The sequence below is a fragment of the Labrus bergylta genome, chromosome 4 (genome assembly GCF_963930695.1).
Source record: "Labrus bergylta chromosome 4, fLabBer1.1, whole genome shotgun sequence".
Taxonomy (NCBI): Eukaryota; Metazoa; Chordata; class Actinopteri; order Labriformes; family Labridae; genus Labrus; species Labrus bergylta.
The window spans coordinates 29119580-29261760 of NC_089198.1; the positions used below are offsets into that span (position 1 = coordinate 29119580).

The 142181-nt window shown below is 39.1% G+C and overlaps 7 protein-coding genes, 1 long non-coding RNA gene and 1 other non-coding gene across 21 annotated transcripts; 5 read left to right on the plus strand and 4 right to left on the minus strand.

Annotated features, from left to right (window-relative positions):
- The first annotated feature begins 29915 nt into the window (after nucleotides 1–29915).
- klf2b (Kruppel like factor 2b) lies at nucleotides 29916–32392 on the plus strand. The gene is made up of 3 exons (XM_020661246.3): nucleotides 29916–30240; nucleotides 30517–31426; nucleotides 31560–32392. The coding sequence occupies exons 1-3, from the start codon at nucleotides 30169–30171 to the stop codon at nucleotides 31733–31735; spliced, it is 1158 nt and encodes a 385-aa protein (XP_020516902.1). The 5' UTR covers nucleotides 29916–30168; the 3' UTR covers nucleotides 31736–32392.
- A 1108-nt stretch (nucleotides 32393–33500) lies between these two features.
- On the minus strand, nucleotides 33501–52282 carry LOC110006065 (epidermal growth factor receptor substrate 15-like 1). Of its 6 annotated transcripts, none has more exons than XM_020661419.3 (24): nucleotides 52189–52282; nucleotides 51807–51848; nucleotides 51579–51668; nucleotides 51444–51491; nucleotides 51250–51345; nucleotides 51056–51121; nucleotides 50827–50952; nucleotides 50679–50738; nucleotides 50293–50559; nucleotides 48213–48370; nucleotides 47189–47354; nucleotides 46899–46961; nucleotides 44996–45081; nucleotides 44244–44316; nucleotides 43913–44074; nucleotides 43207–43404; nucleotides 41856–42020; nucleotides 41264–41375; nucleotides 40860–40996; nucleotides 40513–40573; nucleotides 38428–38513; nucleotides 38095–38158; nucleotides 35352–35368; nucleotides 33501–34881 (listed from the first exon to the last, which is right to left on the minus strand). In XM_020661419.3, exons 1-24 carry the CDS (start codon nucleotides 52213–52215, stop codon nucleotides 34735–34737), a joined length of 2517 nt encoding a protein of 838 aa, XP_020517075.2. In that variant the 5' UTR covers nucleotides 52216–52282; the 3' UTR covers nucleotides 33501–34734. The 6 variants fall into 6 exon arrangements, 5 of the variants coding, with proteins under 5 accessions (XP_020517075.2, XP_065810397.1, XP_065810395.1 ...); XM_065954325.1 differs by lacking the exon at nucleotides 35352–35368 and adding an exon at nucleotides 36041–36174; XM_065954323.1 differs by lacking the exon at nucleotides 35352–35368 and adding an exon at nucleotides 36041–36177.
- Nucleotides 52283–54170: 1888 nt separating this feature from the next.
- Nucleotides 54171–58129, minus strand: calr3b (calreticulin 3b). Its single transcript, XM_020629707.3, has 9 exons — nucleotides 57969–58129; nucleotides 57390–57491; nucleotides 56768–56971; nucleotides 56574–56668; nucleotides 56261–56470; nucleotides 55731–55844; nucleotides 55477–55620; nucleotides 55295–55387; nucleotides 54171–55164 (listed from the first exon to the last, which is right to left on the minus strand). Exons 1-9 carry the CDS (start codon nucleotides 58054–58056, stop codon nucleotides 54961–54963), a joined length of 1254 nt encoding a protein of 417 aa, XP_020485363.1. The 5' UTR covers nucleotides 58057–58129; the 3' UTR covers nucleotides 54171–54960.
- Nucleotides 58130–60410: 2281 nt separating this feature from the next.
- LOC109979212 (dynein axonemal heavy chain 8) lies at nucleotides 60411–93188 on the plus strand. The gene is made up of 89 exons (XM_065954438.1): nucleotides 60411–60437; nucleotides 60803–60887; nucleotides 61381–61532; nucleotides 61899–62082; nucleotides 62256–62419; nucleotides 62699–62875; nucleotides 63151–63264; nucleotides 64238–64345; nucleotides 64435–64536; nucleotides 64628–64774; nucleotides 64867–65046; nucleotides 65154–65230; nucleotides 65342–65441; nucleotides 65538–65657; nucleotides 65751–65886; nucleotides 65987–66174; nucleotides 66849–66968; nucleotides 67173–67305; nucleotides 67423–67493; nucleotides 67622–67725; nucleotides 67798–67882; nucleotides 68017–68140; nucleotides 69020–69186; nucleotides 69272–69398; nucleotides 70380–70615; nucleotides 71014–71118; nucleotides 71246–71359; nucleotides 71453–71515; nucleotides 71781–71881; nucleotides 71980–72117; nucleotides 72323–72563; nucleotides 72672–72871; nucleotides 73148–73301; nucleotides 74005–74168; nucleotides 74537–74639; nucleotides 74937–75041; nucleotides 75318–75479; nucleotides 75966–76190; nucleotides 76308–76480; nucleotides 76581–76759; nucleotides 76838–77025; nucleotides 77114–77200; nucleotides 77294–77401; nucleotides 77483–77617; nucleotides 78123–78284; nucleotides 78375–78621; nucleotides 78832–79073; nucleotides 79180–79320; nucleotides 79415–79646; nucleotides 79862–80004; nucleotides 80107–80241; nucleotides 80324–80446; nucleotides 80561–80774; nucleotides 80863–80972; nucleotides 81060–81223; nucleotides 81304–81490; nucleotides 81581–81703; nucleotides 81791–81921; nucleotides 82456–82609; nucleotides 82720–82884; nucleotides 83032–83258; nucleotides 83386–83504; nucleotides 83595–83698; nucleotides 83878–84054; nucleotides 84175–84342; nucleotides 84504–84719; nucleotides 85003–85140; nucleotides 85233–85360; nucleotides 85588–85759; nucleotides 85863–86018; nucleotides 86107–86262; nucleotides 86347–86529; nucleotides 86819–86924; nucleotides 87016–87268; nucleotides 87554–87744; nucleotides 87836–87957; nucleotides 88042–88157; nucleotides 89704–89906; nucleotides 90002–90075; nucleotides 90182–90334; nucleotides 90480–90635; nucleotides 90995–91111; nucleotides 91207–91308; nucleotides 91410–91570; nucleotides 91680–91836; nucleotides 91917–92069; nucleotides 92191–92380; nucleotides 92634–92755; nucleotides 92901–93188. Exons 1-89 carry the CDS (start codon nucleotides 60411–60413, stop codon nucleotides 93186–93188), a joined length of 13254 nt encoding a protein of 4417 aa, XP_065810510.1.
- Nucleotides 93189–96991: 3803 nt separating this feature from the next.
- On the minus strand, nucleotides 96992–102728 carry rx2 (retinal homeobox gene 2). Its single transcript, XM_020630438.3, has 4 exons — nucleotides 102476–102728; nucleotides 101544–102028; nucleotides 98277–98533; nucleotides 96992–98009 (listed from the first exon to the last, which is right to left on the minus strand). Exons 2-4 carry the CDS (start codon nucleotides 101824–101826, stop codon nucleotides 97572–97574), a joined length of 978 nt encoding a protein of 325 aa, XP_020486094.1. The 5' UTR covers nucleotides 101827–102028; nucleotides 102476–102728; the 3' UTR covers nucleotides 96992–97571.
- Nucleotides 102729–115917: 13189 nt separating this feature from the next.
- Nucleotides 115918–129939, plus strand: atcayb (ATCAY kinesin light chain interacting caytaxin b). Of its 4 annotated transcripts, XM_065954328.1 has the most exons (15): nucleotides 115918–116177; nucleotides 116512–116730; nucleotides 119279–119385; nucleotides 120588–120640; nucleotides 120714–120941; nucleotides 122094–122252; nucleotides 124005–124107; nucleotides 125030–125161; nucleotides 125295–125381; nucleotides 125649–125747; nucleotides 126406–126441; nucleotides 126554–126601; nucleotides 126958–127004; nucleotides 128264–128296; nucleotides 129230–129939. In XM_065954328.1, exons 3-13 carry the CDS (start codon nucleotides 119309–119311, stop codon nucleotides 126995–126997), a joined length of 1062 nt encoding a protein of 353 aa, XP_065810400.1. In that variant the 5' UTR covers nucleotides 115918–116177; nucleotides 116512–116730; nucleotides 119279–119308; the 3' UTR covers nucleotides 126998–127004; nucleotides 128264–128296; nucleotides 129230–129939. The 4 variants fall into 4 exon arrangements, with proteins under 4 accessions (XP_065810400.1, XP_020516301.1, XP_020516189.1 ...); XM_020660645.3 differs by lacking the exon at nucleotides 128264–128296 and having other exon boundaries at nucleotides 115921–116177; nucleotides 116512–116726; XM_020660533.3 differs by lacking the exon at nucleotides 128264–128296 and having other exon boundaries at nucleotides 115923–116177.
- LOC110005525 (uncharacterized) lies at nucleotides 117869–142125 on the minus strand. 3 transcript variants are annotated; one of them, XR_010666368.1, is made up of 6 exons: nucleotides 141659–141791; nucleotides 141215–141415; nucleotides 130071–130126; nucleotides 125332–125459; nucleotides 122082–122230; nucleotides 117869–120928 (listed from the first exon to the last, which is right to left on the minus strand). It is a non-coding gene; the product is annotated as an uncharacterized lncRNA (long non-coding RNA). The 3 variants fall into 3 exon arrangements; XR_002279139.3 differs by lacking the exon at nucleotides 130071–130126; XR_010666367.1 differs by lacking the exon at nucleotides 130071–130126 and having other exon boundaries at nucleotides 122082–125459; nucleotides 141659–142125.
- Nucleotides 122774–122845, plus strand: trnap-ugg (transfer RNA proline (anticodon UGG)). Its single transcript has one exon. It is a non-coding gene; the product is annotated as a tRNA-Pro (tRNA).
- LOC110005297 (nicotinamide riboside kinase 2) lies at nucleotides 132687–135422 on the plus strand. Of its 3 annotated transcripts, none has more exons than XM_020660698.3 (8): nucleotides 132687–132866; nucleotides 132970–133060; nucleotides 133953–134001; nucleotides 134241–134415; nucleotides 134506–134577; nucleotides 134669–134775; nucleotides 134931–135016; nucleotides 135112–135422. In XM_020660698.3, exons 1-7 carry the CDS (start codon nucleotides 132841–132843, stop codon nucleotides 135014–135016), a joined length of 606 nt encoding a protein of 201 aa, XP_020516354.1. In that variant the 5' UTR covers nucleotides 132687–132840; the 3' UTR covers nucleotides 135112–135422. The 3 variants fall into 3 exon arrangements, with proteins under 3 accessions (XP_020516354.1, XP_020516413.1, XP_020516468.1); XM_020660757.3 differs by having other exon boundaries at nucleotides 135115–135422; XM_020660812.3 differs by lacking the exon at nucleotides 133953–134001 and having other exon boundaries at nucleotides 132802–132866.
- Nucleotides 142126–142181: the final 56 nt, after the last annotated feature.

The window sequence follows — 142181 nt, forward strand, 5'->3', positions numbered from 1 at the left end:
GCGATTTCCACTTGCAGGACATCCTGCAAAACCCTTCCCCTCACACTATTACTGCTTTCAAGCATGCACACAATTCCCAAAGTCTACAGGGTGAGCTTCATGTGTAAACGCAAACAGCCGAATCTTTCACTTTCCAGAGTTTCTCCTGCCAGCACCCTTGTATTTCTTCCACAGAAAATCAGAGTGAGCTGATGTTAGAACGCAGCTTGATATTGTTAGGAGAGGTCAAATCGGTCAAGTGGGAAGGGATGGGGTCGTTTATTCCCTGTGATCAGTGCACGACCATAGACTGTTTGCAATACTAGGCTAGAATCTCTGTGAACATTTGTGAATACAGTTTATGATTTGGCTCGGCTGTCAGCTCAAAGCACACTTGGGAGTTTTAAAAAAAGCGTCTGTGGTGCTGACTTTGTAAAGAGAAAGATCTCTTACACACGTTTCACAACGTAGACATTTTTATGTAAAATGAAATAATCAGCTGAAATCCACTGAGCGCAGGTTCATTTGTGCCATGAACAAAAGTTAGACTTTAAATAACTGACTTTTCATGTCAAAACATGCAGCTGTAAGGATTCCCTCAAAGTCATGTATGTCTGAGCTTCTGTGAGTAATTCACACATGAATCTATAGCTGTTACTATAAAAACAGGTGGAAGGTGTGTGTGAGGATGAAACTTGAGCAGACAAGTGAACACAATGTAGTAATAGTTTTATAAGCCTGTTCAACACAAAACACACCTACACACGGACTGCAAAACATGTCTGAGGTTGATTTATAGCTATTACCCAAACACAGGTCTGAAACCTCTCCATCCTCTAACACCGTATGTACACAACGTATAGTTTTAACATTAGTCACGGTGAAACATCTAATGTGCGGTGATCAAGTTCAGCTCCTTGACACTGATGAATTAGCTCCACCTTATCAATAGAAATACAGATAAGTCCAAATTTAAAAACAAATTGCTGCAAAGCTAATGTCCACGCCCAGTGCTTTGCAAACACTTCTTCTGACATCCTTTGAACTCTGAGTTTACCTCGAGCGATAGCAGGGGATTTTTATCAGCTGCAAGGAAGAGGGGAGAAAAGTTTGCTGATTTCTGTTTAATGCAGGAGAGCCAAGTTGATAAGGATCATGTTACATTTCAGTTGTTCTCCCAGTCACCTCTCCATTACTGTAGCTGGTACCATCTTTTTCTGTATCTGGTTTCTTCCGAAGACTTCCTAGGTTCATGACATTGACAGAAAAACAGATCCAAACTTGCACAAAACGTGCCACGTGGAAGAACTCAGTGGAAGTCTCTCATCTGAGAATTGGAAATGATTTCGCTTGGCTGATGCAACATCAGCATGAAGAAACATGGCACAACAATGTAAGACAGGACAACGGACAAGATGAGTAATATTCAGAGAGACACCACACTTCAGCCAGACATCAAAAAGACAAAATGAACGTTTTGTGTATTAAATTGGTAAATGCACCGGTCACAGGATGTAAACATCATCATTACATTTTTGGTGTTGCAGTCACACAATGACTCTATCCCCCAAAATTTACTAGGGGCCTGGTTAGTAACAGCCTTGGTTAAGGTGGTGTTTAAAATTAGAGCTTAACACCTTAGAGTTTGTAAGGAAGCCATTAAGGATTTGGGTTTCCAGAGGCTTTAACGGGTAAACAAACCCAGCAATTTCACAGATTCCATGTCTGAATGGGGTTTATCTTTATGGCTTCTTCTGCTTCTGTTTCTATGTGACTCTGTCTCCTTCTCTCCGTCTGTCTTCCACAGTAGAGTTGTCTTGTCAGGTCTGTCATCACCTGTGGGGTCAGGTCCGGGGCGCTGCTTTGTCCCCAGGTGAGAGGAGAATCCTCTTGGTACTCATGTTTATCACTACAGAGCTGAGGAGCTGCTGATTGAGGTCAGTGTAAACCCAGATTAACCCTTCCCACTTTCTGGTTGACCAGAGGGTCAGAGGGAACTCTGCTGCCTCTCACTCAACTCCCTCGTTTTTACTTCTTTTGTCTGCAGAAGCATTTGAAATATTTCACTCATTTAGAGAGCTTTTCTTAGCAAAGAGGTCGGCCTGCGTTGTCAAGCACGAGAGCTCATTGGTTCAGTCTCGCAGGCGCAGGTGAAACTGGAGATGTTGGTGTTCTCTAGGAATTCTTCAGGGATTCATTCCTGACACGCCACGGCATTGAAAGCCTTTTATTCTCAGTGGACATGTTTTTGGAAAATCATTCCACAAGCTCATTATTTAAAATGACCAAAACATAAAATACATCCTCAAGGGTGCCATCATTCAGTCAGTCAAGAGTTTAATCTTACCTAATATTGTACATGCAGTTGTATGTCAACAAGCAGACGCCCACTCTTTAGTAACCTTTTGTAAAGCTTAGTAAAGCTTATGGCTCCACTGGTTCCGACAACAGATAGCATCTCAAGTCTATCTATTAATTTCCTATGGAGAGGCAGTCGTACAGTCCATATTGGGATCAATGCGGTGAGAATATGCAAGTGAGTCCAGGGACTGCCCGGACTAGCCGCACGTTTATCCTATTTAAGTAGCTTGGTCTACGTGATGGATAACCTATACTCAGTAGTATATTAGCTAGCCTTTTTCAGGAAGTTCAGGATACTAGCGCTCTCTTTTCAATCTGTAAATCTGTTTTTTTTCCAATCGTTTGTCTATCACAATTATGACTTTATTATTATTTGCTTTAAGTTGTAGGAAAAAAAGTTGTTATTATTGTTTGCAAAACTGTCCTTTGGTTCAGTTTCAGTCACAGAAAGAAAGCCATCTTTGAATATTTTCTTTCAGAGTTTTGCTCAAATAACTCATAATGTGAAGATGTTTGATCAGAGTCAGCCAACCACCAAAGTTAGGAAGGTAGTCGAGCATTAACGGCCCACACAGGTTGCATTCAAAGTACTTCCATCAATCTATGTATTGTTTCTTATTTTAAAAAGTGACTGCTTTAGATCTACACAACATATCTATATCTTTATATCTGTACTGTATCTATGCACTGTTCTGCAGACAGCACTGATAACAGTGGAATGCCCGCCATCTTATCGCCCCATGGCTGCTGCACATTGAAGTTATCCCATTACTCACTCTGTGATTAACTGTGCAATTAGCAAATATGATGTAGGTGCCAAAGGTCTGCCATGAGACTTCCTGTGAAGTGGCCTGAACTTGGTCTAAGGACACTGCAGATCTCACTGCGGGCACCGTGACCTCCCAGGCAGTGTTTGCTCTTCGGCACAGCATGGACATGTTTTCACTGTGGATCCCTGGCTCATAAAACACTCTAATTAGAGGGCATCCTTCAGCAGAGTGCAGTTATCAGTCACTCATTTTATGTTTATTGCCATTTTATTCTGCCGCTGTAAAACCTGTAGCTGAAGTGGTGTAAAGCTGACTTAAGGAGCCAGGGGCAGAGATAAGACACCTATAATGGCTGCATATCAGCACTGAGGTTAAAACTGTCGCCATCCTGCTACAACCCTTGGTCGCACTCTGATACACAACTCTGACAGCCGCCCACGCAAGTTTCTAAAGTCAAGAACTCTGTGTACTTGTGCATCCCTTCTCTGGTATTCCTCGAAGGTAAGAAGAAAAAAAAAAGGAGGCAACCTAGCTATGCATGTGCTTTTACAAAAGAAGCAGATTTCAAGTAATCTTGAGTGACATGCAAGATGTGGATTTAAATACAGAAAGAGTTGGGGGGGGTGTTTTGTTGGCTTTGAGATGGATGTGAGCATGCAAAAAACGTAGATAGGAATACCTTACAAAAGCTCAAATCAAACAAGTCTACTTAAGGCATGAGAAAAGATGTACAGTCCTGGTCCCATCCAACAAGCATGCAGTGCATGAGTCACACCAGCTTGGGCAAACAACGCTGTCTGCTGTGACTCATAACCACTGACACATGGGGATCCAGAACACGTGGATGGGCACACAACGGGCAAGTCCAGGCACAAATGTTGCATCAATCCTGACGGCCATTTACACTCGGCTTAATCCTTTGATTTATCTTGCACTGAACCGTCCTGCCCTACACCCCAAATGTGAATGTGCGTCCACACGAGAACACAAAAGTTTTGCTGCCATTGCATGCTTTTTCCGTCTCTGCCGTGCGTCTCGATTGGTCACTCTTAACTTACCTGCAAAGCGGATCTCGCTCCTCCACCCGCTCACATGGCCCTGCACTCTTGTGATTAGCAGCCAAGTGCAAACAGCGACAATCCTTCAGTGAGTCACTGAGTCAACATGCGAGTTGCCGTCTTGTCTTTGGCTCTTAAAAAATTCCCATCAAGCTGTCCAAGTGTCTCTGCAGTGCCTTTGAGAGACTGGAAGGGTTATTTATGCACAAGTAGGTGGAATATGTACAAAACCTGTTACAATAAATGTTTTTTGTAATCAGTTTTGTCTTTCACTCAAAGTTTCAAGTTCAATGTCTGAAGCACACACCTGCCAACCCTGGCAGTTACGCAGGCTTTGCATATCCTGTCTTCTATTTCAAACAGGATTTAAGGATTTATGTTTCATAATGAACTAAGTAACTAACATCTTCACCAAATTTTATTCAATACACTACAGGTAGATTTGTTTTCCAGGAACTAGAGTATATACAGATACTACTATTTGCATTGTAAGGCCATGGGTTAGGCTACATTTGTTGTTTTTTTGGTGCAGGGTGCTACCACAGAGAGAAACGGGGCAAACTTTTTACCTGACATTAGATAGGAGTCGATGTCAAACGTGAATGACTCTGGAACATTCAGTTCTTCTGGTGAAAGCTCTTTGTTGGATTATATTTGCCCATACAGCTGGTAAGTCATTTGGTGGAATGTGGCAAAGCCTGCTGATACCTTCAGGCGAATAAAAGGAAACCACCTGACAAACTGTCAAAGCCTTTTTCATCCTGCATACTTCAGAGTTTAAATTAGCAACGAGGAAAAACATCTTCCATCAGAGGTGTTTATGTTTTGCCTCCAGAGTTAATTCAAGTTCATGTTTCTGAATCGAATGATGTAGAACACTGATTGACAGCCTTTGAAGTAATCCATTAGACAATCCTCTCCATGCTCTGCTACAAGGACTATTATCTGTGTGCAGGTATTCAAAATCATGTTTCCCTGGACTTGCTCTATACGACACATACTGAGCACTCCTTTTGACTTTATAGGTTTTGATTGAAATATAGCCTACTTGATTTGATAACAGTGCAATGACTGTTACTGAAAGCATGCATGATAAAGAAAAATGCTGACAATCTCTCACATTCATCTGCTGCATGTTCATTGTTTTACTGATTCTGGCCAATTTTTGAACCCTGATAAAGCCACAACTTGCACAATCACAGTTTTCCCATTTGTGTGAACTTATAAACGTGTATATTCCATATCATGAATATTGTTTCATGGTCACTCTTAGGTCAGTCGTCTGTTTTTAATATCTATGGCAGCAGAAATTGATAAATGAAAGAGACATGGAAAGAAAAAAATCAACCTTTGGCCCCTTTCCAACTTAGAGCCAAATAAGATGACAGAACAATCTTTCATGATTTACTCATTTAGTTTTTGTCCCTTGTTGTTGTTGCTTAGTAGTGATTTCCTGTTGTATGTTTTTCTTTTGTATCCTCACGTGTGTCTCTGTGTATTTTTCTGTTGATATTCCAAGTTTTAATTTTCATTGTTTCCTGTTTTATTCTGCAGTTTTTCCCCTGTGTTATATCATGTCTAGTGTTTATTCTCTTACTTCCTTCTACATGGTTTCACCCTATTTTGATTGGCCAAATTGTCTTCACCTGTGACACTAGTCTCACCTGTGTCTGATTACAACAGTGTGCCTTTCCTTCTGCATCAGTTCATACGTCTTCCTACCCATGTTCTGTGAAAGGTTTCCTAATGGCTCCTTGTAGATTTTTGTTGGACTTTTTTTGGACTCTGTATGGATTTGAAACTAAGTACATTTTTGTTTGCCTTTTGTTGAAATAAATCTTTGGGCTTTTTATATGCACTTGGGTCCCCCTCTTTGTTTTTGAAGAACTGTGACACGATCACAGAGTTTTTGTAACACTGAAGCCAATTTCACACATGCACAAAACTCAGACTTTTCCACCCTGACTTTACCCAGAACTTTTCCTGTCAGCCGCCTTAGTCTGTCAAAAATAGTTACACATCAAGAAGAATCATCAAGGCGTCCTAATTAACACCAGCATGAAGTTGCATTAGGATGCAGAACATTCTGTGGGCAAGATATTTATTGACCCATCAGACTGTTTCTATTTCCGCCACTTCTGTGTCATCCTTTTTACGTGATGTCATGCCTTCTGAGGACGAAATTGCACATGAAAGATTCTGACCTGGGTATTCTTCACGTTAAACTCTGGATTTTTGAAGTGTCTGTGTTTTGCAGGTTACAGTGAAGGCATACGGATGCAGTTCAAATGTTCTTTTGCTTTCATTCTCACAGCACAGCTGCTTCGTGTCAAAGCCATGATGGAAATAAATATCTGGTGTGTTGAGCCAGGGCGCTGATATACAGTTATGTTTTGTATGCAGCTGATAAAGAGAAATCCTAATCAAGAGCACATGTTTTACTACAAATGAATGGAGAAAAAAACACTGCCAGTGACATTTGCAATAAGGTTTTAATCCTCAGGAATGTGATGGATCGACTGACTATATTTCATGTTATTTCGTCCCTTATAGCTCTGGTTTAGTGTACATTTTTCATCTGTTGTTGTACTCTCCACAGATCTCCACAGAGCAGCCACAAAGTTTCTGCGGCCGGTCATCCGGGGTCTTAAGATGAAGACGAGGTCCCTGGGGTCCTAATGTGGCTGCTACACTGGACACCACAGCTCAGAGGTCTCTCGCAAAGAATAGGACACAATTTTTTCCTTTTTCCTTTCTCCTTTTTTTTTTTTTTAAACTCCAGGGTCGCGTAAACACCAGCGCCAGACCTGAGTGGGATCAAAGTGCTCATTAAAGAAGCCCACAACCCTGAGAAATGGCAGACCAAATAGCAGCCCATGGTGGCGGGCGAAAAACTAAATTTGGAACAAGGGCACGCATTCATTTCCCAGGAATGGGGTGTCTTAGGCAATTGCCATTGAGCAACGACAGTGTTTTTGAACAGTCGTCTACAGTCACAAACAGCCTAGTTTGATGCAGAACACTGAAAAAAAGGAGCTGTCCTACATAGATAAAGATAGAGCTCGTCTATGACAAATGATTTCAAAGTCAAAAGCGGTATCTAATAGGGCTTTGGTACACACACAACTCCTGAAAACTTCCAGAACTTTTTCAGGATGAGCTGCACATGTGAACACAGACGGCCACATTTCCCCCCCTCGACTTTAACTGGAATATTTCCTGACTGCCTCTGAGTACATTTTCTGCATGTGGTTGGGGTGAACCGATGTGAGAAGGCAGCAGGAAGTAGTTGGTAAAAAAATTACTACAAGCAAGTGAGCGGGGGTGATGACTTTTATATCCTCATGCTTGTAATGAAACTCATTATGTCCCCTGTTGACAAGGATCTTCTTCTTCGCTCTTTTGTGGGCACCGTGAATGTGTCCAACTACACATTGCACTGATTTATAGGAAAAACATTTTTTCAAATATTAACGTTTCATTGTGTCTGAAATAGCTGTAATTAAAGATTTATGTCAGAATGCGTCATTAAGAGGCTAAATGGACCAAATAAAGAGAAACCTCTGCCAGCTATTCATTCCACAGGTCAGAGCAGCTCATGCATGATCAACAAGTCTATAAACAGGTGACAGAACCAGTTAAAATAACACACTTGTATGGAAAGAAAAAAAAGGGGCAATTTTCATACCGTGGAGGTGTCATAGTTTCTGCTCATTTAACGGTTTCCGCCAGCTGCTGTGAAATAGTGGAAATGCAGTGTTTGTGTGTGTAACAGAAGCACACTGAGGCATCTGTTGTACGCAGGTGAACACAGGGCCATGATTCACAGTTGGCCACTGATTCAGTGTTGTTTTTTTTCCCCTCTCAAGGGTAATGATCAGAATCAAACTGCCTTTTTCTATCGACCTACGAGACGCAGAAAAACAGCTTTGATGTGGCTTCAGAGTGAAAGCAAAAACACAAAAGCAGAATCGCAAGTCACCGCTTGCAGGCTTCTTAAAGGCTCAATCAGAGAAACGTTAACAATTGTGCGAGGGGACAATAGGCTCTTGAACTCCAAATGTAAATCAAAACGGCCTTGTGTAAACAGAGGGAACGAGTCAATCTGGAATAATCTGTTGATTCAGATTCTATTTGAGTCTTTGTGATTATGGCTTCCCCACCGTCACTCTGTAATTATAGTCCTGCTCTCCTCAGCAGTGAGGTTCACATTACAAGTGTGGTTATCGACATGTGTGTGTGAGAGCGAGTGAGAATGTGTGAGAGTGAGTGTACGTGACGGGCAGCCGAGGACTGTCAGTGCAGCCTGAGCGTGCCTGTGGTTGACCTGTTAGCCTTAATGTCCACTGTGGAGGCTTCATTATCAGGAATAATGCTCCTGCTGACACTTTATATTCCCAATGTGAAACAGGAGTGTGCCGATGACAAGCGTGCAAACAGTCAGTGTGCGAGGATAACTAAACCTATTTACACATCTCTGCTACAGATCAGTCTTGAGATAATTGTTATTTACTTTAGTTTTGTGATTTTGGATGTTTTTCCACTTGGTTCTTGAAGTTACTACTCAATGTTTTACCCTAATAGCATCATCTCACAGCTATTTTAACTAGTTATTTTGGGGGTACTGGTGGCGCAGTGGTTAGTGCGCGAGCCCCACAGCGGGCGGCCCAGGCTTAAATCCAGCCTGTGGCTCCTTTTCTCGCATGTCATTCCCCACTCTCTCTCTTTCCCTGATTTCCAGCTCTATCCACTGTCCTATGTCTCCATTAAAGGCACAGAAAGCCCCAAAATAATTATTAAAAAAAAAATTAGTAGCTAGTTATTTTGAAGATTTTGTATGCAAAACATTTGAGCACTATGTATGGTGCATTATTATAGATATGTTCAGTGAGGCAGGATATATTCTGCATGATTACTGTTCATACTCATACAATTTTGCATGCACTCCTCCACACAAGCTCACTACTAGGGTTTTCACACTTGCAGAAATCTCCTGAAAAACTCAGGATATTTCCAGGAGGAGCTGTATATGCAAACAAACCGGACTTCATCCGAAGTTTCTCCTGCCAGACCCCTAGTATTTTTTCCACAGCAAGTCCAAGTGAGCTGATGTGAGAACGCCGCAGGATATTCTCCTGAGAATTCACCTCGAGCCAATCGGAGGGGAAGTGTCGTTTAAATATCGTTATTTATTTAAACATACAAAGACTTTGATGTGGTGTACTGCTCCATTCCCTCATTGTTAGCCGATCATATTGCTGCTGTCTTTTTAAATATTGCTTTCTCTTCCCCCAGTTCATTCATTGTTAAGTGCGACCCTCCACCTCCCCATCACCCGTCGTCTTTTCAGTTTTATCACATTCTTCATCACAACAGCTTCAGATCAGCCATTATCCGCTAAGCTAGTACACATTCAGTCAGCACAAATAAACATCCCAGAGTTAGAAGAAAAATATGCATTTATTTTTCACCCTCAAAAAACTTCACATGGTTGTATTTTCATTGTTGCTTAATGTAAGAATCTTGTGTTTGCTTGCTGTGAGTGGTCAGAGAAAAATGTTGTTTCCTCTGCCAGGCAGAAGGACTCGAGAGGAGAAACGCAGGCCTCCAGCTTTAAGGTAAAAAAGCCAACTTTTACTGTGGAATTTTGATTCTCCAGAGAAGTCATCAGTCAAACGGAGGACAGGACTAAGTTGTAGTTTCTTTAAGCTCGAAAGACAGCGCCAACAGTTCCACTTTCTGAGTGTAGATAGAGATATTCCCCGATGAGGCTTAGACAGGCCTAACCTCGAGTGATGAATTAGGCTATTCACCTCCTCCAAATCCACACAGACCTCTGTGTGTTTTGTCACATGAAAACACAAGGTTGCCTCTTGTACCCCAGGTCCAAGTATGTAAAAACAGAGGAAATAGCTGAAAGAAAAGGTGTCATTTTTCTTCATCTGAAAGAGTTCATGTGTGTGTGTGTGTGTGTGTGTGTGTGTGTGTGTGTGTGTGTGTGGCTCAGAGAGAGTGAGAAAAAGTGAGAGCCTGCATGCGTGAGAAGCATATACACGCTCTCACTGCGGGGAAAGTGAGAGCGTGAAAAGGAGAAAGAGAAACTGGCCTCTAATTTGCTGATCTCAGCTGATTATATTTTCCCGTCCAGACGGTAGACATTCCTCCAACCTGCGGCCCAAAACCATCGGGCCCCTCAGTTTTCACTCCGCAGCAGAGTTTCATTAGAGGTAAACAACTCCTGAGTCTATGCAGGCCGCAGAAACAGGTGGGCGTGAGGGGTGAGACTGGTCACTACAACCCTGGTAGAGGTCAACAGAGCGAAAAGCACCGAAAGCTTTAACCATGAGAACTCAGACCTCAAGGATTTTTAACCTTTTGCAGGATTTGGTTTTCTCACGGACATCAAACAGGAGGGAAAACATCTTGTGGTTTCAATTTGTTTACAGGGCTGTGAAAACACAACATCATGGGCCATGAAGAGTTAAACATCAGATCTGTTTGCCGCTCTAAATACAGATTTGGATCGTGAGTTGATCAGAGTGAAGCTGTCATTCCCACAGGGAGGGAACCACTTCACATCTCGACGTTTGCATGTCAACATGAGGATGTGCCGTCAGCCCAAATCAGTGAGACTGGGAAGACATGACATGGCAGAAGTTCACCGTAAATCAATGATGTGTTTGCGACATAAAAAGTGTCGCTGCCCACAAGTGATGAAGGCTCATGTGTGTAAAAACCTTTTCAGATCAAGTCCCTGTCCTTATAACAAAATGTTAACAAAGAGGCTCATGCTAAATATACGTTTTTGTTTATCTTTTTTTTTTAAGATTTATTTTTTAGAATAAAAACTAGCCACTAGACCACCGACGCCCCAGTTTTTGTTTATCTTAATGCTTAAGTGTGTAAGCAGCAAATGTTGCAGCTAATCAGGGTGAAGTCAAATTGAACTTTTTTGTATATAGTTGGCAACTTTAGTGTAAATAAGTGATCAGGCCCCTTCAAGAGGTAACAATCAAAAGGCCTGGGTGAACGCAAAACGCCAAATGTTCACCTGACTGGAACTTTTTGTGCCAGCCCCCCAGTAAAAAGGATACAGTAGGAAAGGGTGTCAGGCTGATATGTGAACACAGCATGGAATTATTATTATTAAATTATCTTTATTGTTTTTTCAAGCAATCAAAGGAAAAACACACATTGACATCATACAATATTCAAAACAGTCAACACCCGCCAAGACTGGCCCCCAAAAACCCCAAAAAACAAACAAACAAAAAAACATCACATAACCATACAGTACAAGGCACATATAGGCATCAAATTGGATTTCTCGAAGTGTAGACATTATCATAATAATCTAGGAACAGGCCCCACACTTCATAGAATTTGTTGATTGACCCTTGAGTAGTGTATCTGAGCTTTTCCAGTTTCAAATGAGCAATGACATCACTGACCCAGCGGCTATGCAAAGGAGGCAAGTTGGATTTCCAATTAAACAAAATTAGATGTCTTGCTAGCAATGATGAAAAGGCCAAAGTGCGGTTCTGGGCTCAGGAGAGAAACACAGCATGGAATTGTGACCAGTTAGGGAGTCGTTCGATCTTCCTGCATGTAATAAAGCTGCTTCATAGGATGTTCTTTTCCTCTCTTTTGTTTATACTGTGAATACGACCAATTACACGTTGCATTGATATAAAGATGAAAACTGTCATCACAGTGTCAGACTCTGTTACTTCGTCCACCATCTTGGATATACTGAAAATATTTAAATGTGACTTCCAAAGCCCCCTTTTGTGTCATGTTCTGCCTCCTGTGACTCTTTTCGTCTGACATGTACAATATCCTGCTGTGATGGATGTGTGTGAAGGGGGAGAAAAATGTCAGGGGCATCCTGTCCTAAAATGTTCTAGAATTTGCCAGGAGTGTAAAGACTGTAAGACAAAAGTTAATGCAGCCTGGATAGCAAAAGTGAAAGTGCCTGTAACGCACGTTCTTTCTAATGGCCAGCAGGCAGCGACTGATCACAGAAAGACCCCTGATTGTATGACTTTGTGTGAAATAGTGAATGGTCTCAGTTGCAATTTTTTAATAATTTTTGAAAGAAAAAAATGTAAGATTTGTCAACACAGCATGTGAGTGAAATAAGACACTTAAGCAGAGGAATGCCTTTGGGTGAGGCTACATGGGGATTTTCAGCAATTAAGTGTTCAAGGGTTCCAAAATTCAAAATGTCAACAAGCAAAACACCAAATCAAGGCTTGGAAAGGGGGTTCTTAAAGCAAATGGGGACATTACAAATATAAATCTGAGGTCTCACAGGATGGTCAACAAGTTAGGAGAGGATAATGTTATTTGTTACCTTTCTCTATTATTTGCTGTTTTTGGGTTTGGATACCTTTTAATTTCTAAAGCAGTTATTTATGAGACCGTCTGCAAGATTTACAAGGTAAATGTTTATTTTCTTTTTAGTTGCTGAATGTTCCATCAAAACAACTGGTCTGCCTGCTGGAAGCTTTCCCAACACCTCTCCAAAGTCCAAAACAGGAGGGTCTGCGATAGATACCATTTTTTTTTTTGTCTGACATCCAACATTCACTAAGTTCAAGAAATGATCCGCCAGAAAAAGAGTAAAAGGTTTGAACTTCATTTCTGTCATGTTTCACACGTACAAAACAAACTCGCACTTGACTAAATGTACTCAGTTACTTTCCACCGCTGCTACTCACCCGCCAATACATCCACACAGTCAGTCAAAACACACCTCAGCCAACGACAGCATCAGTTTTTCCGGCATGTAGGCCACGAAGGTCAGGGAAACACTGGCAGCATTTCAACAAGCCCCCCCCCCCCCCCCCCCCCCCCCTGCTTTTCTCTGTTCCTCAGCAGACCACACGTTTACTATCAACAGGAAACATCTTTCACGGCAGCGGAAGTGTTACTCTCTAATTGGCCTGATGTGATTCAATGACCAGTCCCTGCTCAGCCAATGGGAGGGGGCTTATTTTAAGAGGAGGTATAAAAGGGAACTGCGGCCCTTCCAGAAAGCTTAGACGGCACAAAGTTCTCACACAGACTACATGGTGCGATCTCGCCTCTCCACTTCTGCAAAAACAGAAAAAAATAGACTGTACAGAGACACATTACTAAGCACATCTGGTTTCATTGTTGTTTCATGGATCCCATAACACATTGTGAAACCACAGTCTAAGCAAAAGAAGATGGGGGGAAACCCAGAGTGTAAAAAAACTGACCTCATTATTATTCCCTCGACTTGGAGTGTGTGTATGTCTTGTGCAGTTTATGAACAGAGAAAAATGATCCATGTGTACAGTAGCCTGAAATATTTGAAGTCATAAATCATATAGGGGCTGTGAAGGTGAGCAAAACTGTCAATTTTGTAAAAAAAAAAAAAAAATTACGCCATGACGAAGTAGTTACTTCCCTGAACTGCCAGTGATGCCACAATTTCATTTTTAGTCCTCGCATTCCTCAAGGTTATTGTCCCCTGCCAACTTTGACATTTTTCTCCCCCTTCAATGGACTGTGAAGGCATGACAGCAGAGCCAAAAATATCATTACACAGAGGGTGACATTAAGGGGGAGCGCGGCCTAGCGACAGGGGGGAACTATGACGGAGTTCCCTGATTAGCGAGTGAGCATGCAGAGACAAAGGGCCTCTGAAATCACAGGAAACAGAACAATCAAAGGGCCAGCGCACATTCCAAGAAAAGCAGAAACACAACATGATCCAGGACGTCCCAGCGTCTCAACATCTGATGAAAGTTTCAGTCCAGCGAGTGCGGTGAATTATTGAAGAATGACGACAAAGGACGAAGCTTGAAATCTTAAAATTGCTGGAACACAAACATTAGATGCTATCTTTGATTGCTGTTGCTAACTTTTTTCCTGCTGAGAGAGGGGGAATTAAAAGAAGAATGTGAGTATTTGGACAAGAACTGACCGTAATTACAACTTCCACACCAATGGTATCCGTCTTACAACATCACTGACAGGTATATTCATACACTTCCTCATTCAAAACCCTCAAAACTGTGGGATCTTTGCCCCCCCTTAAAACACCACCAGGCCCACACAGCTTCCCCATGATCCATTAGATCTCGGCCTGAACTCAGGAAATAACTGGCTCCTTCTTTTTCTCCAAAATGGCAGCCCTGTTGCCGCAGCATTGGTTTTCTGGATTAGAACAATTCCCCCACCAGCCCATAATTTGTGGGATTCTCATAACACGCCACACCCTGCCATACATTTCCATTATAACCCCATTTTGTCCCCCAATGAGGATATTTCCAGAGTAAAGAGGACATCTAATCCAGTCTCTGGTGAAGGACCCTCCGGTCTTTGGGGTGCTGCATCAAGGATGAGCTTGTAGCCGCTAAACGTCTCTGCCGCCTCCTCCTCCTCAGTTTTCCGGCAGGTAACGACAGGGTTTGGTGGAAAACCCTCAATGTGGGAGCACAAATTCTAAGTCAAGCAGAGATGAAGGGGATCTATTTTCAGCCAAATGTGCTGTTTATCTCTGTGTGCAAAACCAGCAGAGAACCTCTTCCCCCCCACAAGTCAGGCCCACTTCTCTAACTTGTGGCGCATGTGGCTACCTGTGTGATGCGGTCGCTAGATCATCTGTTTTCTCCTTCTCCTCTGATAGATCCGTTTTTGTGTGCGTGTGTGCGTGTGTGTATATGTGAGAGAAATAAACAGCAAAAAAATCGTAATTTGAATTAGGCTGTGCAATCAATCAGGATATGACGATTCATAATTAACACATTGCATGTTTTTGCAAAAAGCATATTGTTATTCACATCTTGCAGGCCTAATTCAAGCCTTTACATAAGACCTTGAAGGAGAGTTTAAGTATTTTCTCTGGATTCAAAACAAGATATCTTACAAATCATCCATCAGAAGCAGCTGTGAGATCTCTCTTTGTATTTTCAAGCCAACAGCATTTCACTCAAGCTTGTGCAACCCAATGGGGCAAGGCGCATAAAATGCCAGATGAGTATAAATCTCGTCACCCTCAGAGTCACTGAAAACAAGTTAAGACCCTGACATTTCCCTCGGCTCACTTAGAGCAGTCGCAATGCACAAACAACTGGCGTGCATGTATTTCTGTTCATCGCTGATTTCAAAGACAACATTCGACGCTGGTCTCAGCTCATGCAAGAATGTTGAATCTCTGTCATGAGGCCGCTTGAAGTCCAAGCTGCTGAGCTGATTGTAGACAAAGCACATCAAGAGAGACGCAGAGATGAAGAGACAATGTGTACGCAGCTCTCTCACGCTGCTCTTCAGCCGAGCAGGAAGGTTACAGTGTGAGGCCACAATGGGGAATGATGCATCAGTTTCCTGAAAGACAAAAGGCTTAAACACATGCCATTCATACAAAAAAAAAATGACACTTGTTTATTTTATTTGACCACAATAAATCTACAAAAAAAATAAAAAAAATGTATCAACACTGGCTATCAGATTTATTCATGCAAAGAGCAAAACAAAAACCAGCAAAGATACAAATGTTTTTGGTGCCAGAAAACTTCTAGTGAAAAGAAAGTTAGCGTGTGTTAAAAAAGAAAAAAGAAAAACTGAGTAGAGAAGAACTGTGATTGTTCATTGCAAACCCTGCAAGGTGCCTGAGTTTGCGTTAACCCACAACACACACGAGTGCTCGTGCTTACACACACGAAACACACTTCAGGAAATGATGGCCAAACTGTGAGAAGATTCACTGTTCCAAAAACAGGAAGTGGTTACCAGCTGCATTAAAACCGAGTACACCTATGTAATACTAGAACAGTCAAAATACACTGACGAGCTGCCATATCTGAGTGCTTTTTAAAATTCTAATGCAGAACCAAGAAAACTGTTACACCGCTGCCACAAGACTCAAATTTGCTTTATTTGCATAGGAGGCACACGTACAAAAAAAAAAGCACCTAATTTATTTGCTGTTCCTCAAAGAAGTAGCAAGTCATTATTAGAAAGTTGAACCCACTCACATGCATGCGGGCCTTTGTCAAAGAATATCTCTCTCCCTTTGACAAAAGAATGTTTGAATTGCATAATATGCCAGGCAGGTAGATTAGCAGAGGCTTATTCTCCCGCAACCGTGTCTGTGCCTCAGGTTAAACACAGCAGCTGCTTTTAAGAATGTCACCCAGACCTGCAGGGCTCACCTTCCTAATGAGCACACATGCATTTATGGATCAAGTGTGTTTATCCCCTCGGCCTGCTGCAGGTTGAAGTACACGGCCTGAGAAGTGCCCGGGCATGCTGATGATTGTGGGGGGCTTACATGGGAAGAAAAAGAAGGAGGGGATTAATCGAGCCAGGAGTCATTATCTGAGAGGTTAGTGTCAGCGGCTCAGAGGAAGACACGGGCAGCAGGTCATGCAACAAACAGGTTCTGACAAACACGATGGGCCTGATAAGTGCTAGAGGGAGGGCTCAGGTGAGTCTTAAGTGGTCAGTCAAGTTGGAGAGGGCGGATCCTCAAGCTCTCCAAAGGTCATGGATTCAGAGGAGCAGCCACTCTGACCTTTGACCCTTTAAGAAGCCTGTGAGACCAAGAATCATCCTGTGGTGTTAAAAAATGAAGTGGAAAAGTGTACACTTGAGATTGACTACTAAAGCCAAAGAAATCCCATTTAGGTTCCAGGTTAAAATGCCAATTGTTACAGCAGAGATAAACATGTTTACTGCCCTGCTCAAAAAACTGTTTTGATCTGTGTAGCTAAATTTTTGTATTCGTTCACACAGTAAAGACTTCATAACTCATTTGATTTGATATTTTGAAGGCTATGAGTGATGCATATATTAACATGATTAGGCCATCTCTTAAATGTCTGACAGGTGGGCACATTTAAGCTGTTTGTCTGGTGGCTTAAGGTCCGCCACAGAAAGCATTTCCAATATGGCACCACCATTGTTTGGCTTCACCACGCCTCTTCAGCAATGGGTGACATCACCAAGATTACATTCATGTTTTATACAGTCTTCAGCTGTGTCCAAAATCAGTGTCTGGGTCCCTCGAACAGAACCAGCCTGGAGTTCCTGTTTGCATCACAAGCCGTTCCTTAATTAACATTTTTCGTTAAGCGCCTAGAAACCTCAAAAGTTGCACTGGAACTCTCTCACATAACTAATGTCACATATTATCTTAAAGATCATTTGAAGCTTCAAGGCATCTTTTATTTGTAACATAAGTATCATATACAGTTAGAAACCAGTTACATTTAAAAGTGTATTTTACTCGGCAGCTTGAGAGTCCACCATCTCGTTTAAATTGCCAGGCAATAAATCTTTGAATATGTTTGGCCGCAAAGGATTCAGCTGATGTTGTTCTTTTTGACCTGGGAAAAGTAGGACACATGGACAGCCTTTGACATGACGCTATGAAACATATAAGTCTTGAAATGCGCCTTGATGCAGGATGCAGCCCCTGAAGTGAGACAGTCACAGACTCAGATGTTGAGGAGGAACTGTTGCTCTGTTGCGGCCTTCCCCGCTCCGTCAGCTGTTGCTTAGCACTGGGTGGGTGTGTTTTGTGTGCGTGTGTGTGTAAGAGAGAGAGAGTATAGTGAGTTACAGTCACTATACAATGTGAAAGCACAAGATGATCGCATATTTTGGGAACAGTTGCTTGATGAATAAGAGACTCAGTCATTCAAAACTGCAGTGCGGTTACGTCAACAGTCCTTCCTTGTACTAATCACCTCGATTATTCACGAATAGACATGACCCTGTGGTGACTTATTAAAAAAACAATATGCACTGAGGCCTGAACTTTAACATGCATGATGATTATATAGGCATGTAATAATTGTCATTTTGACGTCAGATTGTGTCATCGTCTTACATTTCACCTGTGATAATAGTAAAATCTTCCCTTCTCAGTATTACAGCTATGATAATAACCAGCCCCTGTCTATCCCCCCCCCCCCCCCCCCCCCTACAGAAAGCCCATAAATTACAGCCTGATCAATGGTGGGCCCCATCCAGGAAGCAAGTGAGGAGGCAGAGATGATACGAGAGATACAGGTTATTAAAGAGCAGGGGAAGAAGCTTGGGGGGGGGAGTTTGAAGTTAACCAGTCGGTGAGGCCCCCTGAGCTATTACAGCAGGTTAATTATACCTCAGTTGAAGTGTTAAATAGACTAGTAACCTGCGCTTTTGTGCTGTTTATTGAAGCCAGGTGTAGTAAATAAATCAATTAGGTATGCGGGTTCAGGAGTAACTTGACTCACTCAAGCTTTTTTGGGGAGTTTTGAAGCTTTCTTTGACTCTATGTAATGTGCTGTGTGTGCATTTTAAGTTCTGCGCCTGTAATAAAACAGTGGTATTTAAAAATATGTCAAAGTTCTCCAGCTGTTAACTATTTCATTTTTTGAAAACACTTTATATCACACACAGCCACAAAAGAAACTGCTGAAAGTTGGAGAGGAAACCGACATGCGGCTCTGAAAAACCACTCTCTCTCCGTTGAGGTAGCACACTTCACACATGATGAGATGAATATTTTGCATCGTGGACCCACCTGGTTAGCTGACAAAACCACACTACAAACACCAATTCCTGTCAGCAGGCTAAGAGTGAAAGAGGGACACATCAGAACCCGAATGCACCACGTGCCAAATGGTCGGTACATACCGGATCTCGTTTGCTCGTCAACCACAGAGTGTTATCTTCTCTGTGTTTTTGCAGCCAAACCCAAAAATCAAAATTACTCAGTTGTAGGAACACCCTCAGCACCTGAACCCTCCCTTCAACTGCTCTAACTGTCCAAAGTAGAAATTCATTGATTTAGCACTGGTTACACCCAGAAATCACTTCAGCAGCTGGGTTTTTGTCTCAATATGAAACTGACAGTGTGGCCATTTAATAAGAATATTTCTCACACAACTAAACTGTTTCTGACTTTAACTGTCTGATCCCAGCAGGAAACTACATCAGACACTATCTGTCAGCATTTTTCTCAACCCTCACCCCCTTGAAAAGCAGGGTGTTTTATGACAGTTTGACTCTGGGTTAATGTCCCTGTGTGCCTTTGAGATAACATCTGAAATGTGCAGAGGAACCTGTCTGACCCCCGCGAGCCACGACCTGATGAGTTATAGACTAAGAGAGAGTGTCAGATAGCTTTAAGCAAGACTTGTGACTCGTCCTGGCCTTGGGGCATGGAGGGGAACAGACTACACCTGTGTGGATTTGGACTTACCAAGACTGCGATGCTTGATATTATAAAAATAAATACTTCTACGGCGATGATTTGTTGTTCTGACTCGAGTGGTACTATTTTTCGGATCTCTGTTGCCAAATATTCATATCTTTTAATTAATTAATTTAATTAAGAATAATTAGTTTAGAAAAAGTATCCTGACCTTTACTCCTGATAAGTATCAAAATACTTGATACTACATTTCCTACAATGCAGCCTGATATTTGCCTTTCGATAGCAGACTAATTTTAAAACCTACACTTCCAGTCTTTTCCTGTCGGCTATAATAATCTTGTTAGATTGTCTTAATCTTAACGTAGATTTGAGGAGAGACTCTGAAGATGAATTATACAGGGGTCCTGAAAAGTTGTTTTTTTTTCAACAAACTTGATTGCAGTGTCCATAAAAACCTTCAATCTAGCCTCTCTGTGATGTTCAAAAATTGTTACAGCATCTACTGTGAGGCTATAGCTGCTAAACGATCTCATAACTGGGCTTCCCTCGTTTTAAAAGCCATAATACTGCAGCTGTAAAGCAGCTATAGCACGAGTGTAATCACCTGAATCTGCAGCTCCCCTCGGCTTTATAGCAAGTTTCAGCTCAGCTCTTCTTCAGATGTCTGCCTCATAGTTTCTCTGTTTCTGTTCACACTTTCATTCACAGCAGGCCGCTGTTTTTTTTTCTGCAAAGAAGCTGTTAAAACGATAAGCTACATGCTCAGCACCACGCAGCAACCACACACAACCTCCTTTACACTTTGCCGTTCTGCAACAGCACTGCAATGAAACGCCACCATCACTATGTTTTTTGTTCTTTTGGGTTGAATTTGCCACAGCTTAATATTCATGTCTCAGTAAAAAGATTTTAGATTGTGTTATGGCGTTAGAAAAGCACTGTTCCAACACTGCCGGCTCGGACGTTACACCTTGCCACTTTCTCAGCATGCTCAGCATGTTTCTCCTCTGTTACTACCTCCAATGCAACATCAGGGCATGAGCGACTCTTGCAAACTGTGTGTGTGTGTGTGTGTGTAAAATCATTGTGATATTAGAGCTCAACAATGACTTGCTGAAATGATGTATGACACTGAGATGCAGAAGCTCCTCACGTACACATTTAGTCATGTGTTATAGTCTTCCGGCACTTCTCCAGAACAGTGACAAATCCTGACCTCTTGACCCCTGTGCTGGACATCAGAGCTGATAACCACCTCCCACACAAGATGACTTTTACTCACCGTGTACTTCCATTCATTTCAACACCACACTGAACTCGCTTACTACCGTAATTTCCCAAGAACCTTACCAACAAGCTCGTACGAGTTTGAGGTGAAATGGCGTCAAGCTTTGGCCCCCCCGTGTTTTCAATGTCATCCATTTAGAAAAACACAACGGCATTCATGAGTACAGGATCAATATCCAGTGCCTGAAAGAGTGTGGTTCTGTGAAAACAGACGAGTGCACTCAAGGAATCGTAACCAGGTGTAGGAGAGGAAATACCTGGTGCATTCCTTGCTGGAGGAATGTTTTTATTAGCCTTTTTACAAATGTCGCCATTTCGAGGTGTGTACACTATAAAGTGCACTGCAGGCTGGATCACTCCATCAAGCGGAGCGTGGCTTCAATGGGGAACCTGTGTCGAGGCCGGGGTTACGCTATTTGAACAGCTGGCACAGTTTAGTTCGGCATGTTCAAATGCGCACAGGACTGAGGCCGTCGTACCACACAGAGGAGAAAAACACAGGCCTCCCCGAGCTTTCAGCAGGATAGACTCTGCTTTGTACAGTGTCATCATTCTGAAGGTGAAACAGAGTTAACCTGCCGACATTGAGTGGATATCAAATCAATGCAAAAGAAAAGCCTTCACATACAAACAGATCACATTTATGAAAGCACACTCACTTACTTTTTTGATAAGTAAGTGTGTAACTAGAGACAGCTAGCCTAGCTTTGCTCAACAAAACCTTAGAAAATGTATGAATTATTTTATCATATAGCAAAGTGTAACAATTGAGATGTAGGCTAACTTTGATAAATGAGCTTAATTGGTTCTCTAAGCCTGATTCTGAAAGCCGGGCTAGCTGTTTCACCTCTGTTTCCAGTTGTTTTGCTAAGCCAAGCTAATGGTTTCCAGGCTAAAACTTAAAAAATAAGAGCATTTGCAGGGTATGCATATTTTCATATTACTCTTGTTTTAGTGGTTCTCAACTGGAGAGTCGGGACCAAAAAATGGGTCACAGAGCTGTTTTCATTGGCTGAAAAAAAAAAACTGGTCAGAATGTCAATGAAGCAAATTATTTTGTCATATGTTTTGTAACATCTGAGGTCCAAACTATACAATTGTTCATGAAATAATTCAGATTGGTTGAAAAATATCCAAAATATGGGTTGAGATCTTTCCTGAAGGTGTTGGGGCTGGGTCCTGTTGTTGGACCATTTGAGAACCACTGCTGATAGAAGAAACAAAATTGTACTACATTCTTGTTTATTTTCTTCCTTTTGATTAGACAGAAAGATTTAACACATTTTAAACTGCGTAGAAGTGCTGTTAGCTGGCTTCTGATTACCAACTAGCCGTGCCTCCCTGTTTCCACTCTATGTGCTAAGCCCAGCTAAAAGTTTCCAGGTTAAAACTTCACATTTAATTGAGTCGGGTATTCTCATGTTACTCTGGCTAAGAAACAAAATCCCAACAGTTCAGGAAGTAGGCCTATATGTTATATTTCTTCCAGAGAGTCATATGAGAATGTTGTTAGCCTACCACTAAGCCTTAGCTTAGCACATAGACTGGGGGAAACAGCTGTGCTTCAACAAAACAGAAACAGATAACTTATTGAGTAGGAATCAGTTTTTCTTTATTTTGACAGGCAAAGTTTCTCCTGGTTTTTCTGTCTTTTTGCAAAGCAATAAGCTAATAGTTTCATGGCTCCAACTTCAATTTAACATTAAAACATCACAGTGGTTGTGATCTTAATAAGAGAGCTAATGAAAGTCTTTAAATAAAAACATAAAATAAACTTTAAATTGTGAAATTATCTTTCTTTCAGACGTAGCTCTGAGTCTAGCCAGCACTCAAGTGTCGTGTGACCAAATACAAGTCTGAAAATGTTCCAGTCGTTTTCAGAGCAGCCCACTTCACGATCTCAAGAGCCTGCCCATTCTCATTTATCTAATAAAAAGCACCTTTCTTAGCACTTTGGGGGGAAAAAAACAACATTTTCACAGCCAGTGAAGCCATGTGTGTGTGGTATGACGAGTGGGACCGGTATGATTCCTGGTGTTAACAGCTAATAAATTGGGGCCCATCCCCCTGTGCTCTACTGGCTCAATTATATCCACATGTAGCCATTATCCCTGCCATGTTAGCCGAAGTGAGCTGCATATTTTTAAAAGGTGGGTTTCCATAACACTTGCTGAAAGCTACATTGGTTGTCGAGACACATGTTTGGGTTCTGTGGAAGCCAGACGCTGGCTGTTTTAAAGGCAGAGGTGCTGTGGAGCGCAGTATGAACCCTTTGTTTTCCAAATGATTTCTAAGAGCAACAAGCAGTCACTACCTGGATAGAGCAATTCTGTTTAGGTGCAGTGCTTCACATATTCAGTCAATCCTTACTGTTGTAAAAGTAGCAGTGGTCACTAACCATTAGCACACATAAAAGTTACAAATGTACAGTACAGTACAGCAAGAAACGCTATCTACATTTGGATTACAAAAACTGAACCTTGAGGTCATTTTGTAGTTTTTGGTTCTCTTGGACTGTAAAAAAAATTAACTGGACAGAGCTTCCTTTATATGATGAGATGGAGTTATGTCTTAATGTAGATTCAGTCTCACTCAAGACCAATACATCCACATAATTGTATTTATGTAGCTATTCTATGAAAATATTCAATTGTTTGGTTGAATATTACTTTACTTATTTATTTAAAGAGGAAACAATGAATAATGCTTCAGACGTAAATAACAAAGTAGATGCAACGCAAACAGGTTTCATGGCTAATTTGCAACCTTTAAGGATGAACACAGAATCATTAGAATTAAAAACATACGAGAAACATTGTAATACGATACAAATGCAGATATTATAATATGATATAATAAGAGACTAAAATAAGGATAACAAGAGGAAGCACAGTCGATGCTCTCAGTCCCTGTTTTAGATGTGTCTTAAAAATGTTGAACTGTCAGTTTTTCAATTTCTGATGTTAATGATTTCTAAAGTTATGTTCTTCTTCTGAGAAGGATGACTGACCAAATGTAGTTCTGCATTTTTTGTGCTGTGCAGTTTTGTTCTGATTTTGTTTGGTTTGTTTACCAGTTGACAGATTGTTCCTGGAGTGAGGCTTCTTTACACATACATTATTTTCCATAAAAAGCCTTCCTAGACGAAGACAAACACTATGAAATACTGTGTTTGTCGCAGTGCTTGACTTGTAAAAGCTTCAATTGTAATTCTGCATTTTTAGGTACCATAGCGTTCCTTTGCAGATAACAATGTAAACAACCAGGCAATTTCATACCACACATTATGCAAATCAGCGCAGTGTAATAAACAAAGAGAGACTGCAGGTTACTGGCAGCTCTGTTTGGTGACAGTTATCTTTAAACAGTGAAACTCAACCGATCTTTAGTTATGCTAATTGACTACAGAAACCTGGTTGAATGCTCTGCTTCAGGTGAAAACTTCTGGACTGTCTGCGCTGTCCATGTGCTGTTATTTTAACAAATGTTTGAGGTTTTCTGAAATTGGAGCGGGACTAGAGCCAGCTTCTTGGATGTCAAGCTGATGGCGCGTGCCAAACTTCTCTGCTAAACATCTCTCTCCCCCTTGTCTAACCCCCCCCCCCCCCCCCCTCCCTTCTTTTTCCAACAGGGGGTTTGGAGAGCCTCAATGCTATCATTCTTTGATTCTGTTTGAATCTGGCCGCATGTGAGCAGGAAAAGGAGCCAAACGTGCTTCCTGAGTGGGGGGGGGGGGGGGGGGGGGGGGGACGACTCTGTAATAAGCAAAGGGGGTGGGTGTTTAAAAATAACTGGGGTATATAAGCATGGCGCAGGATCCCGCTCACTCTCAAACTCTCCTTGACTCGGGCTCAGTCAGGACGTCCTGTGCAGGCCCCGCTGCTACCTCTGACACTCACACACAGTTTTTCCATGGAAGTTAGCAAAGTGTGCCACATGAGGCAGAGCTGATGTGTGTCCAAAAGTCCTCGCCACCCTGACGAAACACTCGCAGACCTGACACAGACATAACGCATGCTTGTTTTCATGTAGGTGACTTGAATACTTATTAGTGACAACACACGAGTTTCATCATGGAGAATATGAGACATGGACGTTGATGACGAGCCATGTGATCCACCCTCTGTGCTGCGTTTTGGCACAAAATATAAGAAATTATGAAAATATCTGAAGATTCAGTGATATATTGTCACTTTGTGGATTTTAATCTGTTAAAAACGTGCTGGGTGTTCTTTATATTGTTTCCATAAAACAGACATATTTCATCATCAGACAATTTGTCATCTAATTTGACCTTTTCCTGCATTGTGTTGTGGTTGAGCTGTCTTGTTTCTGTCTTTGGGTGTGATTGGGAACGACAATTTTAAAATAAACATAGCAAGAGTTTATAGAATACTGGAAGGGAGAGTGATCTTTGGGGAAAACAGAGATTCTCAACATTTCTAAGTACGTCTTTGTGTGGAAAAAATGTTGTGTATTAAGAAAACAGAATATTTTCAAGAGTTGGTGTCGCACTAAGTGCTGCAACAACATGTCATCGGCTGGATAGAAACTTGACAACCTGTTGATAACTCGGCACTGATAAGTCAGTAGCACAAATTGTTCAGGCTTTAAAATTGTGAAATGACATGCCGGTTGCTCAATTTACGTTATTGTGTAAATCTCAATTCAGGGAAAGAGATTTTCTGAGGCTTCTTTGGAAATTTGTCTCATCTGTATTCGACTTTTTTTTAAAACAACGTTTTCAGTTGTTCCTCTTCTGCAGGGATAGTCAAATGTGCATACGGGGAGCTGTCATATTTTTGACCTCTGACCTCTCAAAAGGGGAAGTCTTACAGGGATCGATCCAGATTAAGCTTTCTAAGAACATGTTATAAATGTTTTAACTTAAACTACCACTGAAGAATATGTCTATGTTGGCTGCTGCAGTCAGAAGTGTGTCCCACCCATTGTAAGAGAGGTCCTGTACTTAATTTGCCAAAATGAAATTCTCTCGCCGGGTACGTACACTTCTCCACAGGAAGTGACGGATCAGAATGAAATACAAACCTGTCTCTGAAACGTCATACAAATTAGCGAAAGCTCCCTTCAGGGAAACACCAGACTTGCCAGCTCCGGCTCTCTTGTTTGCCTTTCTCATCCCTTTGCTGCACGTCATGGAGCAGAGCCCCGCTGTGTGCAGTTTCACATTATTTCAGTCTACTCAAGTGCAAAGTTTTCAGTTCTGTCTGGCTGACATTTGAATCCACCAGGTGCACGCTGCAAGGTCTTGATACAGTTAAGTCGCAAATCTTCTGTTAACAAGGTCTGGTTGAATCATCACAATGAACCGAGTGTACTGCAAATTATAGGTGAACTTTCCAAGATGAAAATATAAGATACCACTTGTTATTTCCAAATTTAGGTTAAAGGAACAATGTGAACTTTCCTCTTGGTTTAGCTCAGCCCAGGTGTTGCAGAGCTTAAGTTTCATCCTGATAAAATCCTCAAACAAAAGAAAACCTGAACATAAATTTAGCAGCTGCATCTCAGTTGGTAGACAGAGTTGATGCTTCATCATGACTAGTCCTCGACCAACATGGAACACAATCTGATTTGTTTTGCACTCTGATTTTATAACATTCAGGGGATAGGGATGAAAAACAAACTGGCTCCAAACACATAAGCAGTTTAGACATTTTCGAGGAAATGTCAGGCAGGCTGCCCCTGAAATCTTCTGGAGTTTGTTGTTCACACACGTCCCTCACAGTGGGAGACTATCCATGTGGTACAAGGATTTCTTTGAAAGAAAGCGATCATCATCACCAATTTGCTCGTGGTGTATTTCCTGAACATTTCCTGCATCGCTCTCAAATCACCTCACCGTGACTTCATGCTGAAAATTCACTAGAGGCCTGGCAAGACTGTTGTGGGTGTGGAAGGCCTATAGCAGTTACGTTGCGCCCCATTTACAAGGCTATAGTCCTCCACGCCGGGGGCCTGCGTTCAAGTCCGGCCTTTTGCTCCTTTCTGGCATTTCATTTCCCACTCTCTCTCCCACCTGTGTCGTACTCTATCCACTGCAAAACAAATAAAGGCAAAAAATAGATATAATAAAAAAATGTGTTGGCTTTTGCGTTCACACATTCATACCACCCTGAAAATGACAGGAAGTTTTCAGGGGTTTAATGTAAGTGTGAAAGCAGTATACAAGTTGGTTTGAATCTGGAATAAAAGAATGTAGCACATGTAGCACATTCCCAGTGAAGTCACTGCGGAGATTACTAAATACTGAATATTGTATAATGTTTAGAGTGTCCTTCTCATGTGTTGAATTTAGGGCTGAGATAAGAACATAATATATACAGTTAATTCTCGCACTAGTAGTCGTGTCATGCTTCTCTTTTTGAATAAAAAACTAATATCTGTATCAAGGGAACAAAACGTTGCAACCATGACGCAAAACTAAAAGCAACTACAAACTATCAATTCTTACAAATGTAAAAACCAACAAGTGCTGTGAGTCACATGTTTTCATCTTTTGACGGATCCAGGCTAGTTGCTTTATCTTGTTTCTAGGCTTGATGCTTGGCTAATTTAAGAACCCCAAACTTTAGCTACGTAGTGAACACACAGATGTCAGAGTTATATTTACTTTCTTATCTTACTCTCTGAAAAAAAAAAATGTTATGTCTAAAAAAAAGATGGTGCAACTTGCTTTGGACAATAGCTGTTTTGATCTGTGGTCATAAACATGTCCTAGTTAAACTCCACAAATTTGTGATTTTATGAGATTTCAACATCTTCCATGTAAGCACAATCAGATGTCCACAGCAGCTTGTATTCAACAGGGGAGAGCTTCGTACATCAGGGAGGGAAATCTATGCCACAAGCAGTTTGATGCAAAACAAAATTGCATTTGAAAGTCATTTATGAGATATGACAGTGTAACTCTACAGAGGTCAGCAGTAGAAAAGGTTTCTTAAACTGAAAGTGGATCATTACAAAGCGTTAAAGGTAGCTGAGTAACAGGGGAAGTGAGAGTGAGAGCACTCTCACTGGTAGCAGAGCAGAGGCGACACGGTGCCGGGGTCAGAGTCAGCGGTCAGGGGTTCAGACATCAGACCGGCCACTCTGTCCGCTGCCACTGAAAACACACTTCCTCTCTCCGGCCTTACTGGACTGCTGCCGTGTGACGCACTTTCCACTGAACACACAGCACAGATCAGGGATCAGGATGTGGAAACCTCACAGCTCCTCTCCTGGAGTTTAATGGTGGATGTGACCGCCTGATGAGAGGTGATGCGTCTGTCATGTGTCTCTGAGCTGAGAGGTTCTGTGTGTACTCAGATTCCTGAGTACTTGTGTTTTTACTGCACCTGCTGCAGAAGAGGGAGTGCTGTTCTTCTCTTTAGCTTTACGCAGCACAGTGTTGCTCAGAGTTGAAAAGTTTGTTTTCTCAAATATTCTGGAAATATGATGAGCTAACACGACACATTAACTCATTCACTAGACAACTTGATAAAGATTTATATTTGAGTAAGATAAGAGGTGGATAACTGAGGACGAATACTCCTCGAAGACTAATAAAACCTAACTTTTTAAGGTCAATTATCCTGAAAGTAAAAAAGCAAAAATCACTTCTACAACTGGATAAATGATGATTGTTATACAACCATTATTAGTATTAGTATTACTATAATGAAGTATAGGTATAAGCTACATTGTAACTAAATTTTATTTAAACATTCTTGTTTACTAAACTTAGGGAAAATTCTTAAATCTATATTTTAAATATTTGTCAGAGTTTTTATCACACTGGTTTGAACACTTTTTAACTAAAAAAAAGAAATCCTTTATTGTCCCGGGCCTGGCTTCAGATGTCATTAAAGCATTTGATTATGATGGGTGTTTCTTTTACACCTTATTGAGTATGTTTTCTTGTTTTCTTGTTAGCTTTATTGTTTTTGTTTGGACAGCTCTGTGTTACATGTTTCTCTTTTAGGAGGGCCACTAGACAAGCACCTCTGGGTTCATTTGGCACCTCGAGCACATTTCTTTCACAAATGTAAGATATTCTATAGGCCTATATGTGTCATTTTATGTATGGATGATTTTTATTTTATGTTAATGCTGATATGCTTAGAGGTTGACAATTGTCTTAAATCAAGATTAAAACTCGCATTCAGAGACTCTACATCAAGAGACAATGTGTTTTCACATGTATTGAAGGCTTTAGCAGGTCCAGAGTGCAGAGTTACAGTTGGCCTAATGACCTCTGGAGTCTGAGGATCCCTGCTGAGAAAACACACCGACTGTCTTCACGTCAGAAACCAGATCCTCTCAGCACAAACAGCAACAAGCAGGCCGGAGTTGTGATGTAAATTTGAGCTCCAATCGACACTGCAGTCCCCCCCCCCTCCTCTCCGTCCACCATTAACACCTGAATGGGACGTTACTTTAAATCATGTTTACATCACCAGCGGTTAGAGAGTTTAAAAGCCGTGAAACGCGTTTCAGACGAGTTTGGCGCCTGTTTGGACAAGCGTGCTGCGAGGGAACAAAAAGCCCAATCCTCCATTCATGAGAATGAGCTGAGAGCGAGACGCGCCGAACAGGTGGAGGCAGCGGCACGGACCATCTTCACCTGCATGTACAGTTATAGCTCAAACAAAATCACCTTACTCAATGCAGGTTTAACACTGGAAAGAGTAAGGTATCAGGGAAAGCTGGCAAAGAAAGGAGAGGGGGTTTCTAATTTTAATGAAAAGAAAACAAAGCAAACATGGATAGAAATCGTTCTTGTGGTTTTAAATCAAATGATGCAATCGATGAGAAGACACAACTAATAATTCTCGAGATATAAAACTTATAAATGATGTTTGAAGACATGTTAAAACATCATGCGCGGTGAGATTTACGTGCCATAATCTCAACGCCTTTTATTAGAACAATGTTTTTCTTATTCCTTTGTCTCTCCTTTCAGGCTTTTTCTCCACAACTCTCGTTATATTTTGTATTACTGTTCATTAAACAGTCATATCTCATCTGATCAACTGAAGCACTGACAGCCTCTCATATTAAGTAGTTTCTTGTGGCTTTGCCTGCAGCAGTTTCTGTCATTACGCTTGTTCTTTTGAGCATGTTACGTAAGTATCTATGGTTGCTATATTGTCCGTGTGTTTGTAATTTGCCAGCAACTTTTTTCCAACTCAAATGTTGGTAGGCGTGTCTGTTGGTGTCTGCGTCATCACATGGGGGAGGTCCTGCACTTTATAGGCTCCGCTGCGCTGCACTGCCTGTCATACAGAGAACTGAGCAGCACTGCCTGCACCAGGCGCTTTATAAAGAGCTAAAATTACCAAACTTTACGTTGTTTCCTGAGCTCTCACAATTGGACGGTCGCAGCGAGCTTAGACAGTTATAAGGGTTGAAGGACCTCCTACCACTTAGAGACTTGTTCATGTCTTCTGAGCGCAGCTGTGGAGAGTGAGATAGGCGCACAGACCCTTTGACGAGAGACAACTTATTATTATTATTTCACCCAACGATGGCCTTATCCGGAGTGATGCTGCCGTCCTTTTCCACATTCACAAACCAAAGAGAGAGAACCTGGGAAAACGTAAGCCTATCACCTTGTTTTATGTTTAAATGCGATTGTTTTGTCATTTTATTTCAGCGCTTTTGATTGGGAGGGGATTTCAATAGCTTGTCAAGATATTTCAACTGCTCATTTGCTTTAGTGTAAGAAGAAGAAAAAACACATTTGTAAGCTACAAAACTAATTCTGAGGCGAAATAATCAGTCCACGTAAAGTCACCTGCATCTGTCCTAAAACTTTTTCTTCAAAGCAACATTTGACTCATCATGTCTAACAACAATCTTTTCGTTCTTTCAGAGGTGGAAGGGAGAGATGGACAAACTTGTCTCCAGCAGCTGCTCCATGCTTGAAATGGTACACAACTTGGACAATCACAGCAAAAAGGACGACGAGGATCTGAGTAATTACTTGGATCTGGATTTTATTCTCGCCAACACAACTGGCTCAGACAGCGCGGCGGACTTTGCTGGCACAGTTGACCCTAGCATGTACACGACGGGACACTCGATGCCATCCTACCAAGCAGAGGACCACCGCTCCCCGCCGCCCCCGTACGGCGCCAGCCTCATGACAGAGCTGCTCCGCTCAGAGGGACCCAACAACTATGGCATTACGCGCAACCCTTGCGTCCAGGGGAGATTTTACGTCAACACGGTGCCTTTCCCCCGGCAGAACATCAAAGTCGAGCCCCCCATGGACGGTTACGGCCCCGTTATGGGCATGGTGCCCCAAAGCTGCAGCAAAATCAAGCAAGAAGGGAACGTTTCGTGCATGATGTCCTTCGAGCAGCCCCGGGTTGCCATCTCCCCGCGGGCAGCAAGCAACATGACCCCGCCTCTCAGCCCCAATGACCAGGGAGCTTCAGACTGCCAGGCACAGCTGTGCCAACCCATGAACTTCTCCCAGAAGTATCACACACCGGCGGCTTTCCCACACCACCCTCAGGCCCCGCAGATGCAGATGCCTTATCATGCTCAACACGCTGCCTTTGGCATGTACGATGAAGGTCTCAGCATGCAGCCAGGCGCGCAGAGGGTGATGCTCACACCGCCTTCTTCTCCCCTCGACCTGATGGAATCCAAACCCAAGAGAGGGCGACGCACCTGGCCGCGGAAGCGCACTGCCACGCACACCTGCACATTCGCTGGCTGCGGGAAAACTTACACAAAGAGCTCCCACCTGAAGGCTCATCTCAGAACTCATACCGGTAAGTTCGAGCACATATCTTTTGTGATTAACAAGATGATTGTAGTGCGTAATTACGCACAGATCGGTTTAGCTCTAATCAATGTATTCCTTTAAACAAAGACTAATAATCTCTTAATTATTTGTCCGCGCAGGTGAGAAGCCATACCACTGCAGCTGGGAAGGCTGTGGATGGAAATTTGCCCGCTCAGATGAGCTGACTCGTCATTTCCGCAAACACACAGGTCACAGGCCCTTCCAGTGCCACCTGTGTGAACGCGCCTTCTCCAGGTCTGACCACCTCGCTCTCCACATGAAGAGACACATGTGAAGAAGCCCACATAAGAACTTGGGGTCAATGGGGGGGGGGGATTGTGTTATTTTTATTGTAATTAACTGATGTATTTTTTATTTAAATTGTTGTACACCTGACCAAAGTCTTTTTTTATATAATATTGAATTGAAAGTTTTAGTGTTATTATGTTCTAATAACGTAGCTGGTACTACTTTGGTTGTATGAAAGCTTTAGAAAAGCTTTGTTTGCTTTAGAGCAGGCAGACCAGGAAGGGGCTGGCCCTGTACATACTACTCTTCTTTGACAGAACTGGAATGCTGTGTTTGACACAAAAGTGCCTTTCTATGACTGCTACTGTAAAACTCTTCACGACCAAACGACGTGGCCACAAAAACAGAACATGTTCTTGTTGACAGGAGTGAGGTGCACATACAGTTGTCTAACATGTGCAAAGACAATGTTTTATTTAAACTGCCTCAATGTCTGAATGGCCTGAACTTTTCCTGTTTCCCACTCTTTGGAGTTGATTTTGTCTCCTCGTTTGTGAAACTCTCAGATCCAGCCCCCTCTGTTCACTATCAGGGCTTGATGTCCTGTGCATTATTTTTCACTTAAATTTATATTAAAAAAAATGTACATGGATTTTATACTGTCAAATGTATTTATTGTAAATATTAAAAACAATGAAATTGAGCTTTTTGACTGGGGGACTCTTTTCCTTTCATGCATTCTTAGTCACTGCCGACACATCTTGTTCACACCTTTCGTTCAATGAACCACATCCACCCACTCACCGACAACAGGTTCCACACTGTGTTTATAACCAGTGTAAGTAGGAGCAGCAGACCTGTACACCATCAGATCAGTCACACTAAATAGGCCATACATGTTGCCATCATATACCCACTCTAATTCAAAACATGGACACTTGATTTCCACTGTGATGTCTTGCAGCTGCACGACAGAGAAGGGCAGCCGCTTGTGGGCTTAGCCTATAAATACAAACACTCCATTTCCATAATTACAGAGTGAGCCAGGAGCCGTCTGGACAGAGGGGCACTGCAAGCCCTCATCAGGGAGCCCTTAGACTCCCTTTCTGATGGGTAGAAATTATAGTAGGACATCAAAGGGCCTTAATACTACAATTACACAGAGTCACTCTGCTCTGCAGTTTCAAAGTATCTCAGTCCGTGCATATTATGTCTGCGTGGTGTCACTGAGCATTTGTTTCCCCCCGCATCAAAGCCTATAGCGAGTCTGTGTATCAAAGCCAGATGGCCTTTAAAAAAAGATAAATATTCAACATTTTCTTTAAGTACTTGGCTGGTGATTGACATATCGCTCTCCTTTCTGTTGCATTATGGGTGTGGACGCTGTGTCCCATAGTTTAGTTATCTCATATCTTGAAGTAAGTGCTGAGTGTCAACAATTTGCTAGAATTTATCGTCCTATTATTAAAAAAGAGGAAGTACACACTAGGTAAAAATATGTGCAGTGGTTGATGCAAATGTTTAACTTTCATTTCACTTTTTTTGTTCCAATATTAATAAAAATTCAAGATGTAAACATTAGATTTCTATAACTCTTTACTTTACATTTGGGGGAAGTTTCAGGCTGAAACCATTAAAAAAAAAAAAAAAGGTTGACTAAATTCTTTCCTTCTTACATGCAATGTTTGCAAATGTATGTATCACTACTGTTCCATGAGGTCATCTATTTGATGACTTGAGGAACAGTGTTGATCCCTGGCACGCATCTGTCTACTGTTGTTGAACTGCTTTCTTTTAAAATAAGACTTACCTTATTATAAAGGATTTCAAAGATCACTTTTATTCAATTGAAAGTTATAACAGATCTGAGCGTGTCAAACCTCTGAGTTTTGTTTTTTAAAGAATCACATACATACTGTGCAATATTAAAATGATACAATGCCAATATGATGATAAATAAGGCGCTGTCACTTTGTACATATCCAGTAAGCTCTGGAATATACAAGTGTGAACATTATGTGCCAAATAAACCTGATTAGTGTTTCTTAGTTACAAAGATACAACATTTTAAGGCATTTCAAGAAATGTCCTCCAACTGGATCATAAGACAAAACTGAACAGAAAAAAAAAATCCATCAGGGAAAAAGAGATCCACTGGTTGATTTGAGGGGCCAGAAAAGATTGGCAAAAAGTCGGAAGCAGACGTCACTGTGGTAGTGTGAAGAAGTAAGGGACAGTTATGTGTAACAGCACCAGTATAAACAACACAAGTTTACACTTAATTCCATTTTATAGAGGCGTTAGTTGTATGGGAGTGCAAGTTGTCGTTGGGCGTTACAACAAGGCAACCAATGAAAAACAGCCTGACGGACACAAGCTGTTGACATCAGAGAGGGACGGTGAGACAGCGCTGCAGGTGGGATGAACTTTGTTCAGAGGAAAGGAAGACTTCAATGATTATCACTAGCATCTGTATTACTGAACAAGGCAAAAACTCCATTCAGCTAAATATATGTAAAGGCTAAAATACTAATCAGGGTTCCCAAAAACATTGTTTTCTTACATAAATGTATCCAAGCTGAGGGTTTGATTATGCTCTAATATTTATCACTTTAAGGCCTTAAAAAGTTGATGAAGCCGGCACAGATGGCTAAAAACACGTGTAACACATTAGACTTAAAATACTAAATCTTACCACTGATGATCTGATTACAAAGCTCTGCTCCTTTAAAGACAGGTTTGCATTAAAAAGACAAATCAGGCTTTTCCCAAAGCGTGAACATAAAACCATCATCTAACCGTATTTACAGTACATAACGGAGCGCCTTAAAACTAAACATTTGAAACTAGGCAATAAAAGGCTAAATTAAATAGTAAGCCTGTATAGTTTGACTTTCAATGGAGTTTTTCTGGAAAAACTAAAGGTTATATAAAACAGTTTATACATTTCCTTTACAAGTACTTCTTACACAACAGACTTGTTGTGGGGGTGGGGGGGGTGGGGGGGGGGTGGGGTGGGGGGGGGTGGAGGGTGGGGTTGCCTGGTCAGGAGCTGGGCATGTCGGCCCTGCTGAGAGCCATGGCCAGCTCCAGGTCCTGCTGCTCCTGGAGACGCAGCCTCCTCAGCCTCTCCTGCTCCACACGCTCACTCTCCCGCTTGGCCCATTCCAGCTGCTGGCTCTCATTTCCAAACTGGAACAGAGAAACTCACATTAGACGTGGAAGCAAAACCAGAGATAGAGGCTGAAATATCAACACAAATAGAGCAGCGTCATTGGATGTATGTAAAAGTAACATTGGATGCAAATTTTAAATTGAGTTTCTCTACTTGCGCAGAGGATCAAAATACACATCAAACATAACTGAAATGATTGGACTTAAATAGCAGCACACAGCTTTAAATTAAGAAATAATGAATGCGATAATTTAGATGTTTGGATTTTGCCTGGAAGTCAAAGAAAAGCAGAAAAAGCAACGCTACAAGCTTCACAAACTACTGCTGCTCACACATTACCCATAATCATTCAGCACGTGAATCACTGTAACTGAGGATATAAATGTGATAAAATCATGCTTATGAATCAGCACACTCGGCTCACGCAGTGCGGACAGGTTTTTTTCACATGCAGAGGACTGACCACCACACCCATGTACAGACTTACCTCGTCATAGTCAGATCCTGGCAGAAAAAAAAAAAATTACAATACAGAGCTCGATATAAAAGAGAACCCACAAATTCCTTTCACAACTCTCATGCTGGCATGAGGGATAACATTGATGCATGTCATGTTAAATGATACAAACCAGACACAAAAAGCTGCCATGCATCATCTCTCCAAACTCAGGATGCACACGAAGGCAAAGAAGCGGAAGATGTGGGACAAAGAGGAAGATTTACTCAATGGCGCTCTGCTTCGAGGCATATCATGCTTTGACAGCAAATAAGCCTTTAGCTTGTACTTCCAAGACTTGAAATATGCTCCTCCAGTGCATTCCTGACCAGACAAGTTCACTGACTCGCTGTCGCTGGTTAAGAGTTTCTAAATCCTGAGATAACAGCAAGCATGCAAGAGCCCCTCTACCAAGACAGTCGACTCAACAGACATCGGGGGCTGTCAAAGTCAGTCATGTAAACATTTAATATCCTTCTTCACCAAGCCTTTAAAAAGCTCTTATGATGTTCTGCCAGTTGTTAGTGGACAGCCAGTAAGCGCGACGTCGTTAACAGAGAGAGGCCAAGTGACACCTGTCACCTCGGAGCCTTAAGCGTTTCAGTCTGAAGAGTCAGATCGTAAGATCAGCGGCTCATGCAGACAAATATACCAACAGGAAACCGTAAGACTACACTTACAGATGCAAAATCTGCAAAACCCACAGGACAGTCTTTGGATGCATTACTCGAGTGAGTTGTAACAAACGAGCCTGTACTGTCTGCTGTGGAGCCAACGCTCAGGGACGCCTCTGATGCGGTCAAACTGAGCATACCTACTGGAGAGGAAGATGTTTAAATAAATCCATGCAAGATAACACATTTCAGACTAAGGTTGTCCAAATGTTCCGTATTAGGCTACTTTTTGATAGCACCTGTTTTATAACAGTTCATTCTTTGATATTTAAAGAATGATAGTATCGAAAAGTAACAAAACTATAAAAATGACACAGCGTTTTAGTCAAATTATTAAACAAAGGCAGCCTCGAGCAAAAGAGAGAGCACGGTCCGAATTGCACAAATGTGTTGGCATGGTTCTGGTACTGAAACCTTGCCATGGTATTTGTGCAGTTTAGACAGTGTGCGTTTGCCTGCATTTTTTGGTAACCAAAAACGGGAAAGTACCAAATGTTGGGTGCGCAAGCCTTCTATTTTTGCTGCAGTGGTATTGTAATTGTTGGAATTGAACTCGTATCATATCTGACTTTACAATTCTGGTATTGTCAAAACCCTACTTCATACGTCAACAACAGAGAACCCTTGGGAAACTAAGGTCACACTTTAAAAGGCTGGTGTGTAATATTGTGATGCCAAATTTTAACAGGAAGCCAGCAGCTTCACACTGATGCTTTGCACAGCAGTCACCCAGGGGAAAGCCATATTGATTTAAAAAAAGAAAGAAAAAAAAAAAGGTGTTGACCACATTTTTGGAGTAAGGCTCACTGAAGCATTGAAGCTTAACATGCAAAGTGTGGCTTTCTGGAAATGTATAGAATTGGAAAAGACAGACACACCCTTGAATACAGCAAGCTTTGTATTATATTTGTATAATAATGTTTTCAGAATTATTCATGCATAAAAAAAATGTGTGCACTGACACATCGGCTGCATCCGTGAATCGAAGGGCTTCTAAGAAAACAAAGGGTAGTGACTGTATATTTTAATATTGTTAGTAATTACATGTGCCTTTAAAGTTCTGTGTAAGTGAATGGCTATATGGTTCCTAACGAGACCAAAATAACTGCAATTGTCCCTCTGATGCAGTCCTTCAGCGTAGCCAATGAATTTCAAAGAGAGCTTCTCACTTTTGTTTACACGAAGGCTCAACTGGGGACACGAGTTGGAAATTAGCAATATTTATATACTCTTTATGCAGCACATAGGTTTCATGCTTTGTATTGAAATTATTTTAAATTGCATTGTCCCTATTAAAATAAATAAAATTCAATTCAAATTCACTTATCACGTGATGCACATCTCTGCAGCCAGCCAGCTGGTCTACTAGTGCTACTTATCTCACCCCCTTCTCTGTGTGGTAAAGCAAAGAGGAACGACAACTTTCTCACGCTGCGGTTCCTGCCTACAGTTAAGTGCAAGGTCACAGTGGAAGGGCACGTGCTGGGCATGGCCTGTGGGTAGTGGTTGACTTTGTGAGCACCAACACTCACAAATAAAAACAAGACGAACATGAGGCTTAATGCAGCCAAAGGCAGAGAGGAGGTGTTCTCCATCTCAAGTTTAACCTATAACTGCACTAACTACATTCGAGCTCAGTGACACTAGACAGGGTGCATCACTTCTTAAACCCACAGTACTACCTCACCTCTACCAACTGCTTTCCTGTTTACAACTTCAGAAGAATACATTTTCAGTTTCTCCCTCACATCGAAACAGGGAAGTACTTTTTTTTCTGCATACCGCCAGAGCATAAAACAGCTTTTTTGTAGGACAATGACTGCAATAACATGAAACGACAGATTACATGTTTAAAATTGGCACATGGCAAAATAAAAATGTGTGTAACAAAGAAGTGACTATGTTGGCATGGTGAACAGTATCGATTTCCCCATGGACTAAATCAACATAACATGCTAAACAGAAACACAACTGAACAATTAATGTCAAGTTAAGCTGCATGCTCAGTCATGTTCAAGCACACACACACTCACACACATGTATATAAAATCAGGGCTTACCATAGGGAGGTGCGGGCCGATTAGGCACATTTTTCTTTGATGGGAGAACAGGGTTGTCTGACTTCTGTTCACACACAAGGGAGAGGACAAGAAGAAAAAAAAATCCTTCACTTATCGCACAAAATGATGACTCCAACAGAAATATGAGCCAAAAGCTGAAGCCTTTGGCTTCATACCAGAGATGTTGTTTTCATAAAGGTGATAAACTGGCAGAAAAGTAAGAAATTACTCATGATGAGAGTTAAAATAACAACATGGCTTTCTACAGCTTAAGTGGAAAATTATGCTTTATGGTGGAACTGATTCAGAACTCCAAGACTCTCCAGAGCGTACCTTTGACATCTGACTGAAGTCAGCAAATCCGCCCCCCTTACTTCCAAAGGAGTTGCTTCCAAAGGGGTCTGTTGTCCCGAACACATCTGTGACAAGCCAACATTGAAACACATCAGGAACATTTGAATGTGTTTATAGAAAAAGCCAGAAACTATAATAAAGTTCAGTCCTAAACCACACATTTAAAATAATAAAACCATCTCTGCATCTTGCTTCCTCTGAAAAAAGGTCTGCTTGCTATTTTTAGGGAGGGGGAATGTGGCATGACCGTTAAATTTTCCGTGACATTTCGCAAAAACCTGGAAAGCAGAGGTTTTGTTTGACCTGACGTATGCATCTGATCAGCTAATTAAAGGCGTCAGTTGGCGTACTGCTAACCAGAACTGTGCCGGGGTTGTTTTGAAGCTCAGTTGGTATGCCGCTTAATGAAAAATAAATTGTGCTAACTGCAGATGGTTACAGTGGAAAAACAAAACATTGTAATAGAATATGTTTGTTGTGAGTGTGCAATCACAAGAGAGTCCATTCATGTGAAGTACGTAGTGTTTTTCTTTTTACGCACAGTAACTCAGCTCAGGTCTACAGCAGCCTCTGTGTTCCTCTGAAGGTGTGTAGCATGGCAGAGCAGTGACCAGAAGTAGCCACTAACTTAAAACAACTTCCGTAACTGAATGAGGCAGAGCATTTCAACAGCAGCAGATAGAAAGAAAGGACAGAAGCAGCAAGCAGAGAACTGGTTAAAGGAGTGGCACTGTATTCTAGTACAGCAGGACCAACAGTCACAACGTTTGTTATGTTTGGCTCCTGCAGGCCTCCTGTTTTTCCAGGGTAGGGGGAGTATTTTTAGTTGGCCAGTAGTTAAATGCGTAGGTACTCGACTAAAAATAGCCTGAAAGCACAGGAAAAAATGAAGCCGCAGTGAGTAAAAATTGTTTGCCCCCGATGCACCCCCCCAAAAAAATAAAACCTAAATCTAAAACGTCACCTAGAATGGCAAAGAATGGCTCTTTGAGATGTGGTTCACAACTAGAGCGTTATTCTTAAACATTCACATGTCCACTAATAGAACCACCTTCTGGGAAATCTACAAGGAAAATCTGCACTTTTTTTGGTACAGGGATGCATTTTGTCTTCCTCTGAAATCACATACAATGAATAATGTTCATCCAGTCATCGCTGTTAGTCACTTTATTAGTTATCCATCTTTTAAGATGCATTCGCACTTTCAAGTCATAGAGCAAGATGTCGACTTACAGTGAGCTCCAGTGTGATAGCGCGACATATTAACCCTTTGACACAATATTGTCAAAAGGATTGTGGCTTCAATCCTTTCAGCAACAAGTAACTCAATCTCCGTTATTTTAATCGTTAGTACTGAAAAGTACTGAAGCTTTAAAAATTTTCAGATCTTGAGTCATATTTTTAACTAAAAGCTGCCATGAGAGAGAGAGAGAGAGAAAGAGAGAGAGAGCGAGAGAGAAAGAGCGAGCGCGAGAGAGAGAGAAAGAGCGAGAGAGAGAGAAAGAGCGAGAGCAAGAGAGAAAGAGAAAGAGAGAGAGCGAGAGCGAGAGCGAGAGAAAGCGAGAGAGCAATGTTTAAATTGCACAGATTTGTTGACAACGTTTCGGTATTTGAGCCTTAGCAGGAGATTTGCTGCAATTGTGGTTCTCAAAAACAATAACTTATACCCATTAATAGGTACATTAGGCGCCTCGGTATTGTATTTTTGTTGCAGTGAGATGGAAACAGGTATCGTTTGATTTTTCTTTATAGAAGTTTAAAAATCTGGTATCATGACAACCCACCAGCCCTCCACACTAGGTCTATTCAAATAAGAGAGAATAAATACCCTATATACCAAATAAATCACATTTTGCTTTATGTTCCGTTTTTATGTGGAGACATTGTATGTAAATATGAACAGAAAGTTGAAAAAAATTAAACTGCATAATGAAGAGGTCCAAATCAGCTAAAGGTTTTTTTTCCACAAACTAATACTACCTCAGCTCACACTTAGACATTTAAATGAGAAAGTCCACTCTCTATTGACAGGCGTTATAGGATACATACGACCAAGCATCATACCTGAGTCCTTTGGTTTGGGGCTGTTTGATGTGAAAGCGTCACTGCTGCTGAAGGCACTTGGCTGAGAGGAAACAAAGTAAGAAAAATACAGAAGGGAAGTTATTCATTCACCATGTCAGCAAAACCACACAAAAAAAAAACCTCTTTGTGCCGTTGTCTGTAATAGTTAGGACACTTCAGAGCTCGTCTCTCTCAGCACACAGAAACCACAGCAAGCCATCAAACATAAGAGTAGAAAGAACCATTCTGACCCTTTGTATTGATTGTTCCTCGATAATATAACATGAGAAAGAAAAGTGATAATCACTCCAACAAACAAACATCAGCTAAGTGAGGGTGCTGGATACCTTTGCTGGCGGCGTCGGTTTTCTACCAAATGCTTCAGAGGATCCAAATACGTTTGACTTGTCTGTACTCTTAAAAAAATCATCGGATGAGGTGCCTTTGAAGGGATCGCTTTCTTTGAAAGGATCTCCGAACGGATCTAGAAAAGGAAACAAAAGTGTCATAGAGTCATTTCATGGGTTAGGCACACACTAAATCATCGTCAGACTTTAAATATAAATGATCAGAGCTGTATTCTTGTTTTCCCACGGTCTGAACACAGCGATTATTTCCTTTTCTAACAAAACAACTTCAACGTAGGTACATGTTCAGTATTCAATGGAAATGCTTCATGACAGGAGCTCAAACGTAGTGCAGATGATTATAGAAAGAAAGGAAGTGGAGAATAAAAACACAGCTTTCTGACCTTTAAAGGGGTCGGCCTTGAAGGGGTCCTCTGTCTGGAAGGGGTCTACTGGAGGCTGCTTAGCGCTGCTGCTGTTGTTGAACATGGCTAACTTTGACTTAAAAGAGTCATCCTGATAAATGGATGCAGAAAGACAATAAATCAGTCCAGTGTTCAAAGTGTCACAAAGCTTTTCATTCACAAGGCATCACTAAGCATGTTTCATCACAGTAAGAAAATAAAGTTTCATCATGAAATAAATAAAAATATGTTAATGTGTGCCATGAGGTCCTTTTCCATTCTAACATGCAGAAAAATATATTACTAACTAAGACTATGAAACTAGGCAATCAAATAAGGTTTCATGGGCATCAGGTCGTAATAATTCTGCTTTATGAAAAAAACTTAAAACTTAAAAGAATTCTTAAAATTAGGACAATGTGACTGAAACATGCAGCTTGATGGATTTCAAATATTTTAGCTGTTTCTCCTTTTTTCTATTTATTGGTTAGGAATCAAAATCTGAACCAGGATTATTGGGAAGAAAAGTTTCTTGCTTTTAGTCAAAATTCTGGAGAGGTAAAAAAAGGATATAGAGTATTCATGCTCTCACCACACTTCTGAAACCTCCGTTCTGCCTCTCAGCGAACCCTTCACTTAAGTCGGGCAGGTTGCTGACATTTCCACCGTTTATGTCGCTCAAAGCGCCGTTGTATTGCTCGATGGTCTTGGTCATCTCCTTTTGGCTGTCCTGGATCAGGGACAGCTTGCTGCGGGCCTAGATACACAGATTGCTAAATCGATATTTGATTCCATAAAATACTTAAACATGATCTCCTCTATTGTCACTTGTCTACTATTTTTCAAAGCTGTTAACACCGGAGAACTATAAAACCAGGCGCAGGTGAGTAAGCCATAATAATCTCAGGCAACATTTTCAGATAGAAAATGCTGAGTTTACACTCCCGGACATAAATATAGATTTGCTTTCTTAGAAGTTAGTCATGGGTTAAAAATTGGCTAATTATGTCATTTGATGTTAGTGGTTAAGTTGATCAAATAAATTGAACTTAACCACTGAGATGTGACGGTTTCACTTCAGTGCGATTCAAATCAGTTTGATTCAAATCAGTGTGCTCCAGAGCATGATAAATACATTTCACAAATGCACAAAAGTCCTGAAAATGTCTCTACATTTTCTGTGTGAGCTACATGTGTGAATGAAAACCATCAAATTATTCATCTAGACTTTTCCAGTCAGCCCTTTTTTAAAATGTCATTGTGAAGTCGGGGTGAGCAGCAGGGGAAAGTCAGAGATGTGTGATGTGGGGGAGCGGGGGGGTGATGATGTTTATAACACGTGACCAGAGAGCGACCGGTGCAATCATAGAGCATGTAATAAAGCAGCTTCCTACTCTTTCTGCTCACAGTTTGTTCTCCTCAGCTTTTTAGTTGATACTGCGGTTACATTCAATAACCCGTAGCATTGGTTTAAAGGCAAACACTGATATTATATCATCAGACTTTACATATATTGTACACATTGCTGCTGCAGCGTCACATCCTGCCTCTATAAACCCCCACACTCCCCACACTCTTGTCCACTAGGGAAAATGTCACACTGAGAGGGACAGGTGTGAATAACTAATGTTACAAATGTTCTGTTTTTAACTCTGCAAAATGCTATAAATTGCTTTATGTATTAACGGGGCTCTATGAATAAACTCACCTTGAAAAATTCAGGGGCAGGCTGTCCTGAAATGTTGTGGACATTTTCATGAGTGCTTATTCATAATGTGAAAGCAGCTTTAGACAAAGTGGAAGTAAACGTGAAACAAACAGCTCTACCTCCACAGAGAGGTCTGTATTCTTATTGGATAACCAGAGCTTCCTATATATCAATTTAAAAATCCCTGTAAGTTCACCACTGAGATTCCACACAACATCCACCTGTGGTGACTGACCTGGTTGATCTCTTCCTGAGTGGTTTTGAGGGACTTGATGATGCTGTCCAGCTGCACTCGACCAGTCAGCAGGCTCTGCTCCAGCTGGGCCTCCTCCTCCTGCAGCCTGCTCAGGTCCATCTTAGTGCGGCTCAGTTCATCCTCCTGACTCCGGAGATCCGTCTCTTGAGAGTGGATTTGGCTGTGCAGTGACGAGATCTGGACGGTGAAATTAAGAGAAATGTTCATTAGATGGGAGTCTCTTTTAATTAAAGTAGCTGAACATTTTTAGTCATTGCTACTTTTCAGAATACAGCACAAGACCTCACCAAAACCACCATATTTAAGTTTCTTCTGAAGATGCCAGAAAAATACAATGGTTAGCATAACACTTATACTGTGTTCGTCATTACACTTACTTAAGTTATGCTTTTTCTCTAATTTGCATCAAAAGAGACCAAACATTAAACACGTAAAGGTTTTAATAAAAGGTCAATATTTTCTTAGAATACTAATTAAGCTTTACTGCGCTTTATTTGATTAAAATCTGGTTAATATCTGATATCACTTTCTAAAAATACCAAAGCATGATCTGCTTAATGAATAAAAGGTGGCACCATTTTGCAGTACTACCATGTCACACGAGGCAAAATACTAAATGCTTAACAGCTGATTTCCTTTTTTGTTTTAACATATATGCATGTCTTAAATGTGACAAGTCTCGAACCAGCTGGGACTCTTCCTGGCACTTCTGCTTGACGTCATTGAGCATCCCCTCCAGCTTGGAGCGTTGCTGGTCCATCTCCTCCAGACGCTCCTGGGCATCCTGTTTCTGTGACTCCAGGTCCTGCAGGCTGCTGCTCTCCCTGTCCAGGCCACTCTGCATGTCCTGAAGGTCAAACACACATGCACAGGCGTTTCTATGGTGCAGCAAAGCAAAGCGTCTTTTATCTACTGATTAACTCTGAAGCCAACGTACCTAAAAATATTGTCTCATTTGGCTGGGAATCAGGGAGGAGTTGATTTATATTTAGGCACTGTGAGCTGGTAAGCCTTACCTGAACTTCACTGTTTTGTTGTCTCATGGTGTCCTCCTTTTCCCGGATCTCTTGCTCCAAAATGAATTTCTCTCTGTGGGTAAACAACAAAGTGAAAAAGCAAAGATAAATAATATCTTACTACTTCCTCCTAACAAGGCTCATGTTGAGATTGAGACCAAACTTTCTGAAATAGCATCAGGATTTTTTACATGCTTGAAAAAACAGACTGATGGGATTCCCCAGAAAACAATGCCACAAGTGGCAAACACATTAGTAAATTGCAAAAAAAGCGAATCTCCACTTTATGGTCACTTTACTTGACGTAAACTGTCCTGATGTGGAAACTTGAGCATGCGTGGGCAAAAACGAAAAAGATTCATGGTTGTCTTATACTGCTTTTGGCGTAACATGGAGATGGAGGGATTTCCAAAAGAATAAACATTAGGAAGCAGTTAAAGATGTGGCATCTGTTGCAACAATTGATCCGTATTCTTTCCATGACCCTTCGGACAATATACAGCCTTGAAGCATTGCCAATTATCAGTTCTCCAGGCACTTCCTTGTAAAATATCCTCAATACCTTTAAGGATAAAAAGTGTGATAAGAGCACCCTGTTAAGTAAATGTTCACCTTATTCAGCAGAAATATATCTCATAGTTTTAAGGAACTTTGATCCTGCACATCCTTTCTCTGTAACCTTCCCTCCTCCGTCTCAAGGGGAGGAAGAGAAACAAAGCTGTCCTCCTGCTACTCAGAGTTCAGGGGCTCACCTCTGCAGCTGAGCTATTTCCTGGCTGAGGTCATCCAGCTCTTTGAAGCCTGTCAGCTCAGCAGACCCTGTGGAGCTGTTGCTGTCCTGAGGCGAGAGACAAAGACGGACGAGAGCGAAGGGGGGGAGAGAAGAGGAGAGTGGGGTAAGAAAATAAGATGAATCAAGTAACTCGAGGACAGAGACAATAAGAGAGAATAAAGAAAGACAGGAGAGGGAAACAAGATGCCAAACAGAGGTGAGAAGGAGGGAAAGAGAGAAAAAAGGGAGCAAGAGAGCAAAGGGGAAATGAATGGTACTAGAGGTAAGGAAGTAAAACACAAGATGCAGGAAAGGGGGCAAAAACACCTCCAACAGGGAGGACGCAACATTTCCAGACAACACATGAACAATGACAAATACATACAAACTAGACAGATTCATTTGATTCTTATAGATTGAAATGGGACTAAAATATCGTTGCACAACAAATTAAAACGTTGATGAATAAAAACGTTCCAAAACCATCTTCCCTTTACAAGAAATGAAATCATTCCTGCACTGATCAGCCGTACTGTATGCTACATTACAAGATTAAGAGGGAAAGACCTGAAAGGTTTCTTCTCCAACCTTAAAAAAGGAAAACAAGAACTTTATGTTTGAAATAATCTCTCTAATAGTAATTAAAAGAGTTAGCATTACTATATTTCTTTTAAGCTCTTGCTTCATTGATTTTCTTTATTCTTTGACATCCCTATGTGTGTACTTGGGTTGTGTAATGATACCAGAATTTCAAACTTTGATATGATATGAGTAAAAACCTTACAATACCTGTTTCAACAAGAAGGCAACAAAAATAGAAATCCTGGGCAACCAATGTTAGGTATTTCCTGTTTTTAGTAACCATAAATCACAAGAAAACTCCTTTACATTCTCTGAATTGCATAAATACATTGTCAACGGGATAACGTATTCTTGCAGTTTAAAAACTTCTTATCTAATCAAACTGACCGGAGAATTTGAATGAACAGCCGCTGCTCTCTCTTTCACTTGTGGCAGCTTTGGGTTTAAAATACGACTGAAAATCTGACGTTTTTTTTTAAGCTTTCATACTTTTCAAGTCTATCTATGATATTATAACAGAGATCTTTTTAATGTTTAAAAACACATGGCGAGGAAAAGTATCAAAGTACCGACAATTTTGACAACCCAGTGTTTACACACAAAGACTTTCTGGTCTCTTCTGATTTGACTTTTTCCTGCCTTTGTTTGTTTGTTTATTTGAACTGACAGTTTACCAAAAAGTAACTTTTCTTTCTAACAGAATGAAAAGCTGCAGCCTGATATTTGATGAACCAACAAACTAAATTAACAACTGGAAATAAAAAAAAAAACATTTAAAAATCTAAAACCTGCTTTTATAATCTCTGATACTACGCTGGTTTAAAAAGGACACATCTTTAAATGTTCTGTTAAAGATGGCAGACTTTGTAATCACTGTTTGGCTGGAGAAGAACAGCATTACACCTTCTGTAAATATTCTATATTCATTATCGGCCGCTAAAGTAAGTGTTGCTTTATGTGCATTATAACTTAATAATAAAGTAAATCATGGAATTCTGGAAAGAGGTTCTATTGTCATACCATTAATGAAACAGCAGGTGGCAGTGTCTGCCTTTAGCACATTTAAGGTTTAGAACAGAAAATTAATTCTAATCCAAATCAATATATACATACACATACATATATATACAAAATGTAAACTACATTGCAGAACAGAAATGTGCAACACTTTTGGGGAAGATTAATACAAAAATGGATACAAAAAAGGAAACTGTTTCTAGATACACTTTAAGCGTCAGACTGAAACAGAGAATATGACAGGACAACAGTGCCACCTTGTGACAAAGCGGTCTTTTACTCACTCTGCGCATATGAGTGAGTGAGGCAAGGTCAGGTCTCACAGCTGGCATAAACCCCACATAGCTCTGTTTGAAAGGGGGGAAGAAAGCTCAGAAAAGCAGAAGCAAGACAACATTTTGCAAGGCAATGCTGAAAAGTCAGAAAGCAGATCTCAGCATCCAGAATGTATAAAGCGGCAGGACAACAGGTTCCTGAGGTACATATGCAATGGAAAATGTGTCGTCTTTAGAAAATAGTAAGAATTTCAATAAATGAGGCTAATGACAGGTAAAGTTTATGTTTCAGGACTCACTTGACCCGCTGCTGAAGCTGCAGGCCTCTCTGAGGGGGGAATCATGTCAGGGGTTAGGCTGGAGGGAGGGTCTACACCTTTAGTGGCCTTTTGCTGGATCAGATACATGGCCAGGGAGAACTGCTCCCGGTTCAGCTTGCCCGTCTGTTTAGTGTCAGCAAGTCCCCTGCAGAGAGAGGAGAGGATGCATGTGTGAACAAAAATTCACGACTACTTTATTCAGTCACTGCGGCCCGCTGGGGGTGATGACGTTTATATCCTGCCACTGGTACAGAACCAGTGTTCTTCATGTGTGATAATGTAGCTGCTCCATGCTCTACTCATGTATTTCCACTCATTTGTATGATAAAGCATGAGGTTAAGACCTGCTCTTTTGTAAAGTTACTTGAGATAACATTTGTTATGAATTGGAGCTAAATAAATAAAGATTGAAGGAAAAAACTGTCCGATAGAATCAGGATCTGTTGCTTTGTCTGCTATCTTGGAAATCTTGGAAACATTGCACTGTGACTTCTGCAGCATCCTTTTTAAGTCATGTCTTGACCTTCCTCTTTCCGACAGGAAAAGTCTCACATTGTGAGGGACATTTTCAGGAGAGAATGTGTGAAAAAGAGTTCTGAAAAAAAAAGCATGGATTGTCCACTAGATGGAGCTAGTGTTAAAGCTGGTGAGAATATCAATGCATACAGCAGGTGTGGCTGATTTTGTTGTGAAAATGCAAAAGCAGATTATGCAATGTTAAATTGGTGCACATGTTTCGCAATTTCTTTGTGTTATTTGAAGGTGTAGGGCTAATTTCATGTCGAATGCTTCTGTTATAATCCTAAAAGTCTAGTCAGGGAGAGGGGTTGCAAATGAGCCAGAGCTAGAAACCTGTATGCATGGCGTCTACTTTGTATTTTAAATATGAAGTAATGTTTATTGCATGTGTGACCCTGTTAAATAAACAAACAAATGTGCAGTTCATTTGTATTGGTTGTTTTATTAATATGTAAAAAGAGCGCTGTAGAAGTGTTGGTCTCACCATATCTGTGCCAGCATGGTCTGCGAGAGAGTGGACAGCATGAAGATCTCAATCACCTCAGTCCCAGTAACCAGGCCATCATTATCAGAGTCAGTTTTCTTAAAGATCTCATCGTATCTTTCCCTGTCGGCCAGCGGTACCACCCAGTTCACAACAGGCTAGAATGAACAAAACACAACATTCACACGGTTTTAAGCAAAAGGACACAACATCTGGTTAAACATAGTAACTACATAGTATAGTAACTAGATCAACAAGAGTTGTCACTCACTATACCAGAATTTTTAACTTTGATACAATACTAATACAAATCTTAATGACATCGTTACTTGCACTCAATATTTAATAATGTCCTTGTTTTTAAAGACCAAAAGCCTGGAACTTTTTGATGCCTCTGATCACTGAAACAAAACAGATTGTATCATTTTTAAAAACTCAAAACTAGAGAAAATTTGTACGACCTTAATACCACCAACAAGTACCATCATATAACTTGGCATACACTCAGTCCTTTGGGACTTGGGCTGGGAACTTAAGGGTCACCGGTTCAAGTCCCGGTGTGACAAAGCATGAAAATCGATTTGGTTGCTGGAGAGGAGCCAGCTCTCTTCCGAGCACTGTTGAGAGGCCCTTGAGCGAGGCATCGAGCACCAAAACTGCTCTTTCATGTGCAGCTTCTCACCCCGACATCTCTTCATTAGTGAATGTATTTAGATTCCTGCATGAGGATTTGTCAATGACCTATAATGCCCATTTAAATAACATTTTTAAAAAATGATGTCAAATCTGAGTTTAATTTGAAGCTCCTACAAAAAAAACAAAATACACAAACAAGAACATTTCATTTAAACAAATCCCCTTATGGCTGGTCCTAACTTTTTTAGATAGGTAATATAAAAACGTAATTTAGGAGAAATGTTGAGAAATTGAGGAATGAGAACTGGCACACAAAATTAAAATTACAGCAATGGCTCATCAGCCCAGCAGGTGATCATGGTACAGTGTTACAGAGTTTTTCTTCTCTAACCTCTCTAGGAAACCTGTTCCTCCAAGAGTCACGGATGAAAAATCCCTGCAGCCATAAGGAGGTTAAGAGAAACAGACTGGGCTGTGCACAATGCACAAAACAATGTGGAAAAACAAGTCCACCCATCATCACAGAGGCAGGAAGAATCAATACATGTAATGCGGGTTTCTTTAAAGGCAGAGGGAGGAGTATGGAAAACATTTATTTTGTTGTTAAGTATTCGCATGTTCACATGCAAATACTTAACAACAAGCCAAGTTCAGATGGAGCATTTTTATGAAGCCAGTCTACACACAATCTACACAAAGTGGCACAGCACGTTTATCAAGCATGCACGCCTTTTTTAATTAATACAGGGAGGCAGCTGGAACTACAACTGAAATGTAGCAGGACATTAGACCTGTGATGTAATTAATTATATGTAGAAAATTATTTTTCACAACATTTTTTAAACTAGATTCCTTCTGAATTTTGATTATTTTTGTTATTATTATGCAATTATGAAGACGATAACATTTTTTATATTTTTAATACCAATACTTATTTAATAAAAAAGACAGTGTATTAAAATACCAGCCGATGCAGTGACTTATTAGTTTGAATGGAAATGACTCTCTGTGTTTTTTGTGCATCCAAATTTCTGTGAAAGGTTCTCGGAAACTTGCTTTCTTTAAAATAACTTCAACAACTTCTAAACTATCTGCTCAGCTGTGATGCTCTGATCATTTTGCTGCAGGCACTACTGAGACGTATTCACAAATATGGAGCCAAAGGGTGCTTTGCAAGACAAACTATGTGATTGCACATTTTCAATCACCCCAGGCATTTCCTTCTAATTTTACGTTCTGTGTGAAGTGTTTCACACAGGTACATATCCGAATGCTACCGTAGAAATATCTTTATGGGGCTAGATCAGCCAGGTAAGATTGGTGAAGTGATGTATATTCCACAAAATATGTATGTTTGGGTTAAACATTCTTAGTGATTAATAATATTATATCTTTTACGTGCCTCTGTCAACACTTCAAGAGAAACAGAGGAAAGGCAACGTACCGGTGTGCTGGATTTAAAGGAGTGTTTTGGTGACAGGTTGACAGTATTGTTGCTATGGAGGGCACTGCTGCCCAGAGGAGGAGTGCTTCGCAGGGAATCTTTAAGAGGAGCAGGGCCAGCCATCAGCCCAGACAGAGCAGGTAGAACAGCCACAGCACCTGGAAGTGCTCCTGCAGTCTTCTTTCTTTTAGATGGGGGGATGAGGTTAGTTGGTAAGGATGTTGGGATAGGCTCCTTCTCCATGGCACGATACACAAGATGCATAGCCTAGAATATGGGACATTAGATCATTTATTAGCATATGATATTGTGGTTATTACTCATTTTATTTTGCTTTTAGGAGTAAGAGCTGAACTTCAAGTGAACAAAAGATGTCATATTCTCACCACTGTAAACTCTTCTTTGTCCAACAGTCCATCTTTGTCAAAATCACTTAGATCCCAAATCTACAAAAGAATTTACAAAATATAAAGAACTTAAACTGCTTTGGATTTGCCTTTATGTTATTTATATAAATCTAACAAGAAATATCACCTTTCCCAACACATCCAGAGGTAGCTTGGAGTTTAGCAAAATGGGCCTGACTTTGTCACCCGGCAGGAGTCCATTTACAGGTGATAGACTCTCAAAAATGCCCTCAAACTTCCCTTTTTCCTCAGGCTGGAAAAGAAAAGAAACAAAACACAAGTTTAGATCAAACGCTGGATTCTAAAACATGCAAGGATATTCTAAAAAAAAAAAAAAAAAACCTGTATCAGCTCACCCTAATGGCCCACTGAGAGTCAGGTGCAGCGGTCGAAACACTTAATAAAGGACTGTTTGTGTCTATCTGCAGAAAGATAAACGTAACAGAGAGGTGATTAAACACAGTGAGGGGTGACGTTTTTCCACACCCTGTTTGTTCCATATCACATCACTGGATTTTGCAATTGTCAGGAATGTCATCCCATCACTTACAAATTTGGGTACAGCTAGGTTTTGGTTGAGGTTGTGAAGGCTGATGTCATTTCCACCCTGTGCTGACGCCACTAGTCTCAGAGCTATGAAGAAACCCTAAAAAAAAAAAGAGGAAGAGAGCAAGGCAAATCCTGTATTTAATGCAAACATCAGCAGCATCGGAAAAACCACAGTCTCCAGAGACAATCTGTTACCCTCTTATCCAAATAGCCTCTTCTTTCTGAATCGGCCAAATCCCAAATCTAAAAAAAAGAAAAAAAACATGTGAAAAAGAGTTCAGCTGTTAAACACATTAGTGAGTTGTGTGTTTACATGAGTAAATGTCCCACCTTTCCCAATGTACTGTCTGACAACCCTGACTTCTTAAGGAACTGAGCTGCATCGCCGGCTGATATTTTCCCTGTGTTTCCTGGATCGAGCTGCAGAGAATCAAAGAACATAATACTGAATGGATACAGCAGACAAATCCGTGTCAAAGTCACGGATCTAACATCATATATTTGACTCAGCTAAATGACAATGTGAATAGGAAATCAGAGCATTAACTCAGAGCTTACCTTCCTGTAGTAGCTGTCATAGGCTGGGTATCCACCTGAGAGCTAGATACGCAGACAGGGAAGAAATGTAAGAACAACAGTGTCACATACATAATACACAGTAAGAAAATTGTTTACTTTCATTAGTATAAGTACCTATTCATTAGAAATAATATCTTCCTTCGTCTATGAAAACGTTTAGTAGGTCTGCTATCCTCACTTCACCTAGCTAACAATGTTGACTTTGCTGTCAGCGAAAATAACATAATACGGCTCAACTGAGCAGTTTTCATAACTGCTTATAGGGCTATAGATAGGGTTAGAACATAAAATGACTGTCATCGTCACTCTATAGTCACTAGTGTTCAAATATAAGAGTTATTCTGAGCTGAGAGTTTGTTACCTGACTGGTCGTCATGAGCGCCGCCATATTTCCTGGTGACTCGGGAGCGCGCACACGCCCCTTAAACTGATCGGGGACGAGCGGCGACAGAGCGGACGGGACGTGGGTTCCGGTTGTTTTGTTGCACTGTCTCTGACTGTCTGCAGCAACTATGAGGCCAGTGGACCTGCACAACTGTTAACCAGGATGATAAGAGCAATTACAGACAGGGAAGTTATTGCTCAAGTCCTTAGCTTTGACTTGATACGTCACTTTCTCAGTCCTGGTGGAAAATATGACAAGGCATAGGTGGTGGTCCAATGTGGTTTACATAGATAGATAGATAGATAGATAGATACTTTATTGATCCCGAGGGAAATTCAAAGCATCCAGTAGCAGGTTACAAACACGTACATGACATGAAACATTTGTTAACCCGAAAAAAGATTTAAAGAATACCCCTAGATCAGGGATGGGCACACTTTGGTCACAGCAAGGGGCCACATTCATTTAATTCACACTGCCAGGGGGCCAAATTGTAGGATGCAAAAACGATAACAGTCAATTATGTCTCAAATTTAACTCAACATATACCAGTGATCAAATATTATTATGGAAATATTTCTGGTTTTCATGATTTCATGGCAGATTTGGTCACGTTTTCTTCATGTTTTGATATGTAAAAATTGACCTGAGGGCCACATTGAGGGTTGACGAGGGCCACATGTCAGTTGCCCACCCCTGCCCTATATGAATCAAACTTAAACTGTGCAATTAAAAATAGATTTATACAAGAAATGTACATAACCCGTGCAGGGATAAAGAATACATGTTTAATTTCAAGCAATTATTAGACCTGAATATAAAAAAATAAAAAGTGTTGACCTTCTGAAGTTGTGCTGTTTATATATGTACAGCAATGTTTTAAAAAGCAAATAGTGCAGAGTTATCAAAAACATACATTAAATAACAGGCAGTGCAAACATTAAATTAAAGGTGCTATTTAAGTAATTGAGGTGATCATTAAAGTGTCCAACTAGAGGCTGACTCTTGGGACAGCTGTGCAGATGGGAAGTGGAAAAAGAAAGATTTAGTCCAAGTGTGTGCTTTCCCCCTGCCATAACCGTGAGGTGTTGTACAGACGTACGGCCAGGGGGACAAAAGAGTTCTTAAGTCTGTCTGTGGAACGGGATTGTGACAGCAGTCTGCCACTGAACACACTCCTCTGCCTGCTGAAGGTGCTGTGCAGAGGGTGGTGGGTGTTGTCCATGATGGAGAGCATTCTGTTCAGGGCCCTTCTCTCTGCCACTGTCACTGTCATACACATGATGGTGTATTTATTTTACCTTCTCTGAAAATAGTGCTTAATATAAAACTGGACTACCTACTTGTACAGCCCCCTTCGCGTCCCCATAGGTTTACTGTGTGGTTACTAATAATGTTGATGGTTTTTTTTGTAGACTTATAAACCTCTTTATTACAATTCAAACCTCGTTTTTTTAGGCAATCCCATAGCTATAGATGACACGCCATGTGTCAAAATTACAAACGTGGAGTTGGGTTGCATTGTATTCAAACAGTTATAATGATGTGTGTAGTGATCTGGAGAGTTTGAGGAATCTTCCATCATAACTCAGCTGTGTAAATACAGCTCAAAGAGTGGGAGGAACTGTGGCTCCATAGGGAGCATTGCGATATCTACAATTAAATTTGCCCAAGGGACCCTAAACAGATCACATCAATTGAGCAATTAATTTTCCCTTTCAAAAATAAAACTGTATGAATTTCATCAGTTGATATATTAGCAACAATTATCATTACCGATTATCAACTGTTCTCTATAGAAAGCTCACCTAATTTTAATATAAATAGTTCATTATTCCAACATAAAACCCAAATCCCATTCCATGTTTAATACACACAAGGTGTATATCTACAAGATATAAACTACACTTTTTTCCAAGAAGAGCACATTATAACTAAAAAAAAAAATGGGCAGGCAATTAGGTTATAATCTTTTTAATAAAAACTTTGGTATCATTAACATTCTGTCCAATAAAAATCATCCCTATGATTTCACAAGTCACTCCAGGGGCTCCCCATATGTTCTTCAGATTTCCAGGATTTAATGCAGGTTCCATCATATTACCATGAAGACACTTTCAAAGTATGCAATTTACTGTAGAGAAACTATTTCATTGTGCATTAAGATGGAGACTGATTGACACTTCCTTCAATTATGCATTTTAAGTCTGGGAGAAACATTGAAAGTCAGTGCCACAGACATAAACAAGTTACATTACAGTCTTGATTTGTCTGTATTTTGTGATCGTTTTGCATTCAGTCAGTCTATGTATCTCATTTTCAGGTATGTGCAGTTTACTTTTCATGAGGCTGCAATAGATCAGTTTTAAATTCTCAGTTTTCTTTTATTTACCTCTTTTGTATACCAGCTTTTGGTAAAATTGTGAAACATTGATGAGAAAATCTGCATATAACATTGTGTGAATCAAGGAAAAAAAGTGAATCTCTATTCTCTGTTATTTCAAAATGAGGAATGCACCTTGAGCATAGAAAACACAAGAATCAACTAAGCAGCTCAGGGGCAACAGGGAAATATGACCAAAATGAAAGAGAAACTAAGTCCATCAACACCCAATTCACTACCTTTGCACCCTAAGTTGGGTTGTGTCCAAATCTCAGGGAGAGGATGCACAGCAGCCAAAATACCCCTGGGAAATTCAGGACAGAGTTTCTAAAGGAGGGACGTACAAAATCTACAGCAACACCTCCTCAAAGCTCATCTTTAAGCTTTGCTTCCTCCTCATCCATTTCTGAAAGTGCCTCCTCCATTTCGTCCTTTTCTTCACTCATGTCTTCATCATCCTCCTCCTCGTCGTCCTCCTCGTCAGCTTCAGTCTCTTGTTCTTTGTTCTTCTCCTCGTCTTCTTTTCGTTTCAGGTCATCTTGCTCCTGTTTCATTGTCTTTTCGGGTTCCTGTGGGGGAAGTTAAAAAAACAAATTCACAAACCATGTCTCTGGATCTATTCAGTATCCCACTGGCAATGGTTAACATGTTGCTCCAATAGAAATACATGGCCTAAAGAGGGCACCAGTACTAACATACCTTTGTCATCCCCCATGTCTCCTGTCCAATCTCTTCAGCCTCCTTCACATCGTCTCCGATCAGGAAGTTATCAAAGATGGTTCCAGATTTCACCTGAGATAAATATTAATGAAAGTTTGACAGTAGTTCTAGAATAACCAAAGAAATAAGATTCATTTTCAAATCCAGATTGGCTCTCTTACCTGCCAAAGATCCAGACCTAGAACACCAACTTTGTCAAACTTGTAGATGTTCAAATCAGGGCTGTATTCAGGATTGTCAATCTCAGGGTGCACCCAGGTTCCTTTGTAGTTGGGGTTGTCAATCTGTTTGGGTTTCCATTCTCCCTGTAATACAGAACGTGTTAATTAGAATTTGGTGAATGTTAAGCATTTTGCAGCCAGACTGGATTACTAAAAACACAAGCCCTGCCCATCACGATCTAACTTTAGTATACCTTGTACTCTGGGTTTGGGATCATAGGTGGCTCCCACTCTCCATCCATATCCTCATCCCAATCCTCAGGCTTTTTAGCATCAGGGTCTGGAATGTTTTCAGCTTTGTCCCAATCCTAAAAGGAGAAGAAGTAACACAAAAACTGAAGTTAAAATACAGAAATACAGTGCGCGCCCCATATATGGAGGCTGTAGTCTTCCAAGCGGGCGGCCCAGGTTTGAATCCAGCCTGTGGCTCCTTTCCCGCATGTCATTCCCCACTCTCTCTCCCTGATTTCTCACTCTATCCACTGTCCGATCTCTCAATTAAAAAAGGCACAAAAAGCCCAAAAATAAACCTTTAAAAAATAAAATACAGAAATGAGTGAGTGAGTGTAAATTAAGCTCTTGAAAGATCAGGACTGCATTGGAAATGTTGGAGAAAAATAAAAAAACATCCCTCCCCTTTCAGCATTTCTTATCAACACAACACCCAGGAAATAGAAAATGTCACATTTTACACGGGATGAGGCTGATTCATTTCATAATTCACCTCAGGCTTTGTGTCATCAGCATCATCAACCTTTGCACGATCATCCCAGTCCTCTGGCTTCTTGGCTTCAGGGTCCTTAACTTTCTTAGGAGGCAGGAAGTCCCAGTCTTCCTCCAGACTGCCAGATTCTACCTTCTCATTATCAATTTTCACCTCATAGGTCTGATCGGGATTCAGGATTAGTGTGTACAGATGGGTCAGCTCATCATCCTAGAAGAAATATCAGCATTTGGAATAAGCCACTGGTACAGAAGTAGTGCATATTTACATATAATTATAAGAATATTTTGTTATATTAAAATGTTAGTATTACCTTGCACTTAATCTCTTTCTTGATTAGGTGATTCTTGCCTTTGTAATTGAAGATGACATGGACTTTCTTGGTGCTGTAGCCACAGATATCAGGGCCTGGGTGGAATTAAATATTTAAAAAGTTTTTCAAAACTGACTTTAAAAAACACTCAATTATTTCATTAAAATATTCAACTATCACAAACATGGACTTACCAAACATGACGTAGTATGAGGAGTCTCCATGCATGTCAGTCTGGTCCAGGTCTGAGGGGAAGACTTTCACGTAGCCACCACCACAGTCAATCTTTTGCTCATGCTTGACTGTAAACTGAATGACCAAAGGCTTGCCCTCGTTGCTGAAAGGCTCGAAGCGGGCAGAGGTTGCATAAAAACGAGCATCCTGGCTTGTTTGCAGACCTGAAAAGGAAAGAGCACAGTAAGATTTAAGCAAGGCAAGCACAGTGAAATAGGTCCTCTATAGCTAACAATGAAAAGTAAAGACTATACTACAACACAACAACACTAAGGCCCTTTAAACTATAAATCTGCATTGCTAAGGATACATTTTGTTTGTGCACTACATCAAGTTATATCCAAGCTTTTGAATCAAGATGCATCTAGTGATTCAACTTTTCATATGTTGTTCCCAACTAATCCTTACTATTATTATTATCTTATTCATAAAATACTCAAATCAGAAAAACCCAACTACCCTCAAGAGCATTTATGGCATTATAAATAAAGCATGATCAACACTGAGAAAAGGTTGTTCCCAATCAAGTGACGTGTTTTATTTTTTGTATTATGAGTGGATTTTGAGAAGAAATTCCTTTACCTTTGTCTTTCTCAGCATCTCCATAGAAGTTGCCGGCTGTTAGTTTCCACTCTCCATAGTCAGATTTGTGTTTGGAGTTCACCCAGCGACTTCTCCATTCATCTGAAGAAGAGGGGAAAACAACATCACGTTAAGTAAGCCCTTGGGACACCTCTTTCATATTCATCAAGCTACTTCCCTTAAAATCCCAACAACTGTCAGACCACCTGGGTTACGTTGTAAACTATCAAATGGACGTACTGTGTTAGTCGTTACATCGTTATGCTGACATTAAGGCCACGATTAGCAACTTAAGCATAAGTGGAAGAAAAAGAAATACGTTTTCAAGCCAGGAGGGGGGGGGGCCTTGCTAAAGTTAGCTACCTAACACCAAGTTACAGTAAGGACACTGAGAAATGAAGCATTTTCGCTGAATCTGCGAATATATATCACAAATATAGTCAATGATGTTCTGTGAAGAGAACATTATTTTTAAGATAAAGGTACGAAGTTCATTTTGGAGAAACAGTCAAGCTAACGTGCACTGAACCACCCCCTCTGCAGGACCAGTGTTAAATATACTTTAAAAGACAAACTTACCACCGTCCGTAAACTCCTCACGAAAGAAAACAGTGGCATGTACGCTGTACAATGCTAACACAACCACAACGACCCCAAAGACTTGCATTTTTCCACAACTTTCCACGACCGACGACGTCCTTGTTGAGAAGTGAATACCAGGTGGAGAAGGAAGAGTATTTTAGAGTCGCTCGAGCGAACAGATGTCTGCCTCCCATTGGACGACACGATGGTGTGCCTGGACCAATCACAGTAGACCACGAAACATATGTCACTTACAGGGCCTGATCCAGGATCAGTGAATAATATAACACGTCGACTTTGTCATTCTATCAACATTCCTGTAGAGGGCGCCAAATAGCAGATGTATAAAATAGTAAGAAAAGGTGTTGTTGCCAAGTCCTCTTGTTATAAGCGACTTTGGGCCTGTTTTTCCTGTAAAGTCGCTTGCAAATATCGTCATATTTTGGGCTTGTTTTCTAAAGTGCAGTTGCTTGTTTGGGCTTGCTTTGCTCCCTGTATGAACCCCTACTGATTCTCTCCACAACTCTCCACAATAAAGCGAAAAACGATCACGATAGTTTGTCCTTTTCCAGGATCCGTCCACAACCCCGTTTACCCTATGCGTTTACCCCGCGAGATCTGGCAACACTGTGTTCAGTGTGTCAGCTCAGCTACTACTATTACTGGTTGCATTGTGAAGAACCCGTGTATGAGGGACAAAAAAAGACTAAAGTATAAATACATAAATGTTGGGAGAAATGCATACAATAATGTATAAATAATTAAAAAAATGCATCAATAAATATATTAAATAATTTTATAAATAAATATATTCATATATTTATTGTGTCCATGTTTTTCAAGGAACAAGGAAAAGTAAATATGTAAATTAAGTGGGCCGTCCTGACATTACTGAAGTAGGATTGGCCAATTTTGGAAAACAGACAGAAGCAAATTTACATATATATACTTTTCCTCTTACGACCTGGACACAACTAAATAGATGTGTAAATGTAAAAATACGGAAATAAATTAATAACTCAATTAATGTGGAAATGTATGCATTGATACATATATAACTGTAGAAATACGCTAATAAATGAATAAATACATGTAGAAATATATAAATAGCCTTTTTCATTAACAAAGTGTATTTATTATTTATTCATTGATGTTATTGATATTTATTGATGCATTTATTTCATTATTTATTTATTTTTACATTATTGTATGCATTTCTCCCAACATTTATTTATTTATTTATACTTTAGTCATTTTTTGTCCCTCATACCCGTGAGCTCACGCCAGGTGAAATAAAAAAAGTAAAAGATTAGTAAGTGTACAGAATGACGAGGGCTACAACTGGACACTTCACCGGTGGGAGCAGTCGTTAAATCCCTGAACGTTGAGATAAAATTTACCGCAATTTAAACATTTCTAGTTTTAACGGCCAGTAACCATAGAAACCAAACGGTTGATAACGGTCAATGTGCGGTTGCAAACTTCATTACAAGAAAAGCAAAAAAAACACCGAGTTGAGTTTTTTTCTTAGAGTAAAACAGAAACCGCACACACAGAAAATGTGGCAAACAGGAGTCAATCTCACCTGGTGACCGACTACAGTACAGGTAAGGCAAAAAAAACATGTAATGGTTCTATTAATGGACAAGTTTTGAACTAGATAACAGCAAACGGTCCGAAATAGTTTGCTAACTGGTAGGTTCACTTTTCCTTAACGATAACATTTGATTTAACTTGGTTTATCAATTATGGAGTAACATTAGACAGATAGTAAAACGTAAGGCAATTCATTTTAATTGATACAATTTGCCTGTTTGAACGCTTATTTTAAATAAGCCTAGACTAAGTTTACAATACTGATGTCATAAGCCAGCCAAGTAGCCAATTCATTTTTTTTTTTAAGCCAGCAATGTCCAAAGCCTCATGTCTAGGTTCTACACTAGTAACTTAGAAACATGTAAATAAGGCTTAACCTTTAGTAGCTTGCTCATTTTAAATTTTGAATCACATCTAGAGAAAACAAAAGGGAGACAAAGTTTTCCAACAGCAAAGGAGGGGTTTGTCCTGTGCAGCAATTGATGATGGATACCAGGTTTGGATGTCAGGTAAATTCATTTAACAACGTTAATTATAGGGTTATTATCTAAAAAAATCAACACATTTAATTAGTTTGATGGTACAATTTGTTTAGTTGCATAAGTACATTAAATACTATTCACAACACATTTCTCTTCAGGCAAAGTACAAGCATGCCAGAGGAGTTAGAAAGAAGCTCCTCACCTCTGCACACAAGTACATGATCGATACCCTGGCAAACAGACTGTGTTTGGATCCAACAGCAGTAGAGGAATTTATTTTAGATTCTACATCTGTGAGTTTTACCTATCTTTTAAAAATATATATATATATATTCCAATCAATTCCTGGTAAGTCATAGCCATGGGGGGCATGGGACACTTTGGCCCTGTAATGTGAACATCATCATGTCTCTAAAGTAAAAGTAGATGAGAAAAGACTAAACTATATTGTTAAGAGATAATATATATCCATCTGGCAAACATATAGACTTGCAATTTCTCTGGAAAACTCCAGAAAAGCCCCATTTGAAAACCACTACAGACATTTCCAATATTTCAGTCATGCTACAGGGTTGGTGGAATTTATCATTGGAGATAAAAGGTCCTAATTATTCAATCTATCTAATTATCATTCCCTATCACTGGTATACAGTACTGTTATGCTGCTATTCATTGTTGATTTTGAGATGAAGTTTTGCCTTTGTTACCATTTTTAAAGTTTTCAATTTCTGTCCCTACTCTCTTGTCTAATAGCTGGCTGCTTTTGATGATTTCTTCGCTGAAGGAGGTTGTAAAATAATTATCTTTGTGTATCAACAGTGCAAAGTCCCAGGAATAGGTAGGCATGAATCATGCACAGTTCCATTTTTTTTACCGTCACTGCTCAGAGCCAGCTTGCCTCAATAGAATGTCTCATTCTAGTATTGGGTGTTGGCCAACATTGGGCTTCATAAACCAGAGTAAAAATATGTCAATTAAAAGAAACTATCACAAATATGAGATATCAAAAATACATCATTCAGAAATCTGAGAGATATTCTGACATCTTGCTATCCTTGAAGGGGAAAAAACAGCAGAGTTGGTTTCATTTTAACTGAAAAGAAGGTTAAGGGAAGGGTTATACCGGTTGTTTATAGTCTCTCTAGTTTTTGAAATTTTTCGGGTATAATTTGGAATACAACATTACCGAGAAGACATATGTTAATATTGTTTGTATTCATCATCAAAATTGTGAATATCCATACTTTATTACACAAAAAAAGATATCAGCATTGAATAATTCTACATATTATACCAAGTTTTTCTTCTCATAAAAGTAATTGTGATTTCAGAATGTGGACGCACATACCCTGGGACTACCAGAGGTGGAAAAGTATTAAGGCTGTTTTTAGCCGATTTGTCTAAGATATGCCTGACTGGTGTTTGCTGCTACTTCACAAGGACTAGAGTGGACGTTCCTGTGAATTTAGAGAGCATACACGAGGTAAGACCGCTATCTATATGCCTTGTTAGTTTGTAATTTTGTGATTGGGTTCTTGGTTTAGACTCATTTTTATTGCTATGTTGTATTTAAAAAGTGTGTTGGACCCCAGAAAGAATAGCCGATGTGTATGCTGTATGTTCTAATGGGGATCCGAATAAAGAAAGAAAAGAAAGAAAGAAATAATCACTGTTGAATGCAGAAATTATTAAATTGGAAATAGTGGTTCCTGTTAATAACAATGTAAAGTGCCCACTGTGCTGTGCTGGCCTCTTTTCCATTAAAGTAACATGTCTAATCACAGACATTAAATAACTTGTTTCCTCTAGATGTCATTAGTGGATGGATGACTCTATTGATGTTTTGTAGGAGATCTTCTTTTCAATGGTTGATGCCAGAGATGGCCTCCTGAAAGGAATAAGGAATACCTTCAATTTTGTGCTACCAGCTCTTGAAGCACAAAACTGGGGTGTCTTAGAAAAGACTAAGCATGGGGAAAAACTTATAAAGGACTACAAGTGCAATATAAAACACTGTCTTGACTCCTTAATTGGTAAGTTTTTGGATTGAAGTTTTGGTGGTTGGAGGGAATTATCTTTTTTTTTAACCTAAAAAAATGCCTAAACATGTTATATTATCCATTTTAATTCATATTAAAATTTTATGATGGGTGGTCTCTTATCGTTTTGGTGACCTGTAACCTAATCTTCCTTGTTTGTGCCCCAGTTATCCAGAAGCGCAATGAGAGTGTTGTTCACCTGGAAACAGTAACAGATATTGACTTCTCGAAATTGGCCTCCTTCGATGACATTAAAGATGCAGCTACTGACAATGACCTGGTGGAACGCCTGGAGGGAATTTTAAGGCCATGGTATAAGCAAATTGAGCAGGTCAGTTGAAGTTGAATTGAGATTTTTCGTTTGTTATTCAATCATTAACATGTGATCAAACTTATGTTAAAAGAAAGGGGCTTTGCCAATTGCCAGTGTTAAAGATCAGGGAACTAAGACTTAAATAATCCTGTTTCAAAAAGAAGCGCTTCAGATACTATGTAACATGTAACTTGTAACATGCATGTAACTTGGCATTGTTATCTTCTTTTTAATCTAGAAAATGTTGCTTCATTCTAACATTAAGTTGTTACTTTTCTTTGTATCCATAATCACTAGATACTGATAGAAAGTGATTCACAGAGCAAAGTAGCTGATGCTGAAGGACCACTGGCTGAGTTGGAACACTGGAAAAAAATGTCTATAAAGTTCAACTCCATCATCAATCACATCAGAGGCCCTGAGTGTTGGCCAATGGTACTCGTGCTCCATCTCAGCGATTCTGAGATCATTGAGGTATTCTCTTGAGTATTAAACTTCCACTAATAAATGACTAGGTTACAGTATAACAATTTATACAATTTTCACAAGACTTGCTGTGGTGACCCAGCTTGTGATAGAAAAGAGAAGTAATATAAAACCATTTGTTCTGGAAAATTAAAGTTGTTTTCATTGAAATTGTGCCAGAAAAACAAAGAAGAATCAAAAAATATCATAAGATCACTGTGGTTTTGTCTGGTTGTGATTAATTCCCTTGTTATGATAGTCGCTGCTGTATCTTTTGCCTGTAGATGTGGCAGGAGATGTATGCCAAGATAGCAGAGCGCACCAATGAGGCAAAAGACAACGTTAAATTCCTGAGCTCGCTGGAGACCGTCTGTCAACCTCTGTACCATGCTGACCCGGTACGTTAAGTTAAACATTTAGTGTCTAAGGAATGTCAAAGGAAAAGTTGTAAGTGTTGAATGGGGACTTTTCTATTCAATCATTTATACGTGGTATACATTTAGGGGCATAAAAGGAGATTAAGGTAAAGATACTTGATAGAAGGATGCTTCATCTTTTGTTAAGAGTCCTAATTGAAAATGCATTTGCCATAAAAATCTTGAAAATGCATGATGTTTGTAGCAGCGTTTACATAAAGTAACAGTGTTGTAGATGTAGAATTCTCTATTTAGTTAACAGAATTATTTCAGATGTAGGTTGAACCTCAGATACTGGGACATCTAGTGGTTATCAAGGAAATATCCAGGACAGCAACTTCATAAAGATGAAGAAGGCGGTTTTTAAACACAGCTTATGAGGAAGCAGGGACAGTCTTAGAGTGCTTTGAAAAGTTCTTGAGTCTCCACACTTGGCTGTCCATCACCCATTTACAAACGACGTATGTATCCTAGTTGTAGGATTGGCAGTATTATAGTGAAGAAAACATCTGTTAAAATTCACCATGAGCAAGCTGACAGTGGTGATGCATTAATATCACACAACCAGTGCTTGTTTGCTGCATTCTTCTTGTATGTATGTGCTTTTCCACTAGTTCGATTATGCTTTGGTTGCGTCCAATAACTAGCAGGATTGCTATAAATGCAAAAAAAAAAAATGTTTACATCATGTCTTGCCTCCTGAAAGCCCCTGTCTCTCTTATCCAAATGGAAAAACTGTACTCTGTGAGGAATGTGTAAATATGCAGTTCAGGAAAATTTCATAGGCAGGCATAGAGAAATGTTTATTTATATTTTGGAGAAATGTTCAAGAGGGCATGTGTGAAAACAGTTTTAGTGACTCCTTCAAAGTATTAAGTCTTTATAAGAAGGTCAGAATATGCCAATAATTACGGTAATAGTGTTCTGTAGATAATATAATGGTTTATTATGTCAGGTCGCCATGAGGACAAACATGCAGAAAATCATTGATGCCATTCAGAGGATCTACAATGATTCCCTGTACTTCAATACAGACGACAAGATATCTGAACTGTACTTGAAGGTAAGTGTATTCTAATCAGTGTAAGAAAACATCTTTCCTTTCAATTTGTTTTGAACATTTTGTATCTGTATTCCTTGAAATGTTTCCAGGTCACACACCAGATGGTTACATCATGCAGATCATATATTACTGAGAATGGCAAACATCAAATATGGGACCAAGATACTGAAGACATCCTCAGGAAAATGCAGGTGATAACCACACCTATCATTATTGATTAGCTGTGTTGTCATAACACACGTTGACATCTGATTCCGACTTTATCATCCATCCTTTTGGCAGAACTGTATCAGCCTGTATCAAGAGTATCAGTGTCGCTTCCAGAAAATGAAGAAACAAACGATGGAACAGCCTGGAAAGACTTCATTTGACGTGTCAGAGACACTGATTTTTGGCCACTTGCAGGGATTTTGCAAGCAACTTGAAAAGGTGCAGTTCAAGCTGCTGACTATTTAAATCTCATTTAATTTCTCTTCAACCATAAAGCCTTGTCTAGTTACCATAAGTGTTATCTTTTGCAGATTGTAGAAATAATTTCAGTGTTCAAGAAGTTTGAACCTCTGGCAAAATCTAATATTGAGGGCATCGAGAATCTGGCCAGACAATTCCACACTATCTCCATGAACCTGAAAGGGAAGCAATATGATATGTTGAGTCTAGAGTCAGCTGAAAAGTTCATGACTCAAATCAGCCACTTTGAGGTATGTATAACTTTCCTCTGTTAACAGTCTGTAGTGCATTAAATGTAATGCAAGTTTTATTTAATTAAGAATATGGTCATATTCAATTTACTGCTCTTTATCTACAGAACCAGCTACGAACATTCATGAGTTCCTGCTTCTCAAACATCATCTCATCTCAAAAATCTCTGTCCCTAGTACAGAGGTCAGTGGGGCAAAATATAGTAGACTCATTTTAAGATTGCACTTTAGTTATTAAAGCTGTTGGTGGTTTTACATTATCATGATTAAAGGTCTCATCATTTTTTATTTGTAGTTTTCAGAGGCTGAACATTCCCTGTCTTGAAGAAGAAATACCTAACGTCTTGGGCCTTATTTTTGAAGTTTATGCCCATGAACTAGAGTTTGTGGAGAAGGTATCTTATCCTGTTGGAGAATACTTTTATGGGTAGATCTTCTGTAGATATTGACATTTCCTATTAAATTTACTGGTATACTTGACTTTTTTTCAGCACTATGACAATCTGAAAAATGATCCCCCATTAGCTGTAAATATGCCTCCTGTGGCTGGAAGGATTGCTTGGGTCAGGCACCTCTACAAAAAAATAGCTGATCCCATTACATACATACAAGTAAGCCAAAACTACTCCCACCAGAACGCCTGAATGCATGTTCATTGTTTAAAATATTTTAACCTTGAATGTATCTGTGCTGGTCAGCAACAGAAGAGCTGTGACATCCTGTGCAGCCCTGAGAGTCAAGATGTGATGAAAATGTTCAATCAAACCGCAGCTGTATTAACAGAGTTTGAGGTTGTTCACCACAAAGCGTGGATGAGTGAAGTGTCCAATAAAGGTTCTGGTTAGTTCTATTGCTCTATCTTTTAATTTTGATACCCTCATTATGTTGTAGGATTAGTATTGATTTCATATCATTCCTTCCTATTCCTACTTTGTAACAGTCTTGAATTGTATGCTGCTGCTTCGTCACCCAAAGAATGGAAAATTCCTGATCGGTTTAGATCCGAAAGTAACCGAGATCATTCGTGAGGCCAAGTGTTTGTTGGAGATGCATCTTGAGGTTCCAAAAAGAGGATTGGATTTGGTTAATTTGGAAAGCCAATTAAATGCCACTCATCTCCGACTACAGGTAAGCTATACAATTTCACAGATAGAAAGGGCCATCTTATATTATGACTTGCATGTTATTATACTTAAATGTTTTTGTAGACCATTTTGGCAGATTACGAGGCAGTTTGTGAGTGCATACCTGAACACCTCATCAGCTTGATGGCGTCAAAAAAAGAAAATGTAAGCAGTGGGAAAGTAAATTACATTTTAAAGACGAACATTTGAATGTATTATTATACTTAGTTTTGTTCGTTTTTTGCTTATATACCTTGCATAACTAAACACTTGGGCCTTCTATATGCTTTAGCTATAAGCGGGCGCATTTGTTGCTTGCTTCAGAGTGATTGGTCTTTTTTTAGTAATGTGTGTTTAGGTCCTTAAGCAGTGTTATTTCTTCATTTATCAATTTCAAGGTGGAATCTGTGTTTCAACATGGATCAGACTTTCTCGCTTGGTCAAGTGATCCCCCCTTATTGGACAAGTTCTTTCAAAAGGCTGACAGGGCTTTGTTTGAGCTCCAACATCTTGTAAACAAGGTATTGTACTGGAGAAAAGCTCAGAGCAAAATGTGTACCGTCTTTTATCTTAATTATTGTATTTGAATATGAAGTATAGTTTTTTTTTTTTTTTTATAGAATTACTATTGCAACATTATTAATGATGATAATATATGGCATATACATGTTGTTTTAGGTGCAGGAAATTTGTAAAATCCACATTGATGATGTCCTTAAAGACATCTCAGAGGTCGTGGTGATTGAACTCCCAGAAGATCACGCATCCTCACTGCAGTACCTAATCAACAATAACAAGGTACTGTACTGTTTCTACATTTTCATTTTCAGAATGAAAACACAAGTATTAGTGAATTATTAATCATCTTTCAATCATGAATCCTTAGATGATTTGATCTGTATTTGAATAATAATAATGCCTCTTATGATAATCTTCAATTGGTTTGACAATGTTTTAAAGAAATATTGATTTTGATAGCTAATCTCCTTTTTCTTATTCAAGCATCTTTGTAAGGAGCATATAAAGACATTGAACAGCAAATGTAGTAGTGTTAAAGAAGCAGTAGGGAAGCTGAGACATGTGCTGAGTGCTATTGAACCAAAAGCCATCATGACTGATGAGGAACCAGCTCCAGGTGCTCTTAAGTCTCATTTTCTAGTGTTGCACAAAGAGTGAAATACAGTTATACACCAACCACAGATAAATAATATATACGTGGTTGTTTCCCCTCCAAACTTCTTTAAAATTTTAGGAACGAGGGATGCAACATTGTCAGGAGAGGGCAAGAAGACCCCTGATGAGGAGGAGGAGGGAACTACTCAAGTAGATCCAGAGAGAAAAAAGACACACACATTTGAAAAGGTGTTTTTGTTTTCCGATTCCATTGTATTGCTCTCATGCACAGTTTGCAAACAACCGTGTTAATGCCTGAAAAACAATCTTTGTTGCAGGAGTTTAAAACGCTTTATGAATACTTCTCTTCAAGAGTATTAGATGCACTGGTCAGTACTACCAAGTTATCCCTTGACACCTTGAGTAGGAGATTATTCCACAAGTAAGTCTGTGTTTGTTGGTCAGTATGTAAAATGATGATGATATCTAGGCTAAACAGTATGCTCTGTTACAGGGCAAATACTCACAAGGAGTCCAATTCTGTGTCTGAGATGGCCCCACTAATAAAATCTAAAGTGCAACTGGTTTTAGCTAACGTGGTGAGTTCATACTAACCATTTGCACATTAAACAGCTCTTTCCAGTTCCCATGAAGGGTTATAGATAAAGTTAAACTCTTAGCCAATCAATCCAGAATACATCTTTTTTCTTCATTATAAAATTGTTGTCTTTAGGTGATGGTTCCTACTGTTGATGAGCTCCAACAGGGCATAAATCAACTCATTGAGTTGGTGTTGGAAGTAAGCAAAGGTGTTGTGTGGCAGTGGGAATACACTGATGATTCCACCAAGAAAACAGGTAAGCCATTTTTAGCATGCAAACCCTAAACGAAAAGTTCAAGAATACAATTTTAAAAAAACAATTATGAAATATGTGCTTGAGGGGGTTCTGTGGTGGGGCTCATCTTTTCTTAGTCGTAGAGGGGATCCAGGGAACAAAAGTTGGAAACCACGGGGTTAAATTGTAACCAGGGTTTTTGAATAAAGATTGTATCTCTGCACCTTGATGTTGTTCAGAATCGGGTGTCGATCCGGGATAACCCGAATGATGGTTCCCAAATGTACCTTATATAGGAAACCTGGGCTTGCCAGCACTAAGCACTTTGGATGCATTTTAAACAATTATCCACATCATGTAAACTCAAGCAGAGACATTCCCTTTACTCTTGGAATATGTAGCTTGGTGGAGATATAGTCCCATTCACTCACAAAACTATCGTTACTACAGTTTAAATGCATTACTATTGGCTGTCATCTGACGACGATTCAGCTTTTTATTAATTTTACTTATCTTCATGCAAGTCTAAAAATCGGTTTGTTATGTCTCAACTCAATTCTTGTTTCCTAAGTCTCTAGGCAGCCTAAAAACAAAGAGCAGCACCCTGAAAAGAAAGTCTTGGCTCAATAGATAGAGTAGGCAATTAGGAGAGAGAGTAGGGAATGACATACGGGAAAGGCCCCGCTTGGAGGACTATTGCCTCCGAAGATGGAGCGCAACCTAACTGCTAGGCTATCTGCGCCCACATATCCAGTGTATTGTAAAATCTTTTGACATGAATAAAATTTATCAAAGTTGAACAGCACTATAATTAGCAATTTTCAGCAAGTGTGTACAGAATTGGTTATATAAATATTTGATTAAGAGTGTTTTTTGTTTGTGATGCTGTATTACACGAAGAAAAAGAAAACTTCCATCAAGAAGTTGTGGGAAACATGGACATCGAAAAGGTCGTGGACAGTCTGAAATCCAAGCTAACCGCCCCGAAAAAACAAGAGACTGATGTTCTGAAGCAGTTCAGTCCTTTTAGAGCGATCTGGGATGAGGACCGAAACCTCAAAATCAAGGTTGTCCTGCACAAGTAACCTGTCATTGTTTAAACTCCTACTCCATGCATAATATTAACATCCCTATTTTCTTAACATTTTGAAGGAATTCATGGACAGCAATCCGTCTTTGACCCAGATCCAATCTGAAATCCAGCACTACGACTCAATTGAAAAAGAAATTGAAGATATCAAGCCCATCAAAGTTTTGGGGTGTACTGAATTGTCAACAGGTAAGCGAACTGCAGTGTATTCTAGATAGCAGCCAGTTAATTCACTACCACTCTTCTACATTTTTATTGTGTACCTGCTTCTTGGTCAAATTCCACTAAGGAAGGTAGAAAGCTAGTCAAGAGTGCTACAGCAACCAGTCAGAGGATGGAGCTAAAGCTTTAGTTTAGCCACTTCTACAGTTGGAGGCACTAGTGTAAGACTATAGTCACACAGCAGTGCTCAGATGTAAATGCTTACTGTCTTTGATGACATTGTTGGCATGAAATAACGTTCACCAGCACAGTGAGCTAACATGCTAACATTTGCTATGAACTACATTACATATGGCACAGTTAAAGTACTGGACAGGTGAAATTGTTACCTGATGATTGCAGGATAAGAAAAGGTCAATCTAACATGAACATTCATACAATTATAAAGACGTTTTACTATAAAGAAATGTATCTCATGGTGGCGTTACAGAAGGAACCTCAACCCAAGTTATTCAATCTCTATTCAGAGAACCACAAAACACATTTTTCAATCCTTATTCAGAATCCATCAAGTTCTTTATTATATCTGTCTGTGCGGACCCAAATGGTGGATTGACTATCATCACCATCTCTGCCACATGTGGAGCAAATGTCTACCAACAAGAATGCTTAGGAAACATTTGATTGAATAGGAAATGTTCAAGTTTTTATTTATGTATATTTTAAATAGTGATTGTAATGGAAGAAAAAAAAAATAGGATTCTAATTTTTTGTTGTAAATCCTATGCAGTAACCCTGATTGTTTATTCTATAACTGTGAGTTTGTGGTATAAATAGTGCCCTTTAATTTCCCAAAATGTACTGTATTTATTTTGTCTCCCGCTTTGGCTATTTTATCATTTTAGTCAAAACAGTAACATAATATTTTCTTTCTACTTCATGTCCTCACTTTTAGGTTTAATGTGATTTGAAAACTTCCTCACTGTAAGTTGTGTCTGTTGTATGTAGAACCATTGAAGAAGTCTTTGACAGCTGAGACCAAAGCTTGGAAGAAACTGTTGTGTAAATACCTGAAGGAGAAGTACAAGAAGAAAATGCTGGACACTAGAATACATATGAAAAAATACCTCAAACAACTCTTGCATCCTGTGACTAATCTGGAAGATGTGCGCCGTGCCTATGCAGCCTTGTCGGAGCTTCGGGATTCTGAAATACAAACATATATGACATTGATTTCCATTGAAGTATGAGTCACACCATCAAATGCATTCAGTTATACAGCTTTAGTCTATTGAACCCCAGCAATAGTTATTCTAATCTTCAGGCTTTGTTAGGGATACGAATTATTCCATGATATCTTACTGTTCTCAGAGATCATACTCAATGAAACGCTGGCTTTGTAGCTCTGTGGTGTGTTTAACAGCTAAAGATATCTCAGACCGTATACAGAGGTTGTTATTTCCATTAGATTGTAGGTCTTTATGCTCTGTCAAAAGTGTCATTACTGTTTCAGAAATGTTTTTCATCGTCATTTGTAGTTGTTGATAATTAGTAAAACATTATTTTTTATTCATAATTTAGCTCTATAGATGAATGAAATCAGCTGTTCATATCCAACATGTGATCATACTATTTATCACAGGAAGCCTTTGAAATTTTAATTAAATATGAACCAGAGATGACCAAAACGGATGTGGAGGGCGTGTCCAACCTGAGAAATTTCTTCAACGAGCTTTCAGCTAAAGCTGTTAGTATTAATATTATATTTATTGTTGTTGTTATTTTTGCTGTTTTATTACTTCTAATAGTCTTGCTATTATAATTTATAAATGCTGTCCTTTAACCTCACTGTTCTTGGTTCCTGGCTTTCTCAGAGATCATTGCGAGATGAACTTGTCCGTACACAGCCCAAGTTCAAACAAAACCTTCTGGACTCTGTTGGTGATTTCCAAAATGATGTTAGCAATTATATTGAGCAGTATGATTTAGTAAGTACTTCGTTTTTTTTACTCTCACCATATGTTTATCTTGCTGAAACTATTAACAAGTTCTTATGCAGTCCTTCTTTTTCTTTTTTTTAGGAAGGCCCCATGGCTGATGGAATAGCTCCCCAAGAAGCCAGCCGCAGGCTTCAAAGCTTTAAGGTAACATTTAAATGAACTTAAAGGTCATTTTATATTAGTTATTGCTGAATTATGAAAATGTGACATTTCAGTTTGAGGTTAACAATAACCTTAATTAAAGAAAAAAATCTGTATCCATAGAGGAAGTCCTCGTTCCATGAATAAATAAACTTCTAAAAATTATTTTGAAATATAATTTTTTGCAAATGAAAATAGAAAATATATTTTAAAAATGGTTAGATTCTATTTTGTATTTAACACAGACCCTTTTTAAAAATTCCTTCAGGCACATTTTGAAGATCTGTGGAAGAATTTCAGCATCTATAACTCTGGAGAGCAGCTTCTTGGTTTGCCAGTAACAGAGTACGACTGTCTAGACAAGAAAAAGTGAGTTAGCACCAGATTCGACCCTACATTACTAGAACTGTGACTGTTGTCTCAATTCTACATTAATATATTGTTTCGTTTTTTTTTGATTACATCAGAAAAGAGCTTGACCTACTACAGAAACTCTATGGCCTGTATGATGCGGTGATGGGCAATATTGGTGGGTACTACAGCATTCTGTGGGTAAATGTGGATATTGAGAAGATCAACACAGAACTTTTGGAATTTCAAAACAGGTAATCCAGGTATTTTTATGACAATTCTCCTTACACGAAGGTTTGAAATGATTGTTTTGTTTTTTCCTATATCTTGTGAAAAAATGTTAGCACTGTAATTATTTTAAAAGGTGGAGGTTTTTGAATGTGGGAAGTGTTAGAAAACAAAAAAGAAATGTTTGTATTTTGTTCTTACATGTGCATCATATAACACATTTTATTCTAGATGTCGAAAGCTACCTAAAGGTCTGAAGAGCTGGCAAGCCTTCCTTGACCTGAAGACCACCATTGATGACTTTAGTGAGTCATGCCCTCTGCTTGAGATGATGGCGAGCAAATCTATGACGAGGAGACACTGGGACCGGATCACCGACCTGACTGGGCACCATTTTGAGGTGGAGTCCAAGAACTTTACGTTGCAGAACATCATGGAAGCACCTCTGTTGAAGTACAAGGACGACATTGAGGTCTGTTGGCTGTTAGAAACTTTATTCATCCTGCCACATTCTTTTGCTTGTGCTCTGTAATTAATTTTACCCTCCCAAGCTAACCTTTTATATATATTTGCCCTGAAGGACATCTGCATAACAGCTGTGAAGGAGAAGGATATCGAGGCAAAGTTAACACAAGTGAAAGAAGTGTGGTCTGGCCAGATCCTGAGTTTAAATACATTTAAGGATAGAGGAGAACTGTTGCTGAAAGGTGCAGAGACAGCAGAGATCTTCACCATCCTGGAGGATAGTCTGATGGTGCTGGGGTCACTGCTCAGCAACAGGTACGAAAGCGCAAACACTAACATGTAGCGGTACATTTATTTTTAACACCTTGTCCAAAACATTGAGCGCTACTTAAGACCAAGTAACAAAATGGATTGGGGGCATAAAAATAAAGACTGATACTTGAATTGGGTTGTTTTAACAAATATCTTAGAAAGAAAAAAACAATGATCCAGATCATTTATGCTCCATTTATTCAATGCATCCTCAGAAATGATTTCCACACAATGTATGTCTTCAGGATATTACTGTATATCCTTCTCTACCCCTTACAGGTACAGTGCCTACTACAAAGCAGAGATCCAGGATTGGGTGTGCAAACTTTCAACATCATCTGATGTCATTGAACAGTGGATTATTGTGCAAAACCTTTGGCTCTATTTGGAGGCTGTGTTTGTTGGGGGTGACATCGCCAAAGACCTTCCACAGGTATGGCTAAGTAAGAAATAATGTATAGTGAGTTGGTTATCGTGGAATGGAACACTGACAAGGTGAGCAGGACCCTGATGTGAAGCAGAGGGGCCTGTTCTCCTGCAATTACAACCTGTTCACTTTACATTATCCTGCCTGAATACACAACTTCTTGTGAAGGAAATCAATCATTTGAAACAAAATATTGATTTGGAAATGATTTTATTGATTTAAAAGTGTTTTCTTCTTCACCTTAACTAAACACATATGTTGTAATCTACAGTTAGAGGTACATCCATATCACTGGTTAAATCACTAACTGATCCTTACTAAAATTAGCTCAACTTCAGACTGACAAATAAGAAGCTTTCAACTCATGCTTGTGTGAGACAAAGTGAACTCTGCATTAATCAGCACAGTACCTGACTGAGTTTTTCTGAGCCGTCACAGTTAGTCTGAGGACATTTTCTTTGCCATACAGTCCTCCAGAGTCTGTGATAAGAGCCGTGTCTCTAGCAACCTAGTCTGCTTTTCTTAGTAACGGTTTGTTCTTCTTAACAGCCTGCTATTAAGGGATAACAGATTGTTGCTATGTGTAGTTGGACAATCAGAATCAAGCATTTCACACAGTCATGTAATAATGCACTGTTTCTACTTTCAACAAAATTATAATGTTGAACTGTACTATAGTAAAATACCAAAATACTTTTTCTCATTATAGGAAGCCAAGCGTTTTCAAAACATTGACAAGTCCTGGATCACAGTCATGCAGCGAGCCCAGAAAGTCCATAATGTGGTGGAGTGTTGTTCGGGTGACCCAATCATGGGACAGCTGCTGCCAGATCTCCAGAAACAGCTGGAGTTTTGTCAAAAATCTCTTTCAGGGTAAAGCTTTGTCAACAGCTTGGTTTTTGATTTTATTTATAATGATAGTAAGATACACTAGTTGGGCTAAAAACCTTTATCTAAACTCTTCAAGTAGTTTTATCTTGTGATGTTGTCTAACTTGTATAACCAAGGACAACCCTCCTATAAATTGATGGTTTCCCTTTTTTTTTATAAACATAAATGTATGAAAAATGTGAGCAACATGTAAGTGTTGGTGTACTATGACAGCCGCAATGAAAAACAATGACCAATCAGCATTTTATTTAAATGTTTTCAATTTGACTTTCATCACCAAAATCATTTGTATTTATGTGTTTTTTATTGGATGATTTTCTCACTGAAAATGATGTAATATCACTCAATAGGTACCTTGAGAAAAAGAGGCTCCTGTTCCCACGGTTCTTCTTTGTGTCTGATCCATCCCTCTTGGAAATACTTGGACAAGCCAGTGATTCTCACACAATCCAGGTGAGGGCACCCATGGGAACCGTAAAAAAAACGACTTTTAAAAGTGTGACTCAAGAAATGTTCTTACCTATTGGTAACCTGTAACATATACAGTTTATGTGTAGGTGTGAAGTGGATAACACAAAGTCTGGCAACATACGGTAATCATTTAAAATGTGGGGACAAACATGTCCAAAGAATAAAAATAAGAATGTGACCCTGATTACATATACTCTTATTATTACTACTTACTATATACTACTTATTTGTTAGAATTTTTTTTACCAATTATTAATTTTAGACATGCTTTATTTTCAGTCACATCTACTTGGAGTGTTTGACAATGTCAATGAAGTGGAGTTTCATGCAACAGAGTATGACAAGATCCTGTCTGTCCTTTCACAAGAGGGAGAGAAGTTACCGGTATGTAAATGTAATGGCATTTGCAGAGTTAAACTATGCTGTAATCCTGCATGTGCAATATAGAAATGAAATGTGTTTCTTTTAATATGAGGCAATTTGTTGCAGCTGGTCTATAACTAGCTGATTTATTTACATTGTACATTTTTGGGTAGTTGAGTCCACACCATGCATCATATTGCATTTAAATTATGCAATATTTATCACCCGTACTTTGCTGCTTTCATATTCTGATGACAAGTATACAATGATTAAGTAAATGTGTATGTGTGGTTTCAGCTGGACAGTCCTGTAATAGCACAGGGACCAGTGGAGCTTTGGATTGGGGAGCTGTTGTTACAGCAACAGGCTTCTTTACACACTGTGATCAAAGCTTCAGATCTAGAAATCAACGATGAAGACTTTGACCTCCTCTTTTTTCTTGACACATTCCAAGCTCAGGTCAGAAGTAACTTGTGCAGTACTCATAAAATGTTTAATAACTTGACAGTAGTCATGTTTTCTTGGCACTACAATGACTTTAATTGAAATTAGGAAAACACACAACATGTACAGGGTTCACTTGATTAGATTACATTGTTTTTTATACATTGCCTTAGTACAACTCAGACCCAAGTGCAACAACCTGTTCAACCTGTGACCACAGCTCTGTGCAGATTCTTACAGGGAGAAAGAGGTTTTAAACACTCATCACTTGTTTGACCAGAACATGATTAAGCCTTTCCTCAAACTGCTACACACTGAACAATTGATGCTTTTGTCAAACCATCAAGTTATATGGCCTCATGCCTCAAACCAAAGCTAAACAAAAGGCCCTCTTGCTGCTTTCCTAAGTAACTGGGACAGCCAAACAGTTGCTGACAGATTCATTTTATGTGATTTACCGGTACCTTTTTAGTTTATCTTTTAGCACTTACTTTTTTTCAGGTTGGCTTGTTGGGGATCCAAATGCTTTGGACCAGAGATGCAGAGGAGGCACTACAGAATGCTGAAGATGCCAAGGAGATCATGCCTTACACCAAAAAGAAGTTCCTAAATCTACTCACAACCCTAATTAAACAAACGACCCATGATCTGAGCAAGTTTGACCGGGTCAAATATGAGACACTTGTCACAATCCATGTGCACCAAAGTGATATATTTAATGACCTAGTAGGTTTCTTTAAATAAATCTCTCTTCTGTTATGGATCGTTATACTTAGCATATTGGCTAGTTATTGTAATTTTAGTAACATATATTCATATATACATTTGCTTGTTTGTTCTCAGGTAAAAAAGCGTGTAAAATCTATCGGTGACTTTGAATGGCTGAAGCAGAGCCGATTTTACTTCAAGTACGACCTGGATAAGGTCCTTGTGTCTATAACTAATGTCGACTTCATGTATCAAAACGAGTTCTTAGGCTGCACTGACCGTCTGGTCATCACCCCCCTGACTGACAGGCAAGAGATGGGAAATTTTAATTTGTGTTTTAAAATACATTAAATACATTTTTATACAATGTAGGTGGCCTCTTTGAATCACTGTCTTTTTAATCAACAGATGTTATATCACACTGTCCCAGGCTCTGGGCATGAGCATGGGTGGAGCCCCTGCAGGGCCAGCTGGCACTGGGAAAACAGAAACCACTAAAGACATGGGTCGCTGCCTCGGCAAGTATGTGGTTGTGTTCAACTGCTCTGACCAGATGGACTTTAGAGGACTGGGAAGAATCTACAAAGGTACCCCAGACAATTAAATAACTCCTGTAGCATTGTGTTGTAGAGTGTTGGTTGTCTCATGATCTATTCTTTACTCAGGTCTTGCACAGTCAGGGTCTTGGGGCTGCTTTGATGAGTTCAACAGAATCGACCTGCCAGTGCTTTCAGTAGCTGCTCAGCAGATCTACATTGTTCTGATGGCACGCAAGAAACACAAAAGCACTTTCATCTTTACTGATGGAGACTGTGTGAATCTGAATCCAGAGTTTGGCCTGTTTATTACCATGGTAGGATACATGAATGCAAAGGAATCTTTAATCCACAAAAATAAACGTTGAATATTCAGAAGCTAATACATCACAATCCCATGTCTAGAACCCTGGATATGCTGGTCGTCAGGAACTTCCTGAGAATTTAAAAGTGCAGTTCAGAACCGTGTCTATGATGGTACCAGACAGGCAGGTGGGTCAAGTCTACCTTTGGATGCATAATTGCATAACATTTCCTTAAGCTCCAGTCTTACCAAACAGCTTTATTCACTGCTGTGTTTTGCAGATCATCATGAGAGTAAAACTGGCCAGTTGTGGATTCAATGACAATGTCATTTTAGCCCAGAAGTTCTTTGTCCTTTATAAACTGTGTGAAGAACAGCTTACAAAACAGGTGAGAAACTTGTGCCCACACATTATTCATATTTTGAAATGACTTAAAGCCTACTCACATACAACTTATTTTCTATTTCAGGTCCACTATGATTTCGGCTTAAGGAACATCCTCTCTGTGTTGAGAACACTGGGGGCCAGTAAGAGAGCACGGCCTGATGACTCAGAGTCCAGCACTGTCATGAGAGTGCTGCGTGACATGAATCTTTCTAAACTGGTATGACAGGAACTCACTGTGACCACCTAATAATGGTTTTACAGGGAACAAATCCCATGGTTCTGATCAGATCATGGATTTTGATCCCAGATCAGATCGGCTTTTTGGATCCACCAAACAGAAAAATACATTTATAATAGAAATTCTATTCTTCAGCTTGACTTGACTAAAACGGAGCATTTTAATATCATCAATACAGCTTCACTAACGTGAAGCTATACTAAGTGTTGTCATATGCAGCCACCAGCTGTTACCGGCATGATAACAGACAGAGTTAGTTCGAACAGAGAAAAGATAAAGCGCTGTTTGAAATATTCAAACTTTTTTACACAGTGCAAAAGTTAGCAAAAGATGTTTTAAAGACTGTGAATGCAATTAGCTGAGTGGTTAGTGCACCCCATGTACGGAGGCTATAGTCTTCCAGGCAGAATAGTATGATAAACATTAAGAGGGATTTCACTGTGTCTGAAGATACTGTGTATCTAAATCATTCTTTATGTTTCAGGTTGATGAGGATGAGCCACTCTTCAAAAGTTTGATCAATGACCTGTTTCCTGGTATCCAGCTGGATGGTAGCACATATGTTGAACTTCAAGCTGCTGTTGACAATCAAGTTAAGCTTGCCGGCCTTGTCAACCACCCACCATGGAACCTCAAGCTGGTTCAGGTAAAACCCTTTCGTAATTATACTCTCTTCTGTTCAATATCTCTGTTTCGTTTGAAAAATGTGTTATGGCTGTCTTACTGTCATTGTCAGCTTTATGAGACTTCACGAGTACGCCATGGCCTGATGACTTTGGGCCCGAGTGGAGCGGGGAAGACAACGGTCATCAACACTCTGATGAAAGCTATGTCTGAGTGCGTGAGCCCACATAGGGAGATGCGCATGAACCCCAAAGCAATCACTGCACCACAGATGTTTGGTCGTCTTGACGCAGCCACCAACGATTGGACGGATGGGATCTTCTCCACTCTTTGGAGGAGGACACTTAAAGCAAAGAAAGGTTTGTAAAATAGATTGAGAAATATTGAAACTAAAACTTAACTAATATTAAAAATCTCCTTTTCCTGAAAATGTCTTAAAATGTAACAACCAAGAGACATTAATATGCTATATATTATGAATCACTTAAAAGGACAATGACACATTTTGCAGTTATTGGATAGTAATTACACTAAATCTTTCACTCTTTTATGACTGGTGACATTTTCAGGGGAGTTCATATGGATTGTACTGGATGGCCCGGTGGACGCCATATGGATTGAAAACCTCAACTCTGTGTTGGATGATAACAAAACACTGACCCTGGCTAACGGTGACCGCATAACTATGTCTCCATCCTGCAAGCTGGTGTTTGAGGTGCACAACATGGATAATGCTTCTCCTGCTACTGTGTCCCGTGTGGGTATGGTCTTCATGAGCTCCTCAGCTCTCAGCTGGCGACCCATTCTTCAGGTTCAGTTGTTCTGTTAAATCAGCAATTTAAAGAAAGTATGAAGATAAGAATGAATGTTTGTTTTACTGTGAAGTGCTTAACATGAATATCAATTTAATGCCGTAGGGATGGGCTAACAAGCGCAGTGCTGAAGAGGCAGAAAGCATAGTAAGTCTATATATGAAGATCTTTGAGGATGCTTACTTACACATGAAGCGGAACCTTAAACCAAAAATGGATCTCTTGGAGTGCAACTATATAATGCAGGTATGTTTTGTGAAAACTAATAAAGACAAACAATGATTAGATGATATCTTGTTGTATAATAAGAGTGAATTATTTGAGTACTTTCCCCCCTCAGTCTGTGAATTTGCTGGAGGGCCTGCTCCCAACTAAGGACAAAGGGGGTTTGACTGGTAGCAAACACCTTGAACGCCTTTTTGTCTTTTGCCTGATGTGGAGCCTGGGAGCCCTGTTGGAGTTAGAGGATAGGGACAAACTGGAGGCTTACATCCGAGCTCATGAAAACAAAATTGATGTGCCTCAAACACAGCCAGGAGAGACTATGTTTGAGTACATGGTCAACCGAAACGGTACAGACGTTTTATACTTAAAAACCCCTCCTTTTCCCTTTTTAAGTAATTGTTTTATGTCTGGTTAATGTGTGTGTGTGTGTGTGTGTGTGTGTGTGTGTGTGTGTGTGTGTGTGTGTGTGTGTGTGTGTGTGTGTGTGTGTGTGTGTGTGTGTGTGTGTGTGTGTGTGTGTGTGTGTGTGTGTGTGTATATATATATATGGCCTCTGTTTTAGGTGAATGGTGTCATTGGAATAACCTGGTGGGGGAGTATGCCTATCCAACTGACCATGTGCCCGACTACACCTCCATTCTTGTGCCAAATGTGGATAACACAAGGACCTCTTTCCTGCTGGAGACTATAGCCAAACAACGCAAGGTGAACATTATGTATCTTTTAAAGTACAACAGTAGTTTTCATCTTTACTTTCGTGGGTTGAAGGTATTCTGTGAATGATGAAAACTGTGTGTGTGTTTATAGGCTGTACTGCTTATTGGTGAACAAGGAACAGCCAAGACAGTAATGATAAAAGGCTACACCAAGAAATATGACCTTGAGACAGACCTGTTCAAATCCCTGAACTTCTCCTCTGCAACAGAACCCATTATGTTTCAGGTAGTCTATTTATTATGATCTGCATCCGTGACTTTTCAGGGTTCAGAACTTTTGAGTGGAAATCCTTTTATTCCCTTTACAGAGAACAGTGGAAAGCTACATTGAGAAAAGAATTGGCAGCACATATGGACCTCCAGGAGGACGCAGGATGACGATATTTGTAGATGACATAAACATGCCTATTGTCAACGAATGGGGAGATCAGGTGTTTATACAGGAGGTTTTCATACATAATGAATATATGTGTGTGAGTGTGTGCCTTGCGCGTGTAGAGAGAGTGGATATTTCATGTTACTGCTATATGGGACTGTCCAATCAGATCACCAATGAGATTGTACGGCAGATGATGGAAATGACTGGAATGTACAATCTGGACAAGCCCGGAGACTTCATCACTGTAGAAGATGTACAGGTACTTGCTGCCATGATTCACCCAGGTGGTGGGAGAAATGACATCCCACAAAGGCTGAAAAGACAGTTTACAGTCTTCAACTGCACTCTGCCGTCCAACACATCCATCGATAAGATATTTGGTAGCTATCTCTAAAGTAAATGATCATTTTTCTGCTTACCTTTTTTGGTATAAAAACACTTCATGCTTTGTGCTCTCTCTGTCTGCAGGTGTAATTGGCTGCGGATATTTCCATTCCTGCAGGGATTTTCCCCCTGATATATCAGATATGATAAAATGTCTTGTGTCTACTGGGAGGATTTTATGGCAGCGGACAAAGGTTATTATTAAATATTATGTGAAATTGTTTATAGATACAGATTTGACTGATCAAGACTTGACCTGTCGTGATAATTGTACATTAAAGGTGAAAATGCTCCCCACACCATGCAAGTTCCATTACATCTTCAATTTGAGAGACTTGTCCAGGATCTGGCAAGGAATGTTAAACATTAAGGCCAGTGAGTGTAGAGATACCTCTACTCTCTTGGCTCTTTTCAAGTGTGAAAGTACAAGGGTGATTGCTGACAGGTACTGTGCTTGGTTACTATAATTTATCTTTTAAGCATATAAAAATATTGCAACAAGGCTCACAGTTTTTTTTTCTTAAGGTTCATTTGCACTGAGGACAGAGAGTGGTTTGAGAAGGCCATTACTAGTGTGTTCCAAGAGCATGTTGACACCAGTCAAGAGGTGCACCCAGAGCCATACTTTGTTGACTTCCTACAAGATGCTCCTGAGCCCACTGGAGAAGAAGAAGATGATGCCTGTTTTGATGCCCCCAAAATTTATGAAATTGTATGAAGTTGTTGTTAGGTTATTGGAAGATATTTGTATTGATGCTGCAAAATCTGTCAGCATCATCTCATAAAATCATCACTCTCCTAGGTGCCAAGTTTTGAGTTCTTATTGGAGAAGCTAGTGATGTATCAGGCCCAGCACAATGAAGTTGTTAGAGGCTCCAGCCTGGATCTGGTTTTCTTTAAGGATGCCATGACTCATCTCGTCAAGGTAAATCTAAAAGCCAATCCAACTGAAACCCATCCTCTAAAGTAAGCTAAAGATGTTCTGATGTATTTGAGATTTCCCTGCCTATAGATCTCACGAGTCATTCGAACTGATAACGGTAATGCCCTGCTCGTGGGGGTGGGAGGATCAGGAAAACAAAGCTTGACTCGCTTGGCATCGTACATAGCTGGATACAACATTTTCCAGATAACACTGACCAGGTAAAAACTGGAATACTTTTTTTTTTTTAAAGAAAAATGCCCCCAGTATCAACCAACTTGAGGTAAAAGGCCATGCAGTAAAGTGATCGTGAGAAAAATGTTAAAAAAAACCCAACCCATCTGCAGTTTGTAAAATGGATGTGTATATTTTTACCTAGCATTTAATTGTAAGATAAAAAATAGACTGAGCGTTCCTTTTTTTTCATCTAGATAAATAACAATACTATTAAATGATATTACCACTTTAATTCCACTAATGTAACAGCCTATTGACATATCATCCAATCCCCTTTGACTTCACTGTTCAGAATAAATAGTAAGATTTGATTCTGTGAGAACCTGATGTTAATTTTGACTGGATCCCTTTGTCACCATTAATGCTGTGATCAAATTGTTTTGGATATTTAAGTTATAATTAATCTTATATTTCATATTCTTATATACTTATACATACATTGCTGGTTTGTTAAAAAAGCAATGAAAGAGGTACTCCATGAATGCTTGGTTTTCAACACTGCTTTGTTTTCTCTTTAGAACATACAACATAACTAATTTCATGGATGACCTAAAGGTTTTGTACAAGACAGCTGGGGCCGATGGAATAGGAGTCACCTTCATCTTTACAGATAATGAAATAAAAGATGAGGCCTTCCTGGAATATCTCAACAATGTTCTTTCTTCTGGAGAGGTGGGGACATCAATTGACTTCAAGAGTAAACATTTGATGTCTTTGATGCAACATTCTTAAAAAGCTAGCTGAGTTTTCTTTAAGACTATATGTCAATGAACTGTGTGCAGGTCTCAAACCTGTTTGCCAAAGATGAGATACAAGAGATCACCCAGAACCTGATCTCTGTGATGAAAAAGGAGTTTCCTCGTATTCCACCTACTTTTGACAATCTTTATGACTACTTCATATCCAGATCCAGGAAGAACTTGCATGTAGTTCTTTGCTTCTCACCAGTAGGTTTAAACTTTGTTTATTAATTTGCCAAAACAATCACTACAAGGTTATTTGTGTGCTCTAAATATCATTCAGTGTTAGTTGGGTTTCATTCATGCCTGTAAGAGATCATGCTCTCTCGGATGACATTCTTCTCTTTTTGACAGGTGGGGCAGAAGTTTCGATCTAGATCCCTGAAGTTTCCAGGTTTAATTTCTGGGTGCACAATGGACTGGTTCACTCCTTGGCCAAGTGAGGCCCTCGTGGCTGTATCAAACAATTTCTTGTCAGATTTTCCAATGGTGTGTTCTGCTGATGTGAAAGTTTCTGTTGTGACGACCATGGGGGCATATCATGAAAAAGTATCTGATGCCTGTGAAAGCTACTTTGAAAGGTATACCATACAAATCTGGCCAAGGCTCACTCTGTCACATTGTAAATGCTCGATTCTTATATTTCCTACATTTTTTTCCCCCTGACTTTTCTTAAATGACATTAATGTGCAATGTTTTATTCTACAGGTTCCGAAGAAGAACTCATGTCACCCCAAAGTCCTACCTCTCTTTTGTAAATGGTTACAAAACACTCTACTCTGATAAGCACAACTTTATTAACACACTAGCAGAGCGCATGAAAGTTGGTAAGCAAATTATCAGTAAGGCTAACATAAACAGTAAGTATTATATATTGTATGTAATATGTGGACAACTTCTCAATTACTGATTTCCAGGGTTGTCCAAACTTATGGAGGCAAGTGAGTCTGTGGCTCAACTATCCAAAGATCTTGAAGTCAAGGAAAAAGAACTGGCTATTGCATCTGCCAAAGCTGACAAGGTAAAAATAAATACAGACTGCCGCTGCTCATGCATAGATAATTGATGGATGGATAAATGAAGGGGTAGCTGTAATTGTTTTTTTTTTTTTAATTAATTTTCTCAAATTATAATTTACAAAAGTGTGTAAAATGTGATTCATTGTGTTTATTTTGGAAAATACTTGTTTCCTTCTCAAAGGTGGTGGCAGAGGTGACAGTGATTGCTGAAGCAGCTACTATAGTAAAGAATGAAGTCCAGATTGTGAAGGATAAAGCCCAGAAAATTGTGGATGGAATTGAGAAAGAAAAAGCTTTTGCAGCGGAAAAACTGGAGGCTGCAAAGCCAGCTTTAGAGGAGGCTGAATCTGCTCTTAATGTGAGATTTGTGTCACTTCTTTTTCAACAACATATTTGCACCATGCATAGCAAACTACCCGATGTTCTGCTATATATACTGAACATAAATGATCATTTCTATTTACTGGACATTTTGCAGACTATCAAGCCTGCTGACATTTCCACTGTGAAAAAATTGGCCAAACCTCCACATCTGATCATGAGAATTATGGATTGCTGCCTGCTTTTATTTCAAAGGAAGATGGACACTGTCACTATGGATCCAGAACGACCTTGTGTTAAGCCTTCATGGGGAGATGCACAGAAGGTAAAAAAGGTTTTGGATATCCCTCCAGATACTCACAACCGTCCCATTCTAAGAGTACCAGTATTTGTATTCTGTAGAGTTGATGACAATTTTTAGCATTCTGAAGTAATGGCTAATGAAGATGTGGCTCTCATGTGTTAACTCTCATTTTTTCTCTTAAGCTTTTTGGTTCTGCCGGTTTCTTGCTGTCCCTCCAGCAATTCCCAAAAGATAAAATTAACGAGGAAATAGTAGAACTGCTGAATCCTTATTTTGGAATGGAAGATTACACGATGGAAAACGCCAAGAAAGTGTGTGGTAACGTGGCTGGTTTGCTGCAATGGACCAAGGCCATGGCCACATTCTTTGGGATCAATAAAGAAGTTCTACCACTTATGGTAAAGTCAATCTTTGGCTTTGATGCTTATATTTTGTGCAATACATATAGCATAGTTGAATATTAGATTAAATATTATAGACTTAAAGCCTATTTTTGAAGTAAAATTAATGATTACGGTATTCCTTTTGATCACAATCCATTTTTTAAATTTATATGCATTATAAAATGTGACTGCACTGCAGACCAAACTCTATGAAAATAATTAAAATACTGCTTAAATTGTGCTGCCTGCTGTACCTGTTGTGGTTTTGTGATCTTTGGTGTCACTTGTATGTGCACAGGCTAACCTGGCCATTCAGGAAAGTCGGTCAAAAGTGGCAAGTAATGAGCTTGCCAAGGCAGAGGCCCTGCTGGATGAAAAGCAAGCTGAGTTTGACAAAGTAAAGGCCAAATGTGATGCTGCCATGAAGGAGAAACAAGTGGGTTTAAATATGAAAACTTTTTTATTTAAAACAAGCTTCTTTTAATCTAAAAATGTAATTTTGTACCGTGTAAAATGCCATGTTTACAGGACTTGCTTGACGATGCTCAAATGTGTAAAAACAAAATGCAAGCTGCATCTGCACTTATTGATGGACTTAGTGGAGAAAAGGTTCGCTGGACAGAGCAAAGCAAAGAGTTTAAGTCACAGATCAACAGGTGGGTTTTAAGAAATATGTTCAAAGAGAAGCATAAAACATGGGGCATATTTACAGTTATTATTATTATTACCACTACAACTATGACATGACTGTGCTGCAAGTAATACTATTCATAACAATAGTCATAATTACAACAATAATGGGGCTCTCTGTTATGGTGGACATTTGCTTGTTTTTGATCGTGTACCGTAAGTGTCCATAAGTTTATTCTGGCTTTCATTGCAGACTTGTTGGTGATGTTCTCCAGCTCACTGGCTTCCTATCTTACTGTGGGCCATTCAACCAGAACTTCCGCGACATGTTATTAAAGGACATTTGGAAGGCGGAGCTTGTTAAACATAAAATCCCTTTTACAGGAGACCTCAACCTCATTTCAGCCCTAGTAGATCCTCCCACTGTAAGAACAACACTAACATGGTTCAAATTTAACCTCACTGCTTGCTGCTCAGAAGTTATTATTGAGATAATCCAATATACATATACTCATGTTCATGTTTAAGGTAAGTGAGTGGAACCTTCAAGGACTCCCAGGAGATGACTTGTCTGTACAGAACGGCATCATTGTCACAAAAGCAACAAGATACCCCCTCCTCATCGATCCCCAGACTCAGGGAAAAGCTTGGATTAAGGAGAAAGAAAAGGCTAATGCATTCCAAGTACATAGTGAAATGCATCATAGATTTTCCACTATTTATTTATATAAATCAAACATGTAATTGGAGATATCTGTAATTTATCTTTCAGGTGACATCACTCAACCACAAGTTCTTTCGCTCTCATTTGGAAGACTGTCTTTCTATGGGACGCCCACTTCTTATTGAAAATGTTGCTGAAGAGCTGGACCCCGCCCTTGACAATGTCCTTGAGAAAAACTTTATTAAATCTGGGACCAGTTTTAAGGTAGTCTGCTGTAATACCGACTCAATTAAAAATAAACTGCTTTAAAAATGCCCTTTATGAAATTCTTGGATTTTTCTTTCCTAGGTTAAAGTTGGGGACAAAGAAGTTAATGTGATGGATGGCTTCCAGCTCTATATAACCACCAAACTGCCTAATCCTGCGTACTCTCCAGAAGTCAGTGCCAAGACATCAATTATTGATTTCACTGTAAACATGAAGGGCCTGGAGAACCAGCTACTTAATCGTGTCATCCTTAAAGAGAAACATGTACGTATGTTTGAATGTTTTTTTTACAACCCCCCCCCCCCCACACACATACACACACACACACACACTGATTCTTTCAATAGCAGTCAATAATTTTGCACAAGAGAAGTTAAACTGGCACACTTAAAGCCCGTGACCTTGTTGTGTTCAGTTGTGTTCAACATTATGACCAACTGTGTTCTGATATATTAGCCTTTTTAGTTTTTAGACACTAAAATGTGTTGTGCCTTTAGCAGCATGTGAACTTTTGTTTCGCACTATATCCTGTTTATTTCAAATCATCTGACAGGAACTAGAGGCAGAAAGATTGAATCTCATTGAGGATGTAACTGCAAATAAGAGAAAGATGCAGGAGTTGGAAGACAACTTGCTGTACAAACTTAGCAGCACAAAAGGTACACCAGTTCCTTGAATGGATTGTTTCCAGTTCCCTCGCAGCTGTATACTTGTAATAATAAGTAAGTGTGTCTGTTTATTTGATATAAGGTTCCTTGGTTGATGACGACTCCATGATCAGCATTCTAAGTGTAACCAAGCAAACCGCTGCTGAAGTTAGTGCCAAGCTTGAGATTGCAGCAGAAGCAGAGTTAAAGATCAATATTGCTCAAGCTGAATATCGTCCTGTTGCCTCTCGAGGCAGCATCCTTTACTTCCTGATCACAGAAATGAGCCTGGTCAATGTCATGTACCAGACCTCTCTGGGTCAGTTCCTGAAAATGTTTGACATCTCACTAGAAAGGTACAGTACCACATACATGGTTTCAGAAAAATGTTTGAATAACCTTTGGGTTTTTTTTAGGATGAAGTATTAGGTTATAACAGCTGTTGTACTAGAGACATCACATTTCTTACAGATGCTGTTATATATACCATGGTGTATGAATGTTGAAGAAAATTCAATGGTAGATGTAACCTCACTATATATAGCTATCTTACTTTCCTTTTTTATATCGGTACACCTTGTTGCACACTCTTTGTCTCAGTCTCCTCTCTGTTGTCTCTTCTCATGAGTTTGCTTTTGCAGGTCTGAGAAGTCCATTAAAACCAAGAAGCGGATTGCAAACATCATTGAATATCTGACCTTTGAAGTGTTCAGATACACCTTGAGAGGACTATACGAAAACCACAAGTTCATCTTCACGCTCTTGCTTGCCCTAAAGATTGACTTACAGAATAACAAAATAGAGCATAACAAATTTCAGATTCTTATGAAAGGTAAGATAAACAGCGCTGCCTAAAAATGTAATGCACCTTTCTGTTGTGGCATCTTTTCAAAATATGAAAACTTCTTTGAATATACCAACAGGTGGCGCAGCGCTTGACCTGAAGACCTGTCCCTCCAAGCCATTCAGCTGGATTCTGGATATGGTATGGTTAAATTTGGTGGAACTCAGCAAATTGCCAGAGTTCATAAACGTCATAAACCAGGTGAGCATAAATTCCAAGGATCAAAAATCACAATCATCCTGAAAAGTGTGCAGAAAAAGTTTTTGCTAATTAGAGACTTTTCAGGTTTCTCAAAATGGGAAAGCATGGAAAGCATGGGTTAATCTGGATGCTCCAGAGGAAGGCGTCATCCCCGATGGATACAACTCTCTAGATGTGTTTGAAAAACTTTTGCTTATAAGGTTGGTCCTGCTGCAAGTCACATGTTATTGTTTATATATTGACTCGGGTTGGGACAACTATGCACATGCTGGCCGCAAATATTTAGTGAAAGAAATAAAGCACTCTAGACAGATTTCTCTGCGAGTTTGACGCATGTCAGTACTTAATGACTTTGTGCAGTGTTGCTTTACACTTGAATGAGGGTTACATGAACAGAATTTAATTGGCCAAAGACAAATTTGATTGTGGAATTAGAGTAGAAGAAGACAGCGGAGTAAAGCGGAACAGTGGTGAAAGAGAGATGTGCTTGCTCTTTGATGAGAGAAAAGGTGGAGGGTGAACCCGTGCAAACATAGAGAGTTGTACTCAGCTGTGATGAGTGGCATTTATCGGACACGGGAGTCCTACATGACAGTCACGTCACATTATATTGATAATGAGATGGGAATACTTTGCTACATGCTACAAGTGGTGGTTCTGAAAGAGACCCACCCTGGTGCTCAAATGTCAAGAGTTTTTAAGGCTACAGAGGAATGAAAGCAGAATAGAAACAACTCATTGTTCTGCCGAGTTGTTTTGCTTTGTCGAAAAAATGCACATGTAGCACTAAAGGATGGCAGAAGCTATCAATGTTCCCCATCATATAATGCTTCCAGTATAGAATCACTTCATCATACACCACTGCATAGTCCATTTGCACTGTAAGAAAAGGGGAAGTATCCTTTCATAATTTATTACCAAACTTTTAAGGTTTTCAGGGAAATGTTATTAAATTATAGGTGAATGAATGTATTGGCATAATGACATGCACACAGGATTGTGGCTTTGCACATGCACATACCTGTGAAGAGCTGCTTAGTAACACATCTCAATGGGAAGCACTTTTCGATGTATTTGATGGATTTACAGGTTTACAGGTTTACAAACTATGTAGCTGGTTATGTCTGTCAAATACTAAAATTTGTATTTAATTGATCTTTTTTAAAGAACTTTGTTTGTTTTTACACAAATATGTGTATACAGATCTATAGTTAATTTATAGACTCAAAATATTAGCACTGTTCCATGTCAGTTTTTGTCAAATTCTGTGAAACTGATTTTTGTGGGCCATGTATCGCGTATCATAGAATAGAATAGAATAGAATAGAATAAGCTTTATTGGCCATGTATGCTTACACACGGAATTTGTCTTCAGTAACTGTGCTCTCAATGTACAAAGTTAAACATTAAACATAATATAAGCAAAAAAAAAACGACTAATATATACAAGGCTAAATAAGACAATAGTGCAGTGGTGAGTAGTGCAAAAAAAGGCTGAGATGAACATGATAATAAATATGTAGTTATGTAACAGATGGTTAATATGAGGTAGAGTTTTTACAGTGTTTACACATGCAGTGTGCATAGATTGGTGAGAGGATAATATTTCAGTATATACATGATTAAGTTATTGAAAAATAAAAATAGTTATAATAGTTATAATAGTTACAATAGTCTTACCATAATGTGAGCTTCCTTGCAATGCCCACCCTTAATACTGACAATGATACAATATTTTCTCTTCAGGTCTTGGTGCCCTGATCGTACTTTGGCTCAGGCCACAAAATATGTAGGATACTCCTTGGGATTGAGGTTTGCTGAGCCGGTGCTCTTGAACCTTCACAGCACATGGGAGGAGAGTGATCCTCGCACTCCTCTGATTTGCTTCCTTTCTATGGGCTCAGATCCAACTGAACAAATTGAAGCACTTGCTAAGAAACTTGTGCTTGGTGAGCTTCACTGTCCAATTAAACATTTATAATCTACTCATGAACAATCATTCATGTGCTGTTTTCTTGAGCTTACTACATGGTTTGTCTTATAGAATGCAGAGCTATATCCATGGGGCAAGGGCAAGAGGTGCATGCAAGGAAACTGGTTCAGACGTCCATGACAGAGGTGTGTGTATTTAATTTAATGTAGTTTCATGTTGAGGAAATGAGTACTTCCAATGATGGTTGATCTTGGCGCCTTGTGAATGCTCTCTGTATCGGATAATGTCTAGGGAGGCTGGGTCCTTCTGCAAAATTGTCACCTGGGTTTGGAGTTTATGGATGAGTTGCTAGACACCATCACAACTACAGAATCAATGCACAATGCTTTTAGGGTGTGGATCACCACAGAACCACACGATCGATTCTCCATCACGCTCCTACAGGTAATTTTATGTAACATGATTTTAATTATCACTAAGTGTATACCACCATTTCCTGTCGTAAGTTTTACAAATACTCTTACTTACGGTACTGACATTCTGTAAACGTTTAAGCTGGAACAATTGTCTTTGATCTCTTTACCTGTAGTCTTCTATCAAGTTTACCAACGATCCACCCCAGGGAATTCGGGCTGGCCTTAAACGAACGTTTGCAGCAATATCACAGAACCAATTGGAAGTCAGTAACCTCCCTATGTGGAAGCCTTTGCTGTACAGTGTGGCTTTCCTCCACACTGCTGTGCAGGTATTGTCTATTTTTAATTCACTGATGAGGTCAAATAGTGTTTTAGTGAAGCCTATGAAGATGTACAAACAAGGGAATTGTGGGCAAGATGAATATTTAAACCAACTAAAAATGCTATTCACCATTGCACACATTAAAACAAACAACATGAATATTAGACTTTCTGGGAAGCTATATGACATACATTGAGTTGAAAGGGCGTACATTTTAGTCACATCAAATGTTGTCTACTTTTGGTTACTTGTATATTAAGTGGTCTAAAAAATGTGTTTATGTACTTCTTCAGTCAGTGATGCTTAAAAAGGGCAAAGAGTGCAGCAATACCTTATTTAAATAACATGATCCTTTTTTTTTTTTAGGAGCGACGTAAATTTGGACCATTGGGTTGGAACATCCCATATGAGTTCAACTCTGCTGACTTCACCGCAAGTGTTGAATTTGTTGAGAGACATTTGGATGATTGCGGCCCAAGAAAGGTGGTTATCAGCAAAAGCAGTTCAATTATTCAGCTAAGGGACTTGTTATTCTTAGTCTATTCCTCACTTTTTGTTTTGCTGTTCTTTCCTCTCAGGATGTGTCATGGGTCACTGTGCGATACATGCTAGCCGAGGTGCAATATGGAGGAAGGGTTACAGATGACTATGACAAACGGCTGCTCAAGTGTTTTGCACGCGTAAGGCTCTGATGTTTGTGTTCATTTATGTATTATATCTCTTTGATCAATAGCTGTTTTTAATATGTACCAAACTTGAAAGTGCTTGTTCTTTATTGCAGGTGTGGTTCAGTAAAAAGATGTTTGACAATCTGTTTTGCTTCTACACTGGCTATAAAATTCCAGTGTGCAAAACAGTAGAGAAGTACATGGAATACATTGAGAGCCTGCCCACTGCTGATTCCCCTCAAGCATTGGGGCTGCATCCTAATGCGGATATCACGTGAGGAGATGTTATCCTAAAACTACCAATCAACAAGATTATCTACTTGAACTGTGTCGAATGTGTTTCATGTTATTATTATTACTGTGCTGTTTTCAACATCAAATAGGTATCAGACAAACACATCTGCTGAAGTGCTAGAAACAGTCACAAATATCCAGCCAAAGGAAAGTGGAGGTGGATCAGGAGCGACTCGTGAGTCAATTGTTTACGACTTGGCTGAAGACATGTTGGAGAAACTGCCCCCTAATTATGTGCCACATGAGGTCAGTTTGTTAATTAATAAGGGTATTATGCACCTATACTTGGAACAAATGATCTAACCTTGTAACTTTTATGGGTTTAGGTCAAAGCCAGACTGGAGAAGATGGGAGCGCTGAACTCAATGAACATCTTCTTACGTCAGGAGGTGGATAGAATGCAAAGAATCATCAGTCTGCTGCGCACTAGTTTGACTGACCTGAAGCTGGCCATTGATGGAACTATTATAATGAGCGAGGTGAGATTATTTCTTCATTCTGTAACTCACTCTAAAACTCTAACCCTTTACTGTTTATTAAACATGATCCTCATGAGAGTTTCACATGCTATGAAATGAATAATCTGTATTTTATCTCTAGAACCTCCGTGATGCCCTTGACAATATTTTTGATGCTCGTGTGCCAAACTTGTGGAGGAAAATCTCCTGGGAATCATCTACACTGGGCTTTTGGTACACTGAGCTTATTGAGAGAAACAAACAGTTCAACTGTTGGGTGTTTAAAGGAAGGCCAAAAACATTCTGGATGACAGGATTCTTCAACCCTCAAGGTGAGAGAGAGCTTTTTCAAGAGCAGTGACACCCCTGAACAGAAAAGACACTGGACTGATTGTATGTGTACTCATATAATTTATAGTATGAGGTCTAAGACCAAAAAAAAGAATAAATGAATCCTGAGAGATTCAACCTGATTGATTAAGCCATGTTGTTTGTTGGTGGTAAAATGTACTGAAAGAAACCCCCTGAAACTGCGTCTGCTGTTAAATTGACAAAGGTTATATGTACGGGGAATTTTTTTTACAGGTTTTCTTACCGCTATGAGACAAGAAGTAACAAGGGCAAACAAAGGCTGGGCTCTGGACACAGTCACCTTGACCAACAATGTACTAAAGCAAGCAAAGGAGGAGATCACAGCCTCACCCACAGTAAGTAGAAAGGCATGAAAATAATAGCATAATGCCCACTAATTATGGCCAGTGCAACAAATAGTCTAATTTTTATACAACAAAAAAAATATATCTATTTAAAGAACAGTGCTTTTCTCTGCCACTGACTGCTTTTCTTCAACAGGAGGGAGTTTATGTGTACGGTCTGTACCTGGATGGTGCTGGCTGGGACAGGAAGAACACCACACTGATTGAGTCCTCACCCAAAGTGCTTTTCACACCTTTGCCTGTCATCCACATGTTTGCTGTTAACTCCACTGCCCCACCGGATCCCAAGCTTTATGTCTGCCCTATCTACAAGAAACCAAGGCGCACAGACCTGAATTACATCACAGCAGTAGTGTTGCCTACAGTCCAGTCACCAGACCACTGGATCATGCGCGGGGTTGCCTTGCTTTGTGATGTCAAATAAAATATTGATGCCTGTCCATAATAATATGTCATATTGCTTAAAAAGTCTCAGAAGGTATACTTCAAAAGTGTCTGCAATCAGTATATTGACAAAGTTAGGACTTTCCCCGTCTTAAAACCAATAAGCAATCATCTAACAACATGCTTTTCAGAATGATGGCCAACTTTTCTGAAATTCTAATGTAGCAAACGGCTAGTGTTAATCGACTTCTTTCTCCGTGCCCTGCATTGTTTACATTTTATTGTTTTGGGTCATTATATCCTCGGAGGAGCACCTTGTCATCTTTCTCTGGTATGTGTGTTTAACAACTCTTAAAAGGTTTTTGTTTCTTGCCACTGTAACTGATGAAATGATGCTTAGTTAGTTAGTTAGTGGTCATGATGGATTACTGTTTGGTCTTTCTAGATAATTATATAATGACGAGTAAGGTCTTTTACCTGCTTTTTGCAAAGTGTCTTGAGATAACATTTGTTTTGAATTGGCGCTATATATTGCTAAGTCTGTCCTTAAGAGGAAAAGAAAACCTATTTTAATACCCTTGTTTACTGATTGGAGGTAGGATTGATCATTGCTGACCGTTCTAACAAGGGGGAAATCTAAAAACTGATGGATTTTGCAAAGGAAAATCTAGCAGATTGTTCTCTCTCAAGTAGAAATTTTTGATCCAGAACAAATTGTTACCTGCAATTGCATGAAGCTATCTGGTAATACAAATATATAAATCATTGTCAGATTAGAGAAAAACAGGATTTAAAACGAAGGAACCTGGACCACAGTGCAGGTTTTAGAAATCATGCAACAAGTGACTACTTCATATCTTTTTTTTTTTATTCAGTATGAAGCTGCTGTAGGCCTTCAAACTATGTGGATGGTTCAGATGTATCTGTGGCCCGCACATCCTATCAGACTTGGCTTGTGTGATGGAAGAAATTAAGTTTCTCCTATTTGTTCTTGCTGCTTTTTGTGAAATGAATGAGCTGTTGATGCTGAGTTAGCGTGAATAGTATTATCTAAAATCTAATCATATTTAACAAGTATTACTGCACAGTTATTAAATGATGTTGAGCAAATCAATTACTTCTTCAAACTCAGCAACACATGAGGGAGGAGTGCTGTTTGAGTGACATATCCTTTCTCTAAAAGTGAACACTTGGGCAAAGATAAGCAACTGGCGCCAGCCATCAACCCCCCACCCCCACCCTCTGAGTGATTCCCAATTATGTCAAGAAGGAAAAATGGTGTCCACTTGAAAAGTTTTCTTAATCAAACCCAATTATTTCCGCTGTTTTCCCTTATTATTCCCACCATGGACCATGTCCTGCTAGTCAGCCTGTTAACTAGAGCCTGAGCCCCAGCGAAGGTCAAACTTGGAAAAGTAATTACATGTTCTGAGTGTCTTTACTACAAATTATGGGTGGTGTTACATCATATATTTCTAAGAATTGTGTGGTGAGAGAGGGTTATAACTAAATATAGAAATTCTAACTCTATTCATCTTTATGTAATGCCAAAGTGCTCAGGCATAAAAATGTAATGAGTATTTAACAGTTGTTTTACCTGCAAAACTAACTGGTAGGAACTTGAAGCAGGGAAGTAGGAAAAATAACTTGTAGGTTTATTATGTCCTATCCAGGATTAGAATTATTTAAATTATTTTCAATTAAACCAAAGTCCTTTGCACTTGTTATTCTTAGTGTGATGAGAATCTTTGCATAACTGTCTGAGTATCTTACAATGTCCTACTCCAACTTCATAATCTTTTTTTTTACTATAAATGGAAGCTATGACGCTTCTGATAAATGCATCTGATTGATTTCAACATGAACAGGAAGTTAACTGTGTCACAGAGAAGCATTGAGTTTAAATTGCCTTGCCTCCTTATTGTTACAAAGTAGTCAGATGCAAAATAGACCTGAATACAATCCTCTATCCAAAAATAAATTGAAGCAGCTAAGCCACACAGGCCAAAGGAGGGCAATTAGAGCTTGAGCCCTTGTGGCCTCTGCAGCCCTAGCAGGCGGGGCCTCCTGACACCCCTGGTTGGGCCTGATGGAGTGGAGCTTTATCTGCCTAACGGCCTGGCAAAGCGCCACAAGCCTGGATGAACACAACAGGCCTCCATCAGGCCAGCTCGCTCTGTCAGAGCCTACATGGCCTATTGTACACCAGCGCTCATTAACGTCACTAAGCCATGTTGGTGAATCACTAATGCATGTGTAGAAACAAAAACAAGGTACGCAATCAAAGTGCTTCTTTGTGGTTCTACAGTAACTTTATTCTGTGTTATGCAAAATGAAAATGAAAGTCACATTCCAAAACTTCTAATATAAATGGAAAAAAAAAACCATAAACATCCATTGAAATGTATCAAATTTTCTTCTAGAAATAAGAAATGTTCCTTTGTATTTCTTTGGCTTTAGTCCACTGTTGTCAAAAGGGATTTTATTATTCTAACCAACAGAACCTGTAAAACTGGCAGAGTGCTGCAAATGCCGTCATTTCTAAAGGCCATGATTTCATATTTTGAAGTGCTATAAAATGATGATTCCATATTAAACTTACTTACTAAAGTGTCCACATAGGACTTCAGTTGCCAGATTAATTTTCCTCAATCCATTGTCATAGTCCTAGGTGTCATCAAAGGTTAGTATTGATACCACTAACCTAAAGTTATAATGATTAACAAGTACTTTTCTTGACATAGGAGAAAGCCAAGGATTCCCTTGAATTGTTTTGAATGTGTTTTTGACACACTTGACTCAGAAAGACAATGATAATTAGGCAAATGCATTTGCTAGCCTAGCACTCTTTGATGCACAAAAATAAACAAATACAGTAAAAAAAAAACACAGAATCCGCATCAATATGACCTATACCGGTAAGTGTGAGCCAAACACCATGTCCTCCTTCCAAGAGGAAAGAGAGACTGCCAGCTTCCATTAACCTACTCACTGTAAATCCAACTGCCTTTGTCAACAGTGAGTGATTGCATCTTTTGCCAATAAGGATGAACATTAAGGTGGTGAATTATAAAAAATAACAGTGATATGTTGTGCAGTTAATAAAAAAATGATACAAATGACAAGGTTTGTGGGGAGGGGCAAATATAATCAGGTCTTGCAAAGGTTTTTTCAGGGAAATCTGATGGCATTCTGTCTGTAGTTGAGAATCCAGGGTTAATCGCTTTAAAAGCAGTAATTAGGTGTTAAGAGGCGTGCTTGTCTGTTTGAATTAGCCTCTGAGCTAGATTAGATTCTGTGACTTCCGATCAACTCCCCCATCAGTGCTAAATGCTCTCCAAGAGGCCCGTTTTATTATTCAAAAAAACAAAGTACTTCAATTATTCAAGCATAGTGGTTTAAAAAACACACTTGTACCAAATTTGCAAAAAGAAAGTTAACTTATTAAAAAAACTCTGGGCAGCATTTTACACAGTCCAGAAAAAAGATGGATAGAAAAAGAGGGACAACCTATCCAAACAGACGGTAGAAAAACCTCTTTCTTTTTTAAAGAAATTCCACTGCAAAGATTCCCAAAGAATGATTTACATTTGACATGTAAAAGAAGCAGGATGAGATTTTTTTGTCATCAACCCTACCTACACAATGCACAAGAAAAATTAGCAACATGATAAGAAATAACCCCTATGTCTACAGCTGCTGCCAAAATGAACACAAATCCATAGTTCCTCAAAGGAGCTTTAATAATACCAGTAAATGCTCATAAAGCATAGCTCAGAGTTCATTTGCCCTCATGATGATATTATTACTTTAAGATAGCAGATAAATCTGAAACCCATGTAGACACAGTTTAACTGAATATTCCTTTTTTTTTTTTTATTCTTTTTTTTTTTTACAAAATATAGTTTTCCTCATAAAGATCATTCCTTAATAACAATGTAAACCTTTATAAGTTGTTGTTTTTTCACCAAAAATCAGTCCAAGAACATTGCTACCCTGGCCACATGGCTCAAATAGGCCTCTGGTACACTGTATTGCAATTTGACAGATTTTGCTTTTTTACCACAAATATACAAAATAATTGTTGTCAGGAAAGTGTTAAAACATGCATATTGAAGACTTTCTCCCACTCAATACACTAAAGTATTTTCTGAAACCTTTGAGATGAACCAAAGAAAGATTTACGGGGGAAAATTGTTAGAACAAATTGCTATCATTTTAAAGTGACTTCAAAATTTTAAAAAAACTCACAAGAAGTTCATATCCAGAGTTGTTTTTTGGGGTTCATGATAAACAATCTGACTCCTTTGGTGTCATGACCCCCCCCCCCCCCCCCCTTTGAACATAAAACAAACAGTGGAACAGCATTTTGTAAACATTCACTGGAGCAGCTTGAAAATTCATTCCACACAGTGTCATCCACTCACATATGTTGCCAGGTTTTATCCATGGACTGAATGTGCTCTTTGGCTTTCATCCTTAGTGCTGCGATGCTAGAACTCCTGTCGTCCTCCATAGGGTATTTATCGTTGAAGCTCGGTGGGCACTGGTAGGGAGGAGGGCCGATTGGCTGCATACCTTGAACCATTCCAGGTGGAGTGTTTAGGAAGCTGTGGCTTGAATAGGCGGGCTGCAGGCCCTGTGGTGAACCCATGAACCCTGGGATAGTATGCATTTGTGTGGCACTGGAGATAGGTGAGGTCAGCCATGGATCAAGTGGCATAGGGTTTGACACTGGCCCCACGTTAGGCGGCATCGGGGGACGATTGAATGATAGCATGGGGGAATCATGTAGCTTCATGGTACTGGTGTCCATTTTTTCTTGACGTCTCCACTTGGCCCTTCGGTTTTGGAACCACACCTGGACAAAATATATTGTGATAGGATTAGATGGTGCAGTGAGGCATTGAGGTTATATCAGTCTGACTCAGTTTGAATGCAAAGAAGATTTAGAGGTTGGAACACTTGATACATAGGGGTGCTCTTAGTCAAATTTTGATTGTCCTAAAAAGAACAGGAAAAATAGATGATGACCTCATTAGCCATAAAATAAAGTTCAATCTTTTGATTTGGTACAGAACTGTTGTTTAACCGATAGAATGCCAGCAGGACGTTTCATTGTCTTTACCTGAACTCGAACCTCAGGCAAATTGACCTTCATGGCCAACTCCTCACGGCTGTAGACATCTGGGTAGTGGGACTTCTCAAAGGCTCGCTCTAGCTCATGAAGCTGATAGGTGGTGAAGGTGGTTCGGTTTCTTCTGTGTTTCTTTTTAGTGTGCTCCTCATCTTTCAGAGTCTCTGGAGACCCCTCAGGAACATCCACTTCTTTTTGCAGGTCGCCAATTTCATCATCACACTTGTCACTTGAGAAGAGATCTGATTCTAAAAAGAGGGATAGGATGCAAATAGTATTTTTTTAATATATATATAATCTAACTTTTTAATTAACTAACAGATGTGCAACTGGTTTCCAACCAGTAAGCACACTGCATGCTTAGTTTTGGCAATGTCACTATGTTGACAAATCTTATCTGGCTAGGTAAAGCCAAGGACATAAGGACAGAAGAGAGAAAGAGATGACAGTGGAGTTAAAAGAGCAATTGAGGTTCTTGGAATAGTACAACTACTGTACCTTTAAACCACAATAACATAACTGCCAGCCAAGGAGTCCACCATCTTAGGAACAGTTTAGTGCACTACCTTATCTAAAATGTCATAATCAAAAGTACTACTGTAAATTAAATATACATCCTTATTTTGTAAGTGTAAACTTTTTTTTAAGACAACTTACTTGGTCAAAATAAGTTTACTCCAGATTTAAAAGTTCTGACAACTAAATGTAATGTGTTTTAAACCAAAAATGTAATGATCAGCAGCATCTCAAATTGTTGAACATGCAACAACCACAGTTTCAAACATGAACATGCCTCCACATTTTCAAAATTGCTAAAAGTATTCTAAATGCTATAAGGGACCTAACTTTTCATAGTACCCTTACTGATTTCCTAATTACTAAATAAACTATGCAATATACTTGATGTACTATGTGTGTTTTGTGTCTAGTTAAAATCTTGAACAATAATAACAGTGAAGAATTTTTTTTTTATGACTTTATGATAAGTTTAAAATGAATTGCACATTAAAACAATCTTATCAAAAAGTGAAAATCTTTCCTCTCTTCCTGATGATCACAAAGCTTAATGACTGATGCCCTTGTAACACCAGGGGTTTGGTAAGTCTAAATAACATCATGTCTTTCACTGAATTGTTTCCAGTAATCCCATAGTAACAGATGCTGCTAGTTCAATCTGCAATCCTTGCCTCCTCCAATAACAATGGACTTTAGTTGGCTTCAGCAAAGCTGGGTGAAAAGTCGTAGTCCAGATTATTTCTTCCAAGAAATGGCTGTAGAGCAAATGAGCCACGTGTATGATGTACTGAAGCTTGTTAAACATAATGGTTTACTGTCAACAGATTATCATTGGGAAACAATTATGCCAAGCAGCAAAAACTTTGTGTTATAGCTTTTAAATGATAAAAACACAATAGTCTTAAAAGGGAAGTGGTAGCTTTTAATACTAATTAAAAGGCTTTGTGATACTTTCTATCATGCCAAGTTATTACAGATCATAATATAGTGAAGTCTACATTTAACCTGAAAACTGTGAAGTTGGTCAGAAACCAGTATTTAGACAAAAGAATTACAGTGGCTTTGAATATCTGAACATATTACATGCGTTAAACATCATCATAGACATATTTAGTCTGTATCTGTCATTTAAGTCATGTTCACAGAGCAGAATCAACTGTGCTGATAGAATGAAAAGATTAAGTTTAAGAAATCCCAAAGGGTCTTGTAAAGCTTTGCTTTGATGTACTAAATGATATCAGAAAGTCTTTCAAGATTGTTTTAAAGGAATATGGAAACAGAGAATAACTTTTCATATTTTGTCAAAGTAATGTATTTCTGTTTGTACTTTGCCATTGTTCAGACATGCTCCGACATAGCACATTGGTTAGCTTATTCTGTTGTGGTTACTGTATAGTACTTTTCATATGGGTTGCTGCTGCACCATTGTCATTTACATTTTCAACTTTTTAGCATAACACCAGTTGCACCAAAGGCTGTCCTCATCACTGATGCTTCATTGCATCACCCAGTGATTTATTGTGTGTCTTGTTTGTTTAAAGTCTGCACTGTACATCTGTCCACCAGAAACGTGAAATAATATATTCAAGCTGAGGAACAGTTGTGCCACATTTTGAAACTTCTTTTGGATATGCAAAAAGTGTATTTCAAAGCACTCAGAAATTTCCTAGGATTGTTGAGTGTAATATAACAAATGTATGTACGTTACCTCAACTATTATAGTGATAGTTTTGCAAGTTTGTTCTATTCAAAGAGTCATGACTATCACATTATTTAATGGGACTTTTACATGGTAATGTAAAAACATTATTAAAATTTGAAATAGAAAGCAACAACAACCCTAAGAACACTCAATTTTATGTGATTTTTTAATAGGTGGTAATTGCTGAGAACAGAATAACTTTGTTGACTTATTTCCAGCCCATCTTTAAGCAGGTCATTATTTAAAATCTGCTGTTTGGCCAGGCATGGTTCTAACCCATTAAAACCTATTTTAAATTACTATTAACATCCAAAGATTCCATGCTAGAGAGACCTCTCTCATGAACACGGCAAGAAAAGCACAGGTAGAACTAATGACATTAATCTTAGCTCTTCTCCATTTAACCTTGCGTTTAAGCTAGCATGCACAATACCAAGGCCCTGGCACTAAAACACCTAAATGAAAAGGAAACATGACTCACATTAGTAGACTGTGGTGTGTGTCACAGGCCAGAAAACTTAATTCCTAAAAACAGGGAATTTTTTTTTTTCAAATAATCCTAAAGCCCTTTTTTGTTTCAGTCTTCCTGAAGGTAAAGGTGCTGCAATAACAGAGAAGAGAAAGTCTAACACACTGACTACATGAAAAGTTATCAGACTTTTTAAGTCAGTAAGCTTTCTCTGAATATAAGAAATTTACATTTAGGGGGGAAAGTAGGATTAAACAGCTTGTACCCTCCTGAGCAAACATATCAGTATATTGGACATTAATAGGGCTTTGTTATTTCTACATCTGTCTTTGACCGGTCTGTTTCTTTCTGTTGGTGTAAATGTAAATGTGAGGGTCCAAAACTCTTTATGGACGGGCTTTGAGCAACACATTAGAAAAACTGTTCAGAGCATTGTGTTTTAGAGCAGCATATACGACTCTGCCAATCATAGTACAGCTCCAAATCTACTTGTTGCACAGTTTAAGAATCTTCTTAACCTCTTGTGATCCTGAAGAAATTACTTTTTTTGCAGTTTTCTTAAAAGACTCACCATGGTAGGAGGAGTGTTGGGAGCTGTCACCTAGTTCTGGAAGATGCCCATATGGGTCAGACGGGTGATGCTTCTCAGGATGCTGTGGATTTTCCATGTTTGTTTTTTGGCTGTCATCTTCTCCTACTGAATGAAGTAATGGGTCCTGGTCTTTGCTGAATCCCAGTATGACATCAATACTGTGGACCCTGCCTCCACCACTCGACCCGGCACCTTTGGCCATGTCATAGTTGTCTAGGCAACTATCGTCCACTATTCCCAGGGTATCCATTGACAAATGCATTCGAGCCTTTTGGCACACTTTCTCTCTTTTTAAGTGAAATGCAACCAAGTAAGAAGATGGACAGTTGTTCAAGGAGCTGTTGTTCTGCTTGACACGCAATGGAGCAGGCTTACTATATGAAGTGCAAAGGTCGAATCCTTCCAAGATTCAGTCAGGTTGAATGAGTTGTTTTCACAAAAGAAGAACGAACATGCATCTTTGTCTGAAAAGAAGATATAACACACACACACACACACACACACACACACACACACAATGTAACTTTTTGTAAATCTTTGTAAATCTTACACATACTATATCAATAGATGGCTCTTGAATACACTTTAAAGACAAGTTCATACAAATTGGTCTTTTAGTGGATATAAGACATGACAACCTTATAATCTAATAATATGTTAACTTGTTTTCACATAAAGAGGGGTTACAGGTTAAAGTAATGTAATAACTTAAAGTCTGATCCGAACTGTATTCTCTTAAACCTCAGTATTTTTACCGTTGTTTACATAAACATGCATTTATATTTGTTAAAAATCTACTCAGAGACTTGAGAATGTCTTGAGAGGCACCAAAACTCAAGCTGCACTTCGAAAATTATTGGACCTATAAATCACAAGCTGTCATATTTGACAAAGTAAGGACGTAATCTTACCTTCTTCAGGTTCCTAACATAGGCAGTGCTGAGCACATGGTGTCCCTAGTCCATAAGCAGACGATTGACACTAACTACATCTACTATAGGCATTTGCTACTCCCCGTTAAGTCCTTGAAATCCCCTGCGCACAAGTGAGCAAAGGACCTACTGTTGAAGTTCTTTGCAACAAGCACATTAAATGTCTTTCTTTCCTCACAAAACTCACCTTAACCTCATAAGACACCAAAGCTTGTGGGGGAATGGTAGTAAAACCAAAGGGTTTAAGAGGTTTATTAATTGGAATCCTTCCCCTTTAAGACTGACTGACAGTTGTTTTCTGGTCAAGTAATTGCTCCAAATGTGTCCTGCATTCAGACCACAGAGGGAGGCCATTGCTAATGAAGCCTCGACAAAACTTTCTTTCAAAAAATCCATTGTCTGAAAGATAATGGCTTGTACTGAGAGTTTTTCCACTAATCCCTTCATTATCAGTGTTGGGCAAGTTACTTTAAAAAAGTAATTAGTTACAGTTACTAGTTACTTCTCCCAAAAAGTAACTAAAGTAGTTACTGAGTAACAAATTATAAAAGTAAATAGTTACTTTGGAAAGTAACTATTTTGTTACTTTCAAGTAAATTTTTAAATGCTCAAATGTGTCAAAGAATTTGGACCCCACCTCCACCCCTCTTTAACAGAACTTAAAATACATGTGCATGTTCAATTATTTATGATAAATCTGAATATTATAATGAAATGGACACTTAATACAATCAATAATTAACAGAAACAGTGTACACAAATCTAAACTATTTTAATGTTGCTGTGGGACAAAGTGAGACTAGCCTCCAATCAAATGTCATGTATTATTGTAGATATTATAATTACTATGTTTATATAGTGGATCCGTAAAAATTATATAATAGATGTTTTGTCTGCTGTGGTAGACAAATATTCTAATTTCTCAAATGTCTGTTTGAGCTCGACATTCATTTGAGCATGTTGGGCGTCTATATAGTTCGCGAACGTCTTTCTACATGGCAGGCCGACCCCTGCTCTGACCGGTATTTTGGCAGCTAGTGCTCTGAATGACTCCGACTCAACCATCAATATTGGCAGCATATCCTCCACAACATACCTGGCTACCAGTTTGTTTAGCTTGGCCTGAGACAAAATGTGTGGTGGTGGGGCTGTAAAATCAAGCTTCGGTTGCTTAGGTTTTGTGGCACTGTCTCCTTCTCCTTCGGGGGTCTTCTTTGCCACTAATTTCGTGGACGCGTGTAGCATTGAAAGATGTTTCAATAAGTTTGAATTGCTCGACACCGACGTGGAGAGGCTTTTGACTCCAGGGCATAATGTGCATTTCACGATTACACTCGTTCCTTTAATTTCTTGGAAGGAAAAGTAATGGCTATACTTCCACTTAAAGAAGGCTACTGTTGGATTATTCGGGCTCGCCATTCCTGTTTCTCGTTGACTCATTTGTGTAGTTGTGTGTCTGACTATGCATGCTTTCGAATTTGTGTAAACAACACCCGCCCAACTCTTCCTCTGATTGGCTCATCATGAAATTTTTACTCTACCTCAGCCAATCGTCATCATTTATGCGGTTGTCTCGTGTCCACACTCACCAAAGAGGAAGAACAGTAAGAAATATCTTTGCCACTCGGCTTAGAGATCTAGTTGGTCTGATGAAAAACAGCTTCAGTCATAGTAACGCACCGCATTTTTTGGCAGTAACGGTAACAGCGTTATAATGATGGGAAGAGTAATCAATTAGATTACTCGTTACTGAAAATAGTAACGCCGTTATTTATAACGCCGTTATTCCCATCACTGTTCATTATAGACAATGTAAGGGAGAAAAGACACAGAGATGGACTTTTATCATGATGGCTTCTTAATGTAAAGGCTTGCATTAAAAAATAGTTTAATTCAAGTGGGCTTGATTCTTTATGATCAGCACATAAAAGGAAATTTAATCACATTATAATCTTTTTTGGAAAAAATATGCAGTCAAGTTTAATTGGTTTTATTAAGAAGAAAACTGAATTTTTATTAAATTAATTATACAGTTCAAATTTTGAACTACTATGCATTTCTGTAACAATAAAAATAACCCCATGATAATATTTTTATGTTTTTACACAATCTTGTATTAACCAAATTAATTTAAACACAAGCAACTAAAAGACAGTTAATTCTGAACCCAGTTCCTATCTCTCCTCTCAAAATCATTCAAGACTTTGACATTAACCCATAGTGTTTACATGTGTCAAAAGAAAACAGTACAAAAACTAAGCCTGCTTGACAAATAATCTTACTGCTCAGCCTTTGATAGCTCACAGAACAATTGGGTTAGGGGCACTGGGGTCGTTTTACCCTGCAGACTGCAAGTTTCTCCTTTGCCAGCTGGCACAACCTGAGCTGTAGTGGCTACAGTAGGTGTTGCAGAGATCAATCCCATCCTTAATGAGCCTAAAGACTTCACTGGAGATTTCCTCTGACCTGGCTCCTACTATCTACAGTTAAATGTAGGAGTTCTGTTAAATTTAGGAGACTGAAATTGCAATTGCTTTTGCATTGCATTACATAAATCATCAACCAAGCTTCATCAAGAGCATGATAATAATACGTTAATATTTCTTTAGCACCCAACCATCAAATGAATCAAATAATGGGGCTACATAGCTTTAATGATAAATTGATCAACTTAAGTTTCTATTTTGTATTAATTTACATACCATCATGGGTACTGGTATATATTTATATGCATACATATCTATATTTACAGTTATACATATGTGTATGTGCACACATACATATGCACACGTGTATATGTACCTAAACACATACATACTCATTGATACTCTTCTACACAGCCATAGATATACATTGAACCACCTGAGTCCACCCTCACATGTAGCATACAGGGTGGTCAATGTGTTTAAAAACAGGCCTGTAACTCCTAATATGTTTTCATGATGTAGTTATAATTTTCTTTCAATTAAACTCTGTTTCTTTCCAAAAAATTCTTCCATATTGCTTATTCTGGCAGTTCCTTTTTCCATACATTTTATTACTAGAATCCCATTTTCTATTTTAATATTTGTGGGGTTAGTTTTTCCCAGGCTTTTGTTGTGTGCTTCAATGCTGTGATTCTTAATTTTCCAAATAAATAGTGTTCATCTTCTTCAAGAGGTTTGTCCATTTTAAGACAACATACTTCTGATTGATCAGAACAGTAAGAATAAACGAACAAACATTGCGACATTACACACAGGTTATAAAGACAACAACATATAAGCCACAGGTACACACATCACAGTCATACATTTAAAGCTTGTTTGAAGAGGTGAGTCTTGAGTAGTGATTTGAATGTAGATGGGTCAGTGCAGTGTTGAATATGTGTAGGGAGTGAGTTCCAGAGGGAGGGGCTCTGTCCCTCCAGGTATCATGAATTAAAAGTATAGCCAGTTGTAACACGATTTATAAAAAAAAATATATATATTCTTTGAAATGTATTTAACACATCAGAAAGGGAAATCATCCATGAGTCACAGATATGTTCTCAAACTAAACACATGTCTGCACGGTTGGCTCATGCCTTAGCAGCTGAGGAACTGTAATTGCTAACGAGTTTAAAACCATATGGCAACATAAGGATGCATTGCCAGTGCTTTCAATTAGCTGAATGGATTTGGTTGAACACCTTTTCCTGGTTGTGAGGATTGTTTTCCAAGAAGCAGGAGACTGCAACAATCCCATTACTCTTGCCTTTTAGCTGCATTCTGGCCATTGGAAGAGTGAAATAGAGAACTTCCAGACGTTTCTATGGGATTAATGTTTCTATAGAGACTTTAGTGCACAAAAACTAAAAGTCATTAAAATGCAATGTGGTACTCCTATACTTTATTGTTAAATAATTCTCTGATTTATGCAGTTTTTAAAATATTGGTATTTTGTTTGTGTGTGTATTTTGGTGAAAGGCAGTTCTCAAATAAAAATAGTTCTGCCAGTTTTTCAATATACTTATCTATCATGGCAATAAACTGAAAGTAACATTAATTGTTTTAGTAATCTGATACCATAAGACTGTCAGAGGACTTAGCAGCTGATTATCGGTCTAATTAATCGATGATGCAAGTGTGAAGGACAGCCACTTGTCAAGTTAAATGTCTTAGAAAAAAAACATTCAAACTTTTCCAAGTCAGAAAAGTTGGATTTGCTACATTTATTTTAAAGTCAAGATTGAACATTAACATTGTTAGCAGGCAGAAATGTGTTTTGTTTAGAATGATTGGCCTATATTTTCAGGTCACTCATTGTGTATTCATTTTTATTCGCCAAGTTGATAGTCTAGTACCCAATCGTTGCTATGCTAAGGACCCCCATATTGCGTTAGCCTCTGGTGCTGACCCCCCAATTGCAATATTTCCTTAAAAATCAACAATTATATATAATTTTGCAAACAGTCTTTTGACATTTCTGACTTAACAATTAGCACTACAGACTTTGATATGCAATACATCTCAAATGCCCTATTGTAACATTCCATTTACAAAAATAGTGTTTTTGGTCAGGACCCCCACTTTGAAGAACACTGATTTAGTACTTTTAAAACTCCTTGTATTGCACCATTAGTATTCCATCAAGTACAAGTGTTTTGGACACCATTTATTCAATTTCAACTTTTATGAAAAGTTCAACCTTTTTTGGTCATTTAACTGGATGGAGGTTTCGAAGTGGGAGTGTGGGGTCTGAAAAGAAAGCTATAGATTTGCAATGTTGGAAATGTAGATTCCAGTAGTTTTATAGCTTTGGGCTTAAACATAGAATAGCATGACCTCTACTTTATTTGTTATGGCCATTCTTTTCAAATCTGACTCGTGTAGTTCTCCAGTTGAGTACCGCTTTAAATATCAGGGAAGATACCTACAAAAAAAGTGAACGACCACACAGACACATCTGTAATTGATAACATTAATGACGGTTCATGTCCAAGTACAGTGTTACAGTGCAAAAGCAATTAGATTCCCTAGCAGAGGCTGTGATTGGACAATGTGAATAAAAACTCAATTGTGTATTTAAAGAATGAACATTTGTAATTGGAAATGGTATCACTGGTATAGTATGTCAGTGTTACATATCAGACAAACAATTGTTGACACATTTCTAGATCCAACCAAAATGTTTTTATTTACTTTGCTGTTCCACCCGGTTTATTAACGGCTAATATTTCTAAGGGTCTTAAAAGATGGTCCTAGTACCACCCAACTCATAAGCAAAGGAAATTGATAATCATTTTATCACATATATTAAAGCTGTCTCTCTTCGCTTGTTTCCCCATTATCCTAATTGAGTACAAATTGGTTAAGAGGGCGCGGCATAGCTATCAAGCTCCTTAGTTTTATCAGATGACAGTTTAAGCCTCTGAGATCCTATTAGTAAGAAAGCAGCTAATGTTTAAAGGCGCTGTGTCAGCTTACAGGGGGAAAGGGGGATGGTGAGCAGCAGGAAGAAGACAGGATGATGGAAAGGGAGGGTAAAATGTGAAGAGCAGCAAGACCAGCAAGAGCTAGATTGTAAAGGAAAAGCTGAACCTTTAACATGTTATACATTTGTGCTTACAAGTGCTTTTTTTTTTTTTACTTTGGAAGTGACAAAATAGTACACCTATATTCACTGCCACAATTCCTTTTTTTTTTCTTTTTTTTTATAAAAGGTTTGATTTCAGTCTAGAAATCAAAACATGCCAGATGAAGATCTGTAAAGTTTAAAGGATTCCAAAAATATGTATATTTCACTATATTGTCAAGTCAATGTTTTTTATGATTACAAGCAGCTCAAATTAGCACATTGACTGACAGATTGTTCTCTAGCAGAAATGCATCCTTGGCTGATTTAAAGTAGGTTTTGAAATGTGCCTTTTTTTTTACACATCCCTTTCATTTATTTATTTAAATCTGATAAAGCTGATAGGGGAGAGAAAAAAAAACTCTTTTGAACACTTAGGTACTTTATCTTTTAATCTCTATGTTTGTCATAAATATATATATATAATATAATATAATATAATATAAGGTTAATGCCCCCTCTCTTTAAGTCTAACCTCTTTAACCTTTTAAACAAAGCTTTTCAGCGACTGCCAGGAACACAGTCTTCCAAATACTCAAAACAAAAATTATCACACATTTACCAAAGCATATTAGTACAAAGTGGTTCATGTAAATACAGTAGATACTCAAAGGTCAGTGCAGATAAAAAGCAGTCACTAGATGAAAAACAGTTTACGGCTCTACCTGCTGTTAAAGGGGATAATGCATTGGATCAGATGAAGATCAATAGCTGTTAATTACGTAATCATCTTAATTTGTCTACCCTTTCATTTCATAATGTTTTTATTGTTTTATTTGTTTGTTTTTTAGGATTTCAGGTTAGAAGCAGAATATATTTGAATGAATAGTATTCTCATGAAGGCCTACTTCTCTTGATCTAGTCTGCTTTTTCTATCCCTCTATGACCTGAGCTCTGGCTTTCAGTGTGGCCAAATCCATGTTTTCAAGTTGATTGTAAAATCATCATTCTTCTTCCCTCCTACGTATTGATATAATTGCCTAATAAAAGTAGAATGAGAATGGAAAATTGCATTATCTTGCATTAAAGTCTTTGTCCTGCTGAATCCTGTCCAACAGCCACAATTTATACGAAACTCCCAATACCAGGAACTCAAAATCCTATTGTGTGTTTTATAACTTGACTTTTGTCTTACAAATTGCTAGGTGGGAAATGTACATCCATATGCTTCATTTGCAATGTGTAAAGCATGAAGGCAAAATGGTGGAGATACTGGGACAACAATGATGTTGTCGTCAAGGAAAACATTTAAACTAGGAATGCATAGGAATGTGTATGACCTTTTGTGAATAAGAGTAAGAATGTTGTCTCTACTGTTTTATGGCCCTACCATGGTTCAGCTACCAGACAACAAACCAGTATAAAATGACACACGCCGTTATCACCACGAGATCAGCCACCACTATCTCCTACTGCACGTGACCTGGTGCGATTGAAAATTGTCCCCTATTCATTGTGTATTGCAAACTGTGCTGGGATACATAGTGGCCAGTGATGGGAATAACGGCGTTATAAATAACGGCGTTATTTTTTCAGTAACAAGTAATCTAATTGATTACTCTTCCCATCATTATAACGCTGTTACCGTTACTGCCAAAAAATGCGGTGCGCTACTATGACTGAAGCTGTTTTTCATCAGACCAACTAGATCTCTAAGCCGAGTGGCAAAGATATTTCTTACTGTTCTTCCTCTTTGGTGAGTGTGGACACGAGACAACCGCATAAATGATGACGATTGGCTGAGGTAGAGTAAAAATTTCATGGTGAGCCAATCAGAAGTAACTAGAAGTAACTAGTAACTGTAACTAATTACTTTTTTAAAGTAACTTGCCCAACACTGATAGTGGCACAGACCAGGCTGGCTGCATAATCTTTTAACAGCTTTTCTTAGTCACAAGGTCAAAATCATTGTATTTAAAGGAAACAGTATTGTTCAGTGGGTAAAACTTGTGGAGTGCTCTCTTGATTGGCAGAGTCAAATACTAAAGTTAGCGACCAGCGTAGTTGTGCAGCACAACCCGCGGGCTGTGGGTCTATAGGCTACATCACAACTTTTACTGTAGGCTAAGAGCTCAACTACTGTAGTGTAGCAAGTAGGAGTGCAAACTCCACATGGTGAAAACAGATGATACTAAAAGAGCTACACAGCTCTAGATACACTGGAATTTTCTGAACACAATATAAATCATCAGTTAAAACCCTTTTTCTCTCTGAGAGACCCCCAAGATCAGACTGAGTCTTATTTACCGGTGCGACTAATATTCAGGATTTTACAGTACTTAGAAACTTTGGCAAATCACACGTCTATAAAGGATCTTAGTTGTTAAATTTAACATCTCCCAAACTGAAAAACAAAAAACAGTGAATGTGCTACAAGTGCAAGAATTAAAATACATTGTGGCGTTAGTACAAAAATGTTTACAAGTTGATCAATATATTTAAGCATTTAATCTTGACCCAAAAGTTTAATCTTGACCCAAAATCTCACATTGTTGGTTTTGTTACCATCAGATAAAATTATAAAAAAATTACAAGTAGAGGAATCTGACTTAAGGTATTATGAAATTGGGACTGGATTGGGGTCTCCAAGTTCTGAGCAGAAGGACTTAGCTAATGTAAAAAATACTGTTCCATGTTCTCCTTATTCTTAGAATTTCCTGTCTGCACTGCTAAGACTGAACTAACGTCATCTCTGCTCTAAGCCCACATCTTATAGTGTACTTTACTCTAGTCGTCATCGGACGATAGGACTCTATGTTTGTACCAGATATGACCCATGTCTATTTAGGGGTGGTCTGCTCAGTCCTTGACTCTCTTTTAATAAGATTAGCTGCACCTAGAGCTGCAGCTTGGCACAGATCTGCGGTTACTTGATGTCTTGGCCAGGGCTACACTCGTTTACCTCATCCCCTTACCCTGCTGTGCCATCTTGACACAAAGATCATCCATGGATTTGTTCATGATCGGTTCTATGCTCCATCAAAATTAAACAAACAAACTACATTCCAACTCCAAGCAAATTAGAGAAACTGGAGGAGGCAAACTGCTTGTTTACTTCAGTAGTCAAAGTAAATTCATTACTTTCTGGACGGTGCAGGATACTAAAACTGTGACTCAAGCACAATCTTAGATAAGATAAATAGTAGGGACTTGTAGCTTAATCAAGCAATCTGTTGTTTTACCACAAGGCTATAGTTTTGAGTTATCTAATATGTTCAAGTAAAAAAAATGTAGAAATGGACTTATATCTTTACTCTTATTCTTGTCATATTTAAATTGTTCATGTGTAAAAAAATAAAAATATCTTATTGTAACCTCTACACCTCTTGAGAAAGAAGATATAAATGTCTTGAAAAAGCTTCCACTTGTTCACCTAGAAGGTCTGTGCTTAATTTCATTATACTTTGCCTTTTATCTACAGTATCTCATCTAATTGACAGTAACTAACACATCAGCACTACTTGAGATTGTAAGGTGATTAAATAATTATTGTTTTAAAGCACGCTGGTTAAGAGATGTGTTTAATGATGGCTACTTGAAACCGAGCCCTGGTGGGTTATTACACATGGAGCCTAATTAGCTTCTAGTACGCTAATTTGAGCCACAAGGAAATAAACCCTCACCTGAAGCTACCTTATAAGCCTGGCTCACATTGGTTGATGTCACACATGACATGACACGTATCCACAAAGGCAAGAAAGTTCAAACTGCTTTACTTATATGAACAAATCTGGTATCTAGCTATCTAGCTTTGTGGATAGCGGTACCACAAAAGTAACTAATACAGTACGGTATATTACTTGGTTTTGTAGAATTCACAAAGAAAATTGCAAATTGAAACATTGAAAACTCTTAATATTATTTAATCCAGCTCATGAATTTCATACTAAACACTGATGATACTGTATGTATCTTCATTTCAGGTAAACATACAGCTTCCAGAGTTCTTTGTTTAAGTTAATAGATTCAGACGCTGGTGTAGTTGGTAGAGCAGGCACCCCATGTACAGAGGCCCAGTCCTTGTCACACTGGTCGAAGCTTTGACTCCCGGCCTGTCACTATTTGGTGCATGTCATCCCCCACTCTCTTTCTCCCCCACATTTTCTGTCTCTCAAATAAAGGCAAAAAAGTACACGAAAAAGAGAAATATATAATTAAATGAAAAAATTATGTAAATATGCATTTCCTTAATATCTAATGAATATAATTCCTTCTCGATTCTCTGAGGATATGAAGCTTTTCTTTCTTGTCTCTGTCTATACACATAAAGTGATACAAATCCCTCTTTTGCATAATAGGTCATATTTTCTCTTTCCTTTTTCACTCTTTTCAACAAACACTTTGGGGAAATGAGGCTCTTTGACAAAGATTAGTTAAAGCATTTTCAAACGTGCACTCCTGAAATATTTTTGGAGGACAGACTGCCCCTGAAATCTTCCTGAGTTTCTTGTTCCCATATGGACTTCACAGCGGGAGACTTTCCCTGTTGGACAGGAGGAAGGCGGGTGTCAGGGGGCAGGACGTGTTGTAAAAAAAGGGCGACACAAAAAGTTCAGAAGTAGCAGCAGTCTGACAATAATGACAGTGTTTTTTCTCTTTTATTAATAGTTTTATTAAAGAGTATGAAGCAGCTGCATTACGTGCACAACTACAATACCTGTTACTCAGCGGTGGTGTGATTAAGCATGAACTAAACATTTTAATTATTGAACTTGAAATATTTACAACAGTTGGTTGCTATTAAAACTCCCCAGATCGAAACCTTGGAGTCAAAAAGTTTAAATTTACAACTTATATAACTTGTCCCTGGAATAAAACCCAGAAAGAACTCATTTTACAATTGAAAGCCTTCAGAAAATGTCTTTACATAGTCAACAGGATGCAGCAGAATACAGTTGACTCAGGACTAAGGCAAGGCAGTGTTTGTCCAACCCAATAATTAGCACTAATTACTAAAGCAAACAAAGGATCTAGTAGTAATTACCACAGATTAAAGCAAGGCATACAAAGAAGTCCCATAATGAGGCAATATTCAAATACAAAAATACACTTATTAGAACAAGTTTTTAAAAGAAGAATTTAGAATTCATTATGCTGCTGGAAGAAACAATATTCAGTCATTTTCAAATGCTGTTTAGTTAAATTGGTTCATGATATAATTATTTAGAATGGATAGCCTTACAATAAAAAGTACCAGTAACTCCAGGGAAGTGTGGGTACCATCCATAGACTGTAAAAAGATAGACGACATGATAGAGCCCAAAAAGTAAAAACATTTGGAGCTCCCCCTATTGACTGGCTGCAGTATGGGTCCTTAGGTCCGCCTCCTTCATGTAAACAGATGGGACATGGTTCAAACTAGGAAACCAAAAAGGTTTTTCTTAACTATGGTCTCTGTCATTTTAGTAAATGCCTCAGTTAGTGCTTATCATGCCAGTTTATGTCCAGTGTTATATCTGAGATATATCTGAGAAGATACATTTAATTAGTTATTTGATCCTATAAATGGTTGTGACATCGTAATTGACAGCTCTGTTGACAAATGCTCTGTATGCACCGGATTAGCATTTTTAGCATTTACAATGTTTGTAAAAAGCGTCTGCTAAATTAATTGTAGCATTTTTAGCAAAATTTTGACTGAAAATGTATTTGGCACTTTTAAATACAGCTGCTGAATTCTCCTCAGCTTGTGTTTCTTTGGCAGTTTGCTCTAAATACCCAAGGCCCTCATTCTAACAAACATACCAAGACCTTAACTCTAAGCCATAAGAAAAAATCTTTGGCGGAGCTCAAACCATAGGGCTCAGACACTTGTTACAAAGAGCAATCTAACCAATAGACAAGTTCAATTTTAGTCTGTTATCCACTTACTTTTATTAATTGATGACAAATGAAATTACCCGACGCTTCAGATGTTTTTTTTTTTATTTGACAGCTGAAATTGATACTCTGATTTCACAAGCTTAAGAAGATAGCATCATCTCAACTGTAAAGTGCCCTTACAAGGGATAAAATGTAACAAAGTTCCTTCAGGCCAGGTAAACCAATAAAGACTAAAAGGCTAAAAAGCTTTGTGGAGATAAGTCTTGCACTATAAATCACCTTTTACCTTAGCAAAAAGTTTGTTTTGATGTAAATAAAAAGACATGAGGGAAACTTCTCGAGACTTAAATTAAGGTTTGAAATGAAATGACATGTGTGCACAGCACGCTTTTAAATCAAAGCTATGAATCTTTCAGAAATGTATATATAGAAATGACAGTAGTAGCAAGAAATACTCAGCAAAAACAGCCCTTTATACATGAGAAAATATTGCATTTTTACATTTATTGATATTATTACCCTTTATACTTCCAAATATACTTTGTGTTATTTGTTGTAAATTATGGATATAGGATTAAAAAATGTGTTACTGAAGGCAAAGGCAAAGACACAAGCAGTTTCAAGTAGTCAAGGCTTTTGCTCTGCACCGTATTAATATGTCAGCCAAGGACATGAAATACTTAACCTTTCCTGGTGAACTTCTAATGAGAATCCTTCAGATGTTTGTTCTTCCATTCATCATTTCCAGCCTCATTACAGGTTATATCCAAACTTAAGCTTGTTAACTCATTGATCTGACCCACAGTTCACCTGGTCATAGATTCCTCCAAAACAAGATCGAAGATTTTATCGTGCACCAACATGAAACATGAACATCATGAACTATACGACAATATGGATGTTTACTGTACCTTCCAGGTAAATGTTTAAGACTCTTTAAAGATGTTACAATGTTACTGAAATGTATAGTGTTATACCCCCCCCCACCATATAACCCAAGGTCTCAGGCCATTTTTTTTTCTAATATAAGGATAAATATGAACTGATGAATCAACTTTACTCGTAAATATTATCCTCAAATTCAATATCATTAGTACAGTATAGTATAGTTCAAAGGATCGACAGCACCTTTACTTGTGCATTTGAAACAGGGTGTACCTAAACACAATAAAGTCATTACATGAAACAATCAAGAGATCCATCCGAACAATGCAACATAACATAAGGAGAACAGCTCCCTTTACAATGCCTGATAGCTTTTATGTGTTTTTGAAAGGAAACACTCCACCACCATCTAGTGGCAGGAGAGTAAAGTGCAGGACAAAAAAATATCTCAGTGACCTAGTTGTACTTAGGCAATGCGGAACATATAGAAGTGTTTAATATTTAATTGTACTGCACTCTATCAAAGTCAACACTGTATAGTAAAGGCTTGGAGCGGAAACATGATTGTGTACCCCCTTCAAACTTTAAAGGAAATTTTGATCTCAGAATATGAAAAAGTACTCAAACATTTTAAGATATCTAAGTACTTAAAAGAAAACAAGCAACAACTTAAAGCTAGTAAGCCTGTTTTGTGAGTCAGCCTAACTCTTCATGAAGCATGAACACATTTTACAATAGGTTTTTCTACATAAACATCTATTGTATTGATATCTACTCTAAATGCAGCTTCTCAGCAGCTCAAGTGTACCAGCTTGGTGAGGAAACAACAGCTTTTAGTCACAAGTCTGGGAAGGTTGCAGCATTTCAATACCGTGCCAAGGAGCGTTATTAATAGAAAACTCTAAGCACACCACAATGCATTTATCTTCCAAACAACCAATGGCAGGAGAAGAATAGGAAACTGTAGCTGCCCCCACTGGGTGATGAGTGCAATGTCAGAGAGATGCCACTGACATCGCCCAGAGCTCAGTGCAGCTGTGAGGAGAGCGAGACAGAAAAGAAGGAAGGGAGGGGGTGTTATCATCACAGCAAGAGAAAAGGAGGGGGATTCAAATGGAGGAAGGGATTCACATGGAGGAGGGGTTTCACCAGGAGTGAGAGAGCTTAAAAGAGATGGTGAGAAAAAGCAAGAGAGAGAGAGAGAGATGCTGTGTGAGGGAGGAAGATGCTGTTGCCAGGGAACAGCGATGAAGTAGAAACGTCCATCTTTTCCAGGTTTGCAGGAGGATAAAAAGCACCATTAAATCATGGATGTAAAATGGACTGAACGTGAAGAGAAGGAAACCTGCTGATCCGTAAAAAGAGAATCAAAGAGAAGGTAGGCAGGTGTGATTGCATAACAACCATACCACAGCTCCCATTTGGGTGACATCATCACAGCAGGATTAGAGCCCGGGGTGGGAGCTTTAGTGTTGGCGGAGGGAGGAGGGGGTTAAAGGGGGATTCAGCAGAGAGAAGCAGAAGTAAATGGGAGGAAGAGAGGGAGAGAGAGTGCGATCATCATGAGACGAGCTAAAAGCACAGGGCGAGGATTATCTTTTGTCCAAAAAGCAGCAAGGGATCCGCCTGGCAGAGGAGAGGGAAGCGATGAAAGCAGGATGACATGTGTTGTGCGTTGACCCTGACTTCCCTGACTGGTCTTCTCTCTACAGGAGGATAGCATTTCTCCGTCAGCCTCCTTCTACTGCATCCATAAACAGCAAGAATCATCATCAGCTTAGATCCTGAGCACAGGTGTGTCCTACCTGCAGATGTAAACATTGATGACCCTAACTCTGCTCAGGCAGATTTGAGGAGGAGAGGGGAGCGTCAACAAACAAATCGAGGAAGCTTACGATAAGGCGAAGAGGAAGACTTCCTTATAACAGTATGTGAGTACGCTGCCTTTACATGAACCCTGATTTTATTTTTTATTTTTTGTTATGAGTTTAAAAAACTGTTTTCTTGCAGAGACACAATCGCTTTCAATGACATGATAAATTATTGCTTTGCTTAATTCTGCTACACTCTGATTCAAATGACTGAGATATTCTCCAGATAAGGACATGATTGCTCCAACATTACAGAACAAAAAAAAAAGAGTAACACAAAAGAGCATCAAATATACACAAGAAATGCTAAGAAACCATGTCTAAACAACGTCAATACATGTAGGATAAGTAAAAAAAAAAAAAAGGCATCTGCTTCTGGTCACTGACGATGTCTGATGACAAATGACGGGATGATTAATCACTTTAATTCAAATCTAATCCACCCACAGCTATTCAGTCCTAACAAAGCAGATTAGCTTTAGCTTGACACTTTTTTGAATGCTGCCCAAAGATGTTAAAGTTTGATTTTTGCTAAGTTAGCCAACCTTTGAAGACAAACAATCAGGGGCTCTCCAGGCTTTTCACAACGCTTATCTCTTGTTTGTAAATTTCAATCAGACAAGTTGTGAAAGGCTTTACTGATCATGATGTCTCCTCTCGGCTTTCCTTTCATATCTGTGGCTCTATCAATGCCTATCTCCAAGCTTCAAGCCATGTAAATTATTTCATAATCTAGAGGAGGATGAGTACAACGTTCTATTCTTCTATGTTGCTAGGCTATGTCATGAGACTTTTTCAACTATGACAAATATTCACCATAACAAGTAATACAAATAAAACTTTTGTATGTTGAGTATTTTATTAACAGTATGCCTGCAATCCATCCCGCAGATAATAAAGTTTTTGGTGAAAAGCTCACAAGATAGTGTTTGGGAAATGAAGGCCGCTCTGCCATCTGGACTCAAATCCCCACCAAACACGTGCTACTGCAACATTACTTAGAGGCCATCAATCAGCAGTTCACTGTGTGAGCAGCTGAGCCATCTGCACACACACACACAAGCCACACACGCATTGATCTTCTGTTTCTGTGAGAATTTTTCCTCTTTATTCGCCCCCCCCACACACACACACACTAATAATTCAGACCGGAGAATGATCAAACTGTAGCAGAAAGAACAGAGGAGGAAACTCTAAGTGTCTTTTAATCCAGGAGGATCTTTATTCAAGTGACATATCAGGAGTTCCCCATCAAGCCCACATCAAACTTTACTTTATTGTAGCAGGATGGTGAGGTTAAACACTGAACAATCTCTTCTATCTTTTGAATTCAATCACAACACAGTAGCACCAGCAGCATGAAGCCCGAGGGTCTGTGCCTTTTAGCCCACTTTTTTCCCTCAGTATAGTCACTGATGTGTTGTGCTGTAGCACATCAGTGCCATCCCAGTGGACAAATAGACCCAGCTAACGTCTGCTGTAGCATGAACTCTGAGTGGCTCAGTGATGTAGGAAGAAAACTCCTCCCCCATGCGCACATTTCTGACAAGAGACTTGCACACGATGTTCACTCCATGCATGACAGATCCCGATAGACAGCAACCGACCTAAACACGAGACACTGTATAGCTTTAGGTCATAGCCAAGCTATAAAAAAAACCCTCCAGCATCATATGGAGACTTCTCTCATGTCTGATTGGTTATGTAAAATATGGAAGTTCAGATCACTATCTGGTATTTGCCAGCATGTGATTTGTTTTCATTTCCCCGGGGGACTATGAGCAATGTGGTGTTTTATTTTTGTCTCCTTCCCTAAGGATTTTTTGGAAAGAAGACTCACTGGGACACAATTTAAAAAAAATATGACTTCAGTTTATGAATATTGCCCTTGGCAACCCATGACTCAAGAAAAAGGTAGACTTTTTTGTGACGATTAAGCAATTTCTTTAGACGAATTCTTCACTTCACCCATGTTAATCTGAGTCCATAAAAGCATTTTTTTTTCTAAACTTGGATAAATCAGCCTCTACTTGATCTATTTAAGGGGAACTGAAGCTGTTTAATACATGACGTCTAGTGGCAGGGCAAGTTTATGAAAACAGCACCAGTCATATATAGGGCAACTCAAAGTGCTTTAAATAGGTAAAGAAAACAGTATTACAATACATTAATGATAAATATACACACCCAGGGACCATTGATTGAACTATTTTATCAACTTTAAACCATTGAATGCAAACAACACTCCTGCTTAAAGAATACTCGTAATATACAAAAGTACAAAAATAATGTGCACATGTGCATTCAAAACAAATGTGCATGGACTTAAATTACATATGCTGCTTCTGATGAAATATATATATTTTTTTGTTTCCAGTTCAGTTCAAAGTCAAAAGCACTGAATACTACATTTCCCATAGTTCAATTAGATGTGTCTTAGATTAAACCCTCCCCTCCGAGGAAACACCCAAGTCTTTCAAACTCCACACCTTCACTCTGTAATGCTTGCTTGCTTCTTCTTCATGATCCTGAACTAAACATATTTATCAGGGTTTTAGCACGTTGTTTCCCACTTCATGACTTCGTTTCAACATTTTTTCAACCACAGAGAGCTGAACCCTGTCCTCCCCGGCAGAGGATGGGTACAGCAGAAGCCACTTTACGCATGGACAGCATGGAGGTTAAGGACGAGTGGCAGGATGAGGACTTCCCCAGGTAATTCCAAATATGTTGAGTCTGCATTTGAGAGAGCGATTATGGTGTGTGTGTGTGTTGGTCTGATTTGTGGGCAGCCTTCCACAAACAAGCTCAACTATGATGGGAGGTCAGGCACGTGTGTCTAATGCTGAAAGGCAGCAGGTGTGTTCTTTCCTCCATGTAGTCATGGTGTGCTACACGATGAAACTTGCAGCGTCCATAGGGAGAAAATGAAGAAAGCAAATACATCACAATGCAATGGAAACATGGTAGACCACCCACTCTATAACTGGAAGAGTCTTTAAATAAAGCAGGGGAAATATATTTGGGTAGTCATTATTTAATGAGTTCAACAGCATCCACAGCACATTGTTTACAGTTTACATGTTAAGCAGTTAAAACATGGATGTGCTTGATCTTCTGTGTTTCATCTTTGTCTTTATAGGGAGCAATAATTGCCTTGTAGCTCAAAAGCTTATAGAATACAATATAATTAAATCTTTAAGGGCAGACAAAAGGGTTCTGCATGGCGAGACAGACAACGTTTAATGGAATTGGTATTTTTTGTTTTGTATTTCATTGTGATCTCAACTATTTACATGTTTTCATGAATACCAATAAAGAAAGCTGCAGACAGGTGAAGTCCGATAGAAACATGTTTAAGAATGCTTTCACCCTGCTAATAGTTTCCCTCCTCCCCGCTCTTTAATCGTCTCTTTAATATCTGTTGGTGCTGTCTTTACCTCGCCTCTACAAAGCCACTGACAACATAATAACTGCAATTACCAGTACTCCAGTAGCACCGTCAACTAGCCTGTACTTGTGGTGATTTGGGTGTGTTTCTATATACATGCATGTCTTTGTCAATGTATTTCTCTATCTGTGTGAAGTGTGTGTGACTATAATCTAACCTTCTTGCCCTTCAGTGCAGACACTTCAACTCTTATTATAATGTCAGAGGGGAGCTGGTAATTACTGGTGTTGCTTATTTCAAACAACACATTGTTTCCAAGGACACACTGTAGTAAAATCACAAAGGAGACACTCCATAAATAAAAGGCAAAGTGAGAATACAAGTATATACTTTGTGGTTTATCTTCAGTACTATCTTCGTCATGGTAGTTTATTCAACAGTTTAAATCTCATAAATAGCTATTATTAAAAAGTTAGCTGGAAAACAGAGTTATTTTATTCTGCTTTGTTCATGTCTCTCTCTGCAGGCCGCTTCCAGAAGATGGAGATTCTTCATGTGGCCTCACTGACAACAGAACCAGTGAGTATCATAGATTAATTAACAGCAGTATTAAAGTTTTGAATATATACTTATTATATTTATGTTGGTACAGATCCTCCAACCACTCTGAATGTTGGCGAGACTGTTGCACAGCGCAAGCGCCGCACTCTGGTCGCCCCCGACATGAACCTGTCCCTGGATCAGAGCGAGGGCTCAGTGCTCTCTGATGACTTCCTGGAAACACCAGACGACCTGGACATCAACGTGGACGACATCGAGACGCCTGATGAGACGGACTCGCTGGAGTTCATCAACAATGGCACAGAGCTGGAGTGGGAAGGTCAGACAGAGTTCAAATAATATAAAGTCAGTTTTAGGAAGAATTAGATGGTCAGAATTAAAGAAGGAAACTTAAAGGTTTGAAGAAGTTAATCATATTGAGTTCAGTGTCCTTAGTTTGAGTTTCATTCACAAATCACTGCCAACTGTTGAAAAATATGTATAAATAAAAATGAACAAAAAAACACTAAAAGACTTGTCAATGGATGCTGTCAAGTCTAACATTTTCAATTCCTCAAACTCCCAATGAGCTACGAAGTACCTCATCTGTGTAATTTTAATTCTTCTGAATCCAATCCACAATCTTGCCTAATTCTTCTGAAGCAAATGTAAGAATATATGATAGACATTTGGTCAAAATTCTGTTAATAGCTGATGCAAAATCTATCCTAAAGAAGTTGATTAAAGTGGACCCGCCTGCCAAGAAACAATTCTTTCAAATTGTTCTCTCCTGAGTAGCTGAACTAACTAGGGCTGTCAAACAATAAAATATTTTAATCTCAATCAATCGCTTCCTTTCAATAGTTCCAGATTTAATCACATGTTGGAAATTCAAATATTTCATTATGTCAATATTTTGCTTTAAAAAATAATAATTGTTAGGCTTTTGTTTTTGATATTTTTTTTACTGTCTGAAGGTGAGAGTATTTTACTTGCTGTTTGATTCAACCCTGCTTTTATTTTGAAATAAAGTTCGGACCTTCTGGTAGATCGGAGGTTTAGATATTAACTTAACTATAGAAAAAGAAACTCGTTAAGGATTAAAAACTAAATGACAGCTCAAAGGAAAGGTAACAAAGGTAAATGTTTGATGTTATAAGGTGGATACAACGTTTAACTCATCAGCTGAACTGTATGGGAGTTTTTATTGATTTGTTTTATTATTAAAAATAATGAATGCATTCATTTGAGAACTTCATTAATCACGATTACCGGTAACTAATAAATGCTGACAGCCCTAATTTTAACCTCTACAAAGCTGTGGGTGGATGTCAGGAGCAATATATTGGTTTTCCTTTCATGTTATCTACGAGACAAAGTCAAAGTGGAACTTTCAAAACTCTTTTCACTATCTACATTTTTACTTTCACAATGTTTAAATTGAATTAAAGTTTTCTTATGAGCTCGTTTCTCGTGTCACCTTGTTGTCCAGACGACACTCCTGTGGCCACTGCCAAGCGTCTTCCAGGTGAGGGGGAAGAGGAGAGAGACTCTTCTGGTCGTCTTTGGCGAACAGTGATCATCGGTGACCAGGAGCAGAGGATCGACATGCAGGTCATCAGACCCTACCTGAGGGTGGTCACACATGGAGGTAAGTAACGTGTGTATTTTAAGTAGTCGTAGATAGTTTTTTTTTTTTATGGAAGTTTGAACTTAAGTAGACGGATAAAAGCATTCAGCCAAAAAAAGCTTGTGAACATGTTCCTATAGATCCAACAATGAGGTAGTGAGTGTGAAAAGCAGCTGCACAGGGACACAGGTTTGTGTTTTTATCAGGTATAGCTGTAAAAAAAGAAAACGGTCCTTCATCAAGGTTAAAATATTTAAATGTTATTACTGTTGAGGAGAGGTGTTCATTCAGCTGAATGATCATTTTAGAGGACAGTGTTTCTCATGATGTAGGATATGTTTCACTGAACGGTGTTTTTAACTCTCAGCCCACACTGAAACAAACAATCCCGTTTGCTAGACTGTTGCTCTGTGCGCTGTCATTCTCATTATGACAACTAGAGGGAGCTGTTCAGTCAGCTGTGCTCAGAGCCTCCAGTCTGCCACATCACCAGTTTGACAGGTTCTGTTCAAATACGTAGATGTCGTGATACAATTTCAGTTGGCTCGTTGGTCTAGGGGTATGATTCTCGCTTTGGGTGCGAGAGGTCCCGGGTTCAAATCCCGGACGAGCCCTGTGTTTTAACGTTAACTGTTAGAAGTCACTGATGTTACCTGACACACGACCTGGTGTCATCATATCCTGTCTCCTTTGTAATTCAATCACAAGTTAGTTCCAAGTATGATTGTTAACAGCTGACATACATCCTCAGTATCCACTTAATGTCCATATCTAACTTCCCTCCCCTATTTGCAAATAAAATTAGCCTATTACCTCATTAGCTTTAAAAAGGCTTTAATTTATTATGAGAGACCTCTGCAGAGTCAGAGAGAGAGAGCGGACACTCAAGTGGAGAAAGAGAGGCGGGTGAATCTGGACATCAGAATTAACATCAGACACGCCTGTCAGTATAACACAGCTATTCAAAAGCACCCTATCCTGCATGCTCCAAAGTACCTCTATAGCTGAATAAGTATATATGTGGAACAAAAGCTGAATACAACAGCTTTCATGATGTCAGATTAGGATTTGCAGGACTGTTGTATTAGACTTGATTTGTTGAGCTAAGTGTACCGAATGAACTGGCACTGATTTATGTATGTTTGTGAATACAAGTGTACACATCAGTGACTTTTTCATCAGCAAACTCCAAAGACTTAAGAGAGCTTCTCTTTGCTATGTATGTAGATCTGAATGGATAAAATCCTTCTTTGTGACAGGTCAAACAAACTCAATTCTAAAAGTACTGACAAGTCCATCCTGAAGAAGGCATAAAACTTCTGCTACAAATTAAAACATTTGAAGGATAAAAAACTAGAGCAGCCTAGAGCGTCAAGTGATCATCAGGGGACATTAGAGCTCATGAAGGGAAAGAAAAGAGCAAAGCAGACGTATTGATGCAGCAGATTTCATGCACCAGTGGAACTCATGTCGCTTTACATTAAAAGTCTGATATTTGAATGCTGTTAACAAGGACACAAATCAACCCACTCACAACAAGCATGCCAAAAAGCCGACACAACAATTAAAACTCAAAATGACATAGCTCGTAAATAAAAACAAACATTAAAAACATTATGTCAGAACATTAAACATACATGAGCAATATGTAAATACTACATGCTACTAGAACGGCTGTGCTAATGGAGACAATTCAATAACTGCCAGTGTCCTCCTCTGGCAGTGCTGACAGAGATGCTTTAAGAGATGACATGTGTCTCTCTCCTCTTTCAGGTTATTATGGGGAAGGTCTGAATGCCATCATCGTGTTTGCAGCCTGCTACCTCCCTGACAGCAGCTGTGAGGATTACACATACATCATGGAGAATCTCTTCTTGTAAGATCTTTTCTGCTCTCATCAGGGAATCTTTTATAGAGCATGCTTTGTTAAGAGCCATTCAATAAAAATATGGCTCTGCTATGTTATCCTACGCTGTATGATCGATCAAAGGACATCACAGTTACTCACACAATACAAAACGCAACACTTTGCCCATGATAACATTATCACGATACAACGCTTCTGCAATTAGAAACACTCCATATTAGAATTCCATGCTTCATCGTTTAACTTCTTTTCACTGCTTTCCGACATTATCACACTGTCTGCTTTTTCTTTATCCTACTGTTAACTTGTTTTATGGACAATTACCTTCCATTCACATTATGTTCATTTATGTCATAAGTGCCACTGTAAGGAGTCATGAAGGGGTGACATGGTGAGTTACATTGGCAGGGAAATCTGTTAAGAATGCCTTTTCTCATTTTATTTTGTTGTTACATTAAGATATGGTTTAATTTCATTCTTCCTGAGCGCCACAGGCAGTTCTTAACACTGGATAATATATGTTGTGTGAACACGCAGGTTGAGTATCAACAAAGTTACATGTTGGATGACGCATGATGTAGCTTAAATAGCCCACGTCATCACGATAGACGTCCCGACAGAATCTTCTCGCCAAGGTTCAGAGTGACAGAGAACTCTTGCAGTCATCCAGAATTCATAGAACCCTAGTTACATACGTAACTCATCAGTGATAATTGTATCACCCAAGTCAGGGGGATGTTATGCAATGTTATGTCTCACCCTGACTCACAATTATGCTAGAAATGAAAGATGAAAAGTTTTCTGATGAACTCTGATCACCACATAGCTGAAGTGGAGCCACTTCTAAATACATGCAGTTTTCAAGTGTTTTTGATCACATATGTTTCTGTTTAGTCTGAGTTAGACCTCAGCATGTTTGTTCTGCTCTCAGGTACGTTGTGAGCAGCCTGGAGCTGCTGGTGGCAGAAGATTACATGATTATTTATCTGAACGGAGCAACTCCTCGCAGGAAGATGCCTGGGATCAGCTGGCTGAAGAGATGCTACCAGATGATTGACAGGAAGTAAGACAGACTAATTATCAGTTTTGTTAGTTTTTACAAAAGTGATGAAATACAGTAACAAACTAAAAATTATCTTTCTGAAGATCATTTTGAGAAGGAGTAAAACAATCTTGCAATTTTTTGTTTTCTGCAGACTGAGGAAGAATCTTAAGTGTCTCATCATCGCTCACCCAACGTGGTTCATCCGGACCGTCCTGGCCATCTCAAGACCTTTCATCAGGTGGGGATGCATTCAGTGTGGCGTACAGTTCATACTGTAATCCTGTTATTTTTGGTGATATGTTGGCCAGGAACCTTTCTGTAAACAAAACAAATAAGTAAAAAGAATCTTAATCATGGAGTCCTGACATGAAGTATGTTGAGAAAATGAAGCTGTTACATAATCAAACAGTGAGAGCTGTAATGAGTTTTTTATTTTTGAGCCACATACATTTTCATACAGTTCCCTTTGTGTGAATAATTTGAACGTTGTTGATGTTTTCTGCAGCGTGAAGTTCATGGATAAGATCCGTTACGTTCACACCCTGGATGAACTCAGCCAGATCATCCCCATGGAGCATGTGCAGATCCCTGAGTGTGTGTTGCAGTAAGTACTCTGAGCCACCAGGGGTCACTGCTGAGACACTACACATTTCTTTGACAGCTCATGTTATCCACTGCGGTAATCAAACCTTAAAGAATGCCTACAGCATGTTGGTAGAGGCAAACCTGAGCCAAGCTGTGTTAAGGTGACTGATTTATTGTGTGTGTATTTTTTTAGCATGATCTGTTTATTTTGTTTAAAGTACGAGGGAGGTGGATGATAAAGGTAGTGTACAACATGTATTGGCTGTTACAAAACAAACCCATCTATCTATCTCTGTAGACTTTCTGTCGTTTCAAACAAATACTAAGAAGCTGAAACCTGATACAAAAACACATGACGGCTGAGTCCTCAACAGCACAAAGAATATGAAAGATTTCTAAAAAGCAAAAAGTTTATGTTTTATATTCTGAATGTGAAGCGTAAGTGCAGGTTGAAGAAATTTGGAATTCAATATTTTAAGCTGGGTGTGTTTCATAACTGCAGGCTTTGAGAAGCACTGCAGTGAATACTTAAACACAGCAAATGAGGCCAAACTATAACAGAAGAAAATCATCTTTGGCTTCCTCTGTGTGAACTTTTGGAGCTTGTTAATGCCACTGGTAGAAATATGTTGATGTCATGACATGTCACTCTGAGATTTTTTTTCTCTTTTTTACAGGTATGACGAGGAGAAGGTAAGAGCGCAGAGGGAGAGGTGAGTGGTCATTTCTTTATGCAATTTAATTTCCAGAAATTATACTTTCATATGCTTTTTTTTTTTCTAGAGCCAAGCGATATTTATTCTTATTTTCCTCTCTCACTCACAGACTTGAGCAAGAGCAGAATCACACCAACTCAAAACTGCCTAAAGAAAGGTGAGCTCATTTTGTACAAACAGTCCATTGCCCTCTTTGGTTCAATAAAATGTTTTCTACCACAGCATTAATACACAGGAAACCTTTAGATATTTCATAATCTGATTAAAAACTAAAGTTTACAACAGTCACCTACACATTAGTTATTTGATGGTTTTCTCATTAAGTCAGTCAGTATTAAGAAAACATTCACATTTGAAAGTTGTGTCTGTGGGTTCTTTTACATTAAGTGCTCGAAGCTTCAGCAGCCACATGGATATGTTTTGGCAACAGAAGGCACAACCTATTACGGGCTTCATGAGCAAGCAAAATATTTATATTTACTTATGGCTCAACTTTAATCTCATTCATTTCAGACCGAAGTCGATGATAGCAGACGTGGGCCGTGACATCTGACATTAAGGTAAGAGTTCTCATTGACTCAACGGCCTGCCTCAACCCTGTCCAGGCTGGTTTGTAATGTCAGACCACTGCAACTCATCTCTGACATACAGGGAAATGTCTTCTGTCTACATACACCTGCTTAAGTGTGCAGAAAGAGAGACGGAACATTAAATCAGCCTAATGCTAGACGTTTGCCTGGTAAGAGTCTTGGGTCATGGTCTGAAGGTCCAAAGGGTCAGGGGGACCAAGACCCAAATATACAGTTTCACAGCAAGTCCAGTGAGATCACCAGCAGAAAAAAATAGGGTTAAAGTTATGTCACAGTAATCAAGTTTCATCTATAACATACAACACTGACAAGTCTTTAGTCTTGCTCATAGTAGATCATTAATGTTGTAGTTTCTGATGTTTTGGTTGGCCAAAAATAGGAAGTTGTGAAAGAAGGAAGTTTGATGAAGTCACCTCAGAAGTGGAGGGGGCCTCATGTTTTAAAAGTGAGCCTGCCTTCAACCCTAAATGTGTAATAGCCAGCAGGCAGGCAACTCCACTAGATGCAAAAAAAAGTCTGATTCTGTGAAGCCAGAGGGGGAAATAAAAATGTTCTAATGAGTAAATTTCCTCAAAAACTCTTCAGAACAGCATGGTGTTGATTTAGTACATAATTACACCTCTTAGAGCAAAGATTCTCAGATGTTTTGACCCAAAGGTGGGTCGCAGTTGCTTTCACGTGGATGTGGATATGTTTCTGTGTAAAAAAATGCGTAGCAATAAGTCTGTTGCCACATCTATTGGTCCATACTGCACCTGCTTTCATGGTTCTTGAGACTAGAGCAGTTGTGAACCTGATTTAGAGTCAAGCAACTGATAAAGAAGGATATTGCTTCAGAGTGCAACTTGTATGGTTTGAAAATCATTATCAAGGTGACCTTAAAACCAAGACTGAGACTTATACAGCCTCTTGTCTAAATATTCTCATGTTTGGTTTAAAAATAAAACCAAGACATGACAACCAAGACCTGCTGTATGTGCGAGCTTGGATAACATGACGGATATTTTCTCCGCTTCCTGATCGCAGTTTTTTTCAGAAAGTAAACTTTAAGATGAAGTAATGATGATAAAAATTAATCTCACAACTCAGGTAACCAAAGAGACACCTGAGTCTTTCCTTTCAATAAAATAAAAGTAAAGAAATCATGTTTTTCCTTTCTGACTTGAGATTCTCTTGGTTCTCCATCTCAAACAAACTGACCCCCCCCCCTCTCTTCTGTCACACTGAAGTGAATCACTGCATCATATGGACCTCTGGTTGCAGTAAGAACTTAAAATACACTTAAAGATGACTATTTGAATGACTGTGCTGCTGAATGTATGCTGCTCCCCTACCTTACTTGTTATTTTCCCCAGCTGTTTTTATTGAAACTGTTTTGCATGTATTTATTGTAATTGGATTGTTTTAATCAGAAGTTCTTTTAGATACATTATAATAGATTTGTTCTTTTCTGTTACACTGCTGTGGGCTGATAAAACACCATTTCATCTTTTTTAATGTAAGAAAAACAAATAAACCAAATATTGACGTCTTGAACAGTTGACTAAAGGTGGAACATATAGCTCATGATTACTATCAATCACTCAGCCCGGCTCATTTTCCCTTTTGCCAAGTCATGTTTCATTTCTTTAGATTCCTGCTGGGAGGGAGTCCACAAAATGTTAGCTGATCCTCACACATCGTATTTCCTCCTTACGAAGTGTTACATAAAGCACAGCTGCTCGTCTCTTTAAGCTGCCTGCACACAACCGATCGACGCTATTTTTAATGAGCCATACCGCCGAGGTCTGGCAAATTGATCTGCAGCGCACAGTCTGTCCTGAAATCGAGGGAAATACCGACCACGCGGGCTGGGGTGGGCGAGGTGGGTTATTTTAGAACCCCCTCCCTCCTTCAGTGCTGGCCTCCACTGCTATCAGCCATATATCAAAGGAGCTATCAGGAGGTCTGGCTGACATCCCAGGAATGGTCACAAGCACCATCCCTTAACTAAATGCCATGGGAGGAAGCAGGGGAAAACTAGATGGGCAAACCTGATACACGTCTGGATGTATTTAGCTTACATTTTGTGCATGTCTGCTGAATAATAGGAATATATGCTGAATGTCTTACATTCCTGGAGATGCTTTAAGGCTCTCAGCATTAAGGTGATGAAGAAAATTAAAAAAAATACACTGTCTGTATTTTCATTACAGAGCTTTACATTGAAGAACCAATGGGGACCATTCTTTCATTGAAATGGGAACCAACATCACAAACCTGGGATCAAATGTCCTTCATGGATCCATTACCTGCAAGACAATCATTTCTCAGATACAGTATTGTCAGTGTCATGCCTGCTTCTTACTAGAACTTCAACTTAAAACTTAAACCAAAGCATTACAAGACAACGCTAAATCAAAACAGTCTCAGCTTCCTGCATGACAAGCTGAGCTTTATCTACAGCTTCAAATATAAACGGTAAAAAATGAAGACTCGAGCATCTTCAGACTATGACCAGCTTCAGATTGTAAATACGTGTACATATATTTTTGAGAGATGTTTGCACACGTGTAGTTTTGATATGAGTGGCATGGGTGTTGTTGGGTTTGATGGAAAATAATGTGCGACGATAATGTTCTTCTTCAACCTCCAGTAGATGTTACTGATGCAAACATATGTGAAACGTGTGTTTTCCAGAGTTTGATATGCAGGTGGCATGCTTGTTAAAAATCCTTCTGTCTATGTCAGGTTTTCAGTCATTTGCCATCATGTTTCAAAAGCTACTTTTACAAGACAGAAAGCTCATATTGTTATAAAACAGAGATATTTAAAGAGAGAGAGATCCGATTTAATGCTTAAAGTATTATTTATGAAAATGTGCCATTTACTGTTTGTAAGAAATAAACGAGTGAACTACACCGGCTTTTGTCGTGCTGTGATTATTGAGAAGCAATAATAAATATCGCTCTTGAATGTATTCTGGTTTTGTCCAGGACGTTTTGACTGACAGCTCCTGACGAGGGATAAATTAGGATTTATGAGCGTGTTTGTCACCTGACAGTGTGCTGTTCTTCACAGGGGTCATTTCAGCACAATACTCCTGAAGTCACCTACAAGGTATCAACACAAGACATACCCTATTATAAACTGTCAATACTTTCTTCAGCACGTCCAAACATTCTTACTGATAGATATTAATCAGCCACTTTGATTAAATTAAATCCTTTTCACATCAATGATTCTTCAGACTAAAGAAAACTTAATTCAGTGAAATGACAAAACCAATACATCTCTATAATACTGGTAGTATCAAACAATATGTCAACTTGAAAATAATTATTTCTATGACTTGAACATTGGGTTATTAATGTTAATGTAAACTTAAATTTAAAGGAACAGTGTGACCTTTTCAAGATAAGCACGTGCTTTCTTTCTGAGAGTATCGTAAGAACATCTTTACACCTCAGCTATAATGTCAGAGTCAGGGGGCTCTTGACAGAACCTCTCCCCAAATCAAATCAAACTTTATGGTCATTTTGAAATGCAATGAGCTACAAGGCACTGAATGCAGAATGAGGGGCGTTTCTCAGGGATTCTCTTAAACATTAAGCACAATATGACACATTAATACAATATTAAAACAATATCAACCCAGTTCCTGTGCCCCATGACATGCTGATTAAAAAAAGGGAAGCACAGAGGTAGACTGTTCAGTGTTTACTGAAGAAGTGTACAGTGTTAAGAGTATGCCGGTGGGAAACTCAAGAGTTAAGAGGATCAGTGCAAGTTAAGTTAACATAGTTACGTTTTAGTTAAGGCATAAAGATAAGCAGCAGTTGATGAGGATACCCTGATTGAGCCAGAACAACACATTTAAATCATGTGTAATAACATGTAAATAATTCTGTTAGGCTGGTTCCCTGCCTCCAGTTTTTATGCTAAGCTAAGCTAACTTCACCGCCTGTCTCTGGAGCCTTAGTAAACACACTGGCAATGACTTATATTCTTATCTAGGTCTTTTTAATGGTTGTTTACTCAATTTTTTGTTTGTTTATATTAATATTTTCTTCATTTTTTCTGATAATGTGTATGTCAGTGTACATATATACATAAACATTTATATAAAGAAAGCATGTTTATATTTATATGTATGAATATATATTTTCATATATGTCTATATTAGTATATTCATGTCTATGTGTGTATAGATATATATGTTATGGAGAAGGGGTGATGTTTAATGAGATAACACTATAATGTAAATATCAAAGTAACCAAACTAACGGTTCCTTTTGGATTACGCTCTTCACTCATTTGTTGTGTTACTTTTCCTCTCTGGCTGTAAATCAATCTGGTTATTACCTCAAGAGATTTTGAAAAATTCAGAGATGGACATTTAAAGTCTCAGCTCTGTGGTGAAAAGTAACACAATCTGTTACACAAAGTGCTGGTCAAGCGATGTCCGTCTGACTTGTGAGGATAAGAGGGAAAAAGTATGTGCACCACATGTTACACATGCTGCACCATATGTTTATGTGCCCTACGTGTGTCAGCCTTTGTGGGACAGTTTTGTAATCTTAAAGTCTGAAGCAGACATTTTTCTCCTCAGTAAAAATCACACCACTACAACACATCGAAGCTGCCAATCTCTCCTGATTTAAGACGTACACATCAGATCAAACAGTGTCGACAGGAATAACATCTCCATTGGAATAGTCGGTGAAAGATGAAGCCCTGAACATGAAACCATGTGCTCTGATAGCTGGGACTCAGAGTTCGACTCCTTCACACTGACACTGACACAATCGCTATAAGCTGTTCAAATGCAAACACAACAATCACAAGGCTTCACTTCACACATCCGGAGCCGTGTAACAAACAAAGCAGATAAGCACTGGGCGCTCAAGTTATCAGACTGATAGCCGTGACTCAAGACACTGTGGTCACATTGTCGACACGTACTCCTCGCTGGTTGCATCAGAAATATTTGTGACGCAGCAGCCACACATACACAACAGGCAACTAAATATAGAGCTTCTGGTTTTCACCCACATGGAGCTGTATACGCATGGAAACTTTTCCCCCTAAAAAAACCCACAGCATCAGCTTTTCCTCTCAGCTGTCACACAGATGTGTGACTTTATACTCGGTGAAATATTGCAATAAATGTAATAATACAATTTCTTGTCCTTGTCTGTTCTCTATATAGTTTGTTGACAGATTTCACCTGATGTTGACTTCACTTTTTAGAGTAACTTAAACCAAACTTATCCTAAATTAAGAATGAACTGATTGTACAAGCTCCAATCCATCATCAGTGTGCAGTAGCTTCTGTCTGAGACTCCACATGTGACTGCAGCTCTCTCCAAAGCATCAATTCATTTAGTGATTCACAGATTAGCCCGTCGCATATTTCTCTATTGTCTTCCTAGAACTCTGCTAGCTGTGGGATTTGTGTTACATGTATTTGGACAGCGTTCACTGACTACTGACAGCAGGTGGAAAATTTAGGATCTACTTTCATGCAAATGCTGAGGCCCCGCAGGTCGTGCTACTCCTCATTGGTACAGCCCAGCTGTAAATCGCCCTGTCTGATTGGCTGAGGGAACAGAGGGCAGAGGGGGTGAGAGGCTGTGACGCTGCAGCTAAATCCTTTAAATGCCCGGCGAGGAGATTGTCTATCAATGAAGTAGTAAAAGGGGGGGACGTCTGCAGAGAAGGTGAAGGGAAGGTTTTTTAGAGGAAGCCTTTGACAGACTGTTTGCTTTGGCTGGGTTCCCTTCTTTTATTTACTGAATTCAAGAGGTGACCAACAAATAAAAAAATGAAGTTCATCATAGGCATTGGAGGGTAAGTCTCATTCAAAATTAGTTTTATTTTGCCTATCAGTTACATTTCTTCAAATCCTGGATTGTAACTCATCTGTGTGTCCTGACATGTTTCTGACTTTCAGTGTGACCAACGGTGGGAAGACCACTCTGACAAATAGACTTCTAAAGACATTACCCAACTGTTGTGTGGTGCATCAGGATGACTTCTTCAAGGTAAGATGAATTAAAGACCCCATTCATTTGTGTTTTGAAGCTAATTTAAATCAGTATTTGCTAAGTTGTAAGATAAAGTAACTATATTTGTTATATTAAAACTTAGTCAAGGTAAGTTTAATTTGTGATATGTTTAATTTGCTATGTTAAGTTTGCCCTTGAGGACATGTTGTATCCCCCAGTCTGACCTGCAGATGTCCTGTCATCTCAGTAGCCTAGTAATACATCTGGCTGATTGTCTCCTGGACAGCCAATCAAAGGGCCGAACGTCCCCACTTAAAGTCTGACCTTGTCCAATCACGTTGCAAATTCTGCAACCAACCTTTTTTTTGCATGATCAATAATCCCATGTTTTTTTAAGTTTAAAAGAAGCCAGACGACTTCAGCTAACACTTCCAACTTTTCGTGCTACATTCAGGGACAGTTATTAATTACCAAACACCAATTGGTATACACTTGATATACATTTTTTTTACATCCTCATTTAAAACTAAAGCATAACATTTTGAATTTTCTTCTTAGGCCGCGCAACTGCAAAAAAAAAACATCAACCTGAAAGCACAATTTTTAAATCGCATTTGCTTTTAGGTTTTTGGTAAAATAAAACAAGTCAGAGAAAGTTTTACACACGGAACATGTCGAGTCTCTAAGAGCACTCCTCTGTTAGTAGTGTAAATAGAATTAAATTAGATGTTTCAAAGGATTTAATTAGACAGAGCTGTGTCATTGAGGTTTTGCACCCGGTTTTGCAAGCGATAATCAACCGCACTCAAAAGAGTCACTGCGCGCTACTTTAGGTGGAGACGAGTCCTTGACTTGTCCTGTCCAGGTGCCATCTGCTCCGGCTGGTTACTAGGTTGCAGCAATGTTTTATTGGTGACTGTTATTTCAGAAACCCGATCAAATAGAAGTCGGGGAGGACGGCTTTAGACAGTGGGATGGTAAGAATGGATTTCCTGTAGGAAAACCATGCAGTAATGTACTCTTTCTTTCCTGCACATTTCTCTAGTTTGGTAACCAATCAACAGTTAACATCATCATATTCAATTACACATTTTTTCTGTGAATGCTTCAGACATTCACTAATGGTGACTGATGTGTGTTAGAGCACGTTAGTGTGGAGCGTTTTGTTGCATATGTGGTGAAGGCCGCTCTTTTCTCTCTCCTTGTTGTGTATCAGTGATCACGGCTCTGGACATGGAGGCCATGGTGAACACTGTCAAGGGCTGGCGGGAGAACCCGGTCAAGTTTGCCCGCTCGCACGGCGTCAGCCTGTCGTCTGAAGCCGAGGACACCGACACAGAGAAGGGGATCCATATTCTCATCATCGAGGGGTTCCTCATCTACAACTACAAGTGGGTCAACTTTTCCCTTTTCGCTTGTTTTACAGAAGCTCTAACATTCGACCCTTTAGACTGACCTGATCCTCTGCTTCCTCTCTGCAGGCCTCTCATTGAAGCCTATGACAAATGTTTCTACATTTCCATTCCTTACGAGGAGTGCAAGGAGAGGAGAAGGTAACAAGCTGCTTCAACCACTTTGACAGACTACACCTAAGAGCAGATATTACAGACTATTATCTAAACTTGATTGATTCTGTTTCTGCAGTACAAGGACATACACAGTCCCCGACCCCCCAGACCTGTTTGACGGCCACGTCTGGCCCATGTACTTGAAACACAGGAAAGAGATGGAGAACAACTGTGACAGAATAGGTACGTTGAGCCAACGCAAAATATAAACAACACTTCATCTTCCTACACTGCTTTTTCCTTTTTCCTCTATCCACATCCTAAATAACCGATCCCCTCTCCTCCAAAAACAGATGCATTGGCTGCCTCGTTCACCTACTTTGTCTTTTTCCTCACAGATTATGTTGATGGCATGACTTCAAAGGACGACATCTACAGCAAAGTGTATGAAAGCATTCAGAACTCGATGCTGAACACATCATAGGTAGATTAACGTCTCCATACTTTCAACAGAGAGATGATTGATTACTGTTTCAGTTTTAGTAACTTTTCTCTCTCTCTCTCTCTCTCTCTCCACAGCAGCACGGGGATAACCAAGGATCTGTGTATAGACTTGTAAATATCATTTTTGCGTCAGCGTGTGACCCCTGTTCTGTACTTCTAGCCTGATTTGTAAATAGTTAATTCTGTAACTTATTAAGAACTAATGGCAGAAGCGTTGTGTTTTGTATAGCCCTGTGTAACTTTTTTTTTCTAAAAGATAAGCCACCTCTGGACGTTCCCAGTGTTAAACATCTGGAAAGAGAATTGATGTGATCGTATGTGAAATTCTAAAAGTACTGGGAGGACAGATTTGTGTTTCACAACGAAAAATGAAACGTCTGAATCCACCTCGTGTTTCCTGTCTTTTATTTTTTGCATCTCTTAATTCATCACACACGCCCCACAAGGTTCACACAAAGGTCACGCTCCTCACGTTTTTACAGCACAAACATTTAGGTTTGTAAAAGAGGCCTCTCATCATAAAGATTAGGTTATGAGCCTCAGTCAAAGTGAATAAGAGAGAAGGTTTACTCGAGAAGACAAAAGAACAAATAAGGATGATGTTAATAAATCCTCATTCAGCTGCTGTTTTGTCACAAGGATATTCAAAACATGGATGACTTTTTTTGATGACTGATGTCTTTATTTTTCGAATTTCAAAATAAATTATTAAAAAAACAACCAGAGCATGATGAAGTATGAAGAGTAAATCTAAACAACATGACGAAGCAATCGTTGGATGTTTACACTAATTTTATTTGATCTTTCTTTCAACCACTAAAGCACAAATATCCACCCAAAAAAAATGGGTTTTAGTAGTGTAGTGGTTAGTTCGCTCGCCCCATGCCCAGAGGCTTCAGTCCTACAAGCGGGCTGCCCGGTTTCAAATCTGACCTGTGGCTCCTTTTGCTTCCCCACATGTCATTCCCTCCTCTATCTCTCCCTGACTTCTGACTCTATCCACTGTCCTATCTCTAGAAAAAGCCATAAAAGTCTTTAAAAAAATACAAATACATATATATATTATATTATATATATTTTTCTTCATTTATCACAAAGAAAATGTAATGAGTCAAAAGAAATCTAAACGTGTTTCTTTAAATATTCTCACCAATATGTATTAATGAACAGTTTTTAATGAGCCACCTGTACACCTGGAATGATATAACTTTATCATGAGACTTGTTGCTTTAAATATATAAATGATTACAATCTCAGAAAGATACACAACTTGTGGAAGGTGTTTGTGTTTATGCTCAAATCAGGCATCCGAGCACAGCAGTGAGTGTGAACATGAATAAGCTCATTTTTTTTTCTGATTGGTGATCGTCTGCTGATGTTTTCAGTTTTGTCTTTAAGCTGAGTTATTATTTTCTCTGTTTGTTCACACATGTCATTAAAGTTGATCTAGTTTGCAGCCACTGGTGTCTCTTTACTCTTAAATCTGTTCCTGTCTATTAATTTATTGGTCAATATGTTGAATTTTGTCCTCCTTAGTTTCCCAGAGAGCCTCTTTTACAACGTCCGCCATTCTTCTTGTATGTATATGTATAATATATTTGTTTAGTAATTATTTTATAATTTGTATTATTACTATGGTTTTAGCTCTTCTCTAATTTGTTGTAACTCTTTCTTATTGTCATTATAATCCAGTTTTATACTGTATTAAATAAGTGCAGTAAGACAGGACTATGAAGATTAATTTATCAAATGTGCAATAGTGACTCCTTATCTTTATATTTGTATTGATATTTTGTCGTTTATATTTCTATGTGTTGAATGTTTCTTCTTTAATATAGCATGCATGCCCCACTAAGGAGAAGCATCTTATTTCATTGGACGGCTGTGCAATGACTGATGCATCCTGGTATTATCCTGTGTGATGGTGCTCTCAGTCTTCTATTGTTGATTGTGATTTGATTTTATTTGTCTGTGTGCTCGGTCGTTCAGCACTTACAGGTAGGTCAGCGTGTTCTGTTTTTTAAATAAATGTGACATTGCAGTATGAGTGAACAAATGTCTTCCCCAACATGCACTCAGTCAACTCGTTTCAGTCTTTACAGGTCGTCTTACAGATTGAGTATCCTTTGAAAAAGCCGTCCACGTAGCTCTGCCCCCGAGCCAACACAGTCATCACAGAAATGAGGTGAAACAATGAGCGGTAAATTTTCACTTTTATTGTCGCTTTGATGTCTGTGACTTATAGTGTGACCTTGAAGGCTGCAACTCTTATCTTCAGTTATATTTCTAACCGTTTACTGAATCCCTTTTTGTCTGCCCCGCAGCGATGACATAGACATGAAAGGGTTAACACGCTAAGCCATATTCAAGGCTGTATGTTTCTAGTTTTTCATGATTTTATCGCCTCACACTGCACACTACCCAGCTACATCCCAGGACCTGGCATAGGGCGTGTATTTGGGGGGGTCAGGGTCTTGTGATGCGTTTCTGAGAGTCTTCTCATGCCAACAGTTGGTCTACAGCTGAGGGTGCTCTGTCACTTTATATTTAGGCCAAGTGCCGGGGGTGTCAGGGAAAATATATTTAACAAGTGCACAGCCAATTACTGACCTGCACACACCCACCCTACGCTCCACAGCCGGCTCTGACTCAGGGGCCAGTCCCATCATGCCACCATAGGGGGCGGGGGGGGGATTGGTAAGGTAAGGTGAGAACCATGCGGGGTGGCATGTGCTCCCATGTCACTCGCCGCTATGGCAACCCTAAAAAGTACAGCAGGGGCGTCCATATTTGGGATTTAGGTGGAAAGGCAGGGACACAGGAGACGAGCGGCTGTCACATGCTGCCACCCCCCCCCCCCCCCCCCCATATGATTGAGTGAGGATCCCCAAGAGGCATGTGAACAGTTGTGTTAGAGCACTGAATGAATGACTCGCTGCTACTGGACAACTGAAACACTCAATCAATACTTTAGAACAGACCGTAATTTAGTAAACATCTAGAAGGACATTTTTACTATCTATTGATATATTAGTCAACAATCAGATTTCTCACATTAAGATCTATTTTATTTTATTTTGAAAGCCTAAAATGAAGCCCCTGTTTATATGTCAAAGCTTTGAACCCCTTACATCACAGAACAGACGCTAAGGTCATCCTGTTACAATCTCCCGGTGATTACATCAATAACATGTCAAACTAAAGGTGACTAAGGAACATGCTCCTCTCTGCCAATGAACACACCTAAGTGATTTGATGGCTGAATTATTAAAACTCTTAATGACCCACTGTAAAAAAAAAAAATGTTTTAAAAGATAACCTCACCCCTTTGATTGCTCTGGGATTGAGTGGATCTATGATGTGCTGTTATTGTAGATATTAGATGGGCCTTTGGGATATTATTATTACATTTATTTTGTCATTTTGTTCAGTTTATTACCAAGACTACCACTGCTCTTTTTATACACAGTATATATATAATTATTGTATCCATCCACTTTGTGTTTAAAGAACTTTGTAACATGGGTTTACAAAGGTGAACTATATATACAACTTTATCTATCTATGAAGAAGTAGAGTAAAGTTCTTTATTAACGCAACACCTTGGCCATGTATATATATCACTTGTTCTGATTTTGACGGCAGCATAGTGTCTGATTATGTAACTGGCATTTGGTCCTGATTGGTTTGCAGTAACAGGGAAATTTCATGACACGTTGAGTGAGTGTGCAAGTGAGAAGTACACAACTGCTGCCCTCTCTCCAGCGTCATTACATCCAAACAGAGGACAGAGAGAGGAGATTCACAGCGTCTTATTGCTGTAGTTATCTTAAGTCCTAACATTAAATCGTTAAATACGACCTAAGAAAAGTCACATAGTTCTCTGTCTTTTTCACGTTCATGCTTCTTTCTCTCTTTCTTGGCGTGCTTTGGGGATGTGGCAGCCCTTCCTGAACAGTATTCTTTATTCTAATATTTTATCATCTCTGGAAAACAAAGTAATGAAGAAACTTGACTTAATTGTATTTAGGGCATTAAAATATTTATAAAGACGCACTACAACGAACATAATTAGACATATATCTTTAAGGTGCACTGTGGAGATTTGGTAGTGAAATATGAAAGTTGGAGAAGTGAAACAATGATATGCTATACTTTCTGAACTAAATACACAAACTTTATTTTTTTTAAACGGGTCCCTTAACACTGTTTGGAGCTAAAAAGCTACCAGGAGAGTTACAGTTTCACTGTTACGGACCAACCACCATAACTTCTCACATTGCATTTTATCTTCAAACAGTTACAGGAACCAAATTTTCCTCTGAGGACAGTTTGTGTTTAGAGTTATGAACATATACCACAAAATCTTTACACTTGGGTTAGGGTTAGGCCTACCTTCAACCTTCACATTTCTCTACCAGAACTCCATAGTGCACCTTTAACACTACAGCTAGGATTTAAAGGTCCCATATTATGCTTTTTCTGGTTTTATATGCTCTTTAGTGTGTTTTCCAAGTGTCCTGTGCATGTTTAGGCACATCTATTTGCAAAAATTCAAAGTCCGCAGAAACGCGGCTTTTCCTACGTCCTCCTGTTAGCTGTAGCATTAGCTGCATGTAACACTCGGTTCTAGACGTGTGACGTCTTGTCAGTGTGAGATCACTGATCTAAGCCCATTGGCTCGTTGTGGCAAGCCCAGCAGCTCATGTTGTTTGCCCGTTAACTTCTGTGGCACGCCCACGATATGCCGTAGCCTGTGGTAGCATAGTAATGCTAAGGTGCTAATGTTTTTGCTCCCCGGCCCTCGGAGCCAGAGTGGCTGAGCAACTGACCAATTACGGCAGAGCCGACAGGCCGACCAATCAGATCAGACTTGGCACACGTGGGGACTCTGATTGTGGGCACTTCAGAGCCTTAGAGAGAGAGTCAGAAGCGAGCCGGTGCATGGAGCGGCAGTACATGAAAACAGACACTTTTTTTAAATTGAGCTATTGTGAACATTCTTTAGTAGGTACATAGATTAAATATACGAACCCCAAAAAGGGCATAATATGGGCTCTTTAAAGTGTTACTATGTAGATCTCAGCTTTGTTAGGTGTCTTTTCATGAACTTAATTATGTTGTTTTTTCTGTTAATTGTCTTGCTTAATGTTTTATTTGAATAAGCCTGATTTATATACAGTACCAGTCAAATGTTTGGACACACCTGATTGAAATGCATCTTATTACCTTGAAGACATTTTGATCCAAAGGTTTATGCTTCAATGTTTGATATGTGTTTCTTGATGCCTATAATATGTATGCATTTCTCTCCAAATCAAAAATGAAATGAAATGTTTTAATATCTACTTTTAATCTTAAATGTGGAAAATAGTAAAAAATAAAGATACAGCTTACAGTAAATTATAATAATATACGGTAGTATACTGTATTATTGATAATACTGTAAATGTTGTGTGTTTAAACTTTTGACTAGTAGTGTACATCTTTTCATGTTCACAGATTCTATTCATGTTTGTCATCTCAAACATAATTAAATGGATTTTCTAGATATGATAAAGTTAAAAAAAATATCATATACGTCTTAGATCGGCCTAGAAAATGCCAGATAATATTTATTTATGTTGATCAAGTTCTTAAGGATCAGATAAATGACTCTTGTTCTGATACTTAAATTGTATCTCTGTTTCCTGTAACTGCAGATCTTTTAATCTTCACTCTTAAGCAGACTTTAATCAAACAAAGAGACATAAAAAAACAAAAGCAGCCTTCAGTTGGGGCTAACCCTTCCCACCAGAGGGTAATTAGGTCACAGCCTCATATCTTGGCCGTGTTAAGAGACAGTTTTTAATAGCTCACATATTAAGCGCATTCCACTCTCAATTTGTCACGTGCAGATTGAAAAACGTGAATACAGAAACAGGTTGCCTGACTCTGAAACACAAGGAGCGCTGGCAGCGCTGATTATTGGCAAAGGTTAGTCAACGATAAGCAAGACAGGCGTCACAAGAACCCCTGACCACCTGCAGATGTCACACATCATGTAATTCATCATTTATCAGAGATTTATATTTAAGATCAGCTGTTAAAAAAACTACTTTTATTTAAAAAATAAAATAAAATCAGGACATAACAGAGCGACATTTCATTTTCTCAAACATTTGGTTCAGCGTCTCACCTGCATTGTCTCCCCATGCTCTGTGGTAAACCTCTGGATCTATCATTTAGGTGTAAACTCCTCAGACTGGCAGTGTGAGGCCTCAGGGGAAGACAACAGGTATACTCCTTGTGGGGGAAGTTTTCTTGTAGTAAAACCATTTTAAGACCATCATCTTCCTTTAATCTCACAAGAAGCAAAGCTGTGAGCAGCCCTGGATACCTAGATTCATGGGATAAGATATATTCAAAGCGTAAAAGAATTAGTCTTTCACACTGACAAAGATCTGATGCTGCTGCTGCTGTAGGTGTACCAAGAAAACAACCACAAAGTGTTGATTTTATTTCCAAACACTGCTAGCTTACAGTAAAGATTAGTTCTTTTTTTTTGTGGCAACATTTGTTGTGATTTGTTTACTTTCAGGTCAGACACACAAGAAAGACTCAATTCAACATGAATACTTACTGGCTAATTTTTGTGGTTTACATGTCCTGCTCGGGAAGTCTTGTGCCAAACCAGTGCCGAGGATCTGTGGCTCTTATAAATCTGGACTGCACCAGCTAAGAGCAGGCGGGGCCGGACTTCAGACCAGGGGAAGGTCCTTGATTCTAAAAATAGAAAAGTGCACAGACTCACCGTGCTCATGCCCTATTTGGCTCTTCATTTGAGAGGGAACGAGCTCTGAGCTACGGAGCAGGGGGTGTGTGTGATCCTTCCAGAATTTATCCACAGTCTTTAGTTATAAGTCGAGTTGTGAAATAGAGTTAAACATGTAGCAGTAGGACCATAAGAGAGTTTAGCTACTGCACCTAGTGGTAAAACAAACCTCTGCCCTGTTCACATGCAGCCTTAATAAATCTATCTCCTCTTTTAATACATATATTGTCACATAAACGCAAACACTGAGAGAAACTCTCTCCAGAAAGAAACATGTCTCTGTAGCTGTTGTCATACATCTACGACTACGTCAGGCTGCCCCTAAAATCTT

Excerpts from the sequence above, each read along its gene's own strand:
- klf2b (XM_020661246.3), top strand. The coding sequence starts at position 30,169 with ATGGCCTTATCCGGAGTGATGCTGCCGTCCTTTTCCACATTCACAAAC. Across the intron at positions 30,241-30,516 it reads GAGAGAGAACCTGGGAAAAC|AGGTGGAAGGGAGAGATGGA; the intron begins GTAAGCCTATCA and ends TCGTTCTTTCAG. Across the intron at positions 31,427-31,559 it reads TCATCTCAGAACTCATACCG|GTGAGAAGCCATACCACTGC; the intron begins GTAAGTTCGAGC and ends TTGTCCGCGCAG.
- LOC110006065 (XM_065954323.1), bottom strand. The coding sequence starts at position 52,215 with ATGGCGGCGCTCATGACGACCAGTCAG. Across the intron at positions 51,849-52,188 it reads CGCTCATGACGACCAGTCAG|CTCTCAGGTGGATACCCAGC; the intron begins GTAACAAACTCT and ends CTGCGTATCTAG. Across the intron at positions 40,574-40,859 it reads AACCGACGCCGCCAGCAAAG|CCAAGTGCCTTCAGCAGCAG; the intron begins GTATCCAGCACC and ends GTTTCCTCTCAG.
- calr3b (XM_020629707.3), bottom strand. The coding sequence starts at position 58,056 with ATGCAAGTCTTTGGGGTCGTTGTGGTTGTGTTAGCATTGTACAGCGTA. Across the intron at positions 57,492-57,968 it reads TGAGGAGTTTACGGACGGTG|ATGAATGGAGAAGTCGCTGG; the intron begins GTAAGTTTGTCT and ends CCTCTTCTTCAG. Across the intron at positions 55,845-56,260 it reads CTGATGACACAAAGCCTGAG|GATTGGGACAAAGCTGAAAA; the intron begins GTGAATTATGAA and ends TTCTCCTTTTAG.
- LOC109979212 (XM_065954438.1), top strand. The coding sequence starts at position 60,411 with ATGGGGGGCATGGGACACTTTGGCCCT. Across the intron at positions 76,760-76,837 it reads ACTGGGAAGAATCTACAAAG|GTCTTGCACAGTCAGGGTCT; the intron begins GTACCCCAGACA and ends TTCTTTACTCAG. Across the intron at positions 85,361-85,587 it reads TTTAAGTCACAGATCAACAG|ACTTGTTGGTGATGTTCTCC; the intron begins GTGGGTTTTAAG and ends CTTTCATTGCAG.
- rx2 (XM_020630438.3), bottom strand. The coding sequence starts at position 101,826 with ATGCATTTGTCAATGGATACCCTGGGAATAGTGGACGATAGTTGCCTA. Across the intron at positions 98,534-101,543 it reads CCAACACTCCTCCTACCATG|AATCAGATCTCTTCTCAAGT; the intron begins GTGAGTCTTTTA and ends CCCTCTTTTTAG. Across the intron at positions 98,010-98,276 it reads TGCCTGAGGTTCGAGTTCAG|GTGTGGTTCCAAAACCGAAG; the intron begins GTAAAGACAATG and ends TATTTTGTCCAG.
- atcayb (XM_065954328.1), top strand. The coding sequence starts at position 119,309 with ATGGGTACAGCAGAAGCCACTTTACGCATGGACAGCATGGAGGTTAAG. Across the intron at positions 125,162-125,294 it reads TACCAGATGATTGACAGGAA|ACTGAGGAAGAATCTTAAGT; the intron begins GTAAGACAGACT and ends TGTTTTCTGCAG. Across the intron at positions 126,602-126,957 it reads TCAAAACTGCCTAAAGAAAG|ACCGAAGTCGATGATAGCAG; the intron begins GTGAGCTCATTT and ends CATTCATTTCAG.
- LOC110005297 (XM_020660698.3), top strand. The coding sequence starts at position 132,841 with ATGAAGTTCATCATAGGCATTGGAGG. Across the intron at positions 132,867-132,969 it reads TTCATCATAGGCATTGGAGG|TGTGACCAACGGTGGGAAGA; the intron begins GTAAGTCTCATT and ends TCTGACTTTCAG. Across the intron at positions 134,416-134,505 it reads TTCCTCATCTACAACTACAA|GCCTCTCATTGAAGCCTATG; the intron begins GTGGGTCAACTT and ends TCCTCTCTGCAG.